At 44.1% G+C, this 121,379-nt stretch overlaps 2 protein-coding genes across 3 annotated transcripts in view; one reads left to right on the top strand and one right to left on the bottom strand.

Annotated features, from left to right (window-relative positions):
- LOC137570883 (two pore calcium channel protein 1-like) overlaps nucleotides 1-21,122 on the top strand; it is a 77,674-nt gene extending 56,552 nt beyond the window's left edge. Inside the window, exons 10-19 of the mRNA XM_068279591.1 lie at nucleotides 1-2; nucleotides 92-277; nucleotides 2,184-2,248; nucleotides 2,847-2,934; nucleotides 4,689-4,758; nucleotides 5,736-5,955; nucleotides 9,815-9,905; nucleotides 11,042-11,155; nucleotides 15,674-15,780; nucleotides 19,043-21,122. The exon at nucleotides 1-2 is cut by the window's left edge and continues 143 nt beyond it. Of these exons, the coding sequence (XP_068135692.1) occupies nucleotides 1-2; nucleotides 92-277; nucleotides 2,184-2,248; nucleotides 2,847-2,934; nucleotides 4,689-4,758; nucleotides 5,736-5,955; nucleotides 9,815-9,905; nucleotides 11,042-11,155; nucleotides 15,674-15,780; nucleotides 19,043-19,188 (1,089 nt within the window). The 3' untranslated portion in view covers nucleotides 19,189-21,122. The remainder of the gene's footprint in view (nucleotides 3-91; nucleotides 278-2,183; nucleotides 2,249-2,846; nucleotides 2,935-4,688; nucleotides 4,759-5,735; nucleotides 5,956-9,814; nucleotides 9,906-11,041; nucleotides 11,156-15,673; nucleotides 15,781-19,042) is intronic.
- Nucleotides 21,123-42,259: 21,137 nt separating this feature from the next.
- On the bottom strand, nucleotides 42,260-101,410 carry BUB1 (BUB1 mitotic checkpoint serine/threonine kinase). Of its 2 annotated transcripts, none has more exons than XM_068232278.1 (25): nucleotides 101,224-101,410; nucleotides 96,236-96,295; nucleotides 94,699-94,840; nucleotides 94,408-94,604; nucleotides 87,737-87,780; nucleotides 87,436-87,527; nucleotides 84,610-84,677; nucleotides 82,586-82,776; nucleotides 77,002-77,141; nucleotides 75,330-76,027; nucleotides 73,554-73,603; nucleotides 72,855-72,989; nucleotides 69,806-69,916; nucleotides 68,639-68,702; nucleotides 66,925-66,997; nucleotides 61,909-62,089; nucleotides 59,532-59,628; nucleotides 59,200-59,453; nucleotides 57,096-57,242; nucleotides 56,106-56,218; nucleotides 55,855-56,016; nucleotides 53,904-54,061; nucleotides 45,807-45,984; nucleotides 42,709-42,815; nucleotides 42,260-42,599 (listed from the first exon to the last, which is right to left on the bottom strand). In XM_068232278.1, the coding sequence occupies exons 1-25, from the start codon at nucleotides 101,244-101,246 to the stop codon at nucleotides 42,404-42,406; spliced, it is 3,681 nt and encodes a 1,226-aa protein (XP_068088379.1). In that variant the 5' UTR covers nucleotides 101,247-101,410; the 3' UTR covers nucleotides 42,260-42,403. The 2 variants fall into 2 exon arrangements, with proteins under 2 accessions (XP_068088379.1, XP_068088377.1); XM_068232276.1 differs by lacking the exon at nucleotides 101,224-101,410 and adding an exon at nucleotides 100,997-101,166.
- Between the last annotated feature and the right edge of the window lie 19,969 nt (nucleotides 101,411-121,379).

A 121,379-nucleotide genomic window follows, 5' to 3' on the forward strand; every position in this document is an offset into this window, starting at 1 on the left:
AAGTAAGTTTTCGCCTTACGACTTTCAGTTATCAGAGCAGATTTGTGCATTTTCCTGCAGTAAGTTTATATTGTTTTCTCTCCCATTCCAGAGGATTTGTTTATGCTTTTGATGTGATCATTCTAATTAATGCCATTTTCATTGCGCTGGATGACAGAAACCCACTGATATCCTATGCAGAGTGGGTGTTTCTCTCCCTCTATGTTGTAGAAATCCTCCTGAAACTCTACACGTACGATCCCAGGACTTTTTATGGCAAGAATCAGTTTTGGAATTGGTAGGTATTTTTTCTTTTGGTTTTAGAAACTCTTTTAGTGGATGAAAGATTATAGTTTGGTGATAAATGACTCCCAGCAATAGCAATTCTGTTATAAATAAACAAATCTGGGCTACTAGCTTAAGGTTAAATAGGGGGATTTAAAACATATTTAAATAAAGCTGGGTGATCCAACATACAGTTATTTAAGCATTCAAATGTATATTTATTAAGCAGTTAAGTTTAAAATCCTCTTTGCAATTGGGTCACATAATCAGGGTTATATAAAGGTCTATTGCTGCTGAGGTGGAACTAGGAAGAATGCAGCTCCAGTCATGGAAAATCACCGCCGGCATGTTAGCTGGACACACACAAGGGGTTCTTCAGAAAACTGTGGATATGGTCGTATTGTGTGTGGTTACAAGGCATGGCATATATTTAATAGCAACATAGCATGTGGTACTTCCATTGTTAAGTATACACCCATTATCTCAAAACCTGTGGCTCTATCCTTCCCAACTGCCACTCCTCACAGAGTCTTGGATGTTGTATTTTTACAGAGGAATTCCCTGTATAACCTCTTAGAATGAGTGTGTGAAATGAAGTGATTGCCTCTTGTAAAACTGATACACATTTTTTATAATAAATATTGTAAGCATACATAGAATTCAGTACTCATATCCAGGCCCTAATGTGATTAAGACCCTGCTGTTAAAAGTGCACCTTCCACAACAAATGGTATAACATGCAATGTCAATTATTTCCTGCTCTCAAGGGGAACCCCTGGGGACAGCAGAAGGCCGAAACCAGTCGGGTTGAAATTCTTGACATTGCATATTATGCCACTTGATGTGGAAGGCACACTTTTTAACAGCAGGGTCATATCGATTCAATTTTTGTATGTATGAGAAAAGGCAGTTGGGAAGAATAGGACCACAGGTTTGAAAATAATTGTGATTGTGACTGTTTTGTGGGACAGTGCTCCTGAAAGCAGCTCTTGACCTTTGCCAGTCTTTTGCCAGTCTTGTTTGTTTTTAATGAACAGCCTTTATTACATGTGTCTCCATTATATTTCTTTCTTGTAGTGCTCAGTTTCACATAAGCCTCAGTTTTATTGCCACCTTTCCTGTGAATCTTCCTTCCACCAGAGATTGTCAAGGAGTGTTGTAGTAACCTGATCCAGAAGTTCTACCTCAGTTATTTTGCTTAGCATGGGTTTTCTCCCACATCCCATGTACATATTGCTATTTTAACTGGCTTCCTCTTAAACTGGCACTAGAGTATGGGTGGGGACATTAGTTCATCACTTTGGTAGGGGCATTACATTAATAGCTCCTTTAACCACTTAAGTACCAGCGGTCACTGCCCCCTTAAGGACCAGAGACCGCTGGTACCATAAATGGCAGAATACAGATGAATCGCTGCAACCACTGTCCACGCCGCTTGCCGGGAACATCAGGCCACCCACTCTGCCATCTCTACGATGGCAGAGTACTTGTGAACCGGTCAGGAGCTGCTTTCATTGCCTCCTGACCTTGTCATCAATATAAGTTAATGAGAGTTGCTTACATTGATAGACAGGGTACCGAGCCAATGAAATTAGCTTCGAACCGGCTCACAGGGCTCTGCTTTCAGAGAGACTGAAGGGCTGCCGTGGGCAGAGAGCGACACAATCAGCTGGAGTGAAAAGAGTGTCTAGAGTGTGCGGCGGCGGTGAGCTGAAATCTACGCCCTGGCAGCCACAACAGCATCAAAACAAGGTGTAGATTTCAACTAGCGTCGTCCTTAACTGCTTAATCTACAGTTAGCAATATGAATTGTATAATGTAGCCTATAAAAAAAATGTTTCAATGCTATATTAATTGTTCAAGGTTATTAAAATTACAGAATTTTCAAATATCCAAATTTTTTTGCAACAATTTTACAGGTTTGACACTTTCATCATCATAGCTGCCCTTATTGCCACCATAGTTAACACAGGACTGAAGTCAGGTATGTAACCCATGTACTAGTACACCAGATATTAGTCTTAAAGAAACCTTGCTACAAAAAGTTCCCTTGGGGGGTACTCACCTCGGGTGGGGGAAGCCTCCGGCCCCTACCAAGGCTTCCCCTGTCCTCCTGTGTGCCACGGCGGTCTCGCTGTGAATCTCTGATCTTCTCCTCTTCTAGATGAGTGTCCATGATCATTGGGAAGGGGCATTACGTCCCAGCAGAGGACAGAGAAGGAACATTTCTCTGTGTCCCTCTTCGTCTGCAACCGTCGACAGTAAAAATTATGAGTTTCCAATCTTTTCTTTGCTAAGAAAATGTTTCGAACTGCATTTTAGGACTACCCAAATCCTCATTCACATTAGGCAATGCAGATAGCCGTGCATTCAGAAAACCTAACTCACGCAATCACACGCCATCTGCGTTGCCCTGCTGATCCCATTAATTACAGTGAATGGGATCAGCGTTGCGCTTTGCTGAAAATGCATGCAGTAGTGTGATAGCGCATCGCCATCTATGCACTTGGGATGTTCTTGTGTCGCACACCAAGCGCGCTGCCAAAATGTATACTATAATTTTTGGATTTAATTCTCCACAGGTAGTCAGTACAACAGTCAACAGATCCTGGACATTGTCTTCATTCTCAGAGTCCTCCGTCTCATCAGGATCATTGACAGCATTCAGAGGTATCTGTAATTCCTGCATATGATAGTTACTCGCACCTTGCGAGGATTATGCTTACAGTATGCTCACTTTCTGGATGTACCATCAAAGGATAATTTGCAAAGAAGTGGCACCTTCTTCTTTTTTTTTTTTTTTTTTTTTTTTAATTATTATATTATTACTTTTTCTTTATTTTAGATTTATATGGCACTGACTGATTTTCTGCCTTAACCACTTAAGGACCACAGGTTTACACCCACCTAGTGACCAGGCTGTTTTTTTACAATTCAGTGCTCTGCAGCTTTAACAGCTCACTGCAGTGCAGAGCCATACAACTTAGCACTGATATAGCGGGGTGACAGCACAAAAATGTTTTTTTCCTCCTTTTGTTGCCACCAACAGTGCTTTCTGTTGGTGGCATCTGATCACTGCTGAAGGCTTTTTTTTTTTATCTATTTATGCGTTATTTAATCCCCCCCCCCATCCTCCGAACCAATCAGGGCAATCTTCTCTTATTGGCACCAGCCCGTGAGAGGGGGTCGCATAGTGAGGCGATCTAGGGGACAGCCAAGTGACAGGGCTTTCCCCAGTACAGCGCTGCGGTAGATTGCAAATTATTTCTAGTCTGCCAGCAACGATCGCCGCTGGCAGACTGTTGATGGAGCAGAGCTCTGTAGCTCAAGCGGGGATGCACACACATCCGCACGCACGAACCCCGCTAATTTCCTCCCCAGGACTTGACGCCTTTCGGCGTTAGGTAGTCCTAAGGGAGCCACTCTTCAGCTGCCAATCGGCATTAGGCCTTTGTAGAGTGGTTAAAAGGAAGCTATGGTGAAAATGATATGGAGGCTGCCATGTTTCATTCTTTTTAAACAATACAAGCTGCCTGGCTGTCCACCTGATCCTTTGCTCATGAGTCACAAAGCTTTTTCACCTGGTTTCCTCTGTTTTCACCTTATCTATGTTACATTTTTAAGCTTCCAAAGAGCAAAAAAATAATATAATGAAAGCAATAAAAGTAATATTTAAATTAAGTTAATCAGGAACAACTTACTGTGAGTGATTGTTTTGCTTATAAATGTGCTGAAAGGTTATTTTTATCAATTAGAAGATAAATATGTAATTTATGAGAAGTTTTGTGAATAGAGCCCATGAGCCATTTGCAATTCACTTTTTCTCCTAAGTTTTCTCCTAGGTGATATTTTCACAACTTGTCATAAAATGCCTTTTAAAGCACCAGCAAGCAAGAAAATACTCAAAATAATTTTCCTGGTACTTTTTCACCAACGTTTGGGTACTATTTCAACCAGCTGTCACACACTAATTGCTATTAGACTAAGAGGCGCCCCAGGGTTCCCAACACTCTAGTTATCTGGCTTGCAGTCACTGCCATGTATTCCATTTCCTATTTCTCTTTAAAACACAATAGGGGTATGATAGCTGAGTTAGTTGTGCGCCCCCTCCTACACTGCGCCCTGAGGCTGGAGCCTCTCTTGCCTCTGCCTCAGCCCGGCTGCCAGGCCACTGGTATTGTTTAAAATGAAATAAATATGTCTCCATATCATAACCTTAATCTGCTAGAATTACTGCAGTAGGAATGGCTTCTTTTTACTATGGAAGTGATCCTTATGTGCGCTATTCATGTGTGGGAGGAATTGGGGATCAAGAATGCCATATGCTGTTTCTATGACTTACACTAACCACATTCCTGTATAGTGACATGTTGTAATTAGGCTGCTATGAGAGTTTAGCACTGAACTGACCTTTCCTCTTCCAGGTTTCGAGTTATAATGAATACGCTGATAAACATACTTCCCACCATGGTGACATTCTGCGGGATTATCTTAGTATGTATTTTTCTTTGTTTACTCAATACATGTATTTTGTGAGTGAGGAGTTGTATATGTTTTATAATGTTGTAAGAACCCTCAAAAATGTACATTATAAAATAATCCGATGTATGTTGTGTATAACATCGTTAAAACTCATGCCCCATCCTTGGATATACTTACAAATGTCCCTTCCTATCTCACCAGTCTTGCTGAGTAAGTTAGGTTTGAAAACAAACAAACAGACAAAACTAAATACCTTACTTTCTAGGAAGACAGCAATGGCAATGTGACCACCATTGGTTCTCAACTCTTCTTGCCCAAATTTTGCAGAGCCTCTCTGGGAGAGAAAGTGTGGCCAAGCTGATTCTCCTCACCCCCTTCCCCACTCAGGACATGGGTGTGGCTTAGCTGCCACTCCACCCCTTTCTTATAGGGTGACAAGAAAGGGAATCCAAAACCCCCTTAACATACTCACTGGTCCAGAATCGGATGAGCTAGACCATTTTGAACTGCAAGGAAGGGGTCTGTAGGCTGCATTTAAGTTCATAAAAAACTGAGATCTTTATTGCAAAAAATTCACACATAAGACATCGACATCCACAGGGATCAAAATGAGCGTACGGGCTCAAGGTGTGCCCTTAGTCATAGTTTCTGTGTGAATTCTTACATAAAGATTTTGCAAACTCAACTGCAGTTTGTGGATCCCTTCCTTGCACCTCTCTTATAGGGGTCAGTAGGCTTTAGCAAGGATCATGTCTTGCAATCTCCGAATAAGAGCTGAAATCATATTGAGAGAGCTCACGGAGTGCTGGTTTCCTACAAATAATTAAGGTTTTTGTCTTTTTATTTATATATATCTTGCTTAGCAAAGAGTAGTAGAAATAGGGATATTTGTGAAAACAGGGGCTTGAAACTAATACAAATGAAGATTATTCTGTATTATGACTTTAGCAATTTACTGATGCGATTTAATGCTGCATATATCATTACAGGTAATATATTATGTATTTGCCATCATTGGCATGGAAGTCTTCAAGGATAAAATCCGCTTTTTCCCGGAGAATTCCACAGATCCTGATGCATCGGAGTGTGGTGATAAAGCATTGAGGGATTCTGCCTTTGCAAAAAGCAAATACTGCAAAAATAACTTTAATAACATCGGATCCACATTCATCCTCCTAGTGGAGCTGACTGTTGTCAACCAATGGCATGATATCCTTTAACTGCTGATACTAACTGACAATCTTACATAGTGTACTGACATCTCAAAGGAAATCTGGGATGCACATAACATATAGGTGATGACACTCTATTGCCCTTATTCAATTCATTTGTATGTCCTATGTTTTCTCCTAGGAGATCATTTTTCATTTTATGTTTAAAATTACTTTTCAGCATTCTGCAATTGAAAAAGTGCCAAGAAGTAGGTGAAAAAAATACTGTCAAATGTATTTGTAGTGTTTTCTTGCTTGCTAATGGGTTAAAAGGCATTTTATTGATAAGGTGTGAAAATATCACCTAGGAAAAAAGGTAAATTGAATAAGGGCTATGGGCATTATCAATAAAATGCCCTTTAAGCCACCAGCAAGCAAGAAAAAACAAAAAATAATTTTGACAGTACCTTTTCACCTACTTTTTGGTACTTTTTCAGTTGCAGATTGCTGAAAAGTTATATTAAAGGGAACCAGAGAGGAACTATGATAAAAAAAAAGAACAAGCTTTTATACATACCTGGGGCTTCTTCCAGCCCCATAAACCTGGATCGCTCCCACGCCGCCATTCTCTGTTTCCTGGATCGGCGGTACTGGGTCCCGTCACTTCCGGCGGACGCGGCCAATTGTCCGCATCACAGGGGCTCCCTCCATACCCGTACGCACGAGGCTGCGCAGTAAGCAGCCTCATGCGTACGTATATGGAGGGAGCCCAGTGTGATGCGGACATTTGGCCACGTCTGCCGGCCGACTGGCCGACTCGCGGCAACGACGGGACCCGGTGTCGGCGGATCCAGGCTGCAGAGGACGGCGGCGTGGGAGCGATCCGTGCGTATGGGGCTGGAGGAAGCCCCAGGTATGTATACCAGCTTTCCCCCAACGTCTCTGGTTCCCTTTAAGCAGAAGATGAAAAATTATCTCCTAGGAGAAATTTTAGACAAAAAACTAAATTGAAAAAGGGTCATAGAGAGTCATTGCCAACTTAGAACCACATTAATCCATGCCACGCACTGATGAGGATCAACCAGTTCAAAACAGTCTGTATGCATATTGGATTATTGTGGCTCTGTACAACTTACAAGCTGACACATCATTGCATTGCAGCGGTTCTGGAGGTGTGTTTAGCTTACAGGGACAACAAAGGATGATTTGCATATTCAGCAGTGATGCATCCTGGGAGACTTCATATGCTCACACCAATCTGAATAATCGCAAATACCACTTCCCTGGACATAATGCTGGCCCTCTGCCATCTAGTTCCTTTTGGGTCACTGATCCAAAGTGTGCACATCTGACTCTTTGACTCCACTGTAACTCACCAAACAGCATACATGTCACTGTGTGATTTAGAAACCATTGACAACACAATCCAATCATGAGAAAAAGAAACTATACTTTATTTCAATACAAAGGTTTTTGCGAATCTGGAAAAAATAAAAGAAATTATATGGTCTTTAGAGGTTCTTAAAATTGGGTGGATGCATCTTGAGATTATTATTATTTATTGGATTTATATAGCGCCAACATATTACGCAGTGCTGTACAATACATAAGATTACAGACAAGGATAACAGGGGTGACAATACAATACAGGTAATAAACAATACGATACACAACACAATACAGGTAGTAATACAATGCCAGATCATATACTGGAGATGAACAATAACATCCTCATTATTTATTCAACAAAGACTAAGTAAAAAAAAAGACGTCAGCATTCATATTCTGTACAATACAAATTTTCTTTAATGGTAATCATGATGCTTACATTATCCAATTAATTATTGGATAAATAAAATTATTAGATAAATAAAATGGAGTTGAACTTGCTGTATAAACTGCAGTAAACGGGCAACCGGTCAGGTTCCTGCTGTATTTCTATGCAGATCAGGAACTAAAATGTAACAGTAGTTGCTACAAAAGGATATTCTAGTGTTTTATCCCAAAGTTATCCTGTCTAAAGCAATTTTTTTATTTACTTTTAGTATTTATATAGCGCCGACATATTACGCAGCGATGTACAGAGTATATTGTCTTGTCACTAACTGTCCCTCAGAGGGACTCACAATCCAATCCCTATCATAGTCATATGTCTATGTATGTATCATGTAATGTATGTATTGTAGTCTAGGGCCAATTTAGGAGGAAGCCAATTAATTTACCTGTATGTTTTTGGGATGTGGAAAGAAACCTGAGTACCAGGTGGAAACCCACGCAGACACAGGGAGAACATACAAACTCCTTGCAGATATTGACCTGGCTGGGATTCGAACCGGGGACCCATCGCTGCACTGTTAAAGAACACAAAAATAGTTTTAAAATAAATATACCGGTAATGATGGCTGCACACTGGATTGTATGGTCAGATGATCATACTTCTCATCTAGAATGATGCTTTTGGCAGGCACTTTTGCTAAATTTCTCCCGTCATGTGAGAATCCATTAAAATCTCCATAAAATTAATGTTTTAAAGATCTGTGAGGATAAACAATTCTGTTAAGTAGAACTTTCTAAAAATAAAACTCCTTTAATCTGTGCCAGTTACTTTAACCACGGAGAGTTTTTACCCCTCTAGGACCAGAGCAATTTTCACCTGTCAGCGCTACTCCCATTCTTTCGCCAATAACTTAATCACCACAACATGATCTATACCTTGTTTTTTTCGTCACCAATTAGGCTTTCTTTGGGAGGTACATTATGCTAAGAATTATTTTATTCTAAACACATTTTAATTGGAATAATAAGAAAAAAAAATGGGGAAAAAAAAACACTTCTGCAGATTTTCAGCCATTATAGTGTTAAAATAAAACATTCTACTGTGGATAAAATCCACACATTTTATTTGCCAATTTGTCCCGGTTATTGCAACGTTTTAAAATTTTTCCCTGGTTTTGCGTAGTGATGTCGCGAACCTCAGATTTTCGGTTCGCGCACCCTGTTTGCGAACCTCCGCGGAAAGTTCGGGTCGCGAAAAAGTTCGCGAACCGCAATAGACTTCAATGGGGAGGCGAACTTAAAAATTTAGAAAAATTTCTACTGGCTGGAAAAATGTTATAAAACATTTTTAAAGAGATCTAATACCTGGAGGAAGACCCTCCACCCTCCTCCTCCCCTTCTACCTATTCCCTCCTCCCTCAGGGAGGAGGGTCTTAATGAAAATTGATTACTTATTTGATCCTTCTAAAATATTTCTATTTGTAATAATGATGTGCAGCAGAGGATGGAGATTTATGCAGAAAAGTGCTCTACTATTGCACGTCTGTAGCACGCTGCTTTTGTGTTGCTCTGTGATACATGTACTATCTCCACCACTGTGATTTGAACATCTTTGCATTTTTGATGGATGCTAGCATTTGTGTTTTTTTCTCATACCAGGGGCTTGATTCACTAAGACAAATAGCATGCCTTATCAGAGATAAAACGCCTTATGAAAGTTAACATGCCTTATCAGAGTAGCATAGCGAACTTATGGCTGCTAATTGGCAATGACGAGAGCTCCACTCGTCCTGCCCTGAGCCCCTGCGGGTTCGTAGCACTCGCTATGCTACTTTGATAAGGCGTGCTAACTTTGATAAGGCATGCTATTTGTCTTAGTGAATCAAGCCTTATGTGTTACATATTGATTTTGATATATCCTCTTTGTATACATCTGTATTTTATTTCTTGTTTTTCTTCATACAAATAGTAGTTAATAACTCTCAAAGGTACATCCCTTTTTTTTAATCCTGATTTTTATAAAGCATTTTGCTTTACTGTATTATTTCTAGTGCATTTTATACCTTTTGTGCGCATATAAGCTGTGCACCTGGGACATTTATTGCATTTAGTTCCTGGTGTTATCTATCTTAACATTTTACTCATCGCTACCGGCTTCTCTTTGGTAACCCATCCAGCGGCAAAACTTTATTTCATTGCCTTCCATGTGGTTGTTGTCATCATGATCATCAAGTAAGCGGTTCAATGTTTAGGTCTAAAGCTGAATTCCAATCCAAAATGTAAACAAACCAACAAAAACTACCACATGGGCCCTGATCCTACCTATTCTCATGAGTTTATTTACACAAGATGTTTTTCCCATCTTACTTACACACGCAAGTTTTTAGCATCTAGCAAGTAAGAAAGTACTAAAATGTAAGTTAGAAAAGTAATAATACAAATGTGGAACAATCTATTTTGAGTACTTTTTACTTGTTTGGGGGATATATTATAAATAAGGTTTTAAGACCTCTTCTGTGAGAAAATTTTAAATAAATCAGGGTCATGCATTTTCGCATTATAGTAATCTTACCTGCTGAAACCAAAATGACCTTGATTGTAGTAAGCAGCTTCCTTTTTTCTTTTTTAATAATTCTGCCATTTTCAGTTGTGGAAGCTGATGTTTGTCAGTGGCAGTGGCGTAGCAATAGGGGTTGCAGAGGTAGCTACCGCATTGGTCAGAGGGGCCCCAAGGGGCCCTCCCTCAAGCAAAATATTAGCTCTCTATTGGCCTTGTGCTGGTGGTAATCACTTCTATAGATGCTTTAAATAGTAGTAATCATTAACAAACTGTTCCCCATCCCCTTCTTGCCCCTCTGAAACTATGGTTGTCCTTGGCAGGTTTCGTTGCGCCGTATCAATTGTTATGTATAGAGTGCTTGGGGGGGCCCCAATGTATAACTTGCACTGGGACCCATAGCTCCTTAGCTACGCCACTGGTCAGTGGCAAATGTGGGTAGTTGAGAGAGGAGTTTTTCCTCAAAGTGCATCATTGCTGAATATGCAAATGGACAGTTTGCATATTCAGCAGTGATGTATTGTGAGATACATCATATGCTCACGCCAACCTGAATAACCACAAATAGCTTCTGTATTAAGAAGGCAAAATTCTGTTTTGCATCACATTTTTAGTAAGGGTTTTTTTGGTCCTTTTTTCTTAGCCCATTACACACTCCTAGGAGTTCTGGTTCACCATGAGCTTGCTGGGCAATCTGTAATTTAAATAATGGTGATTATTTTATTGTGAGAATCTTTTTCTGGTGCCAAAATAATTCTCTTTGCTGTGCTCTCACCATCATCCTGAAGATCTTGACTCTCTTATTTTGCAGCATTTTTGTAGCATTTATTTTGGAAGCCTTTTTTGTGGAATATTCACTGGAAAAAAGTGAAGTTGAAACTGCTATTGAAAAGAAGATTCAGGAATTGGGGATGGGCGTTCAAGAGTAAGTGAAGGGGTACATAGATTTCTTTGTCCTGTTCAAATGTAAACTTCTTTTGTGGGATTGTTCTGTACTGGCTGGTGGTCTGTGCTATGCTGTGTGGAGCAAGAGTGTGCGTGTCATCTTGCCACAGTTGCATGTTAATCAGCACCGCGGCCAATCACGTTGGGGCAGGGCAGGGGGGCGCATGTATGGATGGACACCGCACCACAGCCAATCAGGGTGGGACAAGGAGTGGGGGGGGGGGGGTGCAGGATGGAGGCGGGACATACACGCAGCAGACACCTTGGAAATTATTCTAGATGGTACTGTGATTTCAGCACTGGATATAGAATTGTCTAGACTATCTAGAAATACACTTTAATGAAGCACAGTACATTCTGAGCTTTACCCCTATTGTACTACTATGTATACTTTACCCCAAAGCAGTACTTTTTTTTCTAAGACCTTGGCTTTTTTTTAACATTTTTGTGAGCAAAAATTATGTTTTTGAGCCTTTACAACATCACAGTAGGAGATTAAAGGTAACCTTAAGTCATACAAAAAAATGACTTTTACTCACCTAGGGCTTTGCTCAGCCCCTTGCAGCTGATCGGTGCCCTCGCCGTGTCTCGGAGATCCTCCCGTCCTTGCCGGCAACCACTTCCGGTTTCGCCGTCAGGACCCGACAGGCATGGGAACGCGAGCGATTCTTCGCGTTCCCAGCCAAAATATCTCCCCTATGCGGCCAGGTGGTGAATTCAGATTTATATTATTGATGCTGTATATTTGGTAAGTTGAACTAGATGCTGGTGATAATATTTTACATATCTTCATATGTTGTATGCAATATACACTATACAGGCATGCCTAAATATAGTATCACACATGATCATACTTGCAGCAGCTGAGCTTTGAATTTCTAGAAGTGTTATTAATCATACTGGTTCATAGATTGTTCTGTTTCTGAATGATTTTGATTTGTATACTTTCATTGTACGAGCATTACCAGTACGTGCTGAGGAATGTAAAGCATGTGCTTCACTACCGAAAAATAGTACTGGTAAAATCACATGTAACACTTTGCCAACAGGCCTCACCAATGTTTGGTCTGTATGACCTTTATTTCTGTTCTGAAAAAGTATGGCTATCTGCTGTTTCAGACTCAGAAAAGACAATAAATGAGTGGAAAGATTGTGCAAGCAATCGGGAAATCGTTTTTCTCAGTGACTAGTGTCTGAATTCATATTTGGAATCCGAGGAGGAACCGCACACCACTGTGGAGGTGCTGGACCTGAGTAACAGTCAATGATAAATGCAGAAGGTCCGCACACTCATATGTAGACCAAGTCTGCTGTTTTATTCAAAAAACGTGACAATTCCATTCCATAACCAATGATTTGTTTCGAGGCCCCGAGGGGTCTCCTTTGTCAAGGTAAACACACCTGTTACCATTCTGTGTGTACCTTGACAAAGGGGACCCCTCGGGGCCCCGAAACGAATCGTTGGTTATGGAATGGAATTGTGTCACGTTTTTTGAATAAAATAGCAGACTTGGTCTACATATGAGTGTGCGGACCTTCTGGATTTATCATTGAATTCCTATGAGGGTCTTTGCTGATCCCCCCCCCCCCCACACACACACGGTGTATCTCCAATGGGGTGTAGCTATCTCATTCAGTCTCGGATGGCTTCAATCTCAGCTTGGTGTGCAAAACCCGGCCAGGGAAAACAGCATGCAACTATGCAACACACAGGCTGGTCTTATAACCAATGGGGAATTAAATCCTCTATGCACCTTAACAGGTAACATGATTTGTGATAAGAGGGGAGGTGTGTTTTGTAAGGGAGGAGTAAGGAAGGGTGTGGACAATGCATACCATTTAAAGCCGGCAAGATGAATGCCCAGACAGCTCTGACTTGGCCTGTTGCTGGGTTGCTTGGTGGGGGGATTGCTATTTATTATTTGTGCACTATATTTCTCCTGACGACGCCCCGTTTTAGGGGTGAAACAATTGTAGAGTGGCACTGTATATATGTATTTATGTACCCTTATGCACATTTTTTTTTCCTACACCCCAGTTTACCTTCTATGAAGGAGATATACCTGTATGTGTTTGACCCCTATGGGGTTTATAATGTGCTTATATGCCAAGAGGACTACTCTGTTCATCACTGACCCCTCCTCCCAAAGGGGGAAACAGTTGATGTCCCTAAACATATATAGGTATTGACATATTTTATGTGTACATTTTACCTATTGAATGGACACTTGTGGAGGATTCGTGTAGTGACAAAACGTTTTTAGTGTCTGAGACTGAATGAGATAGCTACACCCCATTAGAGATGCACCGTGCGGGGGGGGGGGGGGGGGGGATCAGCAAAGACCCTCATATTAATTCAGACACTAGTCACTGAGAAAAATGATTTCCCGATTGCTTGCACAGTCTGTCCACTCATTTATTGTCTTTTCTGAGTCTGAAACAGCAGATAGCCATACTTTTTCAGAACAGAAATAAAGGTCATACAGACCAAACATTGTACAAATTGGTGAGGCCTGTTGGCAAAGTGTTACAAATGTAAAGCATGTTTGTATCTCCACTGGTGTTGAGCAGTGTAGTACAGCTTTTCATCGTGGCTTCTGCACAGCAGTATTGTGCATAACACCTACTCACCTGTCAAATTAATTGTTCTAAAAATGACTTCTTGTATGTCTTATCGAGCTGCTAATCTTCTCAGTCACCTGACCAGGCACACTGTTTTCCCCTCAGTTACCCAGACTACAAGGCAAGGTCTGCCTCTCTTTCAGTCCAGTACTTGCCCCCTTCTTATAATTATTATTTATTGGATTTATATGGCGCCAACAAAGTATGCAGCGCTGTACAATATATGATTACAGACAATAACAGGGGTGACCGGCAACACAATACAGGTAATAAGCAATAAGATACACAGTACTAGTATTAAAACAATGCAGGATCATACACTGGAGTGGTAGAGTCCCAATAATACTAGTTCACATTATTCTGGGTAGAGTGTACAAGAGAGGGCCCTGCCAAAGGCTTACAATCTAGTTCTCATAAAGGTGGCTACCAACAGTCCAATATCTAGCTAAAAATAATTTGAGCGATCAGAAATTCAGATCGGATTGATTGTAAATAAGCTCAGTTGATGGGCACAATCGATTACGAACGATTATAAAAAAATAGTTGTCCAATTGGATTTTCGTTAAACCAAAATTTTTATTTTTTTAGTTGGTTGTAATAGGAAGCAAAGATCGGTTCTTTGATGGTGTAGTGAACAATTTCAGTTCTGATTAGAATTATCTGATTGCTCAAATGATTTTTCGCTTGAAATTGGATCGTTAGCTGCCTTAAGACTGTGTGGCAGCACTGTAGTAACTTTATTGTGGCCACTAATGATCCAATCTTTTTCATCCACTATTACCAAATCTATGTAGTATAAGGGTAAAATGAGTGAAAATATTGAATGGGTAATTTAGGTAGTTCCTTATAGAACGAAGAAATAAGATTGTATGAAAAAAATTGGATCATTAGTGGCCACCTAGACACAACCCATCCAAAGTCAACAAGGAAGGGTACATAGTGTATACTGTACAGGGGAGTACTTATTGAAAGAAATAAGGATGACATCCTTGTTTGGAAAAAATAGACACGAAAGCTTTATTTAGAAAAGGTCCAATAAAAATCCAAACAGCTTGGTGTGCAGAAAAAGTAGTTCCAAAAACATAATACACAATATAAGTACAGCACTAATTGCATATTATCTTTGTTGGAACTATATTTATTGTTCATTACGACATTGCACACTTGTGCACAGTACATTACCCCGCGATTGCACAGATTTTTCGTATCACTGCGCGCAGTGGGGGCAGACTGAAAAAAGGATTAGGCCACACAATGCTTCACAGGGAGGCGTCCCCTGAGAAAATAGGTGTGCTCACCAAGCTGAAAGTCTAATGCTGGGGATACACGGTACGTTTCTGTATCGACCAGCTGATCCGGCCAGCTGATAATATTCAGCTGGCCCGATCAAGCCGCTTGACCCCCGCCCGCTCTATTCCCGCCGGCGGACAATGGCAGGGAATCGAGCGCTGATAAGGAAGCGCCGGCGGGGACGAGCGGTAATCGATCCGCGCGCGGGGACGCGGCTGGGGTCGATCTGGCGGCTAATCGGCCTCCGGATTGTCCGGTGTATTCCCAGCATAACGAGGGGACTGCATTTTTCAGGTAATAAATAAAAACAACACACATAAAAAATAATGTATACCAATTCTTATTTATTAAAAATGAATTGCTTTAACATAATGGACTTTGTGTAAAAATGTTTTCTTCTTCGAATCTTCGATAGTTATCCTTTTAAGTATACTGATGCAAATGGTGGATCTATTAATTAATCTATTAATATTAATTAAAATACCTTGGGATTCTGCTTTAAGTAATAGTCCAGTGTTGTTAATGAAGTTCTGAGTCTGCCTTGTATTTGTGTGCCTTACTTTGTGTTTGTATTGCTGTTATAAAGGGAAGCTCTTTCTGGAAACTTGGTAAACATGGAAAACTATGAAAATGATCCTGAGACATTCGGAGAGACAAACCAAAAAGGACTGATGTTTAGAATTGCTTCAAAACGTATGTATTTTTTAATCTAGTGCTTCTAATGTATTATTAGAGGGTTACTGTAGTGAAAAAATCCTGTTTACACACATCTAGAAAATATACCCATGTCAAATTCATTGTAAGACATGTTAAAGTTGCAGGGTGATGAGGTGTGACTTCTGGTCCTCTATTATTATAGTACTAATCAATTAGGCTCATTTGAAAAACTGTCCGCTAGATTGATAGACAGCACACATGGCCACCAGCCCACGTGCACCCACACCCACACGCCTATGGCAATGTCCACAGCTCCAGGCTTGCGCACTTGCTGCCTGATATGGATGCAGCTTCCTGGGCTTTTATTAGGTACGATGTACCCCATTATTAATTGCATTGGCTGATTACTTCTGTTGTCAGTAACTTCTCAAGTACTCCTTGATGCAAACAAATTTGTTAGGATTACTCAATAATTGTGTTTAAATGCTTCTCTAACATTCTTTGATACTTATAATTGACTACTGTATACCTATTCAAGTCTGTTTATAAATGATTTATCATTTTATTATGAAAACGTACTATAATAAACTGACTATAATTTCAAATACCCACTAGACAAGACAAATAACATTTATATTTTCTCCTGGTGGACTCAAAGTGCCAGAGCAGCAGCCACTAGGGCGCGCTCTATAGGCAGTAGCAGTGTTAGGGAGACTTTCCAAAGATCTCCTACTGAATAGGTAGAGGCTTTCTAAACAGGCAGAGCCGAGATTCGAACCCTGGTCTCCTGTGTCAGAGGCAGAGCCCTTAACCATTACACCATCCAGCCACCACTAAACCAATCTTCAGTACCCTCTGGAGTGTGAGGGGAAAAAGCAGTGCACAAATGGCTTTGTTCTACTGGCCAATACTCAGAGTATGCAATAAAATACTGGACCTGGGAACTAATAAATATAAAATATTTACAAATTTGCTGATTAAGGGTTCCTCCAGCCCCCTGTAGTCCATGTGCTCCCGCAGTATCTGTGCAGAGAGTTGTGGCATCCAGCCACAACAGCACGATCAGGTGGTGTGCATGGTCGGGGCCAGAGATAGTATGAAATATGCATGCAAGCCCTTAGAATTATTTTCATCTCATTAACCATCTGTGCTAAATATTGCTAATGAAAATACCTGGGCTCAATGCAATCACTCTACAGCATTTTTTGGAGAAAAGTGGAATAGCCAGGTTAGAGTTCTCAGTCCTCTTGACTATAGTTCCTGAGCATGGACCAGCTCTGTAATGGTTTCGCTAAATGCACCCAGCATATGAAAATACGCACAAAGGTGGGATTCAGGGTGTCCCTTTAGGCCCAGCCTGACTTAAAAACAAGAAATATTCTGTCAGTCCAAACCAGTCACTCTCTGCTCCCCAGGAAAGGGTTGTTTATTTATCCTTTCCTGGAGAAGGGTAAAATAAACTCCCCTAGCAGACTCCTTTCACATTCTTTGGGTCAAATATTGGAGAATAACTTCTAATTCACCTTGGAAAAAAAGAATAGTCATTGTAATCAATCAGTTTTCGTACCACTACAACTTGGTTTAGAAAAACGTGCTGCAGAATTATTTTATATACAGTGGGATGCGAAAGTTTGGCAACCTTATTAATTGTCATGATTTTCCTGTATAAAACGTTGGTTGTTACGATAAAAAAATTCATTTAAATATATCATGTAGGAGACGCACACAGTAATATCTGAAGTGAAATGAAGTTTATTGGATATACAGAAAGTGCGCAATAATTGTTTTAATAAAATTAGGCAGGTGCATAAATTTAGGCACTGTTGTAATTTTATTGATTCCAAAACCTTTAGAACTAATTATTGGAACTCGGTGACCCCCCAAACCTACATACATAGGTGAATCCAATTATGAGAGAGTATTTAAGGGGTCAATTGCAAGTTTCCCTCTTTTACATTTCTCTGAAGCGTAGCAACATGGGGGTCTCAAAACAACTTTAAAATTACCTGAAGATAAAGCTTGTTCACCATCATAGTTTAGGGGAAGGATACAGAAAGCTGTCTCAGAGATTTCAGCTGTCTGTTTCCAGAGTTAGGAACATACTGAGGAAATGGAAGACCACAGGCTCAGTTCAAGTTAAGGCTCGAAGTGGCAGACCAAGAAAAATCTCAGATAAACAGAAGCGACGAATGGTGAGAACAGTCAGTCAACCCACAGACCAGCACCAAAGACCTACAACATCATCTTGCTGCAGATGGAGTCACTGTGCATTGTTCAACTATTCGGCGCACTTTACACAAGGAGATGATGTATGCGAGAGTGATGCAGAGGAAGCCTTTTCTCCGCCCACAGCACAAACAGAGCCGCTTGAGGTATGCTAAAACACATTTGGACAAGCCAGCTTCATTTTGGAATAAGGTGCTGTGGACTGCTGAAACTAAAATTGAGTTATTTGGGCATAACAAGGGGCGTTATGTATGGAGGAAAAACACAGCATTCCAAGAAAAACACCTGCTACCTACAGTAAAATATGGTGGTGGTTCCATCATGCTGTGTGGCCAGTGCAGGGACTGGGAATCTTGTCAAAGTTGGGGGATGCATGGATTCTACTCAGTATCAGCAGATTCTGGAGACCAATGTCCAGGAATCAGTGACAAAGCTGAAGCTGCCCCAGGGCTGGATCTTTCAACAACACAACGTCCCTAAATGCTGCTCAAAATCCACTAAGGCATTCATGCAGAGGAACAAGTACAACGTTCTGGAATGGTCATCTCAGTCCCCAGACCTGAATATAATTGAAAATCTGTGGTGTGAGTTAAAGAGAACTGTCCATGCTCGGAAGCCATCAAACATGAATGAACTAGAGATGTTTTGTAAAGAGGAAAATACCTTCAACCAGAATTCAGACTCTCATTGGAGCCTACAGGAAGCATTTAGAGGCTGTAATTACTGCAAAAGGAGGATCTTCTAAATATTGATTTCATTTTCTTTTTTTTTAATTTTGTTAAAAAACAATTATTGCACACTTTCTGTAAATCCAATAAACTTAATTTCACTTCTCAAATATCACTGTGCGAGTCTCCTATATGATATATTTAACTGACATTTTTTATCGTAACAACCAATGATTTATACAGGAAAATCATAACAATTAACTACGTTGCCCAAACTTTCGCATCCCACTGTATGTTCCCTTTGACATCATCATGGGACCGGTCTTCCGGCCAGTGATTATTTCTGCATACTATGTACATATGGGTGTGCAACATGTGAAAGTAAATATGCCTTTGTTACGCAGGGTACAGAACAGTGGACGCTTTGCTACAGCGCATGTTTGAGGCAGAAATACCCCCTGAAGATGAAGGTCCACCATTAGAGGAGATTCTAAATTTGTCTCCAAATGATTTTTATATTGAAAACCCAACATTCAACTCGGCAGCTTAGCGCTGTTTGGGATCTGTGAAACTAAACTGGAATGCATTCCATCAACAACCTGGAGAGGACAATAGAGTCTAAGCTGCCACTGTTTAGCTAACAGAAATATTTATTTTTATATAGAATTTTTTTTATTACAAATACAGAAGAAATGGAAAAAATCTGAAATGCCAAAGAAGACTGCAAGTTTCCACAACAACAAACTACAATCAGACACTCTTCTAAGCAATGTTTGTGATTTAATGACCTTCAAGACCTTTTTTTTCTGCTTACCTCTGAATAATCATATTCTCTGTCCTCTGACACTCACCATTTCTATTTCATATATGCTGGGTTTTTTTTCCCCAGGGGATGAAGCCAGCTACAGTCAAAAGTGAGATGAGCTCACATAAGCCACAAAATGTAACAGAAAATCATAGAAAACACATCTTAAAAAGTAAATGTTTTAAATGGACACCTGAACTGAGAAGGGAGATGGAGGCTGCCCTGTTTATTTCCTTTTAAACAATACCAGTTGCTTGGCAGTCCTGCTGATCTTTCTGACATCAAGTGTCTGAATCTCATACCTGAAACAAGCGTGCAGCTAAATCGTGTCGTCAGACTTCAGTCAGAGCACCTGATCTGCATGCTTGTTGAGGGTCTATGGCAAAAAATATCGGAGGCGCAGGACATCCAGGCATTTTGCATTGTTTAAAAGGAAACCAATATGGCAGCCTCCATATCCATTTCCGTTCAGGTGTGCTTTAAATGCAGAACTGTGAATGGGCAGTTACTACCAACCACTACGTGTTATACCTCACATGGGCGCAGCCCAGAAACTAGGGGAGTCGACATTTTGCCGACCAGATATGTATTACAAGAATACACTGTGTGTATTGGTATTTATTTGGTGCTCACCTCTTCTCAAAACCAGAAAATAGACACCCCCCCCCCCCCCCCCTTCCCCAAACACATTCACTCACATAATTTTTTCATTCTCCTTTTCCACTATTGTTTGACTATAAACTTGCACCTTGTCAGACTTGTGATTTCTTGTAAGACTTCTTGCGTTGTGTTTATGCGCATAGGCCTGGCTAGTACCAGTTTCATGTGGTCTGCACGATTCCCAAACCAGCATTTTCATAGTCCATAAATTGATATTGCATCAGTTTTGTCAAGCAGTTTGTTGCCAGAGCTGGAATTATTATTTAAGCCCTGCCTTGATGCTGTGGATCTGCTCTGTATTACTAGTTACAAGGTATTGCTCATACAAAAGAAAGTGTTCCACAAGCATAACATGGAAGAAAAGGGGATGCTGGTGAGATGTACCATCCAGAGATGGGCCTGAATGCAATTCACTTTTTCCCCTTCAAAGTGATATTTTCACACCTTGTCATAAAAGGCTTTTTAATCCACCAGCAAACAAGAAAATACATAAGTGTTGATAATACTTTTTTTTCTGTTGCATTGTGGGAAATAGCGGTTTACAGTTTCCAACTGCCAAAAAAGCAAGCAGCACCTTCTTCCAGTGACATCACCTGCCAGCAGTAAAAATGTCACCATGTGATAAATGTCAGAATGTAAATCAGGGAGAGGAAAGATTTTACAATGGGCAAACACTGAACTGACTAAATCATTTATACTGTAATTATTGAAACACTTTTATTACATTATTTTCACTGGAGTTCCTATTTAACCAACTTTTGGGTACTTTTTCAATTGTAAAATGCTTAAATTGGACCTGAACTCTTGCACAGGACAGAAGGAAAACAGATATATATGTATTTAGAGAGTTTAGCCTGTATAATTTTCCCTCATCTGTGACTAATCATAAGTTGTAATTTGATCTCTTCAGCTATGTCAGCTCAGGAATCTTTGTAAACATAGGATGTAACCCTATGTCTACTTCCATGAAAGCAGGAAGTAGACACTTCAGATTTATTGCAGGATCTGTATCCGCTGTAACAAATAAATGTTTTTCTTTAAGGTTATTATGCTGTCAGAGAGTACCGTTAAGTTCTGAGTTCAGGTCCACTTTAAAAGTTATTTTAAAATGAAAATTATCTCCTAGGAGATAACTCAGAGGAGAAAAAATGTAATTGCATATGGGCCATGGAATCTAAATTATACATCTTTACTTATTGCATTTGTTTGTACACTAGGTATTGTATAGTAAATTGAAGATTCCAGTAAGGGAGGTATCTAAATTGTACATATAACTAATTATGTTCATCATATACAGATAAAAACACACTGTGTATGTGTCCTCTATCTGTATTATGCTGCAGTTTAATGGATATGTAAGTCATCCTTGAGAACATAAATCCAAGCTCAGTATTCTGCATACATACAATGGTCCGCAAGTTCCTAAAGTCCTTTAAGTGGGGTAAATTTTATTTACAGTAAAACCATCCATAACAAAGTGTTATAAAGTTACAATGTACAAATAATGTTTAAAGAGTAACTGTCAGGCTGCAGAAGCTAATTTAAACCTCTATTCTCCTGTGTTAAACAGTTTAGAAGGAAGCCCAAAAGCCATTAGTGAAGATAAAAATCTCAGTTACCTTTGATGTGTGCTTATCAGCAAAGCTGTTATAGACCCAGAAGGACGCGAGCCGCATACTATACTGCAAAGCATTCTGGGGCCCTCCCCTCGGCTGCTAATGAGACGTTACAGCAGCTTGTAATCAGTCCAGCGCGTAGCACTGATAAATCTCCGGGCAGAGTACACTGCAGGAGTCAGCTATTGTTCCTAGCCACATGGCTCATTAATATTCACTGCACACTGTGTTGTTCAAGTACGAGCTTATCTGTGATCAGGAAGCAGGCAGGACATGACGACACATTTAACAGAAAAACATGGAGCCTGCCATGAGCATCTATCTCTGCATATACTATATACAAATTCTGTGAAATCCAAACGTGGACAGTGAAATGCATATGTAATGTAAGTACAGCCAATCTTTAGCTACTGATATATGTGTTTATTTTCTCTGAGACCTTATACCTAACAGCTCCTCTTTAAGTATTAATAGCTGTGTAATTATTTTCTTACTTGTCATATTTAATATCAGAGCCAAAAGCCCTTCTTTGCTCTGTGTAAGTTTTAACTGCATTGGAACCATCCATTAGCAGAGGGGAGTTTGTGATACACAGCCAGTATAGGTCTCAACATCTCTCAGAATACTACAGTCTGCTTTGGACAGCAAAAAAAAAAAAAAAAAAAAACTTGTGTGAAAAGTTTATCACGTTTCACACACAATTAAGCTCTGTTCCCACTACAGCAGAGAACAGACATTTTTTTTCTCCTGGATCTGTTGCAGTAAGCGGACCATACTTATGTGCGGTCTGCGATAATCCCAGGCAGATGGATGTGTTCCCCGATACAGTCTATGGGGGGAGTGCATCCGTCCTGGGCACCAGGAGAACCATCAAAGCGGACATTACACTGTCTGCACTGGTCTGGGAACAGAGCCTTAGCAGATTGTTTAAATGTATCTCTTATCTGCTGCATGAGTAATCTGCTTTGCACTGCACGCTAATCTCTATGCATTCTCTTCAGACACTTAAAGAGTAACTGTTAGGCATGAATTAAAAAAATAGTTTTGGATATCCCTCTTTAATAAAGCCTAAAACGATGCTAAAAAGGCATTGGCACAGTAAAAAAAAAATATCACTCACTTTTAAATTAATATGATTTATAAATCCTCTTGCTCCCAGCTTCTAACTCGTACGCAGAGCCGCAAAAAGAGAAGTAGCAGTGTATGCTGGGCGGCTTTTTTTTTCCTTTAAAAAAGATGTGAAATCTTGCGCTGCTAGGGCAGTAGTCAAGGGTGGCCGAATGACGTCACACTTTAGCTGCTCCTCTTAGAGCCCGGCTGTCAGAGGCTTGTTATAAGAGACAAAAAAAATAAAAGGAGGAGCGCTCCTAGTGTAACATCGCTTTATTAAAACAATTGCGCAAAATAAAAATTCACTTACTAGATGTAAGGTGAATACAAGCATGTAAAATCCTTTAAAGGTCCTTCCTTGGCGGTCGCACCTCAGACTGCCGTGGCCATCGGAGTCGAGAGGGTCTGATGGAAAGTGACCCTGGATGCCCCAAGGAAACTGATGAAGGCGTGGAACGCCGAAACGCGTTATAATGCAGCCAGCACACGGTTTTCCTTGGGGCATACAGGGTCACTTTCCATCAGACCCTCTCGACTCCGATGGCCACGGCAGTCTGAGGTGCGACCGCCAAGGAAGGACCTTTAAAGGATTTTACATGCTTGTATTCACCTTACATCTAGTAAGTGAATTTTTATTTTGCGCAATTGTTTTAATAAAGCGATGTTACACTAGGAGCGCTCCTCCTTCTTTTATTTTTTTTTTTTCCTTTCCTGTTCCATGTTCCTCCCCTTCATTTAATATTCCTCCCCTTACGTAGTAGTGCAGCCTGATTGGCTGCTTCCTCTGGCCCTGAAGTTTTCCCCACCCCCGCCTCTGTTCCTCTCTTATCGGCAATACAGACGTCCAGCATACATTTATTTTAGCTGCCTTCCTGAGCCAGGGGCTCTGCAGAGTGGGGTAAAGATGGCAAGCGGCACGCTTCAGCCCCCTGCTGCTGGTGGCAAGGCTGTGTGTAGTGCACAGAGAGGTGGACTTTAAATAGCGGCAGTGTGGCTCATCTGCAGCGGCTCCCTCCTCCAGCATTGTGTCTGTGAAGCTGCAGCTGCCAGCAACTACGTGATTCCTGGATTGCTGATGACAGAAGCCTCACATACACTATGCTGGAATGAATGAGTCCCTGCAGACGAACACGGTAAATCCAGCGCTGGAGACTTGGGCGCAGCCGGCGCCACCATAGGCCGTAATAGGAACTACGGCTATCGCAGGCACATGGAGTAACTTCAGCGCCGTCAGAAGACGGATCTGAAGTTGCTTTTAAAACAATAATTCGGCTTCCAGCTATTGCTGGAAGCCGAATTATTTCATTCCCCCACTATCCATGTCGGCCTGGAGGGGGAATAGTAATTAACACGGCCCGGACTTGTGCGGCAGCAGGATTAGCCATATACTGGCTGTGTCCTGCGCCCAAGTCTCCGGCGCCGTTCTCTCTCGTACGCCCTGCAGATGAGTACGCACTGCTCTGTAATTAAGAAAAAAAAAAAAACACAAGGCGGCTAGAAACCTTCAGCGCTCTCCTCTTCTTCTCCTCCAAAGGCGGCAGACCGTGTTCAGCTCCTAGTGATGGGAATTCCGGCTCTTCTTGGAGAATTGGCTCTTCTGAATCGGCTCCCATTAAAGAGCCGGCTCTTACGGCTCTTTATTAAATATCACTAGACGCCACTCAGAATCGGAGTAAAAGCCCTGCCCCTGTCTCCATGACAACTCCAGACTGCTTCTCTTGCTCGGGCAATCCCTCCTGCTACTGCTCTGCTCCGCCCCATACACTCCTACAAGCTAGAAGAGGAGGACTACATCTCCCAGCATGCCTCAGCGCCCTTTATTACACAGCAAACCAGAGCTGTGTGGGGTGGCTGAGGCATCGGCTCTTTCAAAACTGAGAGCCGGCTCTTGTCGTTCGCAGCAAAGAGCCGGCTCGTTCGCGAACGACCCATCACTATCAGCTCCACTGCATTCTGTCCGGGAGGATGTGTCACTGGGCAGAGGCTCTGACAGTTCCAGGAGCAGAGATAATGTGCAGGAGGAGGGACTCTGGGCTCACATTCCTCACAATAGTGAAGGGGGACTCTGCTTTCAGTAGGAGGAGGGGGAGAAATACCAGCTGCAGCAGCTTTCTTTATCTGCTGCTAGTTTCCTAACTGAAGGCTGGCTGGCAACAGAACATATATCAGCTTAGCTTACTACACTAACTACTAGGATTGGTAGTGCAGCATTAATAATGGGTGACTGAGCAAGTGTGGTTTGGCACTTCATGCAGACAGATTGGCTACTTCACTCAACTACTGAGCAGCAGGTGGGAGTGTCTGAGGGCTTGGAAGAGGGAGTGCTAATGCATATTAAGTCAAAAGGAGGAGAGCAAACAGTAAGGGAGGAAATTACATCACAATTGGCTTCACACAGTCATCCTAAAATGGAACCTCTCAGGAATAGAAATCTCTTTATATATAATTCACTGCAAAGCAAAACACGGACAGTGCAATGCATATGTTGTGTAATTACAGCAAGTATTTATCTACTTGTATATGTGGGGGTTTTTTGTTGGAGACACTATGCATAACAGTTCCTCTTTAAAGTACCTCCACTATAAAAGACAGAGCATCCCTCTTTAGCAATGCAGTGTGGCCATATTTCTAAGGCAATCTGCATTGTTTAAAAGAAAATATATATCAACCTCTATATCCCTTAGTTCAGGTGTATTTTTATTACAGTATGACACATTTAAAGAACTTTGGCAATGTTTGAATCATTGCTTGTATGTACGCTACTTACCTGGATATGGCCAGTCTTGGATCATGCACTGCCTAAAGTATGTTTGGGGTTTGAGTGGTGCCTCTTTCACTAGTCTACCAGTTTAAATGCCCTACCTATAACCAAAATGACCTGCATGTATATATGAGGTAGATGTTTAGTATGCTGGCCTATGCATAGACGCTTTCATATACATCCATTTCTGAAGTTGGAGTCCAGGAATAAGGATGAAATTGCAAATAAAGATGATTTTATCCATCTCAGTCACCTACCTAGAAATAGGGAGAAAAATGAAACTAATTGTTGCATTACTAGTCAGGAAGCTCATTATAACAGGTGGTAGGGAACTGCCACTGAGTGCGCATGCTCCTGTCCACATGCCCTGGAGCATATATATCTTAGTGTACCTCAATGCTGTCTTTTGAATGCAAAGTTATTAGTATATTCTCCTCTGAGGTAGGCGTATAACAATATTTTTACACTCCTCTTACTGGTACTATTGAGGGAGTACAGTTCCTTCCTGCTTGTTCATTTTCTCTGTCTGCATGCTCCCTTCCTGTTTGTTCACTTCCAATGTAAACAGTGTTATCTTACATAGGCCAATGCACAGACTGTACAGAGTCAGAAAAAGTGGCAGATGCAAGTAATGTCATGTCCAACATCTTCAGTGAGAAATATGGCCACTTCCATGAAACAGAGTATTTTCTGTAGCTCTTTAAAGGTTAAATGGCATTAATAAAAAAAAAGTTGCCTAGGTATTTAACCTCCCTGGCGGTAAGCCCGTGCTGAGCACGGGCTATTATGCCGCGCAGGGGGATTTCTCAGGCCCTGCTGGGCCGATTTGTTCACTTTTTGTTTTGCAACACGCAGCTAGCACTTTGCTAGCTGCGTGTGCAGTCTGATCGCCGCCGCTCCGCACCGATTAGGTGCCTCCGCTCGCCGCCCCCCCCCCCCCCCAGACCCCGTGCGCTGCCTGGCCAATCAGTGCCAGGCAGCGCTAAGGGGTAGGCCGGGACTCCCAATGACGTCGGTGACGCCATGGCGACGGGGGAAGCCCTCCAGGAGATCCCGTTCTTTGAACGGGATCTCCTGATCTCCGGAGGCGATCGGAGGGGCTGGGGGGATGCCGCTGAGCTGCGGCTATCATGTAGCGAGACTTTGACTCGCTACATGAAAAGAAAAAAAAATAAAATTAAAAATAGAGTTTGCTGCCCCCTGGCGGATGTTTTGCAAACCGCCAGGAGGGTTAAAGAGACTCTGAAGCGAATTTTTTTTTTTTGCTATATTTACCTTTAAATTAGCTTCAGTACTCCTAAGCGGTAAACCACTGCATCCCCGCCGAGAAACTAGGGCTGCAGAGACCCCCCCCCCCCCAGGGAAACATCCACGACCAACTTGGTCGTGGCTTGTGCTGCCCTTAGAGGCAGAGCTATGGAAGAGTGAGGGGCAGGGAGAGGCAATGATCCACCGCAATTGACATCAGAAGAGGCAGAGAGCTCTGCCCCTTCCAGGAAGCGCTGGCCAGATTACCCCCCCCAGGCATTTGGGGGTCTGCCCTCGTTTTTCAGGGGGAATGCAGTGGTTTACCGCTAATGAGTATTGAAGCTAATTAAAAGGTAAATATAGCAAAAAAAAATTTGCTTCAGACTCTCTTTAAGTTAAAGGATCTAATATCTACCATGTTGTAAATGACAACATAAGTGAGAGGGATATTGAGGCTGCCATATGTATGTCCTTTTAAGCAATAGCAGTTGCCTGGCATATTGCTGATCCTCTGCCGCTAATATTTTTAGCCATAGACCCTGAACCAGCATGCTGCAGATAAGGTGTTTGACATTATTGTCAGATATGACTGGATTAGCTTCATGCTTGTTTCTGGTGTGGACCAGGACATTGAGGAACCAGATATACTGTGAAAGACAGGAAGAAGCACCAGGTAAGAAGAAATCTTTCATTTTTCTTTTTAATGAAGGTTCCCTTTAAAGTAAGTCTGTATTTAATGCATGCTTTAAATAAATGTGACATCTGCATTTTATAGTAACATACTTCATCTTATTGTAGTCTGATTTACTAAGGCATTATAAGTGATCCAGCAAATCTGGACTGGAATTACTTGATTTTTGTTATGCAGTCAAGGTTTGCCAGATCACTTATGATATCCCCATCCATTTTGCAGAGGACCATGATGGATATTAATCTATTTAATCTCCACCAAGCAAATTGGACAAAAAAAAAAGTCTTATCAGTCTGCCCACAGGTTATATTCACCTGCAACTCTCAGCAGAACAACCGCCCTGCAGGAGGGTCTGATGGACCATTGTTTGAAAAAAATGTACAGCGTGTGTACACGCTTTTTCTTTTACTAGAGAAAGTTTTACTTATAGCATGTGGTCAGTTGACAAGTCATAGCTGTCACACAACATAGCCGTGATTAGGATGCTGGGAAAATGCAGGTCATGCCCAACAATTGGCAGCATAAATAGGGGCACTGTGCCATTGCAGTGGAGACACACCCTTAGTTATCACAAATTTGTACACAAAAGTTTTACCCTTATACTTCAAGCCACACTTTCTTCATGTTAACTCTTGAAAATAAACACATCCATTTGAAGGAAATAGAGTAAATTAAATGCATTCAAATTATTATAATATACATAACTCTTTGCATGGGTCCTGAAAGAGGGACAGATGAGGCAGACAGAGGGATTTGGTTCCCAAAGAGGAACTGTCCCTCTGAAAAGGACAGTTGAGAGCTATGCTCACTTTCAGTTTACATAAGGCCAGGCTTTTTCTATTAACATATAACTGCCATGTTCCTCCTCATTCAAAAATGACAACCCCCCATTTTAGAAGAGTCCCATTTATAACATGATGATTGTTCATCACATTAAACATCTGCCCTGCACAGCAGCAAGTGTCAAATTTATAAAAAAAGGTGAAAGATTTGTGAAAAACAACTTTGTGATGTGCAGAGAAGTGTTTCTGCTTGACGTTACATGGTCCAATATCAGAAGTGTTTCTGCTCTATTTTTGGCCAATCATCAAATGCTTGCTGACTTTTGAAAGGACTGGAAAATATCCTGCCCTTGTGACTGGTAGATGTCCAAAAGTCAGCCCCTTGAGTAGGAGAAGCTGCCATCTATGTCTCGACCAGCACATTGAAATTAAAAGCAAATGTATAGTGATAAAAAAAAAAATCTCCATAAACACTTGCCTATGGAGAGGGAAGGCTCTGGATTCTATAGAGCCGTCACTGTCCTCTCGGTGTCCTGGTTAAAGTGCTGTCCCTCATTCAAATTTGCCACCTTCAAAAGAACTCTCGTCCATTTTACGCTTGTTTTACTTTGAGGCCTCTTTCACACTGAATGTTGAAAAAGAATGCATTTTAAAGTGAACCTCTGGACTAAAAATTTACTCAGCAGAACTGAAAAAGCTTGGTGTTTCTTTAACCTCCTTGCCGGTTATCCCGAACTCAGTTCGGGGTAACCTGCGCAGGAGAATTTCTCAGGCCCCGCTGGGCCGATTTGCATAATTTTTTTTTCCTACACGCAGCTAGCACTTTGCTAGCTGCGTGTAGTACGCGATCGCCGCGCCATGGTCCCTGTCACCTCCTTTCAACCAAAAAGATGGCTGCCATCATGAAATCAAACATTTGCATGTTCTTTTAAAACAGTGTGGGTAAGAGATTATATTACCTATTTTAATTAACATAACTAATGTAACTTAATGACTGTTTGTTTAGGTTGGCGTTCCTCTTTAACTGATCAGTTGTTTTATGGCAGTGCATTGTGAAAAGCTTTCAGTTAAAAAGCACATGGACATTGGGCTGCATGTCAGTTGTCCGTTCAGTTATAACAGCAACTGATTCAGAGTGAATGCACCCTAATAGTTCACACCTTGGAAACGTGTAAGCTATTCCATGGCAAAGTTGTTATTTAGCACTAGGAACGTTTTACATCAACATTTTATACATGCAACACTGGTTTTGATGGAAAACCTGCAGAACTACATGATGCATATTTAAATCTGCTTTAAAAATACACCTTTATATTTCATAAATCTATATTTCTAATTAATGTCAGTGTGTTTTAATTAATGTGGGAGCAAAAGTTGTGATATCAGAACTACTGATAATCTATTGTCACAGCTATGGCAGTCTGGTTGTCATCAGCAAGCTGAATGATTATCTGTTGTCAAACATTCCAATAACCAAATATATTTATGGGAAATCATTCAGTGTAATATGTACATGATTAACTGTGTAAATAAACTGTGTATTCGAAATAAATTTATATCTATGTTCAGTCTTCATTTTAAGTATGTTCACATCAATAAAGTGCCTACAGTACTATGACAAGAATATGTATAGAACCATTGCTGACTTTAATGCTAGCTGTTTTATTGCCTCTTTTTTTTTACAAGCTATATACAGAACACAGTGTCAAAAAGCAGAAAAAAATCATCATACCAGTAGAAGAGCGAAATATATAGATGCGACGTGGCCATCTATTGAGACTTGTGAAATATAAAAGCAAGGAGTACACTTATCGTATGAAGCATGCAATAAAAGGTAATTTCATAAAATAAAAATAGCTATACCACATATAGAAACACTGAGAACTGCATAGCTGCCCCTATGCATATTGCCTGAGCTACTGCCACATAAAGTGGACAAAAGAAAATGGGAAATTCCAGGGCCCAATGGGGACAAACATCTGAGATTGTACCCATAGTAAAACAAAAACAGCATGGGTGCTATATCCCCAAAACTAATCCTGAGAGTGTACCCATGTAGGTCAAATAGTAAAGTGTACGAGAGAAATAATAAAAGAACAGAAAACTGGACAGACAAAGAAGACCATCTTTGAAGAAACATGAAGACAGAAATAGAAGAAAAAAAAAAAAAAGGATATAGAGAAGGGAAGAGCAGAAGGTCCAAAGGCAGTAATAGACAGAGGGCTCCAGGTCTGCCATCATTAGCAGTGACTATGAGGCTACCCACCCATGCAAGTGTCGATGAGCATCATCAATGCCAGGGGAAATGAATTCTCATTTATCAGGAAGCAGGTTCCATCAGCTGCTTATACTCTATTGACTCTTCAAACTTGAACCATGGGGCCCAGGTACGAATGAACTGCTCATTGCGTTTGTGAAGAGACTGGGTTAGGTCTTCCATTTTTTCGATAAACTTCCCTCAACCACTCCATTATCACAGGTGCCTGAATAGATTTCCAATGACATGCAATAAGCAGCCTAGCCGCTGGACGCCCACAGCCCTGCACTGGAGACCATTTGTGTCTCCAGTGCAGGGCTGTGGGCGCCATTTTCTCATAGCCCCGCTCTTCCTGGCAGTGCGGGAGTTTTGCAGCAGGACTTGGGGGAGCTGCATGCCAGGGGCCTGGAGAAGTCTTCTGCCAGGAGAGTACGTGGGGCCCTATGCAATTCACTTTTTCACCTGAGTTTTCTCCTAGGAGATAATTTTTCATCTTCGATTTTAAATAACTTTCCAGTACTTTTCAACTAAAAAAGTACCAAAAAGTAGGTGCAAAAGTACTATCAATGTTATTTTGAGCATTTTCTTGCTTTCTGGTGGCATAAAAGGCATTTTATTGACAAGTTTAAAAATATCACCTAGGAGAAAACCTAGGAGAAAAAGGGAATTGCATATGGGCCATTTTCTTTTTTTACAGGTGCAGCACTAGCACCAGGGCGATTAGGGGGAACTAATGGGGAGGGGGGATAAAATAGGAGCCCTGCTTATTTTCTGGTGAAATGCTGCCCGCATTACATGTATTTTCTGGTGAAACGCTGCCACAATACGATCATTTACTTGGGGAGGGGATGCCACGGGGGTTTGGGGCATAGGCTTTCTTGCCTGAAGTGACAAAATGGCTAAAGGCACCAGAGTGCTAAAATGGAAAAATACTGTAGAAACCTACTCATTCTACCCAGCGTGTCACCTCACCTGTCTAATGTTAAATTATTAAACACTGATTTGTGCCCTCAGAGTTCTGATCCAGAAACAATTAAATCAGGGTGCTCCAAGCATACTTTGGGGGGGAAAAAAAAAAAGGCGTGACACATCCTTCTCAGATCCTGTTCGCATGAATCTCAAACAGCCACAATAGTGACCACTTTTTTTTTTCCAAGGCATTATTAGCAACATCTAAAAATATTGAAAATTGTCAAAATTCTAAAGTTGATAGTCAAGAATTTAAACAGAAGAATAATGGTATTTTTTAAGCCAAACAGAGAATTCTCAAAAATGGTGACACTGACTATTAAACAGAGAAAAAGGCAATTACGGTACCAAGAAACGTGATTCCTTTAACGGCATTCACAATGATATCTTAATTTATGCTAATGATATCTGTTGTTCGCTTTCCATAATGGTGACATTTGTGGCCCTTCTCTGCTGTCCAGACTTTTCTGGGGCTATGCAAACAAAGTATGGCGCCAAAATACCTTGTGGAAAAAATTAGCCTGTCCAAAGCCACATGGACACTGTTGTGGATGCTAGAGAAAATACACTGAAGGCTGAAGTGGTTAAGATCCAGAGTCTTTCCCCCAACAGACCCTTTTTTTTTTTTTTTTTTTAAACTACAGGTTCCCTTTAATTAAGCATCCGGTCGCACCTCGGAATCTTCGTTTCTCAGATCCCAACTTTATAAAACCAATTTTCTTCCTATAAAGCAATCCATTATCAGGTCTTTAACCTCCTTGCCGGTTATCCCGAACACAGTTCGGGGTAACCTGCGCAGAAGGATTTCTCAGGCCCCGCTGGGCCGATTTGCATAATTTTTTTTTCCCTACACGCAGCTAGCACTTTGCTAGCTGCGTGTAGTACGCGATCGCCGCCGCTCGCCGCTACCCACCACCCCCCCGCCCCAGACCCCTGCGCAGCCTGGCCAATCAGTGCCAGGCAGCGCTAAGGGGCGGATCGGGATTCCCTCTGACGTCACGACGTCCATGACGTCATCCCGCCCGGTCGCCATGGCGACCGGGGAAGCCCTGCAGGAAATCCCGTTCTCAACGGCATTTCCTGCATACTTGGGTGGGGGGATGCCGCCGCTCAGCGGCTATCATGTAGCGAGCCCTGGGCTCGCTACATGATTTAAAAAAAAAAAAAATTAAAAAAAAGTGCAGCGCTGCCTCCTTGCCTAATTTTTTATAACGGCAAGGAGGTTAAGGCTACATTCACAGCAACATGTTGCAGTGCGTAGCTTGTATAAACAGGATCACAATCCAATGCATTATGGATACGGTGCGACACATACAGTGAAGCATACAGTACATACAAGGATATGCTTCACTGCAACTGTTAACGCACAGCATGCATAATGTTACCGCAAAGGACTCTTGTTGCACTACATCTTCTTTACTCTTATTATTCTTCCCCTTCAGTAAGTGCCCCCTCCTCACCCCTTCTTTACTCTTCCACTATCCCCCTCCCCCCTCAAGTTAAAATATTGCAAGTAATCATAGCAATGTATCCAGCTCAACAGACTACAAGCTAACAGATTGCTTAGACTAAGAAAAAAAATTGGTTTCCCCACTGAGGCTGTCCAAGTTATTATATGATGTGGCAATGGACCTGAAAAACAAGCATTCTTGGCTGAAGAAAACTGGAATACATATGTATTCAATCAAACCCCGGCTGAATTTATTAAGAGAAGGGTTTTTGCTGTGGGTAATGTGCACAGTATCCTATAGTTACAGTCCAACTATGTTTTTAGTAACACAAACTATGGTCTACTATGGTCTAATAACCAAGTTCATTGGAGCACAAGCTTCCAACCCCCGGTGTCTCTTTGCCTCTTTCAACTCCCTGCTTAACCCCCACCCTTCAGTTTCTTCCTACACTGCCACGGATTTAGCCGCCCACTTCAACAACAAATTGGCCATCTGTCAGGAAATATCCAGCCTTCATTCCTCCCCTATCTCTCCCCTCAACACATTCACTCCTACCATTGAGGAAGTCAACCACCTACTGCAGACTTCCTATACCACTACCTTCCCCCTTGACCTCGTCCCTTCTGACTTACTCCATCCTCACTTTCTGGCTTTGGCCCCAGTCCTCACTGCCCTGTTTAACCTCTCCCTATTCACAGGCACCTTCCTCTCAGACTTCAAGCAGGCCACTATACTACTACTTCTCAAGAAACCCTTGAGCGTCTGGTCCACACACGCCAGACCTAGTACCTCAATGCCAACTCACTACTGGACCCACTGCAATCTGGATTTTGGCCTGCCCACTTAACCGAAACAGCTATCACCAAAAATGACAATGACCTCGCCTTAGCTAAAGCTGAAGGCAAATATTCCGTTCTCCTGCTCCTTGACCTTGCAGAAGCTTTTGACACAGTGGACCAACCCCTACTCCTCCAGTCCATGGGCATTTATGACCTCGCCCTGGCTCCCTATCCTACCACTCCAACCAGTCCTTCACGACCTCCCTTAATGAGTCTTCATCCACCTCTTGCTGGGAGTCCCCCAAGGCTCGGTCCTTGACCACCTACTGTTCTCTCTATACACATCCTTCATTAGTAAGGTTATCTCCTCCATGGGTTTTAACTATCATCTGTTTGCAGATGACACCCAGAGATCTATCCCACACCTCTGACCTATCTACCACTACCATGTACAAGGTCTCCTCCTGCCTACCAACCATCTCCGGCCTGGATGTCTGCTAGGTACCTGAAACTAAATCTGGACAAAAATGAATTTATGATTTTCCCACCCGAACATCCCTGACCCTCCCAGATGTGCATGTGACTGCTAACCACACTACCATTTGCCCTACCTTTTAAGGCCGCTGCATGGATTTCACTCTGGACTCTGCACTCTCCACCCCCCACATCCAAAACCTCAAACTCCTGTAACTTCCACCTCCACAACAACTGCAGGATCTGCCCATTCCTGACCTCTGTCACCACCAAACTCCTTATCCATGCCCTCATAATTTCCTGCCTTGACTACTGCAATGTCCTTCTGTCTGGTTACCCTATGACCAGAATTGCCCCGCTGCAGTCAGTCATGAATGTGGCAGCCAGAATTATACACTCCTATCGCTCCACCATGGCGGCTCCCCTCTGTGAATCCCTCCACTGGCTTCCTATCCAGTCCAGAATCAGATTCAAGACACTGTGTCTGGCCTACAAATTTGTCCACAAAACCTGCCCAACCTACATTTCCAATCGTACTCAGAGGTACACAACTAGCCTCTCACTCTGCTCCTCCAATGAACTTCACCTGAATGCCCCCCCCCCCCCCAGTCTCATGCACGACTCCAGGACTTCTCAAGAGCTACTTCAACACTATGGAATGCACCTACCTACCCCCAGCCCTACCTGCCCTCCAACATCTTCAAAAAGACAGCTTTTTTAATCCTGTCTGGAAACCCAATATGTTCCAGGAAACCGAAGATTGTAGGATCTGGCCTGTTCTATATGTTGTCACAATTAAAGCTGCTACTGGATCTTTCTAGCAATAGGGTGGGCTGGTGACATCACAACTAGAAAGTGTAAATGTGGCCAATTGAGTTGATCAAATTTGAAAAATCAAACCAATATACTATACACTTATGATTTTTTTCTGAAATTAATCAAGAAAAAAACAACAACTATTTTTCTATCTAATTTCCAATCAGGCAATTATAAAATAATTCAAAAATATATGCATCATTTATATTGAAAGAGTTGGGCAAATGGATAGATTTGGTTAAATCGTGTACCGGTAGGACATAGGTGGAGTTCCGTAATACCATGGAGCAGGGTGTGGTTATCCCACCTTCTATTGTAGGTGACTATCATTAGACACCGCTTAAACCCAGCCGAGTTTTGTAGGATAGAAAATAAAGGGTGAGCGTAATGTTGGAGTAAACCAAGAGCCAATTCACTTTTTCTCCTAAAGCTATGTTCACAGTGGAAGCTGTGCTGTGTTCCCTGTAAAAACAGAAATGCTACAGAACTAAAAAAAGTCGCTCCACGTTATGCAACCTTTAGGTTGCACACAGTCAATGGAAAAGCAGAGTTAGTACCTGCTAACGATGTTTTCAACAATCCTTCAGGGCAAAGGTGAGACGTAGCTCCTCCCAGGAACAGGAACAGACAGCACTTCCCCTATAAAAAAGTCACATGGTTAGTCCACCCTCAGTGCGTTTAGCCAAGTACCCGACAGGTGAACATTCCACTACCCATAACCGTGCAACTATCAGACACAGACAATTAACACCCGGGTGGGATCGTTGCCCTGAAGGATTGTTGAAAACATCGTTAGCAGGTACTAACTCTGCTTTTTCCCCACAATCCTTCAGGGCAAAGGTGAGACGATTAACAAGTAATACAACCTCAGGGTGGGACCAATGCTTGGAGAACATTTCTACCAACCGCCTGGTCGTGTGCAGACATTGCATCAATTCGGTAATGACAGATGAACGTAGAAAAGCTTGACCATGTTGCTGCTTTACATATTTGCTCAGGCGAAGCCCCTGCATTATTAGCCCAAGAAGCTGCCCTAGCTCTAGAAAAGTGAGCTTTAAATGAAGCAGGAGCCTCACTTCCCATAACTCTGAAAGCTTCTATAATAGCTAACCTAATCCAATTAGCTATAGTAGATTTAGAAGCTATCTGACCTCCAGTTTTCCCTGAAATAAAACAGATAAGGAATCGGTCTTCCAGACATCTGCAGCTCTGTTCAAGTATTCCAGAACACATCTTCTAACATCTAATGAGTGAAAAATCCTCTCTTTTCCACAACTTGGATTCACAGAGGGTAGGCAAAATAATATCCTGCGACCTGTGAAACCTAGACATAACTTTTGGACAAAACTTTGGATCCGTCTGTAATACTAACCTATCCTGAAAATAAGGACTTTTCATAGACAAGGCCTGTAGCTCACTAACCCTTCTGGCTGTAGTGATGGCTACTAAAAATACCGTCTTTAATGTAAGAAATTTAAAAGAACTGTCCCCTAGCGGCTCAAAAGGACCTTTGGACAGCCCCTCTAATACTAACGATAAATCCCAAGGAGAAACGTATGGCTTGTAAACTGGCAGTTTCCTAGATCGAGCCTTCCGAAATCTCAGTATTGGAGAGGAAGACAAGGGGATACCTGAAAAAGCAGATAAGGTAGCAATCTGCACCTTAAGCGTACTCACAAATATTTTTATCCCAACCGTCCTGGAGAAACCAGGACTGCTGGGACTGACAAGCTATCAAACTTAGAGCCAGATAACCAAAGATGGAAAGTCTTCCAGTATTTCAGATAGATCCTCCTAGTAACTTCCTTACAGCTAGTAACAAATGTAGAGGCTGCCTTCTCAGATACTCCCAACTTTTTGAGTAAGGCTAATTTAAGATCCAGACTAACAGATTCAATCTTCCTGGATGCGGATGCCACAGGTTCCCTTGTAGCAGTAGCTCCGGCCTGCAAGGAAGTCTCCAAGGGTCTTCTGATGCTAACCTGAGAGCTGAAAACCAGCTCCTTCTCGGTCACCAAGGTGCTATCAAAATCATCCAATTTTGACAACCTCTCCATTTGCTGATGACCGCGGGAATCAAATTGAGAGGAGGAAATGCATACAGAAGTGGAAAGTTCTACTCTTGAATGAATTCATTCCCCCCCCACTGCTTTGATCTCTTGGATTGAGAGAGAAAAAAGTCTGAATCTGGGTATTGTCTTCTGTTGCAAACAGATCGATTGACGATGTTCCCCATCGTTTTATGATGTCTGCGAAAACACCTCCTTGTTTAGAGACCATTCTGATGACAGAATCCTGCTTCTGTTCAGTTTGTCTGCATGCATATTGAGTGTTCCCTTGAGATGAACAGCTCTCAAGGATGACACATTCTTTTCTGCCCAAGACAAGATGTCCTCCGCTTCCTCCTGCAACAACAGGAATCGCGTGCCTCTGTTTGTTGATAAACGCTACTGCCGTAACGTTGTTCGACTGGATCAGAACATTGGACTGCAACAGTATCGATTGCACCTGAAATAAAGCCAGCCTTACTACTGTTAATTCCTTTCAATTGGATAACCTTTGAGACTGATTTTGTCCATTTCCCCTGAAAGGCTCTGTGAGCTATATGAGCTCCTCAGCCCCAGGCGCTTGCATCCGTAGTTATTACGTTGTCTACAGGCCCCTTCCAAGGCCTGCCCTTCATAAGGTAGGATTCCTCCAACCACCGTTGCAGAGACACACAGTTTGAGGGATTTTGACTTTGAAATCTAATGTTTGTGTACGAACGTCCCAATTTTCTAGGAGGAACCTCTGTATCTTCCTGATATGCGCTAATGCCCAGGGAACTGCCACCATTGTGGATGACATTAACCCAAACACCGACAAAATCGTTCTTAGGGAAACTTTGTCTTCCCCTTGTAATGATTTCACTGCCAAACTTATCTTCAGAATCTTCTTGGGAGGAAGGAAAATCATCTGTTTTACTGAATCCACTAGCATGCCAAGAAACTGAGTTCTCTGACTTGGAATTAGAGAGGACTTCTCCAGGTTGATGATCCAACATAGGGATCGGAGATGTCCCGATACCAGATTCAAATGGATTTTTAGCTGTTCTGCTGAACTTCCTAGAATAAGCAAGTCGTCTAAATACGGAATGATTAAAATCGATTGTTCCCTTAACGGAATTAATGCTTCTCCCAGAATTTTTGTGAACATTCTTGGGGCAGAAGTGATCCCAAACAGGAGGCAAACAAACTGGTAGTGTTATACCATCCCATTTATTCTCACTGCAAAACTTAAGAATTTTTGTGATTTTTGGTGAATCGGCATATGCCAATATGCATCTCTTAGATCCAGAGATGCCATAAAGGCCTCTGGAAACAATAACTCCCTTACTGATTCCATCCGAAAATTTTTCATAAACCGACTCAGGTTTGTTAGGTGCAGAATCAGGCACAGGATGAATTCCATTACCTTGTACAGCTCCACGGAATATGTTGGCGCTTTATAAATCAATATTAATAATTCTGTCTTAGCATGTTCTGCAATATGCTCAAAATCTCTGGAACCAGAGTGGGATCTCTTAGGGCCTTTGAGATCACAAATCTTGATGGTGGAGGAAGGGCAAACTATTTGGAAACCAAACTTTATTGTCTGGTGAATAAATGGATTTTTTGACACTTTTGTCCACCTAAGAGAAAGTATCTTAGCCTTCCCCCCACCGCCTGACACGAGTCATTGGGATTCTGACTGGGACTCTAGAGCTTTAGACTTAAAGCCCCCTTTCCTGGACTTGTCAAAAGTCCACCTCCTGCCTTTACTTTGATCCTTAGAGGCATCCTTTTGATCACTCCTTGGCTTACGAAAAATATTGTTACCACAGTCTTCTGTTTCTTAAGCAAAACTTTATTTTTATTCAATGTTTTTTCCAAAGCTGAATCCAGTTCTGGACCAAACAACAATTCACCTGAAAAAGGGACACCACACAGCCTGTTTTTGGATGAGATACTACCATCCCATATTTTAAGCCACAAGGCTCTAAGAGAAACATTAGAGCAATGGACCTGGCTGTAAACCTAATTGCTTCAGCAGAAGCATCTAATAAATATGCAGCAGTTTAAATGAAAATAGCAATAGAATTAAACAATTGCTAAACAGGTGCACCAGCCAGTATGTTAGCTTTGAGCTGATTAATCCACAGCTCCAAAGTTGTGGCCACACATGTAGAGGTAAAAGCCGGCCTAAACATAGTCGCACTAGCCTCCCAAGACCTTTTCAAATAAACATCCACCTTTTAATTAAGTGGATCCTTCAGCTTTGTATAATTGATTATGAATAAACAAAACAGCTACCACATCCTCAATACAGAATTTAAACTTTGAAACAGATTCAGATTCTATTTCTCTAGTGTCTGAAACTATCAACTTCAGTCACAGATACTCCAAATACAGCAACCTGAGAAGTGGATGGATTAGCATTCAATAATGAGGACTTAATTGATTCCAATGAAGCATTAATCACCTCTCTTAGGGCTGGTTCAGACGGACGTTTGCAGAGCGTTTACAGCCAGCGTTCAGGGCTTGGTGTTAAACGCTCCCATTCAAGTGAATGGGAGCGTTTGTACCAAGCTTTCAAGCGCGTTTACACAAACGCGGCGTTTGGGTCCCGATTTTCTCTGGCGTTCAAGGAGCCCCTGGAAGCTACATGTAGCTTCCAGGGGAGGTTAACCGCGACGGCTAATGTCCCCCTAGGGGAAGAAAAAACGCGACCGCATCCAAACGCACGCGAACGCTGCTGAACGCGACGCCAGCAAACGCAACGCCTCCTAACGTCCGTCTGAACCAGCCCTAAAGGATTCAATGTATCCTGAACAGAGTGACCCGGCTCCTCCCCTACAACCCTCTGTATGCACAACAGACAGAGTTTTTGCATAGGGCAACATAAAAATTGCACAAAGGGCATGTTTTATCATTAGGAGGATGCCTATGCTTATCTGCAGCAGCAGCAGATTTAGCAGAAGCCTTAGTATTGGCATAAACAACAACACAACAAGGCATGTAACTCTGCTCACACATATAGCACAATCAGCCCAGAAAGAGAAACCATTATCTCACCTTTTGGGCGGCCTGGTTGCTCTCAATCCTCTCAGCGTCTGACATGCTTCCAGCTGACACATCCAGCGCAGGACAAACTCTCTCTGAGCAACAGTGCTACAGGCCCGCGCAGCTTCCCCTTGAAACATACCTGGCCTGCCGCGAATGGATGAGTGGCGGCCCGGAAGCTGCAGAGAGAGTAATGAGCCGGCACTACAAATTGTTACTTTCGGCATACCCGCCGGAAAGTACGCATCCGGACGCGGCCAAGCGTCCTAATGGCCGCAATGCGCTCCACGCTGCACATGGCCGCCGGCTTACCTCCGTCCTGCTCACTCCGCCGCAAGGCCGCCAAGGGGAACCCACGCCTTCCACTCTTGCTCTCCCTGGAAGCGGGAAAGAAAGGTAGGCAAACCCCAGGAAAGCTCCAGCCTGGGGCGCATGGCCAGACTGCCTCAGTACCACAGTCTCAGCCACCCAGAGAGATCCACCTGCAGCCCAGCACACAGGCTTCACCCAAAGGGGAGATGCCGACCTGCCTGGACGCAGGAACAAACAGCACTGAGGGTGGACTAACCATGTGACTTTTTTATAGGGGAAGTGCTGTCTGTTCCTGTTCCTGGGAGGAGCTACGTCTCACCTTTGCCCTGAAGGATTGTGGGGAAAAGAATGCTTCACCGCCTCTGTTAACAGACGCGTTATGCGGCAAAGCACTGCATGCAGTACGTTGAGATACTGTATTGCTTTGTATTCCTAATGCAAGCACTCTGAACGTCACATAGACTTACTATTGCAGTGCTACTCTCTGCATTAAGATTCCCTCAAAGTTGCAACACACTACAGTAAATGTAGCCTAGAAGATCATTTTTCATCTTTTTAAAATACTTTTTGAACACACTGCAATTGAAAAAGTATCAAAAATAGTTGAAAAAGTACCTATATTCCAAGTATTTTCTTGCTTGCTGGCTTAAAAGGCATGTTATTGATCAAATATAATAGTCTAACCTAGAAGAAAAAGTGAACTGAACTGGGCTCAATATAGTGTAGGAAGTTAGTGACACAAGGATGAAGATAGCATGAATATTTATACTCACATACCAATAAGTAGGCTGGTCAGAACAAACCCGACACCTCTTGAGTTTAAAAGTTGCTCTCTGCAATTATAGACAAAACAACAAAGATAGACCCTACACACGAGGTGGTACGATTACGTACGTGGTTCAGGAGATGCCAAAGAGAAATTTATTTAAACAGTTTAAAAATAGATGAGGTAAAGGTAAATTGACCTCCTTTGGAGGAAAAAAACAAAACATCTCCACAGAGCAATAGTAGAGTTTAGCGCAGGGCTGTGGAGTTGGAGTAATTTTTGGATACCTGGAGTCGAAGGTTTCATAAACTGAGTCGGATGATTTTTGTGCCCACTCCATAGCCCTGCAAGGGCCACAGAGTTGGAGTCAAGGAGTCGGAGCAATTTTCGGTACCTGGAGTCAGTGGTTTCATAAACGGAGTAGTCAGAGGGTAATGATTTTTGTACCCACTCCACAGCCCTGGTTTAGTGCCTCTGTTTTGTAGAAAAACTAATGATCTTCACCCTGGAAGACCCTTCATAAACCAGATGAAATGCAACTCTCATAGCGGTCTACTCAAAAATGTGTCTTACAATTCAAGGGGCCAATTCTGTTAACTTTTTTATTTCTCAACAGCTTAAGAGATAATTATATACATCATAAAGCATCACTGTACTGAAAAGTAAAACTTAATATATTTACAGCTGAAAAGTCCATCTCACAAAGATGAATTGAGCAGAGAAAATTGATTTGGTTACCGTGTAAAGACATAGTAGACGTTATTATAATGATGGCAGCGTGTGGCCTACGTTGTCTTGACAAAATATTCTAAGTCTTGTGTTATGAATGAAATCAAACTATTGTACATGTATGGCAGCCACACAAGCAAAAGTGAAAAAGGTATTTACAAAGCAAATCTTGCAAAATCATAATGGGTAAAAAGGTATTTACATAGCAAAATGCAGAAGCACCTTCTAAAAATGTACCACTAAAATAAAGTTTCTACAAATTAGTAAAATAAGGGTTAGCTTTCAGTGCAGCTCCCAGTGATGTGTCTCCATAATATCGTTTTTTCATTTATTTTTTAAATTGTTACGGTAAGTTTTCTCAACACTGAAAAGTCCAAAGTTCCAACTTAAAGTCAATATTTGAACCATATGTTTCAAGTTCCAAAAATAAAGTATCCTCATAAAGGGCATCTGAAATCTTATTTCCTGGAAGGCTTGTTTTCTATAAGCAAGATCATGAGCCTGTTGCGCAGGGGTTTTATCTTGTTTGCAAACAACATCTGGAACGTGGACGTGAGCATTTCGCGCAAAGCTCGGAGAGGAGAAGGGGAGTGACAATCGGGGACATTCAATAATGTTTGGAAAAAGTTCATCCACAGATCTCCACTTATTATTCTAAATGAAAAAAACAAACAAAAAAATTGAATTTGTCACAAAACATGCCAAGTGGATAATTGAAACATAAAACTCATGCATGCATACTGTGGCAGCAGTACAAACTAACCGTCTAAAATTTCCCTCTGTCTTCCATTCTCCACCTTGCTCACGGACCTTCATGTAGTTGCCAAACAGCATGCAGTACACTGTTCCAGCTATGCCAAAATAGTCTGTCTGCAAACAGAAAAGCCCTAGAAATGTTAGATTTTTCTTCACTACTATATCTATCGTGCATACACACACAAACTGCTGCATATCAAAGCAAATGATCAAAAGAATGCATTGAAGGTTTACACACCTAAACAAATGGATACAATTTATTTAAATTTATTTCTGTTAATTATCCATATAGGTATCCTTCCTGCCTTTGTTCCAAAGTAATACCACCTGGGTAAATATCAATAGTCCCTCCCCCCCCAACCATAGGTATACAGTCTATTCAAATCACTTAAAAAAGCTTTTTGAATGAGCTCTGTTCTGCTTATACTCAGTGAAACTTGTAGACACTACCTGCTTTACTGTACCTCCAGAAGCTAGTGATCAAAGAACTGTGAGCTTACTGTGGCATGGATACACGATAAGCCTACACAGCAGAGTGAAATAAAATCTATTAACCACCTTAGTGGTAATCCAGAGTCAGGCTCGGGACAGAAAGCCACAGAACAGAGTAGTAAACCCGTGCCTGAGTGAGTTTCATGCAGGAGCTGCTGCAGACCCCTCTGAGGTATGTTTTTCTTCTTGTTTTTAGGGTCTAAAAGCTTATGAAAAAATGGCATGGCTTTTAGACCCTAAATCTGGAAATAATCAATGCTGGGGAGGTTAACCCCTTCAGGTACTTTTTTTAAATTTTTTTTAAACTAGTAGTTTGTCCCTTGATGTTCAGCTAATCTGCTGAAACAAATGGGAATATTGGACAATAAAGTTTCCGATTTAAGAGCATCCTTTCTTATCCCGCTATGATCATGAGTTAGCAAGACACTGATTTCTTATTATGAATATTTATTAGGTTGAGGGATATGAAATCAGGAATACTGCACTAATGTAGCCGTAAAATCTCATATTTGTACAAGAATACAAGTAGACTTTTAGCAGCAAGTTGATAAGCAGCAAACTGATACAGCACTCAAGGTAGATTTTACCACCGTCACCAACGTAAAAGCCAAAGCCATCAAGATGACAATGTAGAAAAGTGAAAGAACTCTGGGTTACATTAGATAATACAATATATAGATAATCTAATGTAATACATTGTACACGTTAAATATATGTATTGTTAAATTAAGATCTTGTTGGAGCTTTAATTGCCTTAGCTTTGGTATTTTCCTCCAGAAGTTGCATAAATAAATATCCATACATAAATATGACCACGTTTTAGCATGACAAAAGTTATCAGCTACTACAAATTACTTCCTTTGTCAGATAATGTTCAGTAGAACTAAAGTGCAATAGCATCCAGAGTATCTGTTTGGGTATTAGTGGCAACCAGACAACTCTAGGTATCATGGGAAATGTAATCCTGTGTCCAATAGGCAGTTGGTGTAGGAGGCAACAACCGGAAGCATTGTGGCTAGTATTGTACAGTGGTGATAGACTGTTGAGGCCAACTGGATATTAAAACAGGAGGATCAGCCATACTATGCCAGGGAAAAAAAAACAACACATATACAAGTACATAAATACTTGATCTACTTACAAAAACAGATGTATTGTACCTGTCCATGTTTTGATTTCAGTGAATTATATATAGTAAATTAGGAGAATTCTGTTCCTGGGCAGGGGCCATGTCTTTTTCCCATAGTGTGAAGCTACATCCTGATGTCATTCCATCCCTTAAGTTTTTGTTCCCTTTCTCCTCCAATTTGCTGTGTCATCTCTGGATTGTTTGTAAACACATGTGAGCACAGGATCACGTTGCAACCTCAACCTGTCACACTGAAGAGTGCTCAGACCAATCAATGAGAAGCAGGAATGTGGGGAGGGGGGGGGGGGGAATGACAAGCATTCTCCTCAGCGATGGCATAGAATAGAAGCTGGGTGACTGAGAAAAGATAACTACAGCAGAGACAGTTTTGGATAGACTGGAGAGCTTGCATTGCAGGGTGAGATTCCTGGCAGCATTACGAATATATTGCAGTGTTTAAATTCAATTTGATTTTGTGGCTGACAATCATGCTTTAACCCCTTCCCGACTGTCTAACGCCAATAGGCATCGGGAAGGTGGCAGCCCCAGGACCTCCTAACGCCGAAAGTCATCAAAAGCGGTGGTCGGAGATTTGCAGGGAACGCGTGCACATGCGCGATCGTTCCCTGCTGTGACACGGAGCGATTACGGCTGACAGGCTGTGTAACAGCTGAAAACAGCCGTTATTTACGTGTACAGCGCTGCGATCTCCTGCAGTGCTGTACGGAGACAGCTCTGTCACCGAGTTGTCTCCTCAGTGGCTCTGAAGATGATCGCCTCTCATAGGCTGATGCCTATGAGAGCCGATCATGCTAATTGGCTCTCAGGGGGGAGGGAGGGTGAGAAGGAAAATAGAAAATTTTAACAAAAAATAAGAATTTTATAAAAAAAAAAACAAAAAAAAAAAACATTGCAGCAGCAATCAGTGCCACCAACTGAACAGTGTAAGCCTATGGTCCTCAAGTGGTTAAAGGGGGATTGTCAGCCACAAAATCAAATTCCATTTACCCGCTGCTCTGTTTAATATGCAGCCTGCAACTTTACCCTGCATTGCAAGCACTCCAATCTACTCAGAAATGTTGCTGCTGTAATAAATCTCATCTCAGTCAGCCTGGCACTATTTTTGCCATTGCCATGGAAGCTTGTCATCACCCAGGATTGGCTTCAGCTACAGGGAATCAAGATGGCAAATGGCAGGAACAAAATTCTCTTTATTTACTAAATAAAATCCACTGAAATCAACACGTGGACAGTACAATATATCTGTTATGTACAGTAAGTAGCAAAAGTAGTTATCTATATATATGTGTTTTTGCCTGTGATAGTATGGCTGTCTCTGCTGCTTTAAAGACTATATTAAGGGGTCTGCAAGCCTCATTCTTTACATTTTCACAAACATAACCATAGGATTGCATACAGGAGGCTTTCTAGGTGTTCAATATCTGATCAGTTTCACGTATACATCACAGAAGCTCACTGCTTACCTGATAGCTCCAGGGTTTATTGGTGAGCATCTCCACACACTGGAACCCCGATGTCTCACACTTGGATGTGAATGCAGCTCCTTTGGGCAATAGGGTCATATCAATGCTTTGCCCCAAATCAATCAGAGCCAGCCCATGTGAGACCAGATCCAGCACACACGAATCATTATTCATTAAGCTTTAAAAACAAAGTAAAGAAACAAGCATTATGCACTATTTATAACAAAAATATGTCATTGCCTGTTAAATATTTTCTGCATAATTTTTAAACGTCTGCTACATATCTATCCTGTTCTAGAACCAGAACACGGACCCTTCTGGGGCTCACTGAAGGCCACTTTAAACATAATTAAAGGACAACTGAAGTGAGAGTGATATGGAAGCTGCCATATCCATTTCCTTTTAAACTAATACCAGTTTCCTGGCAGCCCTGATATATTTGGCAGCAGTAGTGTCTGAATCACACCAGAAACAAGCATGCAGCTAATCTTGCAAGATCTGACAAAAATGTCAGAAACACCTGATCTGCAGCATGCTTGTTCATGGGCTATTGGCTAAAAGTATTAGAGGCAGATCGGCAGTATAGCCAGAAGTCTGGTATTGCTTAAATGGATATAAATATGGCAGCCTCCATATCCCTCTTGCTACAGCTTTAATGCTGTGACTCTTACATGCTGGAGCGATTTATTTGACTTTCAATATGCAAATATTCTTTTATAAGAGAGTACCTTATAAAACAGAACAAACATTTCAGTGAGCATTACTATTATGCATTATCAGAGTGCTAATCATCAGTGCCATAGTGTAGAGGCAACCCGGACATAAGCCCTCAGCTATAAATGGGCCCATGTCAGTGCTCTTTCCACAGACCCATACATACAATATAAACAATATCTATCTACATTAAATACACCTTAGCAAACTACACCACCTGACTCAGAACACCAATATTACCAATAAGAGAGAGAATATATACGGTATTTCCTTTAACTACTCTGTGCCACAGGCTAGTTTACACTTACCACCAAGAGCCATTTTCCTGTGTCCCATTTTATTTGCACATTCTTCCTGGTTATTACAACATTAAATTATGTCCCTAGTACAATGTATGGCGACAGTATATTTGGAAATAAAGGTGCATTTTGCTCGTGTTTTTTGTACCCATCATTAATTACAAGTCCATAGTTGCTAAAATATCAGTAATATACAGTCTATGCATATATATTAACCACTTCCCGACCGCCTAACGCACAGGGGCGGCCGGGAAGTGGAGCCCGCAAGGACCAGCTCACCCACAGAGGCGCCTGTCACCGTTCACCCGCCGCAACATCCCGCCGGCCATACGGAAGCGCCGGCGGGATGTTAACCCCGCGATCGCCGCATACAAAGTGTATAATACACTTTGTAATGTTTACAAAGTGTATTATACAGGCTGCCTCCTGCCCTGGTGGTCCCAATGTCCGAGGGACCACCAGGGCAGGCTGCAGCCACCCTATGTCACACCCAAGCACACTGATTTCTCCCCCCCCCCTGCCCCAGGTCGCCCACAGCACCCCTCAGAGCCCCCCTGCCCACCCCCCAGACCCCTGTTTGCACCCAATCACCCCCCTAATCACCCATCAATCACTCCCTGTCACTATCTGTAAACGCTATTTTTTTTATCCCCCCCCTGCCCCCTCCTGATCACCCCCCCACCCCTCAGATTCTCCCCAGACCCCCCCCCCCCGTGTACTGTATGCATCTATCCCCCTGATCACCTGTCAATCACCCATCAATCGCCCCGTCACTGCCACCCATCAATCAGCCCCTAACCTGCCCCTTGCGGGCAATCTGATCACCCACACCAATAGATCGCCCGCAGATCCGACGTCAGATCACCTCCCAAGTGCAGTGTTTACATCTGTTATCTACCCTAAACACCCACTAATTACCCATCAATCACCCCCTGTCACTGTTACCTATCAGATCAGACCCTAATCTGCCCCTTGCGGGCACCCAATCACCCGCCTACATGCTCAGATTGCCCTCAGACCCCCCTTATCAATTCGCCAGTGCAATATTTACATCTGTGCTTCCCTGTAATAACCCACTGATCACCTGTCAATCACCCATCACTCACCCCCTGGCACTGCCACCCATCAATCACCCCCTGGCACTGCCACCCATCAATCAGCCCCTAACCTGCCCCTTGCGGGCAATCTGATCACCCACCCACACTAATAGATTGCCCGCAGATCCGACGTCAGATCACCTCCCAAGTGCAGTGTTTACATCTGTTATCTACCCTAAACACCCATCAATCACCCCCTATCACCACCTGTCACTGTTACCCATCAGATCAGACCCTAATCTGCCCCTTGCGGGCACCCAAACACCCGCCTACACGCTCAGATTGCCCTCAGACCCCCCTTATCAATTCGCCAGTGCAATATTTACATCTGTGCTTCCCTGTAATAACCCACTGATCACCTGTCAATCACCCATCAATCACCCCCTGTCACTGCCACCCATCAATCACCCCCTGGCACTGCCACCCATCACCCCCTGTCACTGCCAATCAGCCCCTAACCTGCCCCTTGCGGGCAATCTGATCACCCACCCACACCAATAGTTCGCCCGCAGATCCGACGTCAGATCACCTCCCAAGTGCAATGTTTATATCTGTTCTCTACCCTAAACACCCACTAATTACCCATCAATCACCCCCTGTCATTGCTACCTATCAGATTAGACCTCTATCTGCCCCTAGGGCACTCAATCACCCGCCCACACCCTCAGAATGCCCTCAGGCCCCAGCCCTGATCACCGCGCCAGTGCATTGCTTGCATCTATTCCCCCCTCTAATCACACCTTGAGACACCCATCAATCACCTCCTGTCACCCCCTAGCACACCTACCCATCAGATCAGGCCCTAATTTGCCCCGTGTGGGCTCCTGATCACTCGGCCAAACCCTCAGACCCCCTTCCGATCACCTCCCCAGTGCATTGATTGCATCTATTTTCCCCTCTAACCACCCCCTGAGACACCCATCAATCACCTCCTGTCACCCCTCTAGCACTCCTATCCATCAGATCAGGCCTAATACAACCTGTCATCTAAAAGGCCACCCTGCATATGACCGGTTCCACAAAATTCGCCCCCTCATAGACCACCTGTCATCAAAATTTGCAGATGCTCATACCCCTGAACAGTCATTTTGAGACATTTGGTTTCCAGACTACTCACGGTTTTGGTCCCATAAAATGCCAGGGCGGTATAGGAACCCCACAAACTGACCCCATTTTAGAAAAAAGACACACCAATGTATTCTGTTAGGTGTATGACGAGTTCATAGAAGATTTTATTTTTTGTCAAAAGTTAGCGGAAATTGATTTTTGTTTTTTTTTCACAAAGTGTCATTTTTCACTAACTTGTGACAAAAAATAAAATCTTCTATGAACTCGCCATACACCTAACGGAATACCTTGGGGTGTCTTCTTTCTAAAATGGGGTCACTTGTGGGGTTCCTATACTGCCCTGGCATTTTAGGGGCCCTAAACCGTGAGGAGTAGTCTAGAAAGCTAATGCCTCAAAATGACCTGTGATTAGGACGTTGGGCCCCTTAGCGCACCTAGGCTGCAAAAAGTGTCACACGTGGTATCGCCGTACTCAGGAGAAGTAGTATAATGTGTTTTGGGGTGTATTTTTACACATACCCATGCTGGGTGGGAGAAATCTCTCTGTAAATGGACAATTGTGTGTAAAAAAAAAAAATCAAACAATTGTCATTTACAGAGATATTTCTCCCACCCAGCATGGGTATGTTTAAAAATACACCGCAAAACACATTATACTATTTCTCCTGAGTACGGCAATACCACGTGTGGCACTTTTTTGCAGCCTAACTGCGCTAAGGGGCCCAAAGTCCAATGAGTACCTTTAGGATTTCACTGGTCATTTTTGTTTCAAGACTACTCCTCACGGTTTAGGGCCCCTAAAATGCCAGGACAGTATAGGAACCCCACAAATGACTCCATTTTAGAAAGAAGACACCGCAAGGTATTCTGTTAGTAGTACGGTGAGTTCATAAAAGATTTTATTTTTTGTCACAAGTTAGCGGAAATTGATTTTTATTGTTTTTTTTCACAAAGTGTCATTTTCCGCTAACTTGTGACAAAAAATAAAATCTTCTATGAACTCACCGTACTACTAACGGAATACCTTGGGGTGTCTTCTTTCTAAAATGGGGTCATTTGTGGGGTTCCTATACTGTCCTGGCATTTTAGGGGCCCTAAACCGTTAGGAGTAGTCTTGAAACGAAATTTCTCAAAATGACCTGTGAAATCCTAAAGGTACTCATTGGACTTTGGGCCCCTTAGCGCAGTTAGGGTGCAAAAAATTGCCACACATGTGGTATCACCGTACTCAGGAGAAGTAGTATAATGTGTTTTGGGGTGTATTTTTACACATACCCATGCTGGGTGGGAGAAAGATCTCTGTATATGGACAATTGTGTGTAAAAAAAATATTAAAAAATTGTCATTTACAGAGATATTTCTAACCCAGCATCGGTATGTGTAAAAATACACCCCAAAACACATTATACTACTTCTACCGAGTACAGCAATACCACATGTGTGGCACTTTTTTACAGCCTAACTGCGCTAAGGGGCCCAAAGTCCAATGAGCACCTTTAGGCTTTACAGGGGTGCTTACAAATTAGCACCCCCCAAAATGTGAGGACAGTAAACACACCCCACAAATGACCCCATTTTGGAAAGTAGTCACTTCAAGGTATTCAGAGAGGGGCATAGTGAGTCCGTGGCAGATTTCATTTTTTTTTTGTCGCAAGTTAGAAGAAATGGAAACTTTTTTTTTTGTCACAAAGTGTCATTTTCCGCTTACTTGTGACAAAAAATATCTTCTATGAACTCACTATGCCTCTCGGTGAATACTTTGGGATGTCTTCTTTCCAAAATGGGGTCATTTGGGGGGTATTTATACTATCCTGGAATTCTAGCCCCTCATGAAACATGTCAGGTGGTCAGAAAAGTCATAGATGCTTGAAAATGGGAAAATTCACTTTTTGCACCATAGTTTGTAAACGCTATAACTTTTACCCAAACCAATAAATATACACTGAATGTTTTTTTTTTTTTAATCAAAAACATGTTTGTCCACATTTTTTGCGCAGCATGTATACAGAAATTTTACTTTATTTGAAAAATGTCAGCACAGAAAGTTAAAAAAATCATTTTTTGCCAAAATTCATGTCTTTTTTGATGAATATAATAAAAAGTAAAAATCGCAGGAGCAATCAAATAGCACCAAAAGAAAGCTTTATTAGTGACAAGAAAAGGAGCCAAAATTCATTTAGGTGGTAGGTTGTATGAGCGAGCAATAAACCGTGAAAGCTGCAGTGGTCTGAATGGAAAAAAAGTGGCCAGTCCTTAAGGGGGGTAAAGCCCACGGTCCTCAAGTGGTTAAAAAAAAGTTCAAACTAAGAATATTTTTTTTTTTGGAAGTGTTTGTTTGGAAAGTGTTTGTGTGTGGTGTTAAAGGGAACCAGAGATGAACGGTTCACACAAACTAAACATATCAGTTGATGGCTTGTAAAGAATAAATGCTCTACCTGATAATTTCGCCACTCTGGTGTGCCTTTTTGATTGTTTTTTATCCATTATTGCTCCAGGAAATATCCAATATGGCCGCCGGCTCATATCTCTTCTGCTTCCAGGTTATGAGGTGTTCTGGATGTGCTGTCTAGCCTCTATGAGACTATAGACAAGCAAGGCTGCTGCAGCCTTTCATCTGTCTGCTTTCAACTATTATTCTGGAATGCTGTGTGGCTGCCTGTAGGAAGTGTCTCTCATAGAAATGAAACTGCATACAGTAGAGACTGGCTGCACAGTGCACACAGATACACTTGTCTATGTCAGAGCTTCTTTCTCGGCAGCAGCAGCCCCTCCCATGTCAACAGCTCTGAGTATGAAATCTGAGCCAGGAGGGGGCAGGCTTGGGCTTGAAAAGACTCCACAGAAGAGTGACTCAGCTATAATGATTCCAGGTCAAACCTCGACTGAATCAGTCGGTGGATTCTTATCACAGTTGATAACAGATAGATTAGACTGAGAAGAATAAAACTAAAAGCAGGGTAGGTGTTTATTGTCATGTTCTCACTGATAAATGTAATAAAATACATGAGGGTGCTTAGTCTTTGGTTTTCTTTAAGACTAATAATACTTTATTTTTTTACTTTAATTATACTTTTTGGCCACTAGATGGAGTTAAACACACTCCTAGAAGTTACCAGGAAGTATTAAAAAAAATTGTAACTATGGTTTTTACTTTCACTTTGAGGAATGAACATGCCTCATGATTAGAGGCATGTTCATTTTTTGGCACTAAATTGGTTTGGGGGAACACTTGTTCCCCTTCACCAATCCCCCTGTTCTCACTCCCTCTGGGATGACAGGACATGCATGTATCTCCTATTTGCCGCACACAGGCACAAACTGGATTCCCATATACCGTACTTTTCGGACCATAAGACGCACTTTTTCTCCCCCAAAAGTGGGGGGAAAGTCCGTGCGCGTCATATGGTCCGACTACTAAAATTCAGACCAGCCACATATGTCCCAGGTGTCTCCCAGAAATGTACTAAATGCACTCTGCAGTGGTCTGCTGCCACTGGACACCCATCACCCCTCAAGTCTCTGATCACCTCCAATGCCGTGATCAGTGCGAGGAGGAGAACGTCATGTCAGCCACATTAGGAATAAGAGTGTCTCCCAATGTCATTCAGATGCAGCCTGCCCCAGCCAGCATGGCAGCAGCTCAATCTTGAAAAGGGTCCCGATCTTTCACCCTCGCCATGGGAGTGGAAGCGGCTCTACTTAGCCAATCACGGCCGTCACCTGTACTGCTTTGTGATTGGCTCCAATGCTCCTTCCTCAAGACCATTGGAGCCAATCACAAAGCAGTACAGGCGGCGGCCGTGATTGGCTAAGCAGAGCCGCTCCCCTGGCAAGGGTTAAAGACCGGGACCTTTTTCAAGATTGAGCGGGGGGGGCGTCCGTGATTGAACATAGAGCCGCTACCATGCTGGCTAGGACAGGCTACCGCACACTGCATCTGAGTGACATTGGGAGACACTCTTATTCCCGATGTGGCTGACATGACGCTCTCCTCATCGCGCTGATCACGGCATCGGAGGTGATCGAAGACTTGAGGGGTGATGGGTGCTGAGTGATGGCATCAGAGGTGCTTGTATCCCTGGCAGGCTTGTATCAGTACAGGAGGAGGTTACCAGATCCACATGACTCCCCAGAAGACGAATTGGTTATGCGAGCCCTGAAATTACAGTACTTACTTTAACTGGGGTGGGGACAGATTACTGTGAATGGGGGGGCTATTAATGTAATGGGGTCTTACTGTAAATGGGGTGGGGTAGAATACTGTGGAGGGGGGATATTCATGTAATGGGGTCTTACTGTAACTGGGGTGGGGCAGATTGCTGTGGAGGAGGGATATTAATGTAATGGGGTATTACTGTAACTGGAGGGGGCTATTCATGTAATAGGGGTGTTACTGTAACTGGAGGGGCTATTAATGTAATAGGGGAGTTACTGTAACTGGGGTGGGGCAAATTACTGTAACTGGGGGCTATTCATGTAATGGAGTCTTACTGTAACTGGGATAGGGAAAGATTACTGTAATGGGGGGCTAATGTAATGGGGGTCTTACTGTAACTGAGGTGGGGGAAGATTACTGTGATGGGGCTATTAATGTAATGGGGTATTACTGTAACTGGGGTGGGGCAGATTACTGTAACTGGGAGGCTATTAATGTAACTGAGGCATTATTACTGTAACTGGGGAGGCATTACAGAGAAGAAGCTCCGCAAGAAGCCCCTGCACCATGGATGCACCAGGTTTAGTATATAGATTGTTTCCTGGTTTTAGTCCTCTAAACCTAGGTGCGTCTTGTGGTCCGGTGTGTCTTATGGTCTGAAAAATACAGGTACGTCTAGTTTGTATGAAGAGGTTTATTGTACTTTTTTCCAGCTGTTTTGTGTCTACCTAATCAGATCTGATGCTGCAACCATCGGACTTACTTTTCACCCAAAGTGAAGTTATCAGGCTTTATATCCCCGTGTATAATTCCAATGTTATGGAGTTGCTCCACCATGTACAAGATGTTGATGGCAAAATACATGACCAGAGGTACAGGCATCACCTTCTCCGACAGCTTTTTATACAAATTAATAGCATTCTGAAAGAAAAAAAAACACCTGTATTAGCAGAATGTATAGGACCAGCAACCAAGTTTTTTTTTTATTAACTTTGTTAACCTCTCAAGAATTTTAGAAAGCCCTACCATAGTTAATCATACATGCTACACACTGTGAATACAATAAGGAATTATGAACATGAATGCAACATACTACATCAGCCTGACATTTTTAATGCAGATAATACATCTGCAATAATTAGCAGTGTATACGTTTTATGCACTGCACATCTGTAGTTTTTGCAAAAAATGGAATGTAAAATACCTGGCTGCCGACTCCTTCCATATTCCTCATTCTCTGTGTTGCCAGGGGAGTGGGAGTTTCCTAACCAGCCCAGAGCAGACCAACTGACCCACCTTGATGATGGCATGGTGTAGGAGTTTGAATAGTGGGGTCTCCAATATGCATGGTCATCTTACCAGGAAATAGAGCTAGAGGTGCCAGCAGCCAGCTGTTTTAAAATGGAACTCTAGTGACATGGAATGTAGTAAATAATTCAGGACACCCTTTTTTATGCTAATTATCCTGGTTTCAGCATCAGAAACAATTCCTATATCTATGCTATATACTGGATTGCTGTATATTAGTATGCAATCCTGCCCTCCCAGCGATGTCACAGCCTAGGCTGTTTATTATGCAGAATTATTTTCCCAGTGCACTCTGGGAGATTTTTACAGACTTTGGAACACTCGGTAAACGAATATTACTTTATTTCCAAATAAAATATTGGCGCCATACATTGTGATAGGACAAACTGGCAAATAAAATACATAGGTTTTAATTATGGTAGCGTGGATTATTTTAAAGCTATAATGGCCGAAAACTGAGAAATAATGAATTTTTTCCATTTTGTTCTTATTAATCCTGTTAAAATGCATTTATAAAAAAGAAAAAAAATTCTTAGCAAAATGTACCACCCAAAGAAAGCCCAATTAATGGCGGAAAAAAGATATAGATCAATAAATTGTGATAAGTAGTGATAAAGTTATTAGCGAATGAATGGGAGGTGAAAATTGTTCTGATGCATAAGGTGAAAATTGTTCTGATGCATAAGGTGAAAAATCCCCGCGGGCTGAAATGGTTAATAGAAGCACTGGGGAAATCGCTTTACAGAGTGATTTTTCAAGCGCTTTGTGATTTCCTTAAATCTTCGATTGAGCCAGAGCGTTTAGAAAATGGTACAGGAAGCGCTTTTGAAAGCAACACTCTCACAGGGAATCATTGCACAAACACTTTTAGGGCGATTTCGAAATTGCTAGCGTTTAAAAAAAATACGCAAACGCTCATAGTGTGAACAAGCCCTAAGTGCATTTAAAACACCATGTAACAATTAAAATAAAAGTTTTATTTTAATAGATTGTTACATAGTAGTGTTTTAAATGCACTTAGTACTTTTTTGATTATTACAATATACAGTATGGTTTATCTTTATGGGAGAGGGTGCTACTCCCATTTTCAAATTAGCTGCTGTTTGAATTATTTACTGATCCTTGCATTACTACCTCTTGAATATATTTACTGCAAAAACTACAGACATGCAATGCACAAGATAAGGTGCATAAATCCTTTATGCAAATGTATTGTCATATGCATTTAAAAAATGGGCAGTTGAACAATGGACATTTTTTTATGCCCACCTACATAGTAACACTGGCTCAACAAGGTAAACCAGGAGTCATAGATAACATTGGTTTCTGCTGGCAGCAGGAAATACAGCATCAATGAAATAAAACAAGGAATTATTAGTAAATAAAGGCCACAATTTCGCTCTCACCAGGAGTGAACCAAAGCTGTAGAGATCCCCAACTAGCACACTTCCATTCCGGAAGATATGGGCTGACTGGAAGCCAATGTAGAGGTGTTTCAGCTCTGGACTAATCCGCTGAGAAATCTGTGTGCCAATGTAGAACTCCCAAGGTTTTGCTGGCTTCTGAACCTGAGGCAAGAGAAAATTTAGCATGATGGCAGCACATGGGTTAGTTACTATTGATACTGTTCCAAGAAAAAAAATAATAATAATGTTACCTTCAGAATAAATTTAAGATTCTGATGGGCACCGGTTCCAGTTATGTAGGCCTGATAAACCTGTGCAAAGGCACCTTGTCCAAGCAACTGTTCAACACAAAAAGTCTGAGAACCTAAAACAGAAGATGGCACGAAACTCCATATTAACTGAATAAAATAAATCCTTTTATCATCGTTCAATGAGAAATTACTTACTTAATTAGCCTATCTACCCTGTTTTAGTGTTTACTGTCAGATTGAGAAATGTGATATGACAAAAAAATATTTCTGCTGCTTCCATCTTTACGATTATTCTGTGATGCCAAAATTGACATAACTTCTGCCCTTTTCTTTTTTCCAACCCAGCTCAGTGTTCATTTTTCCTTCCCTACTGCCACAGCTTACTGTCCCTCACACAGCAATCACCACCTAGACAACAGGCTTATACCTGGTACATACATTGCAATTTCCCATCATATAAACTGGTCTAATCAATTATTTCCAGTAGGTCTGAGTGATTTCCGATCGTTTTTCTGATCCATTTTCCAATCACTTCTATACAAAATCGATCAGAAAAATTATCAGAAATCAGATCAGAACTATAGGAAATAACTGCCTGAAATTGCATGGTGTGTACCATCACTGTGTAAACTCTAAAGGTTTAGGTAGGATTCAATTCCCTTTCTCTGGTCATAGGATCTCTCTCTATCATTTATAATACTTTAGCTAAGAAAAAGAAAAAAACTTCCCACAATCCTGCTGGAACTGCGCAGTTACTGAAAGTTTGGCAAAGGGACCAAACTAGGCAAAAGGAAAAAACAAATGGAGGACGTGTGTGTATAGGGACCAATTTTAGAGGGGAAAAAAGGTGGGTTGACATTTTTAGGGTACTATTCTTGGATGTTACAGCCCCCTTTAAATAAACATTGTGCCCCAATGCCACTCAGAGTGGAGATGGCTAAGTATTGCATGTAGATGGTAGAGCTTTAGCTAGCTTCAAGCTTGTCTTACCCAGGCGGATCTCTGCTTTAATTCTGAAAGGAGGAACATTTGCTGGCCATTCGTGGTAATTGCTGAGGGCATTAAGTGGCGTTGGCAGTTCAGATAGAAGGTGAGCAATCAAGTCGTCATCCCAGGCATTTTTAATTATTACTTGCTCTGAAAAAGAAAAGCAGCCATGTTGGATATGATCATGTTACAGAACGTGAACTAGGAGTGGACATATAGCTGTACTGTGTAAGCAGTCATTGTGTAATGTCAGCAATGCAGAGAGCATCACCCCAATGCTTTGGCGATGCCATGCTAAAAACAATCAAATGATTTCTATTACAAAAACAATTTACAAACTCTGCTAGACTTTTTTTTTTTAAAGACTTAGATTATAGAACCTGTGTTACTTTATTATTTGACACTTCATTCTCTAATGGTAGATGTAGGTACCACCAGGTTGGGTTAAAGTTAGGCACCAACAGGGGAATGGGGCAGTGGGTGGTCAGGGTTAAGGTTAGGTACCACGCAGTGTATCCTGGTGCTCATTTTACTAAACAATAACTTCAATATTTATATCTGGCACCTTTTATCTAGAGCCTTTATTATACGCACAAGCATAATAATGAATCAACACGGATTTATTTACATTCAATTGGCCAGGGTGAACCATACTTATAATAAATAAGGATTAGTTATTATACATGTAGTTCACCCGGCCAACAGGGAGGAGGAAAAAATTGAGAACTCAGCAGCCTGAAGTCACATAATCATGTGTTCCACTTCAGAAAATAAGGCACTTAAAGAGACTCTAACATCAAAAAGATCCCCTGGGGGGTACTCACCTCGGGTGGGGGAAGCCTCCGGATCCTAATGAGGCTTTCCACGCCGTCCTCTGTCCCACGGGGGTCTCGCTGCAGCCCTCCGAACAGCCGGCGACAGACCCGACTGTCAGTTCAATATTTACCTTTGCAGGCTCCAGCGGGGGCGCTGTGGCTGCTCTCGGCTCCGAACTACACGGAAATACCCGATCTCAGTCGGGTCCGCTCTACTGCGCAGGCGCCGGAAACTTGCGCCTGCGCAGTAGAGCAGACTCGACGGCGATCGGGTATTTCCGCCTACTTCGGAGCCGACAGCCGTCAGAGCGCCTGCGCAGGAGCCAGGAAGGTAAATATTGACGTCATCTTTCTCGGAGGGCTGCAGCGCGACCCCTGAGGGACGGAGGACGGCGTGGGAAGCCTCATTAGGATCCGGAGGCTTCCCCCACCCGAGGTGAGTACCCCCCAGGGGATCTTTTGACGTTACAGATCCTCTTTAAATTTACTGTAATGCACATGCATGTATGTGATATTCAGAGCATGCAGGAATGGTACATATTTATATAAAATTTATGCTAACATTATGATCAGTTCACTGTGCAGAAAGCGATAATCTTCCTCTGAGATGACAATGCCCAAACTATGAGTTGCCTCTATACCAGGGGTAGGGAACCTATGGCTCGGGAGCCAGATGTGGCTCTTTTGATGGCTACATCTGGCTCACAGAGAAATCAGTCGGGGTTGATTCACTAAGCTACACTGCTCAAGCAGCGCAGCTTAGTGTGGCAGCACAAATCAAATTTTCAAAGTAGGCACATTACTGCTGTAGCATGCACTACTAACGTACTCGCACTCCTTCCAAAACTAACAGCTGCTCCAATTATCCCACTCTGGACCCTGTCAGGTCCAGTGACTTTGTAGGGCAAGATCCCCGCACTTTGATTGGCCCAATAACTTGCCTGTCACTTGACAGGCAGGCTATTGGGCCAAAGTGCGGGGATCTCGTCCTACAAAGTGAATCAACTCCCAAGTCAGCTATCTAATTGTACAAGCTTTTAGTCGGTATTTGTCCTGTCTGGCTCTCGGGGGAAATTGCTGATGTTGCTGAAACCCAAGAGAAGCTGAAGACGTGTCTGACACTTTCACTGCCCGGTGGATCAACTGTATACACATCACCATGGCAACAGGGACGTGAGCCCTACTGTCCCAGTTTGAAACATATTGTATGGCTCTCAAGGAATTATATTTTAAAATATGAGGCGTATATGGCTCTCAGCCAAAAAGGTTACTGACCCCTGCTCTATACACACCTGGAGTCTCAATTTCTGGCTCTTTCTCATCACCTAAGCTGAATGGTTGTGTTGTCACGCCCCACGGGTCCTCAATACTCAGCACAGTGGCCTGTAACGTATCAGAAAGTTTACATGCTGCCAGGCGTGTCCCGGCATTCTCCACTTCATCCATGACCACGTCTACAGGCTTGGCAGGCAATATACTGCAAGATGGAACTGAAGGATCGCTGGCTGCCAATTTAGAATGCTCTGGGCTTTGCTCCTGAATTGGGCTAATAAAAAGTACAATTATATAGATTCATTGTAGGAAAGTTAAAAGAATAGGAAAAACAAAATCTGAAAGGCGGTACCTGAGTTTTCGTAGTTTTGATGGTTGCAGTGTTTTATCTTCAGAATTGTCCAAACCCGTATGGAAAGCACTGTCTGTATCCACAGTCATTGCATTTTCTAAAAATAAGAGCATAGGCTGTAGCAGTGACCAGCAGCAATCGCCATGGAGCTCAGTTTTTAAATGTTCCAACCACATTTTTTTTCTACTCCTTTCCCAAGTACAGTAAAATCTTGGTTTGAGTGTAACTTTGTTTGAGAGCTCTTTGCATTACAAGCAAAAAATGTGAAATTCTGACTTGATATACCAGCAAAAGGTGCGTCAGGTCATCACAACTGAGCGATCCTTCTCCCTTTGACAATGCAGGGCTTTACTCAATTGTACTTAATCTAGTGTAGGGATGGTAAATTGTCACATTTCTGTGAAATCCTCAAAAGATTGCAAATGCAACCGTTATTGCAGAAGTTGCTTACTAAAGCCACTCAAAAAAAAGAAAGAAACCAGATGGCAGTGATTCTGTTATAGTGAAAGTCTTGTTTATGTGGTTACTTAGTACAGTACTTTGTATTAAATAATTTTCTGTAACATTTTTGGATTGTGGAACAAATCATCAGAGTTTCCATTAATCCTTATGGGGAAATTCGCTTTGATATAGGAGTGCTTTGAAGGATAAGCAGGTTTCCGGATCGAATTATGCCTGCAAAACAAGGTTCCACTGTACTCTCTCATAGCAAGTCATGTCATAGACACCAATGAGAACCACTAATTATTTTATGAAGTGTCAAGCCCAAGTTAAAGGAAACCTGAAGTGAAAGATAGGTGAGGGCTGTCATATTCATTTCCTTTTAAGCAATGCAATGTATTTATAAAAATGCAAAAACACACATGCGTTTCAAGCATTTTTGAAATGCGCTTAAACACATTTAAACACAAACGCATTACAAAAATGCTTAAAAACGCATACGTTTTATGCATGTTAACCTCTTAGCGAGTGCTCCATGCCGATTGGCGTGAGCAGCCCCAGGACCACTCCACGCCAATTGGCGTGAATGGCTAGGGGCGGAGATTGCGGGGCATCCCCCGATAGAATGACAGAGCTCCACCATCAGTCTCCCAGCAGTGATCTAGCCGCTATCTAAGGAAGCGCTGAATACACGCAGCAGTGGGCTTAGGCCCTTGAAGAGGGAGGCTGGAGGCTTCAACTGCAGAATGGGGATCTTGATACTGTATTTGGGACACAGGTTCAACAACACAGGAATATGGTGACTGGGAACCCAGAAGTGGTAGCTACAGCCACCTCTCTCCTGAATGCTCAGTTGTGTATACTCTTCATACTAAGTGGGGGACTGACCAGTGGGGAAGGAGATAGGGACAGGAGAAGATGCTCTGTCCGGCGATGTGCAATTTTGGGGTTACCAGTGGCTGCAGATCAGCTGTCTCTGCTCGATGGAAGCCAATTAAGTGTCTCAGAGTTAAAGTTATTGACCTTTATCTCTCCTCTTCTGCCCTCAGAAGCTGTATTCTGCCAGGAAACCGTGTATGGCTGTATGCTTATGATGTGCTTATCAATGAGGTTTACTATATCCCCGACAAGGAACTGGTAAGACAGAAGCTGTCCCTTGCATGCCTGAAAATTAACTCTTTCAGGCAGCAAAATAAAAGAAAGACAGCCTTGTTATTAATGTTTTGCACTGTACATACACATGTTTATCTTATAGAGTCACCTCAGGTACACTTTAACCTCTCTGCGACCGCCTAACGCAGATTAGCTCTCAGCGATGCCATATGGCGTCATCCTGCGAGGAGCAAGATTTGGCTGAGCTCGCGCACTCTTCTGTCACTGCAAGCAGGGGACACCAGCAATCGGCGCTGGAAGGCTGTTAAACGTAATTTGCTAAATTACCTAAATTGGTTATATAGCGCTGCGCTCCTACAGCGCTGTACAGAGTAATCCTGTCACTCAACTGTCCCTCGCAGGGGCTCACAATCTAATCCCTACCATAGGCATATGTCTGTGTGCAGTGTAGTGTATGTATCTTAGTCTAGGGCTAATTAAGGGGGAGGGGGGGGGGGGGGGAAGGAAATAAAAATTTCTTGCAAAAATGTAGCTTTTTATTAATAATTAAAAAAAGATACAGCAATCCCATACCACCAGAAGAAAGCTCTATTGGTGAGAAGAAAAGTGGGTAAAATTTATGGGTGCTAAGTTGTATGACCCAGCAATAAACTGTTACAGTTGTGAAGTGCGGAATTGTAAAAGATGGTCTGGCCACTAGGGGGGGTATAAACCCCTGGTCCTCAAGTGGTTAAACACAAGCATAAAAAATAAAAAAATAAAAAAATAAAAAAAATAAACACTTTGTTAAATGGCGTATGGAAGATGCAGGCTTCACTCCTACCTTTATCCTCAAGGACCTGCCAGGTTGGCTCAGGCAGCTTGCTGCTGGCAGGGGTAGAAGCAAGTCGGGCAGCCAGTGCAAAGTCTCCAGTGCTGTTTGGACTGGGAGCCAATGTCTTGTTACATCGTCCAGCCCACACGGTACAGTCATCTACCAGGGACTCTGCAGCCTTTACCTCATCCTAGGAAAGGATGGGAAATGTTACATTTATGAGTTTAAAAACTGTGCCCGATCTTAATATAAAATGCGGAACATGACACAAGAAAGAAAACATACATGCCCTTTTAGTGCTACAAATGATTTGTACTAAATTTATCATTAAATCAGATTCTACATGGTGTTTCTAGATGTGTATGAATCAATGTTATATGAAAAGGAAACAAAAATCACAAGAAAAAGGACTTTAAAGAGGTATAGAGCATTTGGATAAGGCAAAGGCAAATTAACTTATATACACTAATCAGCCAGTACAAGTAAACGGTCTGCCTAATACTGTGCAGGTCCCTGGCAGCTGCCATATTTGTTCTTTTAAACAATAACAGTTGCCTGGCAGCCCTGCCGATCTATTTGGCTGCAGAAGTGTCTGAATAACACCAGAAACAAAGCTGCAGCTGATCTTGTCAGATCTGACAATGTCAAAAACACCTGATCTGCTGCACGCTTGTTCATGGTCTATGGCTAAGGCATCAGGTTTACCAGCAATTACAGGTATCCTTACCCAAGAAAACCTCAGAAAAGATGATAAAAAGCCTATTGATATAAGGCTAGGCTGTCCATGTATTCCAAATCAATATTAATGGGGATTATTACCCAAGATTCATCCCAAATTGAATTTATATGAACTCCTGCGAAACAGGATATAAGTTCCTCTCTGAAGTGCATGTGAAAGTGAGGTTACAACATCCTGTACAGGGAGGGAGAAAAACATACTTGCCCAGGAAAGACGCAGCTAAAACAATATTACAAGTATATTTAAAGAGAACCCGAGGTGGGGTTCTGACAATGCTATCTACACACAGAGGCTGGGTCTGCCTATACAGCCCAGCCCACCTCGAATAATCCAAACCAGTCCTCAGGACTGCAAGTAAATGGACGGTGGAAGCTAAGCTGCAGCTACAGGCCTGCTTTGATTGCACCGACTGGGAGGCCCTCGAGGCACCCTGCCTGGAGGAATGGACAGAGAACGTCATATCCTACATTAGGTTCTGTGAGGAGCTGTGCATCCCCACAAAGACCTTCAGGGTTTACCCCAAGAATAAGCCTTGGTTTAACGGCCAGCTACGCCGGCTCCGGAAAATCAAGGAGGCAGCGCACAAGTCAGGCACACCAGAGGAGTTCAAGGCAGCCAGGTACACCCTTAAACGTAAACTCAACGCTGCAAAAAAGGACTACTCCAACAAGCTGGGCCTCAGCCTTCGATTCAATAACGCTCGGGAAGTCTGGCAAGGTCTTAGAGCAGCAACCAACTTCAAACCCCCTCCTCAACATGCACCTCCGAGCCTCGCACTAGTGGAAAAACTCAACGAATTCTACTGCAGGATCGAGAACCAACCCTTCCACACAGGAGACCACGGAGCCACCCCCAGGGCACCCCCCTCAACCACTTCTCCCAGCGCTGACAGGGTTCCCCCATCACCGGTAGAAGTCCGAGTGTCCGACGTTCTCAGGCACCTCCAGAAACTGAATCCCAGGACAGCTCCTGGCCCAGACGGCGTGTCATCTATGTGCCTGAGAACATGCGCTAGCCAGCTAGCCCCTGTTCTGTCTGCCATATTTCAGAAATACCTGTCGAGTGGCAAAGCACCTTCCTGCCTCAAAAGGTCCACCATCATACCGGTACCCAAAAAAACAGGTGTCACGGACCTCAACAACTACAGACCCGTTGCCCTCACCCCAACTGTCATGAAGATCTTCGAAAAACTGGATCTCAGTCATCTGAAAGACTCCGTCGCCCACCTTGACCCACTTCAATTCGCTTATAGAGCAAACAGGTCCATTGAGGATGCCATCAACATCAGTCTGGCATTCATCATGGAACATCTGGACAAACCCAACTCCTACGCTAGGATCCTCTTCCTAGACTTCAGCTCTGCCTTTAACACAATCTGCCCGGACATTCTGCATTACAACTTATGGCAACTTGGGCTCGATCACACACTCTGCGCTTGGATCAAGACTTCATCACGAATCGGACGCAACAAGTCAAACTTGGCAGCTGCCTTTCCCGAGTGAGGACCACAAACACTGGCGCCCCGCAAGGGTGTGTACTGTCTCCGATACTGTTCTCCCTATATACTAACCGATGTACCTCAGCTGCTGACTGTGTTAAGGTCATTAAATTTGCAGATGACACCACCATACTTGGCCTCATCAGTAGAGGGGATGAACGCACCTACCGTAGCGAGATCGAGCGAATCTGCAACTGGAGTAAGGACAACATGCTCGTCCTAAATGTTGCAAAGACTGTCGAGGTGGTCGTGGACTTCAGGAAGCGCCCCCCCTCCACTTGACCCAGTCTTCATCGATGGCTCCGAGGTCAGCAGAGTATCAAGTGTTTGGTTCTTGGGCACTACCATCACCAATGACTTGAGATGGAGTGAAAACACCACTAAATGCCAGAAGAAGGCACAGCAACGGCTGTTCTTCCTAAGACAACTAAGGAAGTTTGGCATGCCGCGGGAGCTGTTGTCAAGCTTCTACAGTCTATCCTGTGCTCCTCTATCATCGTCTGGTATGGAGTCGCCACAACAAGTGACAAGTACAGACTACAGAGAGTAATCAATGCCGCTGAAAGAATCATTGGTACACCCCTGCCACCACTGGACCTCCTGCACGCATCCAGGCTGAGGACAAGGGCTACCAGGATCACGCAAGACCCCCACCATCCTGGCAGTCGCTTCTTCAACCGCATGCGCTCTGACCACCAGTACAGAGCTATTTCCACCAAAACCTCCAGACACAGGAACTCTTCCTTCCCCCAAGCAGTGCACATCCTGAACTCGAACCATGCACACAGCAGGCTGTCACCATGGACTAGATAGCCCGTTTGCTCCTACTGGGCGGCTGTTCTTAATTCCATGTATATCCGCTCCTTGGACTAATTAAATATCTAGCTGGACTAATTAACCATCTAGTTCTTCAGTGCACGAGCACCTGCACCACTATGTTCCAATGCCTATGTATGCACGTGTATTGCATTACTTTTGTTTCAATGCCCATGTCAATGTTTGTATGTGTATTGCACTACTATGGTTTATGCTCTCTTTCACTATGCACAATGCCGATGTGTACCACAAACAATTCTGAGTTTGGCAACCGCCGCACTTGGCGAAATAAATTTGATTCCGATTCTCTGTTGCTATCCAGATCCCCCTTAACTTCCCCGTGTGCTCTGCTATCCCCCATAAATCACAGCCGCGCAGTGCAGGCTGAGTTTACCTCTGTAGTGTCAGTCTGCTGCTCCCTCCGCCTCCTGCATAGCTCCAGTCCCGCCCACATCCCTTCCCTCCAATCAGCGGGGAAGGAAGGGACGCGGGCGGGGACCGGAGCTATGCAGGAGGCAGAGGGAGCAGCACACTATAGAGGTAAACACGGCCCAATGCGACACGCTGCGTGTCGACAGTGCGGCTGCGATTTATGGGGGAATAGAGCGCAGGGGGGGGGGGGGGGGGGCCTTAGGGGGGATTGGGATAGCAACAGAGGCTGGGCTGTATAGGCAGACCCAGCATCTGTGTGCAGCTAGCATCATCAGAACCCCACCTCGGGTTCTCTTTAACCTCCTTGCCAGTTATCCTGAGCTCAGCTCGGGGATTTCTCAGGCCCCGCTGGGCCGATTTGCATAATTTTTTCTTCCTACACGCAGCTAGCACTTTGCCGCTACCCCCCCCCCCCCAAGACCCCTGTGCAGCCTGGCCAATCAGTGGAGGGGTGGATCGGGATTCCCTATGACGTCCCGACATCCATGACGTCATCCCGCCCCGTCGCCATGGCGACCGGGGAAGCCCTGCAGGAAATACCTTTCTGAACAGGATTTCCTGCTTACTCTGATCGCCGGAGTGGGTGGGGGGATTCCGCCACGCAGCGGCTATCATGTAGCAAGCCCTGGGCTCGCTACATGATTTGAAAAAAAAAAAAAAAAAGTGCTGCGCTGCCTCCTTGCAGGCGGGAATTAGACTGGCAAGGAGGTTAAGGGAAGACTATCAATCTGTTGTCCAGTTCTTATCTCCATATAACATGATACGACATACCAGTAATATGTATAATGTATACCCTCATGTAAACTCACAGACTTATGAGCACAACTCACATAGGAAATCCAGATACAGTAAGTATATTTATGACATTAGTTTGTATATATGCATTCGTACTTGTTCTTAGCTCATGGGAAGACAGAATTTTTACAAACAGTATTGTGCTTAAAAGGAACCAAAGGTGAGAGACATATGGAGGCTGCCACATTTATTTCCTTTTAAAACTATGCACATTGTGCTGATCCTCGACCTCTAATACTTTAAGCCATAAACACTGAACGAGCATGCAGATCAGATGTTCTGACAAAAATCTGTGAAAATAGTTTAGCTGCTCTCTTGTTTTAGGTGTGCAATTCAGACGCAGACCAGAAAGATCAGCAGGATGCCAGGCAACTGGTATTATTTAAAAGGAAATAAATATGGCAGCCTCCATATGTTTCTCACCTCAGGTACCTTTTAACATAGCATTTTCATTTGATTTTCAGATTTAGGTATCACATATGTTCTTTGCATCCTCCATATACCCCTGTACAATTCTATCCCTTTTGGTCTCATTTTTCATATTAATTTCATATTAATTGTGTCAATTTACTGGAACAAAGTGTGATATTTCATGTACAGGAAGATACAACTATTTTCATGTTAGGGGGAATCAATAGGAAGGCATCACTGCCTGATGCAGACTAAAGATGGTAAATAGAACAAACATTATCAAGGGAAAAATGACTGCGTCGATCAGAATATTTTACGGGTATTTTAAACTTACATATTTGAGGGAGGGCCTTAGTGCAGATCGCTCTCCAAAGTTCTTCACCTCCACTGGTTTGACTTTAGCAGGCCTGTTAAGGGGATCAAAAACAGTGTCAGACCACAAAGCATACTATAGGACTGTGCAATACAAAGAAGAACAATACAACGTGCAGGGACATCTCTGCATACTGACTGACTGGCAAATACCAAAGCTTTGAAATAAAAATAATGCCGTTCCTCCCCCCCTCCCCCCCCCAAAAAATAAATAAAATAAAGATAGATCTACAAGTTGGACTGTTAAAAACTTATTTCAGTTGAGAAGCCGGTATCAGGTTTACATGCCTGTCACCCTCCCTTCAAGATAACCCTCATTTTTGGGACAGGAACAGAGGAGAAATCTCCTGAAGAGGAACGCAGCAATGACAGAAGATCTAAGCTTTGCCCATAATTCTACAAAGTGTCTTTTTGCTTTCTTTGCCCAGTGGAAGATTTGTCCCTTTACTTTCAAGTGATGCAGCTCCCACTTAACTAGGCAAGAAAGAAGGAGGCATCTTCTTTGTAGGGACAATGACAAAAATAAAAGCATCAGTTTTTCACCTTTGCTCACTTAAACCAAAACTGGAAGAGTTTGTGTCAATGCTGCCTAAACGATACTTCATATGCGTGGATATCATGACAAGCCCAAACTGTTTCACACATCACAAGCTGTACACAGAGCTATTCCTCACTGATGCTGCTCAGCATTCTGAACATTATCAACTCAAAATGACAAAACCTCTGTGTTTAATAAAATGTCTGGCTGGATAGAGTATGTCAATCGCACTGTAAAAACTTTGTACACGCACTAGACCACCGTCACCCAAGTAAAATAACGAACGATGGGTGGGTTGGCTGATTTTTTTTTTATTTTTTTTTTGCCAACAATGGTAAGAGACCGCAGTTATGGTCCATGTAGATAGATCAGTGCTGGCGTATTAGTTCGACCAATAATCAGTGTTAGTCATTTAAAATGACTGATAAACGATCAATCTATTGAAACTCGCGTATGGCTGGTTACAAATTTCTGGATCTTAATATTAGAATGTCCGCTAATGATTCGTAGACAGTCGGACAGTTGGAGTTGAATGTGTTCCGACAGTTTGTTCATTGACAACAGTCGGTGCGTCGTTTATTTTACAATGAATTATTGATCATTTGTATGGAGCTCAAAGCAAACGGGAAGCAAAAAATAATCATAAGATAATGAATTGTATGTATAGTACGGATAAAAGATAGAACAAAGTAGGAAAGAAAAGTCTGAAATTGTTTTCCAGTACCAGTTAAGAAACTTGAGTCATCTATGCAAAAGAGCTCCTCTAAACTATTGACCAACTTGGTCTAACTGTTCGGTTTTCTGAAGAGCTTAGACAGCCAAGAAACAGTGAGAGACAGCTTGAGATAATGTTTTACTGCAAGAAAGTTCAAAGTCATCACTTTTGCTTTGTTTTACAGCTTAAAACACAGTGTGGATTCTAAAATGCAACTGTGACTGATGCTATCAATAAAGCTATATACCTGAAAATAAAAATAGGAGACTCTTTGCTACTAATGTTCTACAGTATGTATTATCCATACCACCCATACAATTCATTATCTCGAACGTTTTTCACGTCAGATTTGCTTGAAATGGCTGTTTATGATGTTGTAAACAAATCCAGGCTTAATCTGCAGAGAAAAGAAACACAATGTACCCATGAAGCTTTGCTGTATTATCTTCAAAGATTGTGAAGGCAGATGTCAATGCCGGGGCATTATCTGTAAAAGGAAGAAAAAAGTAAATTACTAAAGACTCAGGAAAATTACAGTGAGTTATCCAGATGTGATTCAATTGCACATGTCTGTGTGAGGTTAGTCTCGGGGAGACTGTTACAGGATAACTGAAGTGAGAGGGATATGGAGGCTGCCATATTTCCTATTAAAGAGGACCCAAACCAAACATTTTTTTTTAATTCAGAATATTTAGTTGCACCACTCTGACACATACAAAGATAAATAAACACTCCTTCAAGCCTATGAGCATTTCAGTGCATGCTTTTCACCCTTCTCTTTTCATTACTAGGATTATACAGGTGGCAGCCATTAGCAATTCCTCCTTTGCTGGAGACCATCTACTAAACCAGTTTACCGGATTCTGTCCCCGTAATATGAAAGGAAGGGAGGGGTTATTTCAATAAATGTAAAATATTTTATAATTGTCATCTTGCAGCCGAAAAAAAGGCTATTTATTATTATAATTTAGAAAATAGATTTTATTTCTGAAATCTTGTATTTTTATTTGGGTCCACTTTAATCAATGCACATTGCCTGGCTGCCCTGCTGATCCTTTGCCCCCAATATTTTTTGTCATAGACCCCAAATGCTGATTAGATGTTTTTGCGTTAAGTTTGACTGCATTTGCCACATTGTTACAGGTGGGTGATTCAGACATTACGGATTTATGAAAGATCTGCAGGATACCAGGCAACTGATATTGCAACACATTTCCTTCAGCAATTCAAGGAGTTTGAGCGAGATGCTGGATGATGGCCAAGCAAGATGTGGAACGTAAATCTGTCTTCAACGTAGTGTTGTAGGCTCCTAAAGCAAGACAGAACCCCACCGATCAGTGTTGTCACCTGCAGGAAGCCTGGCATTCTATTTCAGCCGCAAAAGAAGAGCATAAGGAACCCCAGCAAAAAGCATCCTTGAATCTGCTGCCAGAGCTCCCCACTGATCCTATGATCTGACCAGTGGGATTACTTCTCAGGGTTTTATTTTTTGTGTCTTGTATCAGACCTCCTTAAAGATGCCTTTTAAAAAAGGACCAGTACCTTCGCTCTGCACTGGGAAATAACTTTCTCCTCTAAGAAATAACTTACTATCATTTTGACAAAGCACTTCAAGTTTATTGGAATCAGTGTTTTCAAAGTCGTTGCCATCGTCATCATGATTGGCCAATGCAGAAGTCTGGAATACGTCCATTATAAAACCTGCAAGGGGGGAAAAAAAATGTATCAAATGTCATCTCCACCCACACTTTGTTGTGTTACTATATACTTATTGCAAGGTTGCAATGCCACTAAATATATATTGAGGCTTTTGTCAGTGTGGAAGCAGTCCACCTCCTCTGCATGCATACAGAATGAAAAAAACATCTCTACATTGTATACAATGGAAGTTATGGTGGAGGGGCTGGCTACAGAAACACTACAAGATGAACAAGACACACGATTACTTATGTTTCAAGAGTAAAGTTATTCTAGCCACACAGGCTAATAATGATCCAATTTAGTAAGCAGTTGATCTCCCCATACTTTGACATCTATGACGTAGTGGTAAAGCAACTTTCTAAACTAAACTGCATTTAAGCAGATATTTGATAGCAAATCAAACAGCAGCCACCTATAGTGTTGTATTGCTTGTCCAGCTATGTGGTCATAAATTCCCCAATTCTCCTCCCATCAAGTAAAAAAATGACTGTCATGTCCAGTCACTCTTTCCATTCAAAAACTGATCAGAAGATAATCTATCAGATGTGCAGAGATCAATAAATCAGTCACTCTCAACAGCTTCTAGTTACAAAAAAACAAACAAACAAACAAACACAAACAACTTCTTTTCCTTACATATTGACAATTGTCGAATAAGGAGTGAGTAGCTGTAATTCTGAGAGTGTAATATTGCACAATGAAATCAGATCAAAAACAGAGCGAGGAGAATTGGAGCAAATCTGTTGCAAAACAAATGCAGAAATGGAGCAGTACTGGGTGACCAATCAGAATCCTGGATTTGGGCACCTGCTCCAGTTTTCTTTGCACAGCTCCACTGACTCAGGATCAGCCTCTCTCAACTTTTTACCTCAGAGCAACCCTTGCTAATATTTTTGGGATCTCAAGGAACCCCTGCAAATAATTTTTGGATCTTGAGGAACCCCTGCATTTATTTTGCAGAAGGCGTGGTCTAAAAGTAGGGGAGGCTGTTTATTTTACTGCACCCTATTACACCGCCACGCATACTGTCTCCTTATCCTAGTGCTTTTTTATCAACGTGCTCATTATCATTCTGACCCCCAATTTAGTGCTTCTTTTTGTAGTACCCACTATTATAATGTGCTCTATTATACTTCCCCCACGATGGGGGGGGGGGGGGGGGGGGAGCCAAGGAACCCCTGCAGGGTACCAGGGCTGTGGAGTCTGAGTCGAAATCATCGAGTCGGAGCAATTTTGGGTGCCTGGAGTCGGGAAAAAAAAATGCACCGACTCCTAATGAATTTAAACTGTAATTAAAATAGAAAATATGATAAAATGTTCTATTTCTCAGATAATAGTCATCATAAATAATTTATATATACAGTAATAGCTGTGCTTCGTTCACAAAAATGAAATAAACCAATCAAAATTAGTTAGTTGTGCTGGTTCAATAAAATAGGATATACATACTGTATCGGATTGTGACTGTACAGTATATATGATGTGTACACAGGAATCTCTTATATATACTGAACAACATCTATGCTGTAAGAATAAAGCCTGATGTGTAGCCGTGTCACGAGATGGTCAATGAGATGGAAATAATTCTGCGTTGATGCTGATTTATGCAAGTGTATGCACTCTGCTCATGAAATCAAATAATTTGATATGTTAAAATTTGGTTTGGCAACTACAAATGAAAGGGTACCTGAGACTGATGCAAAGAAAAGTTTTATACATACATGAGGCTTCCTCCAGCCGCCTTCAGGCCAAGCAGTCCCTCGCTGTCCTCCACCACCTGGATCTTCTGCTATGAGTCCCCGTAATTCAGCCAGTCAGCGCAGTCTGGCCACGTGCGGCTCCTACAGCCAGGAGCATTCTGCACATGCGCAATAGTGCTCCTGGCGGCGGAGTGTGTGCATGCGCACTACGCCAGACTGGCTCAAGTACCTAGACTCATAGCAGAAGATCCAGGTGGCAAGGAGGACAGCGATGAACTGATTAGCCAGAAGGGGGCTGGAGGAAGCCCCAAGTATGTATAAAACTTTAATTTCATCTGTCTCAGGTTTACTTTGTTACACAGTAGTACTATACTCTACATATGCACTCCCCACAGAGCTGCAGGGAATCCACTGAGAATGTTGCGCACATTGAACACAGAGGTGTTGTCTATCACCCATAAACCTGGTTCAGATTGTGCATGAAGAATGTGTAATAGAGGAAGAATCTCCTCATTCCCCTGCACATCACTCTTACATGTACCCACAGTTACATTGCCTAGGGCCTCATCGATGTTCTTTGTTCCGGTCTGTACCTTTTACAAGTACTCTTACCGAGGACTAGTTTTAGTCTATGACTAAAGTGAATAAATATGGCAGTCTACATATCCTCACTTCAGTTGTCTTTTAAAATTCCTGAGCATTCGCAGTTAAGAGACGAATTTCATGTTACATACTTTCAATCTACAAGATTGTAATATGCAAATTAGAGGAGTCGGAGGATTTTTGTACTAACTCCACAGCCCTGCAGGGTACTCCAGGAACACTGGGGTTTCCAGAGTTTAAAGGATGTAACTTGTAACCACACGCCTTGAAGAAGGGGGACCCTGTGTGGCCCCTGAAACAATTGTCGGTTTTTACTTTGTGGGAATGCATGGCTCAATAAAAGAGCGTGAAAAATTGCTACATCGGTATGCTGACACATTTGTCTACACTGGGGGTTCCAGGGAACTCTTTTTGAGAAAGCCTGCTCTGGATAAACATTTTTTCCCAGCAAAAACAAGCGGATCTGGCTGCTTCAATCACCATTATGAAGAGTATGTACGTACTGTAATGGATAGTCTTAGGAAACGTCAAAACATCAATAAAGAACATCTAATATAACAACTTTTTTTTATTTCTTTTTATGTTCAGTTGAAACAGACCAAAACCATTCCCCAGCCTCAGCACACAATCTTTACCCAGTGCTTCCTTGGTGTTCACAGTGGGCGACGGAAGGACTTTAGATGGTGTTGCCTGCACATATCCCAGTGATGTATTGGGAGTAACATGAGAGGTATTTGCTAAGCAACCAGATGAGTTCGCTGCTGTACTAACTGCAAAGAAAACCAAGAACACAGTCATACATTAAATTACAAAACATTTTTTCTTTATTAAAAAATGTTAAAAATTACCTCTGTGCATTTTAAGGCTTGTTCATACTTAGAAAATGTCAGTTGCGCAATATTACAAGTTCTCTGTATCGCCACATACTGGTGCAAACGGGCATTATTAAAAATGACTGGCAATTAATAAATGATACTAGGGTTTCTGCTGGCCTATGGGCCCGCCAGCAGATCCTTTTTATGTACAGCCAAGGGGAAGAAATCATATGGCTTCAGCCAAAGGGCAGGCGTCACATGATTATCCCAACCTCCAATAGGCAGCTGCACTGGTTCATCAATCTTGAATGCTTGGATGGAGCAATCTTCTGCAGTTAGCAGGCAATAGAAGGAATAGAGCTGGCCGGATGCAGAAGAAGCACCAAGTTGAAAGGTTTGTGGGTTTTTTTTTTTGCTTTAGAATAAATAGAAAGATCTGTAAGCTGTGCCAAGTGCAATGCTGGGTGGAGTAGCCCTTAAAGGGGAACTATGGTGGTGCAGACCAGATAAACACATTACCTTCCCTTGTTCCGGATTGTTTCACTATATAGGCACTGGTGTTCTGGACCCTATGATAAAAAAAACATTTCTAGAGTTTGCAAGGCAATAGCATAGTGGCATTATACAGTGGTTTATAATATACAAATTAAAAAAAAAAAAAAACACGAAATATTAAAAATAAGCCTTTCACAGGTTGTGATGTACCATCTGCATCTCTAACTGTAAACATTGTGAGCAGAGAATGCTGGTACATGAAAATCTCAATCACATAGGCAACTTCCACAGATTGGGAACTGAAAGGACAACTGAAACCAGAGGGATATGGGAGGCTGCTATATTTATTTCCTTAACCTCCTTAGCGGTAACCCCGTGCTGGACACGGGGTAAGCCGCCGGAGGGTGCCGCTCAGGCCCTGCTGGGCCGATTTTCACAATTTTTTTTTTGCTGGACGCAGCTAGCACTTTGCTAGCTGCGCCAGCACTCTGATTGCCGCCCGATCGCTGCTATCTGATGCGGCGCGCGCCCCCCCCCAGACCCCCTGCGCTGCCTGGCCAATCAGTGCCAGGCAGCGCCGAGGGGTGGTTCGGGACTCCCAATGACGTCCCGACGTCATCCCGCCCAGTCGCCATGGCGACGGGGGAAGCCCTCCAGGAAATCCCGTTCTTTGAACGGGATTTCCTGATCGCCTATCGCCGGAGGCGATCGGCGGGGCTGGGGGGATGCAGCTGAGCAGCGGCTATCATGTAGCGAGCCCTGGGCTCGCTACATGATTTAAAAAAAAAAAAATAAACTGCTGCGCTGCCCCCTGGCGGAATTTTTCATACCGCCAGGGGGGTTAAAGGGCTCGTTTCCACTATTGCGTTGCGAAATGGCTGCGGCAAAATTCGCATGCGGATGAGAATTTTGCATGCGCGTGCATGCAAATTTTCGTGCGAATTCACATGAAAATTCGCATCGATGACGTTGTATGCGAATTTAACCATGGCAATGCCGGTGTGCGTTTCCATTGATTTCATGAGAATTCGCATGAAAATTCGCATTCCAAAACAGCATGCGAATTTCCTATTAAATACATTAGCGGCGATTCGCATGCATTCCACTTGCAGGCGAATTCTGCAGCTCTTTTGTGCGTTTTTTCACCGCTAAAAAAAAACGCACATCAACAACGCTACAGTGGAAACAGGCCCATCCACTTTCATTACATGTGCGAATCCGCATGCGTTGGACGCATGCGGATTCGCGATAGTGGAAACGAGCCCTTATGCAATACCAGTTGCCTGGCAGCCCTGCTGATCCTAATGCTTTTAGCCATAGACCCTGAACAAGCATGCAGCACCTCAGGTTTTTCTGACATTGTCAGATCTGACAACATTAGCTGCATGCTTATTTTTGGTGTTGAGACACTACTGCAGCCAAATAGATCAGCAGGGCTGCCAGGCAACTGGTATTGTTTAAAAGGAAATAAAAATGGCAGCCTCCATAACCCTCTCGCTTCAGTTGTCCTTTAAATGTGACCACACTGTTCTCTATGGAGCATTCATATCCAAACCTCTTGTAATCCCATCAAAGCATTATAGATGCACCATTAGGTGGAGCTCTAAATTAGCATAACATTTTCATTTGATATGTTTAAAATGAAAATATACAAGATAAAGAAATGAAAAATTGCGATCTAGTCCTATTAACGCAAAACATTTTATACAATTGCAAGATTAAAAAAAAAAATTACACCATTAAAAATCATGATGGTGTCCATTAAAAAAAAAAAATAAAAAAAAAAGTTGATGAACTTACATAGGTTTTTGGAAATCAGAGAATAAGGGTGCTGATCGATCCAGAATAGATGTGGGTTTAGCAGATATGCCACCGTCTGATGTAACCAGTGTTGTATGCTGATGCAGCCCACCCATGCCTGCTCCTCTCCTGGCATGGACTGACGCCTCCAGAGAAGATAACTGATGAAGAGCAGGGGGTGGGTTGTGCTGTGCTATGGACATGCTTGGTCTTCCACTGGCATGGACTGACATCTCCAGAGAAGGTAACTGATGAAGAGCAGGCGATGGGGATGGGTTGTGCTGTGCTATGGACATGCTTCGTCCTCTGCTAGCATGGACTGACGCCTCCAGAGAAGGTAACTGATGAAGAGCAGGAGATGGGTTGTGCTGTGCAATGGACATGCTTGGTCCTCTGCTAGCATGGACTGACGCCTCCAGAGACGGTAACTGATGAAGAGCAGGAGATGGGTTGTGCTGTGCAATGGACATGCTTGGTCCTCTGCTAGCATGGACTGACGCCTCCAGAGAAGGTAACTGATGAAGAGCAGGAGATGGGTCGTGCTGTGCAATGGACATTTCTGGTGAGGGTTGCAGCACAGGAGGAAAGGTCACCTCCGCAGGGGTGCCAGTGACTGAGACTGTATCTGGCCTGTCCATATTCGGGGCTGTTGTATGCAATCCTACTGGTGCCACCACCGTGGAACTTGTAGGCATTAGCTAAATATTAAAGACAACAAAAAGAACTTGCTGTGAATTAAAATGTATAAGAAACAAACCAGTTCTCATTACATTTGTTATATGGGTACAACATAAAAAGAAAAAAAAAAACAATGTGGCAATTACCCTCGTATTAGAATTAATTCAGAGTGGAATCAATTGCTACCCCACACACAGCACATTTATTTTCAATAGATTTGCAATGCTATGGGCCAGCAACCCACCACCACTTCTGGCCCCGATTAATGAAAATCTTCTATCCTGTCTGATAAAATCTATCTATTTTAGGTAAAATCGATTGAGAAGACATTTTGGGGAAATAGATTTCTAGCAGATTCAAACAAATCTACCCGGAATGGAAGAGGTACAATACATACCAAGGTAGAGTGAAGCCTCTGGACGATCCAGAGGCTTTTCCATTTCACCTCTACCTCACTGCTGCTTGTTCCCCTTTGCAGCTGCGCTCCCGTCTGTGTACAAGCGCGGTTGCATTACACAGACGCATGTACAGCCATGTGCAGTCACTTGTAAATGGATGAAAAAGCAGCTCCACACTACTGCGCAAGTTGTACTTGCACCAGCGTAGTGCGACCGCACTCGTACACGGACCGGCCACTAGTCGAATATTTTCTGTGGGTCCCAGCGCTGGACCGGTGGGGTTACTGAACATAAAGAAGCCACGGGACGATAGTTCCGTGGCTTCCCTCTACTAAGGTAAATAACTAGAATTCAATTTTTGACTTCTGGTACACTTTAACCACTTAACGACCACGGTCAGTTGATCAGCGGACCTAGGTGTTAAGTGGTTTTACATGGAAGCGGCCTTTCCATGTTCAATCACGGAGGGTGTCTCCGTGAACTGCCTGCGAGCCTCCGATCGCGGCTCGCAGGCGAAATGTAAACATCATACGGCGCAGCAGCGCCGTAAAGGAGATCGGTGAAGGGGTCCATAGGAGGACAGGATTCCCACTTACAGCTGTGTTGGGCTCTGGAGAAGGCTTGTTTGTGCCCTGGACATTCAGGAGACTGCTCAGCTGCTCCATCCTTTGCTTCAACATCTGTTCTTGGAGAGCAGCCTCTTCCTTCACTTTCGAATATTTCTTCTCTTCTTCTTCTGTTAATAGAAACAAGCGTTATTGCACAACCTAATACATTAAATGTGCTTCTAATGTTATGTAATGGCTGCAGTACCTCATAACACCCCGTTGTATTAAAAACTCCAAGGTATCAGGGGCATTTTCATGTTAACTAGTATTATGATTGCCATACACAAAATGATCACAGAATGACGTTTTGAATTATGGTTTAGCTGTATAGTCTACTGGTAAAAGGCCCCCGATGTAGGATTTGAGCCCTTGAGAGGGGTTTGAATCCCAGCTCAAGCCAGTACATAAACCAGTAAGGAGTCTTTGGGCAAGGCTCATTAGGTCCTTTTTAAATCAACATAAATTAAAATGATGAATTAAAGAGGCACTGTAGTGACATAGAAGAAGGTAAATTTATGTTATTTTTACAATAATTTTCCTGGTTTCAGTATCAGAAACACTTCCTATACCTATATATTGCTATGTAGCCCTGCCCTGTAAATCATAAAGAGGAAAGATATTACACTTGGCAACAATAATACAGTTGGCAAAAAGTAATTACACAAGTGAACACACAAAAAAAGCTGTTTTATTCATTACATTATTTACAGTAACGTTTCTTATTGAATATATTTACTGTCAACAAAGGAGGGAGGGAGGGGGGGGGGGGGGGGGGCTTCCTCAAGAACCACAGTGACCTCACCTGTCAGCAAGACAGGCGCTCCCGCTCTATTCCAGGGACAGATTATGTAGCCTGGGGGAGAAGTAGTATATTTTAGCTGCGAGAAAGGCAGATGATGCTCCCCTACACATTGTTAGTTTGTCCCATGTTGCCGACGCAAGTGTTGGGACGGGATTAAGGTTCGTATACACGTCCGATAAAGATCGTTCGTTACGAACGATTCGTGACGTTTACACGATATTCAAATTAGACTGAAAAGATCGTTCGTAATGAACGATTGTGTACACACGTGAACGATATAAGTATAAAGTACTGAACGACGAACGATAAAAAAATGCGTGCGCAAACGGAAGTGACGTTATGACAGGCAATAAGAACATGCGTTATCGGACGATCTTTGTACACACTGCAACGATTGAACGATTATCTTTCGAAAAAAGCCGCCGGGTTGGATCGGTCCGATTGAACGATAACGATCGTTATCATTCACAAAAACGATCGTTCACACTTTTTGAACGCACGATTATCGTTCCGATTGTCGTTATCGTTCGTTTTTGAACGATCGTTATCGTACGTGTGTACTCAGCTTTAGAACAAAGTAAGTAAGCTCAGCTCATCCAGTAACACCGCGCTGGATTGCTCAGGTCCTGGTGGGCCGATTTTCACAATTTTTATTTTTATACAAGCAGCTAGCACTTTGCTAGCTGCATCTTACCCGCTCGCCACCGCTACCTGCCACGAAAGAGCCCCCCCGCATACCCCGTGCGCAGCCTGGCCAAGCACCACCAGGCTGCGCTATGAGGTGGACCGGGACTCCCACTGACGTCACGACATTGATGTCATTCCGTTAGTCGCTATGGCGACGGGGAAGCCCTGCACGAAATCTCATTCATAACAGGATTTCCTGATGGGTTTGATCGTCGGCGGCGATCGGAAGGGTGGGAGAGAGCAGGGAGGGGGCATCATGTAGCTAGCACTAGGCTAGCTACAGGATAAAAAAAAAAATTAAAAAATTAGGTGAAGAAAAACCACCCGCGGGTAATTAAAAACGCCAGGGAGGTTAAGAACAGCATAAAAAAAAAAAAAAAAAAAAAGTGGTGTACCTACCATTAACCTCCTTGCCGGTTATCCCGAGCTCAGCTCGGGGTAACCTGCGCAGGAGGATATCTCAGGCCCCGCTGGGCCGATTTGCATAATTTTTTTTTTGTTACAAGCAGCTAGCACTTTGCTAGCTGCTTGTAACTTCCGATCGCCGCCGATCCGCCGCAATCCGCCGCGCCGAGTCGCTCCCCCCCGCCCCAGAGCCCTGCGCTGCCTGGCCAATCAGTGCCAGGCAGCGTTGAGGGGCGGATCGGGATTCCCTATGACGTCCCGACGTCCGTGACGTCATCCCGCCCCGCCGCCATGGCGACCGGGGAAGCCCTGCAGGAAATCCCGTTCTCAACGGGATTCCCTGCATACTCTGATCGCCGAAGGCGATCGGAGTGGGTGGGGGGATGCCGCCGCTTAGCGGCTATCATGTAGCGAGCCCTTGGCTCGCTACATGATTTAAAAAAAAAAAAAATTAAAAAAATGTGCGGCGCTGCCTCCTTGCCGGATTTTTTAGACCGGCAAGGAGGTTAAGGCTGCATGTGCTCACAGCCCCGGGTGTAGCCATGGCTAGGGGTACCGCTGTGGTGCTCAGTCACTGTGTTCTCCCACGTGGGACCTTTTTTCATATTTTGGGCAACATTCAGGAAAATAGAAGGCAGTGTAGGGGACTGTACTACTTCCAACACTAGATGTGGCAGCCCTCCCAATTCCTGTCCAATGGGCAACGTGTCTACTCGCTCTCTACACACAGCCCTGCAGTGAGTGAATGTGAAGAGCAGCAGTCAGAAAGGGGGGAGGGGGGTATATGAAAGAGGGGGACGCATAGGAGGAGGAGCTGAAAAAAAAAAAAAAAAAAAAGGAGGTAGAATGATTGATGTGCTGCAGCTGGGACATTAGCACGAAGAGGTGGGAGGATATGTTTAGTGCTTTAAAAGTTGCCTGTCATTAGTAGCCATGTGCACTGGCTGTTGTAATACCAGAGTGCCCTAGACTATTGATTACTTATCCTGATCAGTGTAATTACTTTATACACTGGCCTTGGGGCACACCTGGCTAATGTGGAGGGGGCTATACTGGGGAGGAGGGCTTATGCACAAGTCAATCACTTTTTCCTGTGTTTTTTTTTTTGGGGGGGGGGGGGGGGGTTCAGCAAACATTTACTTACCTAGGAGGGCTGCTCCATAGCCCCCCTTGTCTATTTGGATGCCTCAACTTTGGAGTCCATACAAAAATCTACCAACTCAGTTTATAAAACACCGACTCCAGGTACCCAAAATTGCTCCTGCTCCTCGACTCCTTAGTCTAATTCTTACCAGGACTGCGGATTTGGTACAAACAAAATCCGACTCCTCAGTTTATTGAAACTACCGATTGAGACTACGCAAAATTGCTGACTCCTCAGCCCTGCCCATGCTGCAATACTTCCTGGGAGATGTAGTTCATTGATGTGGTTACATCTCCTGGCCAGGATATGTAACTACATCAATGGGAACTACATCCCCTGGCATGCGTCACAGCTGTTTGGGACATAGGACTAAACTGCGCGAACCTGCGGCACGGAAAATTGAGACATGCTTATGACAGGGACGGGGGGCTTTGGAGCAGCCCCCCTTAAAGCGGAATGAAACCCAGCATTTCTACTTTGCTCTAATAGATTATTTACAGCATATTGTATACAACCAGCATTTTTGTTTTTTACTAGGTCTGCATTCAAAGGGTTAACACAGGCTTTAGAAGCTTGTGCAGAGCTGGACGCTTCAGAAACTTTACATAATGTTATCTTGTGCTTAATTGTATCAAGTGATAAATATAAACAAAGCCTTCTCTCACACTGCAGGTTCCCTGAACAAAGTCAGACAAGCATAAATGCTTTCTGATTAAGTTAGAGGATGAATAAAGCAGTTATAAATAAAATGCAAAGTCAGCTCTCAGAGTAAAATAAAGGCTCATACACACATCAGACCATAGTCTTTGGAAAATAAAAGATCACAGACCAATTTTACCCCCATCCATGTAGTATGAGAGCCACACCTACACAGTCTATTCTATGGAGCTTAACTCCCCATCAGTCAGAAATCTTTGCAAGATGCTGCACACAAAGATGCTGTAGACATTCAAATGATCAGTATCTGCAAAAGATCTGTTCCTGCAAAATGCATTCATAGTCTATGAGATCTGCAGATCCTCATACACACGTTGTTTGACAGACATCTGCAGATCAGATCCACCAGGATGGATTTTCAGATCTGCAGATGATTGTCTGATCTGCAGATGAATGTACGTTAAACAAGGTGTGTATGATCTGCAGATCTCATAGACTATGAATGCAATTTGCAGGAATGGATCTTTGGCAGGAACAGATCTTTTTGCAGATACTGATCTGTTGAATGTGTACAGCATCTTTGTGTGCAGCATCTTGCAAAGATTTTTTTTCTGATGGGGAGTTTAGCTCCATAGAAAAGACTGTGTAGAGTATGGCTCTCATACTACATGGAAGGGGGTAAAATTGGTCTGTGATCTTTCATTTTCAAAAGACTATGGTCTGATGTGTGTATGTGGCCTAAGTGTACTTTAGAAATGTATAATTTCTAAATGAATAATAATGCTTATGCACAAAAGCAAATATGCTAACCTTATGGCATATAAAAAGTAGGAAAACATGTTTATATTTAATATTTTGTCAGGGTTTTATACAGCTTTAAGTGAATTCCTGCTTTACCCCCAATGAGCAACCTCTTCTGGGGTAGGTTCATTAGATTTTTTTTTTTTTTTTTTTCAGAAATTGCTCAGTTCCCTTAGTTATTTCTTGTACTGAGCTCATATTCCGAGTACAAGGATGGGGGCAAGCCTCTACAACAGGGGTCTCAAACTCGCGGGTCATTTGCGGCCCTCGGTACAATATTTTTCTGGCCCACGCCAGCAAAATCGACACGGAAGCGAACTATTTTACCTTATAGTTCGCTTCAGTGCTCCCAAGTAATCCGCCGCATCCGGCCGCTAAATGAGGGCTGCAGAGCCCCCAAATCCCCCGGGCAAACATCCACGACTGCGCTGAGGGGCAGAGCTTCCAGCTGTAGCTCGGCCCCTCCTGACATCGATCGCCGCCTCTCCCCGCCCCTTTCTGTGAAGGAAGAGTGAGAGGGGCGGGCAGAGGCAGCGATCCGCCGCGATTGACGTCAGGAGGGGCAGAGCTGAAAGCTCTGCCCCTTCCAGGAAATGCCAGCGGATTGCCCCCCAGGCGATTTGGGGGCTCTGCAGCCCTTGTTTTGCGGCGGGGACACGGCGGATTACTTGTAATGGGAGCACTGAAGCGAACTATAAGGTAGGACACTTCATGTTCAGAAGAAATAATTAAAACTGTTAATAATGACTTTTTAGGACTTTTTTTGTGAAATCCCTTATGCGGCCCAGCCTCATCCTGACTTTGCCTCCTGCGGCCCCCAGGTAAATTGAGTTTGAGACCCCTGCTCTACAACAAGGACTTTGACAGCAATTTTTTTTTTTTTTTTTTGTATCATAGAACATGATCATTCCTTACTCTCGTCAGTGACCTCCATGGCTCACATTCAGCACCCCATCAAGGACAAAGACAGCAATAAAGACCTGAGAGATTCTAAATTGCAACCAATGTCCAAAGAGTAGAAGCATGGTTTTTGGCTAGAACATTCCCTCTAGAAGGTGAACTTCAGTGACGATTACCTCGCTGCTGCATCTTGCGGCGCTGTTCACATTTCCTCCAGTAGATCCTTGCTCGGAATTCCTCAAGTGACATCTCAGAATCCCCACAGATCATTTTGTCTTTACAGTACATGGCAACCTGCTTTATCTCTGTAGAAGATGCAGTTGGCTGTGGCACCACAGCTGATTTGGAGATGGTCACCCAGTTATGGCTAAAATAGGCATGCAAAATAATGTTATCTGTCCGAAAAAGACATTGCCATGCAGTCATATAAACAATTGTTTTGGTACTTAAATATTTTATTCTACAAATTCATACATGGAATTTTACATTGGCACAAGGAGCCGTAGTACAGGAGGCAAGCTAAGCTGTAATATCCATTGAAGATCGTTTACTGTGCCATGGCCTTCATGTTGATCATTCACTGCTTGGTGAAAAAGGCATCCATATGGAGCAAGCACATGAATCTTATGTGACATTCCATTGTCTGTCTGGTCAGCAAAGGAACACTAAGTTTCCCCTGTAAAGTCTTATACACACACGCTAGATGGTCCTTGGCTGAGGCGCCTGGGCTAAGCTATCTCTGCCAGTGTGTGTACAGCGGTCCCTGATCCCCTCAGCGCTTTGGCCAGCAGTGAGAATAGTGAATCAACTTGGCTGAGAGCATTGTCTTCTCCACTCATCCCACACATTCCATCATTCGCCACACTGGCCATCGGCCCTTACTCTAACCCGCATAGCACAGAAAACATCACTAGCCTGGAGGTTAGCCACACATTTATACAGACTTGGCCTTACACTGTCGCCTGAGGTATTGAGTATCAATCTCTGCTGGGTAACAACCCTCCTATGTGTGAAGAAGTAAAGCGTACCTGAACTCAGAACTTCCTCTCTGCTCTAAGAGATGAGCAACAGCATAATAACCTTTAAAGAAAAACATTTTTGTTGCAGCTGATACATTCTGCAATGAATCTGCAGTGTGTCTGCTTCCTGCTTTCAAGTAAGCAGAGATATTGTTAAAGAGAATCTGTATAGTAAAACAAAACAAACAAACAAAAAAACCCCCACAAAAGTAAACATACCAGTGCGTTAGGGGACATCTATTCCCCTCTGTCACAATTTCGCCGCTCCCCGCCGCATTAAAAAGTAGTCAAAAACAGTTTTTAAAAGTTTGGTGATAATCAAACAAAATGGCAACCAAAACCGGAAGTAGGTTGATGTACAGTATGTCCACACATAGAAAATACATCTATACACAAATCTATACACAAGCAGGCTGTATACAGCCTTCCTTTTGAATCTCAAGAGATCATTTGAGTGTTTACCTTGTTCCCCTGCAGCTATCATCCACTGAAGTGTGACAGGCTGATTGTTTCTTCCTGCAGACAGCTCTGCCGGTGTCTAATTCCTCAGTATGTGACAGCCCAGGCAGCCAGCTCCTTTCACAGCCTAACAGAGGAGGATTTATCCAGCTTGTAAATGGCAGCTCTCTTCTCTCACTAACAAGAGAGCAGAGAGGCTGCCTAATGTAAATAACACACGGGCGTGTGCATAGAGGGGGTGTGGAGGGGGGCGTGCATAACAGAACAACAACACTGAAGAGTTGGAAACCTTCCAGACACAGGGCGACAGGGGAAAGATAAGTCGATTTATTACAGAGACGGTGATAGTAGAAAGTGCTGCAGTAAGCCAGAGCACATTAGAATAGGTTTAGGAACTTGTAGGATAGTAGAAAAAAAGGATGACATTTTTGTTACAGAGTCTCTTTAACATCCTGTACTTTGAAATTAGCCTCTTTGCCATGGCAGTCAGCTGACAGCCGAGGGATCCTACAACTTGTGGTTAGATACAGATGAGGGGGAATTAGACAGGTTAAACTCTCTAAATACATGCAGGGTGCATTTCTCTGTTTTCCTTCTGTCCTGTGCAAGAGTTCAGGTCCACTTGGAGGAAAAAATAAGATATTTTTCTACACTACAGTTATCTGAAGTGCGGTTTGAGAGGGAATACCATCAGAATGAAGGAATGAAGAAAGCAGACTTACACCTTGGATTCCTCCTTGATGCCAGGTCCTTCAGGTTTCACAACTGGGGTATGTATTTCTGCAGAGTTCTGAAAGATTGGGGAGAAAAAAAAAGGCATTACTAGCAATATAAAGTTCCTTAAAAACACCTTTCATTTTAGTTCTGATAGTGAGAATAAAGTATTATAACCTTCAAACCTGTGACGCAAACCACGTATAGTCTGGTGATGTTCATAGAACGGATCTAGTAATTTATGTCTGCTCAGAAAGAGAGGAGCTGCTATCGAGAATACCTTTCAATGATTAACTACAAGATTTCTTGCCAGCTTTTGATGCTCAAGGTATCTTTATCAGCCATCAAAAGATAGCAGGAAACTTCCATCTGCAGTTAACCATTAGATCTGAACAGTCATATGAAATAATGATTTATTTTGGTCTTGAAATTTTTGGAAAAAAAAGTCTTCCCTTCATGCAATAGTCTAGAGGAGATTAATCTCTTCAACAGAGGCTACAGTCAGTTTCCTCTTTAGTAGATGGGTTAGAATACATTAGAATTCCTGTCTAGTTTTTATTGTCGTCTTTCACCTTCAGTTCTGGTGGCCACCAGATATCACATTAGTGATGGAAACTTCTCCTAAAATGGGACACAGGTAGCGGTAACAACTTGCAAACGTTTTAGACCTTTCCAGAAACTCTCCAAAACAAAATAGTTTTAACTGGATGTGAACTTTAAGTTTCATATTTTATACAATTTTCATCACGAATGAACTGGCTGGGGAGGTTTGTCAATGGTGTGGGCTTTTGGGGGGCAGTGAGCATTGCCCCTATTTTTATGCAGGCCTCCATCTTGTTTGTCACTGTGCCACAGCTCAAAGTACCCGCTGTGATGTCGCATGGCCTGGGTGGCTCCCAGCCAGGAGATGTAATCACATTAATGAACTACGTGCCCTGGCATGCATTGCGGTGGCCGGGGCCACATGACATCACCGTGGGTAATTTGAGCGGTGGCACAGGGACAGCCAAGATGGAGGCCCACATATAAATGTAAGTGAATGCTCGCTGCCCCCAAAAGTCCACACTATTTACAAACCTCCCTTAGGGAGAGGCTCATTTAAAGGGATACTGTAGGGGGGGTCAGGGGAAAATGAGCTGAACATACCCGGGGCTTCTAATGGTCCCCCGCAGACATCCTGTGCCCGCGCACCCACTCACTGATGCTCCGGCCCCGCCTCCAGTTCACTTCTGGAATTTCTGACTTTAAAGTCAGAAAACCACTGCGCCTGCGTTGCCGTGTCCTCGCTCCCGCTGATGTCACCAGGAGTGTACTGCGCAGACACAAACCATACTGGGCCTGCGCTGTGCGCTCTTGATGACATCAGCGGGATCGAGGACACGGCAACGCAGGCGCAGTGGTTTTCTGACTTTAAAGTCAGAAATTCCAGAAGTGAACTGGAGGCGGGGCCGGAGCATCAGTGAGTGGCTGCGCGGGCCATTAGAAGCCCCGGGTAAGTTCAACTCATTTTCCCCGACCCCCCTACAGTATTCCTTTAACTTCAGAGGACCAGGAGCTCAGTTTACTTGAAGCAGTGGTACACAACCGCAATAAAAAAAAATAAATTACAAAAAAATCAAGCAGTTACATACATTTCTCAAGAAAAAGTAGAGGCAACTGTAGATGTAGACAATCCACTTCTCCTTCAAAGTAAACAGAACTTCAGATCACCACTTAAAGGAATACTGTAGGAGGAGGGGGGGAAACCCACAAACTTACCAAGGGCCTCTAATGGTCTCCAGCAGACGTCCTGTGCCCATGCAGCCACTCACCGATGCTCCGGTTCCCTTTTGGAATTTCCGACTTCAAGGTCGGAAAACCACTGCACCTGCGCAGCTGTGTCCTCTTTCCCACTGACGTCACCAAAAGCATACTACGCAGATCGTACTGGGCCTGCACAATACACTCCTGCAGACATCAGCGGGAGCAAGGGCGTGGCCACGCAGACGGAGTGTTTTTCCAAATTTAACGTCAGAAATACCGGAAGTGAACCGGAGGTGGGGCCGGAGCATCAGTGAGTGGCTGCGTTGGCACAGGACATCCGGAGACCATTAGAGGCCCCAGGTAAGTTCAACTCGTTACCCCCCTACAGTAGTCCTTTAAGGTTATATACAGTGCAGGTAAGGTTATAATACAGAGGGTAATTAGATCAAGGAAAAAAAATCCAATTGCCATTTTATAATCATAAAAGCATTGACCAGAATTCCTCCATAAACTCCCCAAGCCTGATGGGATGCTCTCTTACTCCACTCTACCTGAATGTTCTAGGAAGGTAAAGCCAGCTTAGGCTCCACTCACTCTGCTCAGTGTAGATCTGGAGAGCGGATGAAGAGAGAGACTGACGTTTGTTTTTTTACTAGCTATGGAAGCTGTAGTTTAGGTAATAGGATTGGTCAATGAGCAATAATTCTAAGGTGATGCAGGAATATGCAAATGTTGCACTCAAATGTATGCAGCTTTAAAAAAGACTAATTGAATTGCACCTTGGCGGTCCATTTCAAAACTACATACATTTGCATGATAATGTCGCGCCGGAGAGCTGGGTGCAGGGTGAGAATTATTTGCATCTCACTCTTATTTGCATTTATGCCGCACTCCACAATTGCAGCATCTAGTTACATATCAGGACTGGAGGAGGAGTCACTCAGATCAGTCGGGGTGTGAGGAAGAAAACAAAAGCAGTGCATCTGTCAGACCACTAGGATATAGTCACTCTAGAACAAACAACTTTGTCAATGTAAACTGAAAAGTTACATCATTACATAGTAACAAGGAGGCGGGGGACCATTCCATACCTGACATTTTGCTAGAGATACGGGGTTGAGATCTGATGCTGGTTTCATCTGATTCACAATCTGGGAATCTCTCAAAGGCTGTACAGGGTGCGCTATTGTGGGAGAGGAAAAAAAAAATGAAAAATCCCCAAAATGGTAAATAGACAGAATGTCATCAGATTCAGTGGTAGTAATATGGAGCAGAGACACACCAAAAAAAAAAAAAAAAAAAAAAAAGATCCTAAACAGTTACCTAAACTGTAATACTGAAATTGCATATATTGAAAGATATGACCAAATCATGCCAGAGAAATGTTCCTACCCCGCTCAGCTGAAGCCTTCTGAGTAAGCCGGATTTGAAAAGCTCTGTATCGGAAAAAAAAAAATTAACGTGAAAGCTGTGTATTGCTTAAATTATAAAACAACGTTTTGCAAAAAATGTTAGAGATTTGGGGCCCTTTTAGGGCCCCATCTCCACTGCATGTGTTCTGATCTGAAGTATATAAAACCCATGCTCATGGTTGACTACCCTCCACACAAGGGTATCGTGTTCATAAGATATTGGCCTCAATTCACTAAGCTTATCTCCAGTCTTTAATAATGTTTCTATAGTTATCACCATGGTGACGAGGCATGTAGTATTCAGGAAACATTTTACCTAGGCAAACCTAAAGTTAATAAAGCGGAATATAACCCTGCATTTCAACTTTGCTCTAAAATATTATTTACAGCATATTATATGCAAAAAGCATTTTTTTTTACTAGACCAGCATTGGAAGGGTTAAACACAGACGTTTCAAGTTCTGTGGAGAGATATGCAGAAGTTCAGATTGTTACATTCTATGTATCTATTGATAAACAGTTACACACTCTTTGGCAGTCCTCCAAGCTCCTTCTCAGTCAGAGAGATGAGTCATTCAACACTTAGATACATTTCTGTAAACAAAATGTATCGCTTTTCAGCTTCGGATGCGTCTGCAGAAATCTAAAGGCACTTTAAAGCCCTGTGTAACCCTTCCAATGCTGGTCTAGTAAAAAAAAAAAAAAATGCTGGTTGCATATAATATACTGTAAATAATGTTTTAGAGCAAAGTTGAAATGCAGGGTTATATTCCGCTTTAAGGTGGCCACATATACAATTTTTTATATCTGTTCAATTTAAGAATTGCAATACATTTTTCTGACTGATTGTAACATTCCAAAAATCTGACCAATGTACCACACACCTGTGTTCAATTTTTCCCCAATTATGATAAAAATGATTGGAAACTGGACAAAATTGCTAGGGTGTGTATATTAATACATTGACAATCTAACACCATACAATCTTTAGAAAGATTGAAGAAAAATATCTGGCATTCCGGATCGATCAAAATCGAAGAAAACCGATCGGATTTTTCAGTCGAATGAAAAAAAAAAAAAAGCTTTCGATTTTTTCGGGAGATCCGATAGTTTTTATCGAATTGCCGTAAAATCGGATCATTTTATTGCATCACGTGTGGCCACCTTAACTCTTCAACCCTTAAAATAACTCCAGAATTCTAAAGGTAAAGACAGGCTGCTACTTAAAGAGAATCTGTATTGTTAAAATCGCACAAAAGTAAACATACCAGTGCGTTAGGGGACATCTCCTATTACCCTATGTCACAATTTCGCCGCTCCTCGCCGCATTAAAAGTGCAGCTATCTTCCACTGAAGTGTCAGGCTGTTTCTTCCTGCAGAGTGCAGACAGCTCTGCCTGTATGTAATTCCTCAGTATGTGAAAGCCCAGCCAGCTCAGAGGAGGATGTATCCAGCTTGTAAAAAATAAAAGAGAAGAGTGAAGCTGTCCTAATCTAAATAATACACAGGCAGTGTGCAGAGAGGGGCCTGGAGGGGGGAGATGCATCACAGAACCACAACACTGAAGAACTTGGCAGCCTTCCAGACACAGGCTGACAAGTCTGACAAGAGAGAGATAAGTTGATTTATTACAGAGATGGTGATAGTAGAACGTGCTGCAGTAAGCCAGAACACATTAGAATAGCTTTTGGAACTTGTAGGATGATAAAAAACAGGATGAAATTTTTGTTACGGAGTCTCTTTAACTGCGTGTGAAAACAACGACAGAGGAGGCAACGCCACGACAGAGGAGGCAACGCCACGACAGAGGAGGCAACGCCACGACAGAGGAGGCAACGCCACGACAGAGGAGGCAACGCCACGACAGAGGAGGCAACGCCACGACAGAGGAGGCAACGCCACGACAGAGGAGGCAACGCCACGACAGAGGAGGCAACGCCACGACAGAGGAGGTAACTCAAGGAATGAAGAGATAAGATAACTCTCTCACTGTGTGGAGGTAAGTTTTCTCTTGCCTCATCTCCAGTATGATCTTAGTGAATTGAGGCCAATCACAGTGTTCCTATTCCACACAGTGTTTCAATATTTTCTGCAGTGCGGTTTTCAGTTTGCGACGACATTGCACTGCGTTCGCTTGCATCCTGTGATGCCTGACCCCCATTTATTAAGGTATAGACTCTCTATGAAACAAATCAGAGGAAAAAGGTTCACCTCTGCTGTTTCTGGTCATGCTGATTGCAAATACCATTAATAACCTTCTGAATAGTGATTGTGAATGAGATCAAAAGAATTCCAACTTACATGCAAATTTAATGCAAAAGGCATGCAGCTTGGAATTTAGACAATATACTTCCCGCTGATTTTGAGTGGCCCAATTCAAAGCTGCAATTTGCATGAGAGCCCGAATGATTTGCATCTCACTGACTGCCACTAAGTATAAAAAGTCAGAATAATAATTCCAATGTTTTTATCGCGCTTTTCTCCTCCTGGACTCAAAGCGCTTGGAAGGCAGCCACTAGAGCAGTAGACATAAGCAGTGTTAGGGAGTCTTGCCCAAGAATGCCTTACTGAATAAGTAGCAGCTTACCAAATAGGAAGAGTAGAGATATGAAGCCAGGTCTCCTGTGTCAGAAGCAGAGCCCTTAACCATTACACTATCCAGCCAGTACTGTAGCCGTTTGTCCATTTTACAGTGGTTTGCAGAAGTATTCGGCCCCCTTGAAGTTTTCCACGTTTTGACATATTGCTGCCACAAACATGAATCAATTTTATTGGAATTCCACGTAAACCACCAATACAAAGTGGTGTACAAGTGAGAAGTAGAACGAAAATCATACATGATTCCAAATATTTGTGTTTTTTTTTTCAAATAACTGCAAAGTAGGGTGTGCGTAATTATTCAGCCCCCTTTGGTCTGAGTGCAGTCAGTTGCCCATAGACATTGCCTGATGAGTACTAATGACTAAATAGAGTGGAACTGTGTGTAATCTAAGGTCAGTACAAGTACAGCTGCTCTGTGATGGCCTCAGAGGTCGTCTAAGAGAATATTGGGAGCAACAACACCATGAAGTCCAAAGAACACACCAGACAAGTTATTGAGACATTTAAAGCAGGCTTAGGCTACAAAAAGATTTCCAAAGCCTTGAACATCCCACGCAGCACTGTTCAAGTGATCATTCAGAAATGGAAGGAATATGGCACAACTGTAAACCTACCAAGACAAGGCCGTCCACCTAAACTCACAGGCCGAACAAGGAGAGCGCTGATCAGAAATGCAGTCAAGAGGCCCATGGTGACTCTAGACGATGATTGCGTTGCACCGCAATATCCCGACGACACGCCAAAGGCTATTCAACGCGTGCAGGAGAACGGCTCCTGCATGCGTTGTAGATGTGAAAGAGCCCTTAGTGCCAACATTTTCTACAAAGAAATCCAGTGAGCACCTCATCTCAGTACTGTAGATTGTCCTTGATTGATTGATTGACAAGCTTAGGAAGTACTAGGAACCTGTCCCTACTTGTTGATTTGGCATTATAACAGGTGTACAGGTGTTGTGCTTGAAGTAAAGCCTTCCGCACACGCTAGGTTAAACTTGACCGAGGCGGCTGATGACGACTGCCTCTACCAAAAAACGAATGTGTGTACAGTAGGGCTGCACGATTTTAGGGAAAAATCGAAATTGCGATTTTTCTCTCAGAAATTGCAATTTCGATTTTCCCCTGATTTTTTTCAAATGCTGGGGGGGGGGGGGGGGGGGGGTAGAGGTTGGTCCGCACTGCCCGGTCCTGTCCGTAATACTTTGCTTCTGGCCCCGCTGTGCGCGGATTGGCCAGAAGCAGTGAATATGTATGAGAGTTAATGAGCGGGGAAGGGGGGGCGGATCCACTCCAGCAAGCGGCCGGGCACATGCAGCATTACCAATCACTGGCTAGCGATTAAATGACGGCAGCGGTAGGCGGAGCTGTATGCTCTGTACAGCTCCGCCTACCACTGCCGTCATTCCATCGCTAGCCAGTGATAGGTAATGCTGTATGATGTGCCTGGCCGCTCGCTCTAGTGGATCCGCCCCCCGCTCATTAACACTCATACATATTCACTGCTTCTGGCCAATCCGCGCACAGCGGGGCCAGAAGCAGTGAATATGTATGAGCGTTAATGAGCGGGGGGCGGATCCACTAGAGCGAGCGGCCAGGCACATCATACAGCATTACTTATCACTGGCTAGCGATGGAATGACGGCAGTGGTAGGCGGAGCTGTACAGAGCATACAGCTCCGCCTACCGCTGCCGTCATTCCATGCTAGCCAGTGATTGGTAATGCTGTATGTGCCCGGCCGCTCGCTGGAGTGGATCCGCCCCCCCGCTCATTAACTCTCATACATATTCACTGCTTCTGGCCAATCCGCGCACAGCGGGGCCAGAAGCAAAGTATTAAACAGCAGACCGAAAAAACCGATGGTACTGACGATCAGCAGATCGTCTTGCCACGAACCGCGGTTTCGGTTTTAAACCGAAAAACCGTGCAGCCCTAGTGTACAGCCACCTGTCCACTCGGCAGCTCTGCTACCAATCAGCCTAGCAGTCTGATTGAGTGTATTGTTCTCACCACTCACACCCTGCATAGCAAAAGAACGCAACATTAGCCTAGAGGCTAGCGATGTGTCTGTAAGGCCTTGGCCCTGCAATGTTGCTCAAAGGAACAAGTCCTGATTTCTTGTGCGAATTCGCATGAAAATTCGCATGGATGACGATGTATGCGAATTTAACCATGGCAATGCCGGTGTGCTTTTCCATTGATTTCATGCGAATTCGCATGAAAATTCGCATACCAAAACAGCATGCAAATTTCCTATTAAATACATTAGCGGCGATTCGCATGCATTCCACTCACAGGCGAATTCTGTGGCTCTTTTGTGCGTTTTTTTCACCGCGGAAAAAAAACTCACCTCAACAACGCTACAGTGGAAACAGGCCCATCCACTTGCATTACATGTGCGAATCCGCATGCGTTGGACGCATGCGGATTCGCGATAGTGGAAACGAGCCCTCAGGCTCCTGAAGACTGCCAAAGACTCCCACGGTGGGGATTTGAACGGAGGACCCTGCACTGCAACGAGCGGACCATGAGAGGAATGGAAGGCTCCATAGGACCAACAGCCATACCTCTCCTTGGGCGAGTATGTTTGTTTGGTTTTTGCAATTGCTTCAGGCTGTGGGTAATCAAGAAAAAGGATTGGAAAGGGCTAATGAAAGTTTCTACAGTCTGCACCTGAGAGCACTGTTAATACTGGTTTCATGTATACTGGGACCCTGATGCATGGAGGATATATGCACAATCCGTATATTGAAGAGGGTGGATTGTGTTATGGATTTCCTGCACTTTTGACCTAACAGCTTGGGTCACTACCCTAAGGGTTAGTGTACATTGAGCAGGCTGAACACACTGGTGTATAATTTGTTTCCAAGAGAGAAAAAAAGTCAGCCCAAATATCTAACCTCTTAAAGGAGAACTGTAGAGAGAGGTGTATGGAGGCTGCCATATTTATTTCCATTTAAACAATACCAGTTACCTGGCTATCCTGCTGATCCTCTGCCTCTAATACTTTCAGCCATAGCCCCTGAACAAGCATGCAGCAGATCAGGTTTTTCTGACAATTTTGACAGATATGACAAGATTAGCTGCATGGTTGTTTCTAGTGTGATTCAGACACTTCTTCAGCCAAATAGATCAGCAGGGCTGCCAGGCAACTGGCTTAAAAGGAAATAAATATGGCAGCCTCCATATACCTCTCCCTACAGTTCTCCTTTAAAAAGCATCAAATAACCATTAACCACTTCACCACTGAGGGGTTTTACCCCTTGAACACCAGAGCAATTTTCACCTTTCAGCGCTCCCATTCATTCAGCTATAAACTTTATTATTACCGATCACAATGAAATGAACTATATCTTGGTTTTTTCCGCCACCAATTAGGCTTTCTTTAGGTGGGATATTATACCAAGAATTATTTTATTCTAAATGTGTTTTAATGGGAAAATAGGAAAAAATGTGGGAAAAAATTATTTTTCAGTTTTCAGGCCATTGTAGTTTTTAAATAATGCATGCTACTGTAATTAAAACCCATGAAATGCATTTGTCCAGGTTATAAAACCGTTTAAATTATGTCCCTATCACAATGTTTGGCGCCAATATTTTATTTGGAAATAAAGGTGCATTTTTTTTCAGTTTTGCATCCATCCCTAATTACAAGCCAGTAGTTTATAAAGTAACAGTGTTATACCCTCTTGACATCAATATTTAAAAAGTTCAGTCCCTAAGGTAACTATTTATGTTGTTTTTTTTTTAATTAAAAAAAAAAAAAAAAAAAAAAATCAAAAAAAATGGGGAGTGTGGGAGGTAATGAGTTAATTTATTGTGTAAAACTTATTTGTATATGTAAAATGCTTTATGGTGTAGTTTTACTATTAGGCCACAAGATGGCCACAGTGAGTTTGTGTTCATGCGACCGGTAAGCGCCCGGAAGGCGGTAGCACGGGAGGTACAGATTTCTCCGTCACTTGGTTTTATAAGGGTGGAAAAAAGGGACAGAGAAATCCGTTCTTCATGGTAAAATTCTAGTTCTGCAGATGATACCACAAGAGAAAGACTGACCTGTAGTGTTGATCCAGAAGATCCTTTGGTTGGGCATTGCTCTGTAAAGCTCTATGGTACATAGTGCTGGCATTGTGTATATCTCCCATAGCTTCCAGCTGGTGAGCCCAGATTACATGCAAGGCAGCAGATCTGCACCCTATGCCTTGGCTGTGAAGATACTCAAAGAACTCCAGAGGTTTATCAATGGTTTCAGCCTAGAGAGAAGTAGAAGCAGACATTCTGATAAACAACTATTGAACTTGATCATTTGAGGTGATTTTAGTCACAATTACAAGAGATGCTACTTACAAATTGGATGCAGTATTTCAAGTATCTCTCATCATTGCAGTATCTTTTATCCCCAACAAAGCTCCGAACTAAACGCTCCAGCAGACATGGAATGTTCCTTTTTTCTTCCAGAGGGAAACTCCCTTCAGCCCAAACAACATATCTCGGGGGGAAAAATAAAAAAAAAAGTAAAGCGTATGCCAATCATCATTAAAAGGCTTAAAGAGAAAGTTAGTTTCAGGGCTGTGTGTTTGTGAATAAAGCCTCCTACATCCGCTAAACCAGGGGTGGGCAAACTTTTCTTAGATCGAGCCACATTCAGCTTCAGTGTCTGTCTCCCTCCCTTCGAAAATAAGTGCATAGGGAAAGACTAGGAGGTAACTCACCCAATTGCACTTTCTAGCAGTGATCTCCATGGCAACGGTGGAGTCATGTAACACTCTGGTACATACTGACAACAGGTCACGATGCTGCCGTTGCCATGGTGAGCAGCGCTGGAGAATGTGATTGGCTAAGTTGCTTCTCTTGTACGTGCGCTGCACATATTTTTGAAAGGATGGCGGGAGGGGTGGGTTCAAAGTGGCGCAGTTTGCCCAGCCCTGCACTAGACGATCTTCGGCCAAGACAATCCTTTTTCACTATTTTTAGCTGATAATCTTGCTAGTGAGTAGAGCATCCAGACGCTTCACTCCTCATAGCCAAGTATTATTTTTTGTTTACATCCGCCTAGGATTTAAAAATACATGTGACTTGCTTTATTTTTTATTGCCTATTAAAAAGATACATACAAACATACTACACTCACTTTAACCTTTCCTCAACCAAAAACGACTGATTTTGGATGAAAACTGGGAAGTGTGCAGGTGTCATTTGAAGTCACCCCTCCAGCAATCTGCCAAGGCAAAAATCTCCGTTCACCTTCTCTGTAGAGCAAAATACACTGCTTGGGCAGAAGACTTTTCAGTGTGTCTGTACAACAATTAGGGATAAACTGTCGCCCACAATGATCCAGAACAATATTCACAAAAGACACGCTGAAAATTAGTATGTAGCTGAATTTTAAAAAAACGGAACTTGAGAGGGATATGGAGGCTGCCATATTCATTTCCTTTTAAACAATACCAGTTGCCTGGCTGTCCTGATCAAGGATGTGGCTGATCCAGTGAGAGCATCTGATTAACATTTGTCCAGGGTCAATGGCTTATGCTGAGAATACACCATGAGTAGTGAGCCTTCCTTCCAGAATGGCCTTCTAAACGGCTGGTATAGTCATCCAACATATCACTATGTGGGGAGAGCACTACAGCCACCTGCCATCAATTTAATTAGTACCTAGACAAGTAGAGGCAATGTTCTGCAAAACAGCAGGATGATATCCTCTCCCCCCCCCCCCCCCCCCCCCCCCGTTTACCTATGGAGGGAGGTATGTCCCAGGTCCCTTGGAAAAGGTACTGAAAGCCCCCAAATCTGAAGGTTTTGAAAGGTTAGTGAAAGGGCTTTAGGTAGCGTAATGGTTTCACCAAGTTTATTTCAGTCTAATAATTTGATGGCATCTTACCTATCCCATAGGTCTAGTGGGTCATCACCAGTGTATGCTTGGATTTGGGTTTCGAACATTCTGTAGGGGAAAAACACAAATCAATGATCGGTTAATTAGGTCCTCTGAACTTTTGGAAAGGTGTAGAATTCTAGGTCCTCTGAACTTTTGGAAAGGTGTAGAATTCTTGAAGTTAAACCCAATATCTATGTTGAGGCTTTCAGTAAATTGAAATCCTTTTAGCAAAGGAGGAAAAACAAAACAGGGGTGTGGAGTAAGTACAAAAATCATCCGACTCCAACTCCTCACTTTCGGCTTCCACCGACTCCTCCTATTTGCATACAACAATCTTATTGATTGAAAGTATGTAGCATAAAAGTATCCTATATAATAAACCCTAAGGGCTCGTTTCCACTATAGTGAATCTGCATGCAGGCACTGCATGCGGATTCGCATAGGCAATACAAGTGGATGGGATTGTTTCCACTTGTGCGTCGTGCGGGTGCGTTTCGGCGTGCGGGAAAAATCTCAGGGTCGTCAGATTTCGCGTGTGGCAGGAATGCGGGCGAATCGCCGCTAATGCATTCAATAGGGAAATCGCACGCGGCTTTGTCGTGCGGATTTCCCCGCGATTTCGCATGTAAAGCAATGGAGCTTTACACAGGCAGTGACATGGTTAAATTCGCCTGGCTCCTTGCCATGCGAAATCGCATGCGAAATCGCGGGTAAATACGCATGCGTAAACGCAGCCGCAAGCGATTTCTTCTGCGGTGGAATCCAGGCGATTCCGCACCGCTACAGTGGAAACGAGCCCTAAGTGTCCCTGCATCATCCTGTCAGTGTGTTGCGCTACTGCGCATGTAGAGGACGGGCTGCCGTTGGGACAGGAGGATGAAGCCAGGGAGCCAGATGGACGGGTGCATGTGACGGCGGAAGGGTGCGCGCACGATGGGTGGGTGCACGCACACACGCACTGACATGCGGCGGTTTGAAGACACCTAGAGACTGTTATTAAATGGGCTTAGGTCTACTAGTGTAACATAAAAAGGCATTTAATCAGTGCCAAAGCTTAGGAATTTTAAAGTTATATTAAGAAGACATCTGCTTTTGGGAACAAAAAACTCCTGGTCAGGAAATTGTGCAGGACTCATCATTGAGCCGTTTGCCAGAACGCATCGGTTACTAACGGACTGATGTGAACAGATCCTACTGCTTAATAGTATCCATTCACATCTGTTCCGATCCGATCTGTTGTGCTATGCAAAGTGGAGCAATTTTTATGGTAGTAGGAGAGGAGCCTTAATATTTTTTTGGTTGTTTACAGGGAGTATGTTTTAAAGCGGAACTGTAAATACTTTTTAAACACAGTTTGACTTATCTGGGGCTTCTGCAAGCCCCCAGCAGCCGTCCTGTACTGCACGCTCCTCCACGAGTCTCCGTTCTCCCGTCGCTGCTCCTTTCCTTGACATGTAAATCGAGGCCAGCGCAGCCCTGCTAAGCGCATCTTTTCTTTGTATTCCCCTCTGCAAAAGCAGGGAACGCAAAGGATAGGCATGGCCAGAGCCTTGCAGGTGCAGTGGCCCAGCAGTAAAACCGGAAGTAGCTGGTGGCGGGAGAACGGAGGCTCGGGCAGGACAGGACGGCTGCTGGGGGCTTGCAGAAGCCCCAGGTAAGGGAAACAGTGTGTTTAAAAAGTATTTCCAGTTCCGATTTAAACTACTTACAACAGTTTATACAATATTGTAACATTTAAAGGGGCATTATGGGGAAAAATTTTAACATTTGAAATATGTGCAAACATATATAAATAAGTAGTACGTTTTTCCAGAGTAAAATGAGCCATAAATTACTTTTCTCCTATGTTGCTGTCACTTACAGTAGGTACTAGAAATCTGACAGAAACTACAGGTTTTGGACTAGTCCATCTCTTCATAGGGGATTCGCAGGGATTTATTTTCAAAAGCACTTAGTGAATGGCAGTTGCTCTGTCCAACTGCCAAAAATCTGTGTAGCGAGCAGGGAAAGCAGGCCAGCATCATTGTTTAAATCTTTTTTTAGGGAATATCTTGATAAAGAATAAAAGCCATTCTGAGAACCTCCTATGAAGAGATGGACTAGTCCAAAACCTGTAGTTTCTGTCAGATTTCTACTACCTACTGTAAGTGACAGCAACATAGGAGAAAAGTAATTTATGGCTCATTTTACTCTGGAAAACCGTACTTCTTATTTATATATGTTTGCACATATTTCAAATGTTACAATTTTTTGCCATAATGCCCCTTTAAATGTTACAATATTGTATAAACTGTTTTAAGTAGTTTAAAGCGGAACTGGAAATACTTTTTAACCTCCTGAGCGTTCTGGACGAGCTGAGCTCGTCCAGAGACGCCGGAGGGTGCCGCTCAGGCCCTGCTGGGCCGATTTCAATCAAACAAAAAATGAGCACACGCAGCCGGCACTTTGCCAGCCGCGTGTGCTACCTGATCGCCGCCGTAGCGCAGCGATGCGCCGCGTGCAGCGGCGAAAGAGGGTCCCCCCAGCCGCCCGAGCCCAGCCGGACCAAACAGTTCCGGCCAGTGCTAAGGGCTGGATCGGAGGCGGCTGACGTCCATGACGTCACTCCGCTCGTCGCCATGGCAACGAGGAAAGCAAAACAAGAAGGGCCGCTCATCGCGGCCCTTCTTGTTACTTCTGATCGCCGGAGGCGATCAGAATTGCGGATTAGGAGCGCCCTCTAGTGGGCTTTCATGCAGCCAACTTTCAGTTGGCTGCATGAAATAGTTATTTTTTTTTATTTAAAAAAAAAAAAACGTCCGGTCGCCAGCCTGGCGATCTTAATAGAACGCCAGGCAGGTTAAACACACCGTTTCCCTTACCTGGGGCTTCTGCAAGCCCCCATCTGCAGATCTGAAATTCCATCCTGGTGGATCTGATCTGCAGATGAAAGTCTGTTAAACAAGGTGTGTATGAGGATCTGCAGATCTCAGACTATGAATGCATTTTGCAAGAACTGATCTTTTGCAGATACTGATCTGTTGAATGTGTACAGCATCTTGCAAAGATTTTTATCTGATGGGGAGTTCAGCTCAATAGAATAGACTGTGTAGAGTATGACTCTCATACTACATGGAATTGGGTAAATTTGGTCTGTGATCTTGCCTTCTCCAAAGACTTTTATCTCAAGTGTGTATGTAGCCTAATGCTGGGAATACACTGTTAGGCCTGGTGCACACTAAAAAACGCTAGCAGATCCGCAAAATGCTAGCAGATTTTGAAACGCTTTTTCTTATTTTTATGTAGCGTTTCAGCTAGCATTTTGCGGTTTTGGGAAGCGTTTTTAGTGTAGTAGATTTCATGTATTGTTACAGTAAAGCTGTTACTGAACAGCTACTGTAACAAAAACCGCCTGGCAAACCGCTCTGAAGTGCCGTTTTTCAGAGCGGTTTGCGTTTTTCCTATACTTAACATTGAGGCAGAAACGCCTCCGCAATCCAAAATCTGCAGCAGCCCGGGAGTATGCGTTTCTGCAAAACGCCTCCCGCTCTGGTGTGCACCAGCCCATTGAAACACATTACCCAAGCAGATCCGCACCCGCATGCGGATCGCAAACCGCAGCCGAAACGCTCTGGTGTGCACTAGGCCATAGATAGTTTCTTAGCAATCGAGCCGCTGATGGCTGGATTGATAATTTCTGACAGGTCCGATCAGCGAGGAGCTCGATACCCGCGGGCGGACAATGGGCAGAAAACGAGAGGAAGATAAGGAGCGCCCACGGGGATGAGCGGCGATCGATCCAGGCGCCGGCAGGGATGGGCCGGGATCGAGCCAACGGCGCAACTATCTAACCGTGTATTCCCGGGATAAGTCCCGCTGTTCAAATTGGTTAGCGGGTTTTCAGCCGTTAGTGGGCATAATCAATCATCTACGATCTAGTATAAAGATGATCAGAAATGAATGACCGTCTTTGGGATTGTATAATTAATGGCCACGTTAAAGGGGTTCTGTGGGGGATTTTGAAAAGAAAAATTGACACTTACCTGGGGCTTCTACCATCCCCCTGCAGCTGTCTTGTGCCCGCACCATCCTCTACGATCCGCCGTTGTCACTGGTCAATTATTCATCTAACTAGACAATACAACTGAGAATGCACGCGTTCTCGCTCCCGTCTCCGGGAGTTTACTGTGCAGTAAGCTCCCGGAGACACAAGCGAAGACGCGCACGACTGCAGTTGTATTAATCTAGTTAGACGAATAATTGACTGGTGACAGCATGGGGAACGGCAGATCGTGGAGGACAGCGTGGGCACATGACAGCTGCAGGGGGCCTGTAGAAGCCCCAGGTAAGTGTCCATTTATCTTTTCAACCCCCCCAGAACCCATTTAAAGGAAACCTAAAATGGGGCAGGAAGTAAAAACTATACATACCTGGGGCTTCCTCCAGCCCTCTCCAGGCAGATCACTCCCTTGCCCTCCTCTGCTGACTACTGGACTACTGCAAACGGCCCTGGAAAGTCCTCCGTCTGGGGCGTACTGCGCAGGTGACGGTGAGGTGTGGTTACACGCAACCCCATCACAGCCAGATTGCGACTGAACGCCCGGGGCCGATTGCAGAAGATCCAGGAAGCAGTGGAGGAGGGTGAGGAAGTGATCTGCCTGGAGGAAGCCCCAGGTATGTATAACTTTTCATTCCTGTACCATCGCAGTTACACTTTAAGAAGTGTTTCTTCCATTTCAATATCACTTGCTAAACAATTTTCAAAGCATGCAAGTTTTTGTGCGTAACCTTCTTTTAAACAAAGGGTTCTGTATCACTCTGCTAGAGCCCACACGATTCATTTTTCAAGGTGGAAAAGGTGAGCAATAACTTCAGACCACAGACTGTCCCTGAAACAAGGAGCCGCTCACAGCCCCGCAATGTCGATGGGAGGCTTTGCCTTCTCCTATGAAACTCGCCCAACTGCAATTACTCGCTAACGTACTCATATTGCAGCAGCAGGTCCCAGTACTTACTGCAGACAGGTCTGGAAATCCATGCTTGATTGCAGCCCCGATCCCGCTCCGCTATAATCTGTAGAGTTCGCTCCCGGCCACCATGACACGCTCCCCTCCCAATCCGCCGCTATGTTAGTTCAAATTTGGAGCACAACACACACACTAGTGTTGTCCGGATCATGAACGATTCGGATCTTTGATCCGAATCTATTTTATGAGTCGATCATCCGAATCATCAAAATGAACGATTCGGATCGCAAAAGGGGCGGGGCCAGAAGCGACACGCCCCCTCTCAGCGGGCAGCAGGGTCCTGGAAGCAGAGCTGAGATGGATCGCTCTGTTGCATGGGAGGCAGCCTTGCAGGGACAGCAGGTAGATGAGAGAGAGGGGACATGGGTGCCACTGCCAGATATGTGTAGAGCACACATACTGGCTGCAATGTGCTGCCCATTATAGGCTGGCTGTTCCGTAGTGCTGCACAGTGATCACATGGGAAACTTTTGGCTCGGCACAGCTCAGTAACTTTGCAGACAGTGTGATTGAAAGGCAATATAATCCTCCTGCACTCGGCACTAAACAGCTGCACTTATCTTCTGGGAATGCTTTCTTTCACTGTGCGACCTTTTCTTTCAAAGTGTACAGATGAGCATATAGGTGAAATGTATGTAAAGCATATGATTGCAGCATGTGGGTATTGTGTGCAAACATTTCTGCTCTCTGCTCGTCCCTCCTCCCTTCTCTGTCCACTCCCTGCCCTCTGTCCATCTTCTCCCCTTCTCTGTGTGTCCACCCCCCTCCCCTTCTCCTGTCCACAGACCTGTCCTGCTAGTCATTTCACCCCGAATGCTTCGGTAGTAAAATGATCCGAGATTCGGATCAAAGATCCGGATCTTTTCAATGATCCGATTCGAATCATCCGGATCATTGAAAAGATCCGAACTTCCCATCTCTAACACACACAGTCTGCAGGCTGCAGCTACAATAGGTCTAAGCGAGTTCAATTACAGCCAATCAAATTCAAAACAGAAGAGGGCCGAAGTAAGTGATATCGCGAGAGGTTCTTTGCAGCCATATTTGTTGAGGGCAACCGAAGGTTTTCTTGCTCATTAGAAAAAACAAATGTTTCAACTTCAGTCTACAGAAGCGCCCGCCACGACCGCTGGAGATTTTTTTTATGATTAAATATGTTTGATATATCTGTATGTATGTTCTCATCTGAAGTATGGTTAGCATTTCTTTACATACCTTTACTTCATGTTTGTGAAATTTCTTTCCTTGTATTCCCAGTGTCTGCATTCTGACTAGCTGCTAGTCTACACACGTTTGGGACTACACAGAGGCAAAGTAAAAGCGTGCTACACTTAAAGAGACACTGAAGCGGAAAAAAATATATGATATAATGAATTGGTTGTGTACTATGAATAATTACTAGAAGATTAGCAGCAAAGAAAATATTCTCATATTTTTATTTTCAGGTATATAGTGTTTTTTCTAACATTGCATCACTCTATAATATGTGCAGATTACACAACACTCAGCATTCAAAATGAGTCTTTCAGAGCAGTCTGTGAAGTAATGAACTCTCCTCTAGCAGAGGAAAAGTAAACAGTTCAATTACAGTTGAGATAATAAAAGACAGATAACAGCCCTCTCCACAACTAAGTTAGTCGGAGAGCTTAATAGCTTTTTTGCATAGAGATAACAACTGGAGTTTCTCAACTCTTCCTGTTCTGGAAACAATTAGACTGATGTATCTGATCTTAATGTTTTTTTTCTTAGCTGTACTACACATACAAATCATAATATCATCATTTTTTTTTCGCTTCAGTGTCTCTTTAAAGTGAACCTTAAGTGAGGAAAAAAAATTGAGTTTTACTCACCTGGGGCTTACCTCAGCCCCCTGCAGCTGATCGGTGCCCACGACGAGTCGCTCTGATGCTCCGGGTCCCGCCGGCGGCCACTTCCGGTTTCGCCGTCAGGACCCGTCAGGCTGGGGAACGCGACTCATGCTACGCGTTCCCAGCCAAAATAGCACCCCTATGCGGCCATATGTCCGCATAGGCACCCATATGCGGACATATGGCCGCATAGGGGTGCTATTTTGGCTGGGAACGCGTAGCATGAGCTGCGTTCCCCAGCCTGACGGGTCCTGACGGCGAAAGTGGCCGCCGGCGGGACCCGGAGCATCAGAGCGACTTGTCATGGGCACCGATCAGCTGCAGGGGGCTGAGGTAAGCCCCAGGTGAGTAAAACTCAAATTTTTTTCCTCACTTAAGTGCCTCTTTAACCACTTGATGACCCACCCTTTACTCCCCCTTAAGGACCAGCGCTGTTTTGAGTGATCTGTGCTGGGTGGGCTCTGCAGCCCCCAGCACAGATCAGGTTGCAGGCAGAGAGATCAGATTGCCCCCCTTTTTTCCCCCCTATGGGGATGATGTGCAGGGGGGGTCTGATCTCTCCTGCCTGCCTGGGTGTTGCGGGGGGGGCACCTCAAAGCCCCCCTCCGCGGCGAAATACTCCCCCTCCCTCTCCTACCTGGCCCCCCCGGCGATCGAGGCTGCACAGGACGCTATCCGTCCTGTGCAGCCAGTGACGGGACGTCCCCTGTCACATGGCGGCGATCCCCGGCCGCTGATTGGCCGGAGATCGCCGATCTGCCTTACGGCGCTGCTGCGCAGCAGCGCCGTACAATGTAAACAAAGCGGATTATTTCCGCTTGTGTTTACATTTAGCCTGCGAGCCGCCATCGGCGGCCCGCAGGCTATTCACGGAGCCCCCCGCCGTGATTTGACAGGAAGCAGCCGCTCGCGCGAGCGGCTGCTTCCTAATTAATCAGCCTGCAGCTGGCGACGCAGTACTGCGTCGCTGGTCCTGCAGCTGCCACTTTGCCGACGCACGGTATAAGCGTGCGGTCGGCAAGTGGTTAAAGGAATAATGTAGGGGGTCGGGGAAAAGGAGTTGAACCTACCCGAGGCTTCTGATGGTCCCCCGCAGACATCCTGTGCCCGCGCAGCCGCTCACCAATGCTCTGGCCCTGCTTCTGGTTCACTTCTGGAATTTAAGACTTTAAAGTCTGAAAACCACTGCGCCTGCGTTGCAATGTCCTCGCACCCGTTGATGTCACCAGGAGCATACTGCGCAGACCCAGTATGGTCTATGCCTGCGTAGCAGGGTTGCCAACCGTCCGTAAAAAGACGGACTGTCAGTAAAAATCCTCTGAAAAAACAGCTGTCCGTACTGCCCGTATTTCCTGCCTGCTCGTCCGTCCAAATGCACATAAACTCATCAAATCTCTTTTGCGCATGCGCGCCATGCTCGCTCTGTTCCAATCCCCATTCCCTCAGTCTTTTTCCTCCTCCCCTGAGTCCCGTCCAATGACAGATCGCCTTTTTAGCACCAGCACTTCTGCTGCCCAATAAGAGAGGGGCAGCTACGTGATGCAGGCAGCCTGGCCCAGCCATTCACCGCGAGGAGGACAGTCACGGACATGGACGGACGGAGGTCGCAGCAGCAAGCAGCCCAAAGCCCACTAACTTGAGCCCAGACCAGCAGCGGCCGCTGCCGCCAGGGAAACAAACGGCCACACCACACCGTATCACTAGTCTCTGTGAGAGAGGCACCGCCACCATTATACTGAGGTGAGGGACAGTGAGTGAACGGGGCAACCTGGGGCTGGGGAGCTGTGGGGGACTTGTCACTTGCCAGAGACAGGCAGTCAGACAGAGGAGCATGCTGCTGGGACTTGCCTTGTACGGACCCCATCCCCCCAATCATTCTAACAGTGCAAGACAGTCACAAAGCATTGCATGCTGGTCTGCCACCATTATACTGAGGGACAGTGAGTGAACGGGGCAACCTGGGGCTCTCTTCACTGAGCTGCTTGCATTCTATCCAGTCACACACAGTGCTTCCCCTTCTATAAACACAGGCACACTGCTGGAACTTAAAGTGGGCTTGAACTCTTGCACAGGACAGACGGAAAACAGAGAGAAATGCACCCTGTATGTATGTACATAGAGAGTTTAGCCTGTCTAATTCCCCCACATTTGTGTCTAAACACAAATTGTAATCTGATCTCTCACCTGTGTCACATGACATCCACAGAGTCCAACTCCACAGCCCTGGCTATATAAATACTAAAAATAATGACGATGCCCAGAGCTTAGCGCTACCCACAACTCTACTTAAAAGTGCGCTTTTGACTCCGCCCCCTGTCCGTCCAAAATTTTGGGTGTCCTGCTTTTTTGGGCCTTTTGTCCGTAAAAAATTAGAAATTAGGTTGGCAACCCTGCTGCGCAGTATGCTCCTGGTGACATCAGTGGGCACGAGGACACGGCAATGCAGGCACAGTGGTTTTCAGACTTTAAAGTCTTAAATTCCAGAAGTGAACCGGAGGCGGGGCTGGATGTCTGCGGGAGACCATTAGAACCCCCTGGTAAGTTAAACTAATTTTCCCCCGACGCCCCTACAGTATTCCTTTAAGTAATAATGCTGATCAGGAGAGTGCACAAATAAATTATATTTCTTTAACCACTTGCCGACCGCACGCTTATACCGTGCGTCGGCAAAGTGGCAGCTGCAGGACCAGCGACGCAGTATTGCGTCGCCAGCTGCAGGCTGATTAATCAGGAAGCAGCCGCTCGCGCGAGCGGCTGCTTCCTGTCAATTCACGGCGGGGGGCTCCGTGAATAGCCTGCGGGCCGCCGGAAATAATCCGCTTTGTTTACATTGTACGGCGCTGCTGCGCAGCAGCGCCGTAAGGCAGATCGGCGATCCCCGGCCAATCAGCGGCCGGGGATCGCCGCCATGTCACAGGGGACAGCCTGTCACATGCTGCACAGGACGGATAGCGTCCTGTGCAGCCCGGTTCACCAGGGGGGGGGCCAGGTAGGAGAGGGAGGGGGAGGATTTCACCGCGGAGGGGGGCTTTGAGGTGCCCCCCCCGCAACACCCGGCAGGCAGGAGCGATCAGACCCCCCCAGCACATCATCCCCCTAGTGGGGAAAAAAGGGAGGCCATCTGGCCGCTCTGCCTGCACTCTGATCTGTGCTGGGGGCTGCAGAGCCCACCCAGCACAGATCAGCTAAAACAGCGCTGGTGCTTAAGGGGGGGTAAAGGGTGGGTCCTCAAGTGGCTAACCTCCCTAGCGTTCTGGACAAGCTAGGCTCGTCCAGAGACGCCGGAGGTCACCGCTCAGGCCCCGCTGGGCCGATTTGAATAATTTTTTTTTGTCCGATCGCCGCCGCCCGCCGCAGATCCGCCGCTACCCACCGCGATGCAGGGCCCCCCCAGGCGAGACCCCGTGCGCTGCCTGGCCAATCAGTGCCAGGCAGCGCTGAGGGGTGGATCGGGTCTCCCTGTGACGTCACGACGTCGATGACGTCACGACGTGCGTCGTCATGGCGACGGGGGAAGCCCCGTTTTGAACGGGATTTCCGGATGGGTGATTGCGCCGCCGGGGATCGGAGGGGTGGGAGGGACGCCGCAGGGAGGGGGGAATCATGTAGCTAGCGCTAGGCTAGCTACAGGATATATTTTAAAAAAAATTGCAAAAAACGTTCCCGCGGCCACAGGGCTGCGGGAATCAGAACACCAGGCAGGTTAAAAAAAAATGGACTTGGGGGGCTGTAAGTACTTACTGGTTACTCTTTAACTCTGGGTGTTTCACGTCCCAACCCATAGAGCCACATCAATCCATGCCATGCACTGATGAGGATCAACCAGTCCGAAACAGTCTGTATGCATGTGGGATTAGTTTGGCTCTATGGCCTAGTGCACACCAGAGCGGTTCTGCTGCGGTTTGCGATCCGCTTGCGGGTGTGGATCCGCTAGGGTAATGTATTTCAATGGGCTGGTGCACACCAGAGCGGGAGGCGTTTTGCAGAAACGCATACTCCCGGGCTGCTGCAGATTTTGGATTGCAGATGCGTTTCTGCCTCAATGTTAAAGGGACTCTGTAACAAAAATGTCATTGTGTTTTCTACCATCCTACAAGTTCCTAAACCTATTATAATGTGCTCTGGCTTACTGCAGCCCTTTATACTATCACCATCTCTGTAATAAATCAGCTTATCTTTCCCCTGTCAGACTTGTCATCCTGTGTCTGGAAGGCTGCCAACTCTTCAGTGTGATCTGCTATGCATGCCCCCTCTATGCACACTCTCCTGTGTGTGTGTGTTATTTACATTAGCCAGCTTTTCTCTGCTCTCTTATCTTTTACAAGCTGGATAAATCCTCTGTTCACATACTGATGAGTCACATACTGCAGAATTACAGACAACCGGGCAGAGCTGTCTGCAAGAGTAAACAAGCAATCAGCTTGTAACTCTTCAGTGAGCTGCAGGGGGAAAGAAACACACAAATGATCTCTTGAGATTCAAAAGGAAGGCTGTATACAGCCTGATTGTGTATGGATGTATTTTCTATGTGTGGACATACTGTACATCAACCTACTTCCTGTTTTGGTGGCCATTTTGTTTGTTTACAAACAAACTTTTTAAAACTGTTTTTGACTACTTTTAATGCGGCGGGGAGCGGCGAAATTGTGACAGAGGGTAATAGGAGATGTCCCCTAACACACTGGTATGTTTACTTTTGTGTGATTTTAACAATACAGATCCTCTTTAAGTATAGGAAAAACGCAAACCGCTCTGAAAAACTGCACTTCAGAGCGGTTTGCTAGGCATTTTTTGTTACAGCAGCTGTTCAGTAACAGCTTTACTGTAACAATACATGAAATCTACTACACCAAAAACGCTTCACAAAACCGCAAAATGCTAGCTGAAACGCTACAGAAAAAGAAGAAAAAGCGTTTCAAAATCTGCTAGCATTTTGCGGATCTGCTAGCGTTTTTTGGTGTGCACCAGGCCTCTAATAGTGTTGTCTGGATCATGATCATTTGATCCGGATCTTTTTTGTGAGTCGAATCATCCGGATCATCACAATGAACGATTCGGTTCACAGTGGATGTCTAGAAGAAACAGGAACTGCAGCTTCTGCTGAGCTGTGAAGTAGAGATGGGAAGTCCGGATCTTTTCAAGGATTCGGATCATTCGAATCGGATCATTGAAAAGATCTTTGAATCATTTTACAAGGGAAGCAGACTGGGGGTGAAATGACTAGCAGGACAGGACTTTCCCTGCACTGTACATTCCGATCAAGCCTGGCTGCTAGTATAGCAAGCTGTGTCAACTTCAGTGATATATTTTACTTTTAGTTCTGTTCTAAGACATGATATGTAGACTCCTGCAGGATGATAAGATAACCTTTCCCCACCTAAAGAGAGAGGTTTAGCAAGCAAAGGGCCTTATCCCATCCAGAGTTAAAGGGAAGATTCACGCAGCACCTAAAAAAAATAAAAATACAAATCTACTTACCTGGGGCTTCCTCCAGCTCGTGGCAGGCAGGACGTGCCCTTTTGTGGTGGTGCCAAAACTTTTGTGGTAGTGTTCTGTGGACTGATGAAACAAAATTAGAACTATTTGGGCCCATGGATCAACGCAATGTTTGGAGGAAGAAGAACAAGGCCTATGAAGAAAAGAACTCCTTGCCTACTGTGAAGCATGGCGGGGGGTCAATCATGCTTTGGGGCTGTTTTGCTTCTGCAGGTACAGGGAAGCTTCAGCGTGTGCAAGGTACCATGAATTCTCTTCAGTACCAGGAGATAGTGGAAGAAAATGTGATGCAGTCTGTCACAAACCTGAGGCTTGGGAGACGTTGGACCTTTCAACAGGACAATGATCCCAAGCATACCTCCAAGTCCACTAGAGCATGGTTGCAGATTAAAGGCTGGAACATTTTGGAGTGGCCATCGCAGTCACCAGACTTAAATCCGATTGAGAACCTCTGGTGGGACTTAAAGAAAACAGTTGCAGTGCGCAAGCCTAAAAATGTGACTGAACTGGAGGCTTTTGCCCATGAAGAATGGGCTAAGATACCCGTAGATCACTGTAAGACACTTGTGTCAAGCTATGCTTCACGTTTAAAAGCTGTTATAACTGGAAAAGGATGTTGTACTAACAGGCCCGGCCCTAGACTTTTTGCTGCCTGAGGCGGGGGGGGGGGGGGGGGCACCCGAGCTGGAGGGGATAGCGGGCAGGAAGGGGGTATTGGGCCTAGCGGCGGGGATCACCGGACCCCCCCCCCTCCCTCGCCTGTAAGAGGCAACGGGCGGGGATCACTCACCTCTTCCTCGTTCCAGCCCGAGCCTGCGCTCCACTGACGTCACTTCCTGCTACGCCGCAGGAAGTAACGTCAGTGGAGCGCACGCTGGAACGAGAAAGAGGTGAGTGATCCCCGCCCGTTGCCTCTTCCAATGTAGCTGCAGCCAGCGACGTCACTTTTAAAGCTAGAGGGGAGCGGAGGATGGGGGACCCAGGCGAGGGAGGGGGGGGTCCGACCCCCCTCCCCGCCGCTAGGCCCAATACCCCCTTCCTGCCCGCTATCCCCTCCAGCTCGGGCGGCCCCCCCACACACGGACGGGCGGGTGCCGCCCGCCCCAGAAGTGCCGCCTGAGGCAAAAGTTTCACCCCGCCTCATGGGCGGGCCGGCCCTGTGTACTAAGTACTAAGGATGAATGTCACTTGGGGTTGAATAAAACTGATAATGATGTGAGTACAGAAAAGACATTTGTGGTTATTTCATTATAAATGCTATGTTATATTTGTCTGACTTACAAGTGCCTCCTGATTTAATTGTAAACAAGATGACTGAAATGATTAAAATCAGTGTCAAACTGGTCAAAACACTCAATTTAAGTGGGGGTTGAATAATTTTGAACACAACTGTAAATATGGCAGCTTACTTAACTGGAATTGCCTGCTCTGAATCATGTTTTTCACCATGCATACATAACTCTTTATTGTCCCAAATCTCATATGACCAGTCCACTGTTTACAGTAGATAGCAGAGATGTTGTTTAGAATGCTAGGTACGCACCATTCAATTTCCCGCCTGATCGAGGGGGTCATCTGACAGGAAATTGTATCATGTACATGTGCAAACTGCTCCTTATCCGATAGCTGGATCAATTTTCTGATGACTTCTCAAAATTGTTCCCGATATAGATCAGAATCAGATCGAACATGTCAGAAATAATCACCTGATTCTCATCAATCGGACGGGAAATTGTATTGTGTGTACCTAGCATAAGTCCTGGACTGTAATCTGCGCTAAATCACACTGTTTGGCGACAGTCAATGGTAGATGGGGAAATATACAGGTGCCTAAAAATCTGACAAAAGATTAGCTTTTTAACAGATTAAATTAAAGGACAACTGAAGTGAGAGGGATATGGAGGCTGCCATATTTGTTTAGTGTTAAACAATGCACATTGCCTGGCTGTCCTGCTGATCTCCTGCCTATAATACATTAAGCTGTAGCCCCTGAACAAGCATGCAGCAGATCAGGTGTTTTTGACATTGTCAGACCTGACAAGATTAGCTGCATGCTTGTTTCTGGTGTGATTCAGACACTGCTGCAGTCAAATAGACCAGCAGGGATGCTATACTTAGAATATTTTATATATATTCAATTTTTCTAGTAATTCCCTGGAAAAGAGACCTGTCTTCACTCTGCAAGTTTCAGAGTTGCTGTTCTGGTGAGGAATTTGCATCCACTTGTCATGTAAATTGCTTAGCTGCTTCCTTTAATGGCTTGCAGTATAAATACCATTTCCTCCCAGAATTCCCTGCTGGTCATGAAGGTTTGTTCCTGCTAACTTACCTGGAGTCTCAGCCCTATGCTTATTGTTTGCTAATATTGCTATCTTAGAATAGTTCCTTGGGAGTGCACTGGCATTCCTTCTAGCTTAGTGAAGTACATTATTTGTATTGCCTATTCTGTCTTGTCTTGTCAGCGGTTGGCGATACTGAATCGTTCTGTCCTGAACATAGATCGCATTTGCCCTAGCGTTAGAGGCGGTGGATCTTTTTAGTCTGAATCTTGGAGTGTAACCTTGGCTACGGTTGCTACTGGTTACTCCTGTCTGTCTTGTTGTGCGGATCGCACTCACTCTTGCAGAAGAGCAGTGGATCTTTTCAGTCCTGTTCCTATGTACGGATCGCACTCACTCTTGCGGAAGAGCAGTGGATCCTTTCAGTCCTGTTCCTGTGTACGGATCGCACTCGCTCTTGCGGAAGAGTAGTGGATCCTATCTGACTTGTTCCTGTTGTCTGTTTGTCCGGAGTAAACGCTTGCTGTTGCCTGAGGTAAGGCAACCGATTAGCAAGCGTTTCTGTTATTTGTTTGTTTGTGTTTTTGGATTCATTTGTTAGTCAGGGTTGGCGTGTTTCGTTTCTGTTGCGCTTTTCGTGTGGAGACCGTGCCATTAACGTGTTTTGTCGCTGTTGCGCTTCTCGTGCGGCGACCGCGTTTAGCTAGTGCGTTTGTTATTTTCCTTGGCATTCTGATCATTATTGTTTGATGTGTCTTTCTTACTATGCCTATGCTCTGTCTTTACTCAGTCTTGTGTCGCTAGTAGCAATCGCCATTCTTGCGATTGCTTTCCCACTTGGTCTTCGCTGTTGTGTGTTCACCGTCGCCAGGTGGCGACTAGATTGGTGGACATACATACATTCTGTCTCTGTGCTCACTCTCTCTCTCTAGGGGCTATCTTGTCCTGTATTGCTTCCCCTCGTACAATCCCTACTGGCATCTGTGGCAGTGCAGAGGGTTTATTCCTCTGCACTCCACAGCTCCATCTGCCGATGGGAATTCCCCTCTACAGGTGCATTGCACCAAAGCTGGGTTCTGTTATTCAAACGCTTGTGGAGGATTTCCGCAGTGTCAGCGCACATCTTGTGCGCTGACCACGGAGATAATTCCACATTCGTTACACTGCCATTCAGGAAATGCTTAAAGAGAACCTGTACTTAAAATGAAAAGTCAAAATAACCATACACAGGTCATACTTACCTCCTGTGTAGTCTTCTCCTCAATCTCTGTCTTCTTTCCTGCATCCTGTTTGTCCACTGTGATCAATGGAATTCTCCGTTCTCCATTTTGAAAATGGCCAATACCCCATAACAGCTTCCTGGTCAGCACACTGTTAAACTGTAATATCACCCACTTGAGCCATAGGGAAACATGGACATTACCTTGAACATACAGTTGTAACTGACAGCAGCTGATGTATAACTGACAGCAACTAGTATGTTTCAGTTCTGACAAAATCTTGTCAGAACTGGAAGTGATCACTGTAAGGAGAAATTGATGAGCTTCTGAGAGGAACTAATGGCGAGGTAAGTATGTAATATTAAAGGAATACTTAAGTCAGGGAAAAAAAATGACATTTACTCACCTGGGGCATCCCTCAGCTCCCCGAAGCTGGATGGTGCCCTCGCAGCCCCGCTCCGATCGTCCTGTCCCCGCCGGCGGCTACTTCCGTTTCGGCGACAGCCGCCGACAGGCTGGGAACGCGGCTGATTTTCCGCGTTCCCAGCCGCTGCTATCACTCTCTATGCTGCTATAGCGTATATATAGACGCTATAGCAGCATAGAGGGTGATAGCAGCGGCTGGGAACGCGGAAAATCAGCCGCGTTCCCAGCCTGTCGGCGGCTGTCGCCGAAACGGAAGTAGCCGCCGGCGGGGACAGGACGATCGGAGCGGGGCTGCGAGGGCACCATCCAGCTTCGGGGAGCTGAGGGATGCCCCAGGTGAGTAAATGTCATTTTTTTTTCCTGACTTAAGTATTCCTTTAATTTGCAGGTACATCATGTGTTTATTTTAAATATATTTAATCAGTTCAGGTTCCCTTTAAAAAAATCCCGAGAATCCCCCATTAGGAGATGAACTAGTCCAAACCTTGTCGGTTCTGTCAATTTTTAACTGCTTACTTTTTAGCTATAGTTTTAAAAAGGAACTGTAGTAACAGTAACATAATGAACAAATTGCTTATCTTATTGTTTGCTATATTCATTTATACTGTAGATTATTTAATAAGTGTTTGCCAGTTGTAAAATCTTTCCTATCTCTAAATTTACATTTTGAAATTTATCATTGGTGGTGAGTGACATCTTTAGTTCTGTCCGGTGAACTGTTTAGGGAGAGTTCTATGCACAGAGGGAGATATTGCTTGCTTGGCAGTTGGAAAAAGCGGTTATTTCCCACAGTGCAATGAGGTTCACAGAAACCAAACAGTAAGGATCATGGTCCTGACATCACACTGAGGTAGGGTTTTACCACGATATTAGCCATACAGACCCCGCTGATGATCTATTTGAGAAAAGGTAAAGATTTCTCGTGGGAAAGAGGGTTTCAGCTACTGATTGGGATGAAGTTCAATCCTTGGTTACATTTCCTCTTTACGAACAAAGCAATTTTAATACACAAGATTAAGATCCCATCTTGCATTTAACAGGTCCCACACTCTTGTGCCCATATGGTAGATCCACTTAGCCTCTGATAATAACAACCTATGATAATTATCATCCCTTCCAGTGGAACGAGCAACTCCAACCCCTTGAAGAAAAAGCTTGTCATGTTGCCACTGTAAACCTGTAGAAAATGTTTAGGTATGGGAAGGACCACAATAGTGTTACATGTTGGCAACGAGGTCTAATAGTACACTTGACACTTGACGTACTGTACCCAACATTCAGTGCACAAAAAAATGTACACCACAAGATTGTTTGCTGTTGTTTGATATGAATAACTAATACCAATTATTGTCCAAACTGATCCGCCAGGATGGATCAGTCTAGAAGGACTATAAACGCCGTCTTTTACTGTCGTTGGGAAACTTTTTTGTAATGATTCTCGGCTGTGCCATAGTTTTTGTTGATTTCAGGTGATGGTGATCTAAGTGTAAGGATGAGCAGGAGGTGCCCCACTGCCTACAGGAATTACAAGAAAACATTAGTTGTCAGGCTGGCAGAATCAAATGTCAAATCAAAGGACCAGAGCAGGATCATCCCCCAGACAACCTAGGCAGGTGCTTGGGGTCTAGTGGGTGTCAAGGGGCTCACCTGCTACCTTCTTTGGACCTCTCTTCACTTCAGCTTACCAAAAGGACCACAAGAGGGCACCAAAACTTCTACCTTGCCTAGGGCTCCATTACATCTTAAAGAGACACTGTAACAAAAAAAACAAAAAAAACCTCTGGGGGATACTTACCATCGGGAGGGGAAAGCCTCAGGGTCCCAATAAGGCTTCTCGGGAACTTGGGGGAATCCAGCATTTGCTCCCCCGAAAGTCCCCCGACAAGGCTTGACATATTTACCTACCACATTCCTGCTCAGGCGCACTAGCGGCTCTTCGTTAGATTTAAAGAAAACCTAAACTGAAAATTAAAAGTCAAAATAAGCATACACACATGATACTTACCTCCCACACAGTCTACTCATCGGTCTCTTTCTCCTCTCCTGCATCCTGGTTGTCCACTGTGGTCGATGGAATTCTCTGTCCTCCATTTTGAAAATGGCAATGACCCTGTAACAGCTTCCGGGTCAGCTGGCTGTTAAACTGTAATATTGCCCACTTGAGCCATGGGAAACATGGACATTACCTAGCTCATCAATTGTCCTTTCAGTTATAACTGACAGCCACTGCTATATAACTGACAGCAACTGATATATTTCAGTTCTGACAAAATGTTGTCAGAACTGGAAGGAATCATTGTTAGAAGAAAATGGTGAGCTTCTGTGAGGAACTGATAGCGAGGCAAGTCTGTAATATTCATCTGCAGGTACATCATGTGCTTATTTTAAATAATTTGACTCAGTTCAAGTTCCCTTTAAGGCGGAAATAGTCGCCCTACTGCGCAGACGCAAAGGACTTGCACATGTGCAGTAGAGCGGATTCGGCAGGTTCGGCTATTTCCGCCTTAACCCGAATGAAGAGCCGCTAGTGCGCCTGCCTAGGATCGTGGTAGGTAAATATTTACCTCTCCGCTGTTTGGTGGGTCGCCGCGCTGGATTGCGGGGACACCGGAGGATGGGGAGGCCTCTTTAGGATCCAGAGGCTTCCCCCTCCCAAGGTCAGTAATTATCCCCCATAGGTTTTTTTTTTTTTTATTACCAGTTTTCTTTAAAGAGTACCCGAGGCAACAAGTGACATGATGAGATAAACATGTGTATGTACAGTGCAAAACATATGAATAACCAGCCTGTTTTACTTTGCTCCCTGAAAGTTAACTTTTAGGCATGGCAGTGACAGCTTCTGTCTTGGTACCATAAATATAGTAATAATCACTGATAAGGGCTCTTTCACATCTAGAACGCGTGCAGAAGCCATTCTCCTACACGCGTTATATGCCCTACGGCGTGTCGTCGAGATTAAGTGGTACGACGCAATTAGCGGCAGTAGTAATTAATTCAACCCGATGGGAAAAGGCAGTCTCCCAACCATTAAAAGCTCCCGGGTGCATCGAACCGCAACGCATCGAAACACAGCGTCGATTGTGAAAGTCTATGGACTTTCAATTTACCTTCGTTAACGCAAAGTTTCGACTTTGTATTAAACCGCAGAAAATGGGCTCTGGTGTGAAAGAGCCCTTAACATATTACAGCCATAAAAGTTTTCCTGGCAGAATGCAACTGTAATATCCGAGGCAGCTGGTGCGAACAGCACCGCAGCTGCCTCCATGCGGCCATCCGTCCGTTCGGCGTGCAGGACGCCGAGGACGGAACGTTCTCCCGTGCAGGGGGCCGCCATAGCGAACCTTATGCGGGGAGGAAGCCCGTCAGCTGACCTGCTGGTCGGCTGACGTCAGAGGAGACCCACGGCGCCCAGGATTGGCTGATGAAAGGAGGGCGTGCCAGTGAGGTCTCCTCTGCTTCATAAGCAGCCGGGCTGCATTGATACTTTGTCTGTCATCGTGAATACTTGCGTGTTAGCGCGCAGACCTTAGATAGCTTCCCTGGTGTTGATGCTACGGATTTCACACCAAGTCAGGAATTACTCTTGTTATCGTTATTGTATAGACTAGATCCAGGGTGTTGATACCAAGGACGTCACACCCAGGCTAGGATATTTCTATTGTATTGAACTCCTGTATTTGACTCTGGCTAGCACTCTGACTTTGTATCTGTCTTCTGATCCTGTACTTCTGCCCATCTGTCTACCTGTTGCTGAACCTCTGCCTGATTACCAATTACTCTCTTGCCTCACGATTCTATACCGATACGTACCTTCCAGTAGCTGAACCTCTGCCTGATTACTGATTACTCTCTTGTCTCACGATTTTGTATATACTTACCTCTCTGTTGCCGAACCTTGCCTGCCTGACCACTCTACTCACCAGTGGGCCCTCGCCACTGGTGAGGTACTGCTTACACCAGCTCCTCTGGTGGAACAGTTTTGCTAAGCTGTTGTACAGCCCCAATTACCTGCTCTAATAGGGCATCTGTCATTAAAGTTATTATATCTCCTTGGCTGCTGTTCAGTCTGGGTCACCCGCCCCTCGGGTGTCCTCGAGCCTGCAGTAGTATCTGAATCACCCGCTCCCCGGGAGATTCAGCCTCTTCGTTATTGTACTCTCCAGCCTGCTGGAACTTGTACGCTAGTGCACGGTTAGTGTACTGTTAGTACCTCACCAGCTCCTCTGGTGAGGTCTGGCCAAACTAATAAAGTTCAGTTGCACCCAAACACTTACACTTGTTAGGTGTCCAGAGGTTAGTCATACTTGTATTATTGATGATTCTGCAGATCATTAATAATCAGGTATACGTCTGTATTGTTGGTGATACTGCAGATCACCAATAATCAGACACTCTCTGTGTGCAGACACCCATCATTACAGAACGACAGACCATAAAGTATTATGGAGGCACTCTGCCAACGGGTCGACGTGTTAACTGTCACCGTTAATGAACTTATTAAAACGGTGGAGGCTCAACAGACGCAGATTAACCAACTATCTGAGTCAGTTAACCGTCTTTTAGATCCTAACACCCGAGTGTCTCCCCCCTCTGTGATCGAGCCGAGGGTACCCCCACCAGAGAAATTCTCGGGGCATCGCTCGGACTTTAGTAATTTCAAGCATAGATGCTTGTCCTATTTTGAATTACGACCCGTTTCCTCAGGCACTGAAGCTCAACGGGTCACGTTCCTTAAGACTTTATTATGCGGAGATTCCCAGTCATGGGCATATAGTCTCCCTACAGGGCATGAGGCCTTGGTCTCAGTAGAGGAGTTTTTTAAAGCCACGGCTGTAATTTATGACGACCCTGATTTGGCTGTGACATCTGAGAGGAAGTTAAAAACCCTCAGACAGGGCCAGGGCTCTGTCGAGATGCATGCTGCAGACTTTCGGAGATGGGCAGTATCAGCCAGGTGGGGGCAGTACGCACTCTTAGACTGTTTCTTGTCCGGATTGTCGGACGCAGTGTCTGATCTAATGTTGAGCCATCCTGAACCCAAAACTCTGGATGAGGCCATTTCTTTGGCTGTCAAAATTGATAGACGAGTTCGTTACCAGAAACAAACTCGGTCTAAACCCCCAAGAAAGTTTGCCTCATGTACTTTCTCAACTCCTCCGCCTTCCTCTCCACCTACTGACGAGCCAATGCAAATTGGACAGGCTAAGCTCTCGGAAGTAGAAAAGAATCAAAGGCGAGCCGAGAAGTTATGCCTATACTGTGCCGATAAAGGGCATATGGTTTCAGCTTGTCCTAAAAAGGCGGAAAACGCTAGCGCCTAGGAGTAGCCGGAGGTACTACCCTAGGCGATATTGCTATACCTCTAAGTAATAAACGTGTATTGCTTCCTTGTACAATCTCCTGGGAGGGACAGGTTCACACTACTGAAGCTTTTGTAGATTCTGGATCAGCAGTTAATGTTATGTCGGCAAGCTTCGCCAATCAGTTTGATTTTACTTTGCTTCCACTGGGGGAACGAATTAAAATTACGGCGGTGGATGATTCTCCACTGCCTGTCACCATAACTCAGACCCCTGAATTGGTATGCAAGCTGGGAACCCTGCATAGAGAGATAATAGAGTTCCTGGTCTTAGAGATGTTCACATCCACGGTCATATTAGGCATGCCTTGGTTAAAGAAGCATTCTCCAGACATTGGCCCTGATTCACAAAGCGGTGATAACTCAGTTATCACGCCTAAAAGACTTTAGGCGTGATAAGCCGTGCAAAGCTGAGTTATCACCGATTTGTGCTGCTCTTCGCGCGAAGCTCCCGCGCGCAAAGTTTTGCGCGCGTAGCGCACCGCGCTGCGCGCGCAAAGTCCCATAGGGCTCAATGGACGCTGCGCGCGAAGCACGGTACACTGCGCGCACAGCGCGGTGCGCTACGCGCGCAAAACTTTGCGCGCGGGAGATCGCGCGAGTTTCTTCTTATCACGCCTAAACTGAGTTTAGGCGTGATAAAGGGCTTTTCACAGGCGTGCAAACACTTTGCACCGCTTTGTGAATCAAGCCCATTGACTGCCATACCAGACAGCTGATAAGCTGGTCTGCCTTCTGTCAGGACCACTGCTTGAACCAGATTCCCATTGCGGTAAATGAGCTCAGAACTAGTGAACAGGATCCAGAACCCTCTGCGGCGCAGGTTGACTTGGATTGGGCATCAGAGCTGGGTCCTTTTCAACAAGAAGTTCCTGAGGGTAAACCAGAGGAGGTTCTTTTTGTTCCTCTTCACTTGAGATTTAAAGTTCTGGAGGCATTCCATGCCCATAAAAATGCGGGTCACCCGGGAGTGGCTCGCACCTTAGAATTATTAAGTCGGAGTGTCTGGTGGCCCTCCGTCAATACTGATTGTAAGGAGTTCGTGGGAAGTTGTACTGTTTGTGCCAGGAGCAAAGCGTCTAGGCGAGCACCTGCCGGCACTTTACAGCCTCTTCCCGTGCCAGAGGAACCTTGGACCCATGTGTCCCTGGACTTTGTGGGCGAACTGCCTCTCTCTGAGGGCAAAACAGTCATTTGGGTGGTAGTCGACCGGTTTAGTAAGATGGCACACTTCATCTCCTTGAACGGACTCCCCTCTGCCCAGGAACTGGCAGAGCTGTTTATCCTCCACATCTTCAGACTGCATGGGATTCCGCAGGATGTGGTGTCTGATAGGGGAGTCCAGTTCACTTCGCGTTTCTGGAAGGCATTTTGTCAGCAATTGGGGATGAGATTGTCCTTTTCCTCTGGCTACCACCCACAGACTAATGGTCAGACCGAGAGGGTAAATCAGGCTCTAGAGCAGTTCCTCAGGTGCTATGTGGCCGATGCCCAGACCGATTGGGTCAGATTTTTACCATATGCTGAATTCGCCCACAATAACTTGAGGTCTGCCTCATCAGGGTTCTCCCCATTCCAGGTTGTTACGGGGAGGTCACCCAAGTTTTTACCCTTGCCAGTGGTGGCTTCACCTTTCCCTGCTCTGGAGAACTGGTCAGAGACTATGAGAGACATTTGGGATAAGGTTAAACAAAATTTGAGAAAAGCTTTTTTGACTCAAAAGAGGCAAGCCGACAAGAAACGCTCGATGGAATGGAAGTTCACACCGGGAGATTTGGTGTGGATTTCCACACGACACTTGTCCCTGAGGCAGCCCTCTGTAAAACTAGGTCCCAAGTTCATAGGGCCCTACCCTATTGCTAAGAAAATAAATAATGTTACCTACAAAGTGTCACTTCCCCCCAGTTTCAGGGGTGGTAGGACATTCCATGTGTCGTTTTTAAAGCCTGCAGTGTATGTGGATGCCACTCCTCCCCCCCTGTGATGGTCAATGGAGAACCGGAATACAAAATAGAAAAAATTTTGGATTCCCGGCGAGTACGTAGGTCTTTACAGTATCTGGTCCACTGGCGAGGTTATGGTCCAGAAGAGCGGTCCTGGGTACCACTCTCTCGCATGCATGCTGAAGAGCTCAGGATGGAGTTTCATAGAAGGCACCCTGATAGGCCATGTGGTGCGTGTTCGGAGCCCACGCCTAGAAGGGGGGGTACTGTAATATCCGAGGCAGCTGCGGCGAACAGCACCGCTGCCGCAGCTGCCTCCATGCGGCCATCCGTCCGTTCGGCGAGGACGGAACGTTCTCCCGTGCAGGGGGACGCCATAGCGCGCGGGCGCGCGCATAGACGAGAACCTTATGCGGGGAGAATGCCCGTCCAGCTGACCTGCTGGTCGGCTGATGTCAGAGGAGACCCACGGCGCCCAGGATTGGCTGATGAGAGGAGGGCGTGCCAGTGAGGTCTCCTCTGCTTCATAAGCAGCCGGGCTGCATTAATACTTTGTCTGTCATCGTGAATACTTGCGTGTTAGCGCGCAGACCTTAGATAGCTTCCCTGGTGTTGATGCTACGGATTTCACACCAAGTCAGGAATTACTCTAGTTATTGTTATTGTATAGACTAGATTCAGGGTGTTGATACCAAGGACGTCACACCCAGGCTAGGATATTTCTATTGTATTGAACTCTGGCTAGCACTCTGACTTTGTATCTGTCTTCTGATCCTGTACTTCTGCCCATCTGTCTACCTGTTGCTGAACCTCTGCCTGATTACCAATTACTCTCTTGCCTCACGATTCTATACCGATACGTACCTTCCAGTTGCTGAACCTCTGCCTGATTACTCTCTTGTCTCACGATTTTGTATATACTTACCTCTCTGTTGCCGAACCTTGCCTGCCTGACCACTCTACTCACCAGTGGGCCCTCGCCACTGGTGAGGTACTGCTTACACCAGCTCCTCTGGTGGAACAGTTTTGCTAAGCTGTTGTGCAGCCCCAATTACCTGCTCTAATAGGGCATCTGTCATTAAAGTTATTATATCTCCTTGGCTGCTGTTCAGTCTGGGTCACCCGCCCCTCGGCTGTCCTAGAGCCTGCAGTAGTATCTGAATCACCCGTTCCCCGGGAGATTCAGCCTCTTCGTTATTGTACTCTCCAGCCTGCTGGAACTAGTACGCTAGTGCACGGTTAGTGTACTGTTAGTACCTCACCAGCTCCTCTGGTGAGGTCTGGCCAAACTAATAAAGTTCAGTTGCACCCAAACACTTACACTTGTTAGGTGTCCAGAGGTTAGTCATAATTGTATTATTGGTGATTCTGCAGATCATTAATAATCAGGTATACGTCTGTATTGTTGGTGATACTGCAGATCACCAATAATCAGACACTCTCTGTGTGCAGACACCCATCATTACAACAACTTTTGAGAGCAGGGGGAGATAGAAAGGGTCAACAGTTCATGTATTTTCATTTAGGAACACTTAATAGCCACTGAGCAGAGA

The sequence above is a fragment of the Hyperolius riggenbachi genome, chromosome 4 (assembly GCF_040937935.1).
Source record: "Hyperolius riggenbachi isolate aHypRig1 chromosome 4, aHypRig1.pri, whole genome shotgun sequence".
In the NCBI taxonomy this organism is placed as follows: domain Eukaryota; kingdom Metazoa; phylum Chordata; class Amphibia; order Anura; family Hyperoliidae; genus Hyperolius; species Hyperolius riggenbachi.

Bases quoted from the DNA above. Each gene is read 5' to 3' on its own strand.
- BUB1 (XM_068232276.1), bottom strand. From the start codon at position 101,049: ATGAATCGTGTGGGCTCTAGCAGAGTGATACAGAACCCTTTGTTTAAA. The intron at 72,990-73,553 runs GTAATGTGTTTA...TTTTCTTTGCAG, and splicing joins ACAATCCGGAACAAGGGAAG to TTAGTACAGCAGCGAACTCA. The intron at 54,062-55,854 runs GTGAGAGCGAAA...TTTTTCTTTCAG, and splicing joins ACAGCTTTGGTTCACTCCTG to AATGCTATTAATTTGTATAA.